Raw genomic sequence first — 121896 nt, 5'->3', positions numbered from 1 at the left:
AATTTTTCTTCTTTCTCTTGCTGTATTTATTTGAATGTAAGCTTAGGAGCCGGCCCATTTTTGGTTCTGCAGCTGGGTAGCGCTTGCTGGTTGGTGGCTACATTTAGATACTAATTAGAATGTGCTACCCAGTGCTGAACCAAAACCGGGGCTGGCTCCTAAGCTTACATTCTTGTTTTTTCAAATAAAGATATCAAGAGAACAAAGAACATTTGATAATAGGAGTAAATTAGAAAGTTGCTTAAAATTGCATGCTCTATCTAAATCACGAAAGTTTCATTTTGACTTGTCTTCTATTCCTTTAAGGGGTTAAACACCAACTATCATATATCCAACAAATAGGTATACAGGTACCTTGGAGTCCATTTCTCAGCAAATTACTTCCAGTGCTTCAACTCGTAAAGAGCATGTGTGTCACATTCAAGTCTAAGAAAACAAACAAAACATAGGAGGCACCTCATAGTGTAGTATGTTTGAAAAATAGATAAAGACAAACAGGAATAAAACAGGCTCACTCACACGTGTAGGATGCGTTAAACATAAGTGCAATGCCAGGCGTGCCGAGTCCTCAGATCTGCCGGGAAGCTCCCCTCAGGCTATAGGACTCTCTCCTCGCTATGGCGTCCAGCTCCCAGATAGGGCACATAGTAGAACAACTGGATTCCACCTTAGCATCTTTGGAGGAGCTAAAACAATGTCTATTAGCACATCAGCATATAGCACAGGAGGGTGAATGGAAAAGTATTTTATTTAAATAGCAACACCTTTCTCAGCTTGTACATTCATTTTTTTCATTAGACTAGGGCCTAGATTTAGAGTTCGGCGGTAAAAGGGCTGTTAACGCTCCGCGGGTTTTTTTCTGGCCGCACCATAAATTTAACTCTGGTATCGAGAGTTCAAACAAATGCTGCGTTAGGCTCCAAAAAAGGAGCGTAGAGCATTTTTACCGCAAATGCAACTCTCGATACCAGAGTTGCTTACGGACGCGGCCGGCATCAAAAACGTGCTCGTGCACGATTCTCCCATAGGAAACAATGGGGCTGTTTGAGCTGAAAAAAAACCTAACACCTGCAAAAAAGCAGCGTTCAGCTCCTAACGCAGCCCCATTGTTTCCTATGGGGAAACACTTCCTACGTCTGCACCTAACACCCTAACATGTACCCCGAGTCTAAACACCCCTAACCTTACACTTATTAACCCCTAATCTGCCGCCCCCGCTATCGCTGACCCCTGCATTACACTTTTAACCCCTAATCTGCCGCTCCGTAAACCGCCGCCACCTACGTTATCCCTATGTACCCCTAATCTGCTGCCCTAACATCGCCGACCCCTATGTTATATTTATTAACCCCTAATCTGCCCCCCACAACGTCGCCGACACCTACCTACACTTATTAACCCCTAATCTGCCGAGCGGACCTGAGCGCTACTATAATAAAGTTATTAACCCCTAATCCGCCTCACTAACCCTATCATAAATAGTATTAACCCCTAATCTGCCCTCCCTAACATCGCCGACACCTACCTTCAATTATTAACCCCTAATCTGCCGACCGGAGCTCACCGCTATTCTAATAAATGTATTAACCCCTAAAGCTAAGTCTAACCCTAACACTAACACCCCCCTAAGTTAAATATAATTTTTATCTAACGAAATAAATTAACTCTTATTAAATAAATAATTCCTATTTAAAGCTAAATACTTACCTGTAAAATACATCCTAATATAGCTACAATATAAATTATAATTATATTATAGCTATTTTAGGATTAATATTTATTTTACAGGCAACTTTGTAATTATTTTAACCAGGTACAATAGCTATTAAATAGTTAAGAACTATTTAATAGTTACCTAGTTAAAATAATTACAAATTTACCTGTAAAATAAATCCTAACCTAAGATATAATTAAACCTAACACTACACTATCAATAAATTAATTAAATAAACTACCTACAATTACCTACAATTAACCTAACACTACACTATCAATAAATTAATTAAACACAATTGCTACAAATAAATAAAATTAAATAAACTATCTAAAGTACAAAAAATAAAAAAGAACTAAGTTACAGAAAATAATAAAATATTTACAAACATAAGAAAAATATTACAACAATTTTAAACTAATTACACCTACTCTAAGCCCCCTAATAAAATAACAAAGCCCCCCAAAATAAAAAATTCACTACCCTATTCTAAAATACAAATATTACAAGCTCTTTTACCTTACCAGCCCTGAACAGGGCCCTTTGCGGGGCATGCCCCAAGAATTTCAGCTCTTTTGCCTGTAAAAAAAAACATACAATACCCCCCCCCCCAACATTACAACCCACCACCCACATACCCCTAATCTAACCCAAACCCCCCTTAAATAAACCTAACACTACCCCCCTGATGATCTTCCTACCTTGTCTTCACCATGCCAGGTTCACCGATCCGTCCTGGCTCCAAGATCTTCATCCACCCCAAGCGGGGGCTAGACATCCACTGAAGAAGTCCAGAAGAGGGTCCAAAGTCTTCCTCCTATCCGGCAAGAAGAGGACATCCGGACCGGCAAACATCTTCTCCAAGCGGCATCTTCTATCTTCTTCCATCCGATGACGACCGGCTCCATCTTGAAGACCTCCAGCGCGGATCCATCCTCTTCTTCCGACGACTAGACGACGAATGACGGTTCCTTTAAGGGACGTCATCCAAGATGGCGTCCCTCGAATTCCGATTGGCTGATAGGATTCTATCAGCCAATCGGAATTAAGGTAGGAATTTTCTGATTGGCTGATGGAATCAGCCAATCAGAATCAAGTTCAATCCGATTGGCTGATCCAATCAGCCAATCAGATTGAGCTCGCATTCTATTGGCTGTTCCGATCAGCCAATAGAATGCGAGCTCAATCTGATTGGCTGATTGGATCAGCCAATCGGATTGAACTATATTCTGATTGGCTGATTCCATCAGCCAATCAGAAAATTCCTACCTTAATTCCGATTGGCTGATAGAATCCTATCAGCCAATCGGAATTCGAGGGACGCCATCTTGGATGACGTCCCTTAAAGGAACCGTCATTCGTCGTCTAGTCGTCGGAAGAAGAGGATGGATCCGCGCTGGAGGTCTTCAAGATGGAGCCGGTCGTCATCGGATGGAAGAAGATAGAAGATGCCGCTTGGAGAAGATGTTTGCCGGTCCGGATGTCCTCTTCTTGCCGGATAGGAGGAAGACTTTGGACCCTCTTCTGGACTTCTTCAGTGGATGTCTAGCCCCCGCTTGGGGTGGATGAAGATCTTGGAGCCAGGACGGATCGGTGAACCTGGCATGGTGAAGACAAGGTAGGAAGATCATCAGGGGGGTAGTGTTAGGTTTATTTAAGGGGGGTTTGGGTTAGATTAGGGGTATGTGGGTGGTGGGTTGTAATGTTGGGGGGGGGGTATTGTATGTTTTTTTTTACAGGCAAAAGAGCTGAAATTCTTGGGGCATGCCCCGCAAAGGGCCCTGTTCAGGGCTGGTAAGGTAAAAGAGCTTGTAATATTTGTATTTTAGAATAGGGTAGGGAATTTTTTATTTTGGGGGGCTTTGTTATTTTATTAGGGGGCTTAGAGTAGGTGTAATTAGTTTAAAATTGTTGTAATATTTTTCTTATGTTTGTAAATATTTTATTATTTTCTGTAACTTAGTTCTTTTTTATTTTTTGTACTTTAGATAGTTTATTTAATTTTATTTATTTGTAGCAATTGTGTTTAATTAATTTATTGATAGTGTAGTGTTAGGTTAATTGTAGGTAATTGTAGGTAGTTTATTTAATTATTTTATTGATAGGGTAGTGTTAGGTTTAATTATATCTTAGGTTAGGATTTATTTTACAGGTAAATTTGTAATTATTTTAACTAGGTAACTATTAAATAGTTCTTAACTATTTAATAGCTATTGTACCTGGTTAAAATAATTACAAAGTTGCCTGTAAAATAAATATTAATCCTAAAATAGCTATAATATAATTATAATTTATATTGTAGCTATATTAGGATGTATTTTACAGGTAAGTATTTAGCTTTAAATAGGAATTATTTATTTAATAAGAGTTAATTTATTTCGTTAGATAAAAATTATATTTAACTTAGGGGGGTGTTAGTGTTAGGGTTAGACTTAGCTTTAGGGGTTAATACATTTATTAGAATAGCGGTGAGCTCCGGTCGGCAGATTAGGGGTTAATAATTGAAGGTAGGTGTCGGCGATGTTAGGGAGGGCAGATTAGGGGTTAATACTATTTATGATAGGGTTAGTGAGGCGGATTAGGGGTTAATAACTTTATTATAGTAGCGCTCAGGTCCGCTCGGCAGATTAGGGGTTAATAAGTGTAGGTAGGTGTCGGCGACGTTGTGGGGGGCAGATTAGGGGTTAATAAATATAACATAGGGGTCGGCGATGTTAGGGGTAGCAGATTAGGGGTACATAGGGATAACGTAGGTGGCGGCGATTTGCGGTCGGAAGATTAGGGGTTAATTATTTTAAGTAGCTTGCGGCGACGTTGTGGGGGGCAAGTTAGGGGTTAATAGATATAATACAGGGGTCGGCGGTGTTAGGGGCAGCAGATTAGGGGTACATAAGTATAACGTAGGTGGCGGTCGGCAGATTAGGGGTTAAAAATTTTAATCGAGTGGCGGCGATGTGGGGGGACCTCGGTTTAGGGGTACATAGGTAGTTTATGGGTGTTAGTGTACTTTAGGGTACAGTAGTTAAGAGCTTTAGAAACCGGCGTTAGCCAGAAAGCTCTTAACTCCTGCTATTTTCAGGCGGCTGGAATCTTGTCGTTAGAGCTCTAACGCTCACTGCAGAAACGACTCTAAATACCAGCGTTAGAAAGATCCCATTGAAAAGATAGGCTACGCAAATGGCGTAGGGGGATCTGCGGTATGGAAAAGTCGCGGCTGAAAAGTGAGCGTTAGACCCTTTCCTGACTGACTCCAAATACCAGCGGGCGCCCAAAACCAGCGTTAGGAGCCTCTAACGCTGGTTTTGACGGCTACCGCCGAACTCTAAATCTAGGCCTTAGTGTGTTGTACTTTCACAAGAAAGGATTGCTAGGATTGACTTTCACTTTAAACATCTATCAATTATGAAAATACTTGACTATTAAGATGTTACTTTTTCTAAAATTTGTTATTCATTTTTTAATACTGCTGCCATTTTGTCACTGGTTTTGGGTGTTTTCAAAATTATTGTCACTGATTTGATTCACTATGTTTTAGAAAATTTTATAATATTATGATACCAATTCAATTCCTAGATCAGTGCACAAAAAAAAAGAATTCTATATGTACAAGCATAAAATTAAAATAATAATACATTGTGAATATTCAGAAACTGCATGGCAGCTACTAACATGCCTACTTAAATAAAAATGTATATTCTTTGATTGTACAAGAATGCACTAAGAAGATGATATTCTTTGACTGTACAAGAATGTACTCAAAACTTTATTTTTATTTACAATATTGTAAAAACACATAATGCTGTTACAAAACAGTAACTGGATAGTATAAAACATGTAATACAAAAAGTCAATCTTGAAGGCACATTCAATTTGCAAAACAGTTTTTAGATAATCAAAGTATTATAGATATCAAACTTCTTCCCAGAAAAATTTAATATTCAGATCTTTCATCTTTTCTTGATAAACTTTATCAAAATACTCATTCTGAGCCACAGTTAAATGATTCTTCCAATCCCCAACGATTCCTGCAAAATAAAATAATACAAAATTGTAGCAATTATCCAAAATTATAAGGTTTTCCAGCAAATGGCGATTCAAATTAAGGTTATCACCTTCATAAAGCATTGCTTGATCTATGTAACTATTGATTAGCTAGTTTACAAATCAAACAAGGAACAAAATTAAACGTTTATGATTCAGATAGGGCATGTAATTTTAAACAACTTTCCAATTTACTTTTATCATCAAATTTGTTTGTTCTCTTGGTATTCTTTGTTGAAAGCTAAACCTAGGTAGGCTTACAGTATATGCTAATTTCTAAGCCCTTGAAGCCGCCTCTTATCTCAGTGCATTTTGACTGTTATTCACAGTTAGACACTGCTAGTTCATATGTGCCATATAGATAGCATTGTGTTCACTCCCATTGAGTTATTTATGAGTCAGCACTGATTTGCTAAAATCGAAGTAATCTGTCAAAAAAAATGAGATAATGGGGCAGTCTGCAGAGGCTTAGATACAAGGTAAGATAATCACAGAGGTAAAAAGTGCATTAATATAAATGTGTTGGTTATGCAAAACTGGGGAATGGGTAATAAAGGGATTATTTATCTTTTAAAATATTAACAATTCTGGAGTAGACTAACCCTTTAATCACAGCTTAACATCTTTAAAATATAATATGGAACAAATCAAGTATATAAATGTATTGTGTAGCTATACAAAAACTGCCATAATTGATAACATAGCATTAAATATAAGCATGTGATGAAAAAAAAATGTTTAAAATAATCAGGTATCCCTTCATATAGGACATCACTAGCAAATATTTGTTATATAATTATTATTCTAAAATGGTGTCAAGTTAGGTAGGTATTAAATATTTTTATTCTGACCAATTATAACGTTGCAAACAATCAACCAACACAATTTGGGGAGTTACATATATTCTGTAAGTGTAAGAGTAGCTGTTTATTAGCCGCATTCAGCACTAGAGATATGTACAAGCCAGGCAGGTCATCTCTCCATCTCTTCTTGCTCATTGTAGACACACACACACATCACTGTATAACATTGCCAGTCAAGTATTTTCACTTATACAAACAAAATTAATGTAGATGGATTGTTAAAGGGACATGAAACACAATTTTTTTTCTTTCATGGTTTAGAAAGAGCATGCAATATTAAACAACTTTCTAATTTACTTCTATTATCTAATTTTCTACATTCTCTTGGTATCCTTAGTTGAAAATCCTATCTACATAGGCTCAGTAGCTGCTGATTGGTGGCTACACATAGATAACTTGTGTGATTGGCTCGCCCATGTGCATTGCTTTTATTTAGCAAAGGATATCTGATGAATGAAGCAAATTAAATAATAGAAGTAAATTGGAAAGTTGTATTCTCTACCTGAATCATGAAATATTTTTGGGGGGTTTAGTGTCCCTTTAAAGCCAAAATTAAACTTAACTAAATTGGATACATTATGGACAGTTTAACAACTTTCCAATTAACTTTAATATTTTACTTTATTTTTTGTGATATACTTTGTTTTTAGAGTAAACCTAAGTGAGTTCAGGATTGTGAATGTGTCATGAAAGTGACATAAAATCCATTTTTTTCTTTCATGATTCAGGTAGAGCAAGCAATTTTTAATTGTTTTATTTATAATCCAAGTCACTGTCCAAAAACAATATCAACCATTTTGAAAACATGGCATAATCAAAAGATACAAACCCCCCCCCCCCTTGTTCCCCCCCCCATGCGAAGAGAAAACATAACAAAAAAAAAAAAAAAAAAAAACAAACAAACAAAAAAAAAAATTACCATCACTTTCTTCCTCCTGAAGCTTTACCAGTTCCCTAATAGAACAATTTCTGTATTTCTAAAGGGGAAGATTATATAATCTATTTCTGCAGCCGGAAAGAATTTTAAGAAGGCAGCCCATTTATCAAAGAACCTTTTAATGTCTTGTTCATTATTTATATCCACGTTTCTCTGGTCTAAAATGCATTGTTTTTTCATGCAGTTTTTAATTTCAGTAATGCTTGGCATTGCATGACTTTTCCACTTCTTACAGATTAAATACCTGGTAGCAAGAATAGCGGAGATTATTATTTTTTCATCAGTTTGCTTACCAGGCTCTTCCTTAAGGCAGAGTATTATCTGATATATTGTCAAAGAGACATAGCCTATCTTAAGCACCTTTTTTAGCCAGTATTCGAGCCTAGCCCAGAGATTTTTAATCTTTGGACAATACCAAAACATATGTATTAAATCAGCTGCCTGATACGAACATTTAGGACATTTATTAAACCCTACATTCACACATTTGAAACCTCTCTCGGGGGTAAAATATGCCCCATGAAGGAGCTTAACATGTGCCTCCCTCCAAGTTGCAGAGAGCGTTACTTGTGCAATTTTTTTAATTGACAATTGAATAGTTTTAGACTCAATATTACTCTGAGGGATTGCTGTATTCCAGTAGAGGGCAATCTTTGCCAGTACCGGTTCTCCTTTATTTGTACCCAGAAGGTGATAACATGGTGCAATTGACATATGACCATTTCTTGTTAGAGCAAGCCAATCATCGAGTTTACCTAGTCCCCATTCCCAACCAGCTTTCTTAACTAGGTCCTGTGCAAAATGCCTTAATTGCAAATACGCAAAGAAGTCTTTATTGGGCAAATCAAAATCTCTTTTTAATTCCTGGAATGTTTTGATATATTTTCTTTCTTTATCAATTATTTGGTATACCTTGGTTAACCCCCGATTATGCCATTTCCTAAAGACTTCGGAATGCAATCCTGATTGAAAAATAGGGTTACCTATTATAGGCAAAAGACAGGTAGCACTATTATTAATTGAAAGAAAGGTTACTATCTTGTGCCAAGCTTTAAGTGGGTTAAGAATTGTTTTAAATCGTTTAATTTCTGAGGGGATTTCTTTAGGTACTAAGTGTATTAATGCAGATAGAGAATATGGGTAGCAGACACTGGTCTCGAGATAATTATTCAAGACATAGTTATTAGATGAGATCCAGTCTGTTACGACACGAGCCAGAAAGGAGAGGTTATATAGCCTTATGTCTGGTAAGGCAAGACCACCATCCTTTCTTGGTATTGAAAGTTTCATAAGAGATATCTTTGACCTCTTATTCTGCCATAAGAACTGTATAAGTGAAGTATTGATTGAACGTATATCCTTACCTAATAGAATTATTGGTGTATTTTGAAGTATATATAAAAGTTTTGGAAGAAGAGCCATTTTAAAAAGGGCAATCCTTCCAGAAAGTGATATTGGGAGATTTTGCCATAACAAAAGCTTTTCTTTGATCATTTTTACTACTGGGGGTATATTCAATGTATAGAGATCTACGGACCTTGTCGGAATATGAATCCCTAGATATTTAAAAGAATCTTTTACTTGGCGAAAAGGAGTTTCTAATATTGAAGTTTTATTTTTCCTGAGCCACACTATCTCTGATTTTGTCATATTTACTTTGTATCCAGAGAATGTACCAAATTGTTCCAAGATCTGAAAAAGTTTTGGTAAGTTCAGTTTGGTGTTAGCCAAATAAAGCAGCAGATCATCAGCATACAGACCGATTTTTATTTCGCAGTTACGAATTTTTATACCATCCAAATGATGGCGTATTTTAATTGCTAGAGGTTCAATGGAAATATTAAATAAGAGCGGGGAAAGAGGACAGCCCTGCCTTGTTCCTCTACCTAACAAGATAGAGGGGGAAATGTTGTTATTCACTATCAATCTTGTAGATGGGTGTTTATATAGATTTTCGATAAATTCAAGAAAATTACCTCTGATGCCAAATTGTCTTAACGATGTTTTGATATGTTCGTAAAATATTGAATCAAAGGCTTTTTCAGCATCTAAGGAAATAATAGCAAGGTCAGGTATGTCCTCCCCCCCGCTAGTTAAATTAGATAGTACCTCAAAATATTCTGTCAACAATAGGGCTTCCCTAATTTTTGAGGCTGAGTTGCGGTTATTTAGAAAACCTGCTTGATCAGTATGTATAATTTCTGAGAGGGGTCTTTGAAGTCTAGATGCTAGAATTGCAGTAAGAATTTTGTAATCTGAATTTAACAGTGCAATTGGTCTGTAGGATTCCTTGTATTCAGGGTTTTTTCCGCCTTTTAATATCAAAGTTGTGTAAGAATTGGTAAATGAAGAGGGGATCATTTTACCACTAATAAAGAAGCTGTTAAAGAGCGTGCAAAGATGTGGGGTGGCTTCACCAATCAGGATCTTATAGAATTCACTAGGCAAGCCATCTGGACCTGCTGCTTTATTTGAGGCAAGCTTGGATATTACTTTCTCTATTTCTTCTATGGAAATAGGGACATTGAGGCTATCAGCCATTTCTGATGTGACAGTAGGATACGTGATATCTCTCCAAAAGTCATCAGATGTATGCGTATCACTTGTTTTAAATGAATATAATTCCTGGTAATATTCATTAAATGCAGCTAGTATGTCTTCGGCTTTAGAAAGCTGAAGACCTTTATTATACAATTTGTCTATGATTGGTTGTTTTTTCTCATTTTTTATTAATTTGGCCAGCATCTTACCTGATTTATTACCATATTTATATAGCTTAGCCTGCATTTTTAATTCCTTTTGAGTTTCTTGCAGTAAAACAAAAGTATCCCTTTCATTTTTTGCTTTAACGTATTTTGCCCAATTTAAGGGGGTTTTGTCAAGCAGATAATGATTATAAGTGTTAGTTAAACATTGGCATGATTCTCTTTCTCTAGATCGAATTTTCTTATGCAGGGCTGAGCTATATGAAATTATTTCGCCTCTCATTACTGCTTTTGCAGTGTCCCAAAATACTTCAGGGCGGTTTAAATAGTCTTTATTAAAATGTACAAATTCCTTATATCTATTTATAAGCCAGTTCTTGAATTTTACCTCAGTCGTCAGATAGTAGGGAAAAAAGAAACGTGTTGCAGCAGAATACAAATGTGAAAGCTGAAACTCAAGTACAATCGGTGCATGATCTGAAAGAAATATTGGTCCTATATCTGTTTTTACCCCTCTCATCACCATACGTTCATCAATTAGAAAAATGTCGATTCTGGAGAGCGTCTTATGCGCCTTGGAAAGACAGGTAAAATTTTGAGTAGAAGGATTTTGCTGTCTCCAGATATCCCGCAGTGCTAAGTTCTGCATTATTTTTTTAAACATCTTACCCTCTAGATTATCTTTTTTTTGTTTTAACTGTTTGACATTATGTCTTAGCCTATCGATCGGGCATTGTGGTGCCATATTGTAATCTCCTCCCATAATTAAAGAGCCTTCCGTGAAGGATAATAATTTGGTCTGCAAAGTGTTCCAAAATTTTGGATCAAATACATTAGGGCCGTATGTATTACATAATGTATACATCTTCTGGGCAATCTTTATTTTCAGTAGTACATATCTCCCCCCGATGTCAGCCTCAAAATGTGTGACTTCGGTATCAATTTTCTTTCCTATTAGAATTGCTACCCCCCTTTTCCTCTTAACACTAGGTGCAAAATAGATTTCTTTTACCCATGTTGATTTAAGTTTTAAAGATTCTTCAGCTGATAAATGGGTTTCTTGAATAAAACCTATGTCAGTCTGGATCTTTCGCAGGTGATTAAGGATTGCTTTTCTCTTTATAGGGGTAGATATACCACCTACATTCCAAGATACTATTTTACAATTTTTATTCAGCATATTCATTTATACATTAAGAAGGGAGAAAGAGAAGAGAGAAAGAGAAAAAATAAATAAATAAATAAATAAATAAAATAAATAAATAAAAAAATAAAAAAAAATAAAAAAAATAATAATAATAATAATAAAATAAAATAATAATAATAATTTAAAATTAGACACCTAAATTTTCTCCGCACAGGTGGGGGTTGGGTCCTAGGACTCACGTCTAGAAGAGACACGGTCTTTCCCATAAGCAAAAACCTATAGCTTACACTCAGTCTAATAATCAGATATTCAATATTGCTGTTATTAAGCTTAGGAACCCAGTGTGTTATAGAAGCTCTCAGCCAGTTGAGCTTCTTCAAAGAAGTGTGTGACTTCCCCAACTTTAACCTTTAATTTGTAGGGGTACATTATGGTTGCCTGGTACCCTTTTTGTATCAATTTGGAACAAATAGGAGCAAGCTCCCTTCTCCTTGCTGCAGTGTCAGCGGAGAAATCTTGAAACATAAGGATTGTAGCGTCTCCAGCCTTAACAGGCTGTTGTTTGCGATAATGCTGGAATAAGGTAAGTTTGTCTTGAAAATTTAATATTCTAGCGATAACAGGCCTAGGCCTAGTTCTATCTTTATTGCCTGAGCGAGGTAGACCAAGTCTGTGCGCTCTCTCCACTGGGATGGGATATAGGGTAGATGGCATCTTTAAAATTGTAGGCAAGGTTTCTGATATAAAATTAACAAGATTGTCATATTGTTGTTCTTCCGGAAGGCCTATAATTCTTATATTATTTCTTCTAGAACGATTTTCTAGATCTTCTAATCTGTTTTGAATTTTCTGTACGTTATTATTTATACCTTCTAGATTAGAACTATGCGTTATTGTTAGATCTTCCAGGTCCGAAACTCTTTGTTCGGCTTCCTGCAGCCTATTGGAGAATTGACGAACCTCTTGTGTCAGAGAAAGAAAATCTTGTTTGATTTCAGCTCTAAGAGCCTCAAATTTAGGAGAGAGCGCATCAGATATACTAGCGACTAAGCTGTGAATATTGGTTACTTCTTGTACAACTGGTACATTTAACATAGTTGGTTGCGCTTCTGTGGGAGGCTCCTGATTACCCTTCAATTTTCTGTCTCTCTGTCTTGCTGCCATGGCTGGAGAAATATTCCGGGGTGAGGTGTGAAGGAATTTATCCATGTGCCAGAAAAGAAAAGAGAATTAAAAAAAATTGAAGTGAGGCAATTTATCTAAGTGAAGATCAATACAGGGAGTGAACTTAATTTTAGAGTTAAGTTTGAGAAGGTGAAGCGTTCTCAAATAGACAAGTGAGGATAGGGATGTGCACTATTGTGACCAAGTGAGGGAAAAGAAAAGGGGAGAGAGAAAAAAAAAAAGGAAAGAAAGGAAAAATAATAAACTGTGAATTAAATCGTGTTATTTAGATCCAGCCAGGGATGCAGAGATCAGGGACGTTATTAATGTTAGGCAATTTTATGCCAATTTGTTAATTGTCTTACTGTTGCTAATCTTCAAAAGACACAATAAAGGAAATGGTATCTCTGAAAGCAGCAACAGCAATTTCTTAATTAGATTTATATCCAAGAAAATATTATTCCAGCAATTATATACAGTATATTTTATAGGTAAGCAAACATATTCACAGTGACCTAGTTATATCCTGGTTCAGTCAGTTTCATTTGTATTTTATTTTCAGAGAAGTTAAAATATCTCTTCTTTAAAGAAAATTTATAAGGTAGTTTTAACTAATGATCTTTATATTTCTATATAAACTTTCTCCCTGTCCAATAGTAAGGGATAGTATTTTATTTTCAGGGAACGTAGGAGATTTATTCTTAGGAAAGAGTTATTAGATAATATAACTGAGGATCTTTTATCTCTATATAGCCCTTCCCTCCAAGCAGTAATAATGGGTAATATATCCTGAAAAAGGTTATAGTAAATTTCTCTGGTATTGAATTATTAATTCCTTATTCACACTCAATAACCTTTGATTTTTTTTTTTCCTCCCCTTCTCCTCTCCCTTCTCTCTCCCCTGAGAATGTTTCACTTTTTAGAGGAGAAAGTACAATGTCTTTTTACATACTATGCACATTTTACACATTCTTAAGCATTAACATTTTTGCCTAGATTTGCTCAATACATTGATATGACAAAAATTGTAGCGACAAGTAATATAGTTAAATAAAATTAAATGTGCCAAACAAATCATATGCAGAAAAAAGAATCATATAAGGAGCCAATGAAAAAAAAAAAAAAAAAAAGTTCCTTTATATAGTTAATAAAGTTCAGCCAGTTCTTGTATGTATGCAGCTTGTCACCTTACCTGGGTCATTCTATGCATCAGCGTTCAACTAATAGCCAGGTAGGTGGGCAGAAAGAGCCTTCAATATGAGAAAATGCCAAAATTGCTGATACCTATTAGAGGGGTTAATTATACAGCCATCTTCCATAGCATTTTTACCAGGATCCATACAGTGTTCCCCAGGACATGCAGCTCTGGTTGGTATCCCCAAAAAAAAGGTGAAGAGAGAAAAACATGCTCCCAGATTGAGCACCTCCTAATTTAGCGCTTACCCACAGCGTCTCGAGGAACCAGAGCAGAGATATGCAGAGGCGCTGCACAGGGAGATCTCAGCGGCAACTGCCAGGCTAGCTACACACAGCCCCGACCTCCCACGCAGCACCGGTGGGGGAGGGGGGATTCTCCAGCAAGCTTTCAGTCCGGCACCGAGCAGAGCCGCTTCGAGTACTTATCGCTCCCTGCTTGAAGATGCGGCTCCGCCACCACACTTCAGCTCAGTCTCACGGATGATTTCTGTCTCCCTCGCAACTTCGGTGGGGGAGAGGAAGGTATGTGGGGGGTCCGCCGCGCTGCTGTGGGTACTCAGGGCAGGAGTCAGGAAAAAAACATCAGGTCCTTTGTTAGTGCAGCAGTGTTGATATATGTAAATAGCCTTATCCTCCCACGCAGCACCGGTGGGGGAGGAAAGGGTATGGAGAGAATCTGCTGTTATCCTGCAGGTAATTAGGGCCAGGTTCAAGGCAGTTTATCAGTATAGCAGAGAGAGTGTATAAAGATAGCCTCAACCTCCCACGCAGCACCGGTGGGGGAGGGAGGCACTCTGTTCCTCTTTGAAGTTATATCACAAGTTCTAATATATATAAAAAGAGGAAGCCCAAGGTATAGGCTTTTTGCAAGCTGACTAATAATGTCAGCACAGTGGGATGTCTGTCCACTGTCTGGTTCCAGGAGCGTTGATACAGGCTATCCAAGAAGCTACCCAGGTCCCTGGGTTTGGCACGAGAAACTCCACCAGCAGCTGCAGGACTGGAAGGTAATCACACACAGGTGTGTGCAGTTAGCTCCTCCTCCGGAAACCAGAGCAAGCAATTTTAAACAACTTTTTAATTTACTTCAATTATCAAATGTTCTCGTGGTATCTTTTGTTGAAAAATAGGGTTGTAAGCTCAGGAGCTTGTATGTGACTGAAACACTATTATATGGCAGCAGTTTTGTAAGAGTCTGCAATACAAGAAAAATTGGTGCTAGGTATTTATCTCCGCTAATATAGCTTGCGGATCCCAAAAAACCTTTTTCCCCATCTTAATACTTAAATGACACAAAATTTATAGGTATAATACAAACAGAATAGTTCAGCACTAAGGGTACTATGCAAGCCACAAAGGGTTACCAGCAGAACCAACAAATAAGCAAAAAATCCAAGCGAGTGGCAGCATGCAGTGATATTTATTTATGTGGAATAGATGAAGATACCCGTTACGGCTGTAAGAGACTAATTTGCAAAGCCGCTCGTAAGAGTGGGCGGGGTACGATCGCAAGAGCTTTTGTCCTATAGCCTGTCAGATGTGTGGCCGTGTTGTAGCACAACCAATAGGCGTTATTGTTTACATGGTCATGTTTAATATACGCTGAAAGACGCTGCGGATGGGAAATTTACAGCACTTAGATTTTGCTGGTTATTGGTATCAGAGAGTCTGAATGAGAACATATTGGTTTAGATGATCACAGTAATAGACAGTATGCTACATGATGAGCTTGCGCTCTCACTTAGACATTGTACACGTAATTCAGTTTATAAAGGCAGTTTGCACACTGCTCTATTTTCACTTTGCCCACGGTTTATTTTGATTGGTTGCCTGTAGAGGAAGGGGAGTACAGGCCTATAAATGTTTGTTTTCTTCACTTGTTGATTGACAGAAGAAGGGACGTTTGCAGTCCAGAAACGTCACAGTAATAAATAAGGATTAACACGGTTGACCAAAGTCCAGTGAGTGCTTTATTTCTGAACTTTTATATATATATATATATATATATCTTGCCATCTTTTATAAATTTATAGTTAGTCCAATAAAAAGTATCATTGCTCAATGCAGTACTCTTGTTATTTTATATATATATCTGATTATATATCTGATGCTTGGTTTGAATTTCCTAAAGAAACTTTTGTTCTTGACACCCTGGCACATTATATATTTGGTGAGAGTGCAAATCCCCTATGAATAAAATTCATAGGGGATTTGCACTCTCACCAAATATATAATGTGCCAGGGTGTCAAGAACAAAAGTATCAATTTCCAAGTTAGAGAACCGCACTCACTGGACTTTCAACAAACAATGATTTATTATTTAAAGTGACATTTCGAGGAGTCAACTGTCCTCTTCCTCAGACCATATATATATATACACACACTCACCGGCCACTTTATTAGGTACATCTGTTCAATTGCTTTGTCACACAAATTGCTAATCGGCCAATCACATGGAAGCAACTCAATGCATTTAGGCATCTAAATGGGGTAAAGACGACTTGAGGAAATTCAAACCAAGCATCAGAATGGGGAAGAAAGGGGATTTAAGCTACTTGAAAGTTGCATGATTGTTGGTGCCAGGCGGGCTGGTCTGAATATTTAAAAAACTGCTGATCTACTGGGATTTTCACGCACAACCATCTCTAGGGTTTACAGAGAATGGTCCGGAAAATATCCAGTGAGTGGCAGTTGTGTGGACGACAATGCCTTGCTGATGTCAGAGGTAAGAGGAGAATGGGCAGACTGGTTTGAGATGATAGAAAGGCAACAGTAACTCAAATAACCACTCGTTACAACCAAGGTATGCAGAATACCATCTCTGAATGCACAACACGTCGAACCTTGAAGCAGATGGGCTACAGCAGCAGAAGACCACACTGGGTGCCACTCCTGTCAGCTAAGAACAGGAAACTGAAGCTACAATTCGCACAGGCTCACCAAAATTGGACAATAGAAGATCGGAAAAACATTGCATGGTCCAATGAGTCTCTATTTCAGCTGCGACATTCAGATGGTAGTGTCAGAATTTGGCGTAAACAACAAGAAAGCATTGATCCATCCTGCCTTGTATCAATGGTTCAGGCTGGTGGTGGTGGTGTAATGGTGTGGGGGATATTTTCTTGGCACATTTTGGGCCCCTTAGTACCAACTGAGCATCGTTTGAATGCCACAGCCTAACTTAGTATTGTTGATGACTATGTCCATCTCTTTATGACTACAGTGTACCCATCTTCTGATGGCTACTTCCAGCAGGATAATGCAACATGTCCCAAAGCTCAAATCATCTCAAACTGGTTTCTTGAACATGACAATGAGTTCACTGTACTGCAATGGCCTCCACAGTCACCAGATCTCAATCCAATAGAGCACCTTTGGAATGTGGTGGAATGGGAGATTCGCATCATGGATGTGCAGCCGACAAATCTGGAGCAACTGCGTGATGCAAAATCTCTGAGGAATGTTTCAAACACCTTGTTAAATCTATGACACAAATAATTAAGGCAGTTCTGAAGGCAAAGGGGGTCCAACCCGGTACTAGCAAGGTGTACCAAATAAAGTGGCCGGTGAGTGTATGTATATGTATGTGTGTATATATATATATATATATATATATATATCAGCAGCAAAATCAGAAGCAGACCAGGATTTCTTCAAACCAAATAGTGAAATTTACATACCGGAACTGCGTTATAATGACGTCACTTCCGTTACAATTGTAAACAATACAAAACGTGTATTTATGCATATAAACTCGTAACCAGTGATGCCTATACCTAAATGATGTAGTTGAGTATCAAATCAACAATTAAGTATGTGGAAAATATCACGTGATAAACAATATATATACAATTTCAAAACAAACAAAATGTTAACAAATAAATTCATATTAAAACTGAGAGGATTAACAACATTTTCAGGTGTCTTCGCCCATGTGTTTTGTATAGATCTACAGATCATATATGAGGGTTCCTTTACATATATAGACATATCTCCTAGAACTATAACAGTATTGGTCAATTCACCACATTTCAAAAGCATCATATTCATCAAACATGGCATCTTATTTTGTTAATACAATAAGGGACACTATATTGCCATTTAGGTGCAATATGAGTGTGTGTCACATAGGGGGAGAAAGCCCTTAATAATGGTCTAGGGGGTATTACAGTGAATACACAAATTACAAGTAATCTGTATATTCACTATATAATACCATCGGCAATGGATAAGGATATATTTCCTGTCAAAAGACAGAAGACAACCCATGTCCAGTCCCCATCCACAACCATATAACTCCAATACCTATGAGAAACTAACTTTTGATCCAACAGATAAATGTAATAGACAGTTGGAGGTTCTTGTTGGTTTTGGAGTCTCACAGGGATACCTAACAGAATCTCTTGGTAAACAAATGATTACAAATTACCCCAGGTCCCTATCTTATATTCCATACCAAAGATACACAAAACACTGGAGAAGCCCCCTGGTCGCCCAATTGTTTCCTCAAAAGACTCACTACTTCAACCGATAGCCCAATATGTGGACTTCTTGCTACAACCGGTAGTACAAGATAATAGAGCCTTTCTATTAGATTCTAGTGAACTATTGAGACTTCTTGAAGGAAATGAAGATAGAAGCTAATGATCTTCTGGTAGTACAAGATTTAAATAGTCTTTACACCATAATTCCCCACCGGGTAGGCTTAGACACAATGAAAGAATTATTCGTAGCTTCTGATAAATATGTGGGTCCACCCATAGAGTTTGTAATACAACTGGATGAGTTTTGTCTAACTAAAAACTATTTTAAATTTGAAAAATATGTTTTTCTTCAAATAGCGGGCATGGCGAAGGGGTCGAATATGGCCCCTTCGTATGCCAATCTATTTATGGGGGTTTTGAAATTCAATTTCTATGGTCAAAAGATGTACCTCAGGTAATTTTCCACAAGAGGTACATCGATTACATTTTGCTAATCTGAAGGGGGAGTGATTATAGTCTACAATTGTGGTTTCAGTAATTTAATAACATCTTAAACCTAACAACAGTTAGGTTTAAGATGTCTTACAGTCAAAATCAAATTTAATTTTTAGACCTACTAATTATTAAAGGACAAACGGGACTAGAAACAACTCTGTACTCCAAGCCCACAGATCGTAATTTCCTACTGATGTCAGTTGTCATACCCCATCACTCGTTAGAGGAATAATTAAATATCAATTCATTAGAGTAATTAGGAACAATTCTAGCAGAGAGAATGGGGATTCACAAGTACATGAGATGCAAAATAGATTTTTGAATAGGGGATACTCACCGACTATCCTTGAAGTAGTGAAAGATCAGATAAAAGAGGTCATGCAGGACACACTGTTACAGAAGGAACCACAACAGCAAAATATTGAGAAGAATATTATCTTCACCCCCACCTTTGCCCCCAACACCTCCAAGGTCTGACAATTCATTTGGGAATTTTGGCACATTTTACTCTCGGATCCCAAATTGAAGATTGCCAAGGATACTAGTCCCATGGTAGGATGCAGATGTAACACAAATCTCAGAGATCTTCTGGTCATTTCAGATACCATCAAGTGCTATTCAGATGAGGACCTGAGGGTAACACGTAAGGGCTGCTTTCGATGCCCAAATTGCACCACTTGTAATGGACTGATAGCCACCAAAAAGTTTAACCATCCACACGGCAATCAGAAATACACCATAAATCATCCAAATACATGTACATGTTGATCTGCCCATTTGGCCTACACTATATTAGGAAGACCCAGGGGACCATCCGAGAATGAATGGCCAATCACTGAATGGCACTGAATGGCTATAAGACAGGTCATAAAGAAAGGAGAATTGGAACAAACAGTGGCTCGCCAAGCATCCTGTATCTTCGTTTAGAATGATCCTAATTGACCACATTCCCAGATCACCACGAGGTGGTGATAGAAACAAACTGCTTTTAAAAAGGGAAGCAGAGTGGATGTTTAGGCTGGACACTATACACCCTAAGGGACTGAATTATTTGCCTGATTTTGGTGTATTAACATAATGAGTAATTGTAATGTGTCACAATTGTGGTGTGGAGTTATATGGTTATGGATGGGAACTGGACATGGGTTGTTTTCTGTCTTTTGACAGGAAATATATCCTTATCCATTGTCGATGGTATTAGATAGTGAATATACAGATTACTTGTAGTTTGCGTGTTCACTGTAATACACCCTAGACCATTATTAAGGGCTTTCTCCCCCTATGTGACACACACTCGTATTGCAAATGGCAATATAGTGTCCTTTATTGTATTAACAAAATTAGATGCCATGTTTGACGAATATGTTGCTTTTGAAATGTAGTGAATTGACCAATACTGATATAGTTCTAGGAGATATGTCTATATATGTAAAGGAACCCTCATATATGATCTGTAGATCTATACAAAATACATGGGCGAAGACACCTGAAAATGTTGTTAATCCTCTCAGTTTTAAACATTTTGTTTGTTTTGAAATTGTATATATATTGTTTATCACGTGATATTTTCCACATACTTACTTGTTGATTTGATACTCAACTACATCGTTTAGGTATAGGCATCACTAGTTACGAGGTTATATGCATAAATACACGTTTTGTATTGTTTACATTGGGACAATGTATTTTCTAATAAAAATACAGAGGATAAATGGATAATATTTAAAAATTTGTTAAATAAATATACATATCAACACATACCATATGGTTATAAAAATAAAAATAAAAAAAACAAAACCGTTATGGCTAAATAAAAATGTGTTAAGAGAAATTAGGAAAAAATGTAGGGCATTTAAATTATTAAAAGAAAATAGTACAGACTCAACATACAATATTTATAAGGAATGTAAAAAAGCATGCAAAAAAGCAATCAAATTAGCCAAAATTGAAAATGAAAAATTAATTGCCAAGGATTCTAAGTCTAACCCTAAAAGGTTCTTTAAGTACATAAATATCAAAAAATCTAAGAAGGATAATATAGGTACATTAAAATGCGTGGAGGGAAGCATGATAAATAATGACAGGGAGAAGGCTGAGGTACTAAACCAGTTTTTTTCTTCAGTATACACAAGAAAGGAACCATTCAATGATACTTTGGAACAGAATAGAACATGCCAGTCCATACCACTAACTGGGTTTTGTTTAGAGGATATCAGGAAAAAACTGGAAAATATTAAGGTAAATAAAACTCCAGGCCCAGATGGAATACACCCAAGGGTGTTAAGGGAACTTAGCACTGTTATAGACAAACCTTTACTCTTAATTTTTCAAGACTCATTATCCTCAGGCATGGTACCCCAGGATTGGCGTAAAGCTGATGTGGTGCCACTCTTCAAAAAGGGAAGCAGGGATGATCCAGGAAGCTATAGACCAGTTAGTCTGACATCAATAGTGGGGAAGATATTTGAAGGCATTATAAGGGATTATATTGATGAGCATATTCGTGTAAACAAGATTATGAGTTCTAATCAGCATGGCTTTAGGAGAAATAGATCATGTCAAACTAATCTAATTAGATTCTACGAGGAAGCAAGTAAAAATATAGATAAAGGGGAATCAATTGATGTGATATACTTAGATTTTGCAAAGGCATTTGATACAGTGCCACATGAGAGATTAATGCACAAAATTAAGGGACTGGGAATAGCTGAAAATGTTAGTTAATGGATAAATAGCTGGATAAAAGATAGGGAGCAACGAGTAGTAGTAAATGGATCATACTCAGATTGGACAAAGGTAATCAGTGGCGTCCCCCAGGGATCAGTACTGGGCCCTGTTCTTTTTAATATTTTTATAAATGACTTGGAGCAAGGATTAAATAGCGACATCTCTATTTTTGCAGATGATACTAAGTTAAGTAAGGTCATTAGGTCAGAGCAGGATGAACTCTCTTTACAAAGGGATTTGCTAAAATTAGAACTATGGGCAAGTGAATGGAAAATGAGATTTAATACGGAAAAATGCAAGGTTCTACATTTTGGAAGTAAAAATAAGCAGGCTACGTATTTTTTAAATGGGACAAGACTTAGCCAAACACTGGAGGAAAGGGATTTGGGAGTAGTAATAGATAACAAGCTAAAGATGGGTGCACAATGCAGGGCAGCGGCTTCAAAGGCTAATAAGATACTAGCATGTATTAAAAGAGGCATTGATTCAAGGGAGGAAAGCATAATTCTGTCATTATATAAAGCCCTGGTAAGACCTCACCTTGAGTTTGGAGTGCAGTTCTGGGGACCGATTGCTAAAAAAAGATATTGCAGAACTAGAAAAAGTTCAGAGAAGAGCCACAAAGCTAATAAGGGGATTGGAGAAATTAACCTATGAGGAGAGACTAGCCAAACTGGGTCTGTTTTCTTTAGAAAAAAGGCGCTTGAGAGGTGACATGATTACTTTATATAAATATATTCAAGGCCCATATACAGAGATGGCAGAAGCTCTGTTTATTCCAAGAAAATTGTTTCTGACAAGAGGTCATAATTTAAGGTTTGCAACGGAAACGTTTTTTCACTGTAAGAGCAATAAAATTGTGGAACTCATTACCAAAGGAGGTAGTGAATGCCAATACCATAGATACATTTAAAAATAGTCTGGATAAATTTCTGTATATAAACAAAAATCATGGATACGATTGCTAGTATTAAATGGGTCACATTTTAATGGGGTTATTTAAGCTTAACTGGAGCTTTTTGTAAGTATTTTAGATTTGTATAGGTTGAACTCGATGGACTTCAGTCTTTTTTCAACCTTATCTACTATGTTACTATGTTACTATGTTATAACGCAGTTCCGGTATGTCCGGAACCAGAAGTGACGTAACTTCCGGTAATGATGTGCGGACACGGATAATAACAAACCGCACACGGAATTGGTAATGTGTGAAACAAGAGTTATATGGAATGACATTTTGATGATAAAATGTAATAATGTAAAATATATTGGTGAGTTGTTTGACACGTGGGTTTACCGGATGATGAGTTGGGAAGCTCCCGAATTAGATTTGACATGTGATGAGGTTGCACAATATACCCGGAAGTGAATGTTGTAAACTTCCAGGGTTATACTGACCTATACCGGAAATGATGTAGATTTGGTGCTTTTTCTGACAGGAAGAAGGAGGTACCTGTATGTTTTTTCACTGTATTTAAACACGGTTTGTGTGTATGTTTTGTGTTCTGAAGAAGGGGAGCTTTATTCCCTGAAACGTCAATAAATTTGACTATTTGGTTTGAAGAAATCCTGGTTTGCTTCTAATTTTGCTGCTGATATTGTATTTACACAGAGGAACCGGGTGGTTGACCCCAGGAGGGTGGATTCACATTGGGATTGTTTTGTTTTATATATATATATATATATATATATATATATATATATATATATATATATATATATATATATATATATATATGGGTAAAGTTTGCGGATTTTGAGAATTTGGGCAGTCCTGCTATACCAAATGAGAGTTACCCCATTTGAACTGCATGCATTGCTGCAGATAAAGATCTTAAAATTATCAAACCTAATAAAAATATATACATGCTTGCCCTTAGCTGACTCAAAAGATGCCGATGAACAAATTTTGAGATTTTTTTTCTAAAGTTAAAAAGCTACAGGTTTTTGTGGGATGTGATAATTAATCTTTTTATCTATTTTTTGTAACTTTTTTTTTGTCATTTTAAAATAATTTCTTCATTCTATAAATAAATAACTAGTTGATTCTGTCATCCCCTGAAAGGTACTTTTATTCCACCTCTAGCTTTATTTGGAGGAGCCAACCCAGACTTGTTACAGGACTAGACAAGGCTTGACACAGTAATTTTGTTAGCAATATTGCCATTGTTTTGAAGTTTTTTTTTCTTATTGTCTTTCATAAAGTTAGGAACAGATACAGTATGTGTCAAGGTTTGGCTTGTAAAACCTACAGTGTACAATTCCAATTCTCAGAGCTAAAAAAAAAACACAATCTTCATACTTAAATTACAAGAAAAAGAGGGACAAAAAAATTAAATTTTGCAAACATTTCTTTTTACTATACAGGTAGCCCTCAGTTTACGCCGGGGTTAGGTTCCAGGAGGAATGGTTGTAAATCAAAACTGTTGTAAATTGAAACCCAGTTTATAATGTAAGTCAATTGGAAGTGAGGGGGTTAGGTTCCAGGCCCCTCTCAAAATTGTCATAAGTAACACCTAATACATTATTTTTAAAGCTTTGAAATGAAGACTTTAAATGTTAAGCAGCATTATAAACCTAATAATATAGATTGTATCATCATCAAACTAAGTTTAATGAACAAAAACATTTGCTAAACATCACCTAATAAAATAATCACACAACAGACTGCATCATCATCAAACTAAGTTTAATTAACAAAAACGTTTTTTTACTTGCATTTTTCTGCAATCAGTTCCCTGCATTGTTAGCATGTTAGATAATATTGGTTCTGCACCTATTATATGCATTTCAATCTGGACTAATTAATAGGCAGTTAGGCACCCTCACCTGAAGCTGCTGGACAGGAAGATAATAAGGAAGTGGCTGCTAAATCTTGCTCGATAGCTAATGTCTGCTATGTGTACACAGGTCAATTTCAGGCTGTTAAGTAGCATAACTTTGCTGCAAAACAAGCGGACAGCTCCACCTACTGGCTATTTTAATTAGTGCACTTTGCTTTCCAAAGCTTTTCAATAGCAGTCACATGGCTGGAAAAAAAGGTTGTTATTCTGAAACAGCGCAAATTGAACCGGAGTAAACCGAGGGCCACCTGTACATTGATACATTCTATATTGCAAAATGTTTACTTTCCTTTATTATCCTAAAATATAACATTTCACTTTGAAAGTAAGTTTTCTAAAGCAAATCCATAATGTACGAGTTTATAAAGTTGATAGTTTACCTTTTCGCATAAAGGAACCTTTTCTATGATCCAAGTATTCCAGTGGGGTAAGGCTGTAGTTGGACATTTTATTTTCTTTCATGACTTTGAAAGAGGAATTTTCTACAACTGAGTCAATAGCTGCATCATTAAGTTCCTTTCCTATAAACTTGCAGATTCTCAACACACTGCCCCGCAGGTCCTGAAAAATATATAAAACAAAATAGTAATACAGGTACAAATCCCTGAATCCGGAATTCCAAAATCCCAACATTCTAAAATGCAAATTTTTTAATTAATATTTTTTTTTTAAATCACACATTACTATTTTTCCATGCCTGTAAGTCACAAACCTCTTCTCTGCCTGTGTCTTTGGCTTGGTTTTTGTGTTCTAAAATGCAAATAATAAAATTATAAAATCCAAACAGTAGTCTATATTTATTTAAAACAACAAATATTACCTTTCTGGTTACAGTACAGTACTATTTATACAAATGTATTATACATGTTATGAAAACATAATTTATGTAAGAACTTACCTGATAAATTAATTTCTTTCATATTGGCAAGAGTCCATGAGCTAGTGACGTATGGGATATACAATCCTACCAGGAGGGGCAAAGTTTCCCAAACCTCAAAATGCCTATAAATACACCCCTCACCACACCCACAATTTAGTTTAACGAATAGCCAAGCAGTGGGGTGATAAAGAAAGGAGTAGAAAGCATCAACAAAGGAAATTTGGAAATAATTGTGCTTTATACAAAAAATCATAACCACCATAAAAAGGGTGGACCTCATGGACTCTTGCCAATATGAAAGAAATGAATTTATCAGGTAAGTTCTTACATAAATTATGTTTTCTTTCATGTAATTGGCAAGAGTCCATGAGCTAGTGACGTATGGGATAGCAATACCCAAGATGTGGATCTCCACTCAAGAGTCCCTAGAGAGGGAGGGAATAAAATAAAAACAGCCATTTTCCGCTGAAAAAATTAATCCACAACCCAAAAAATAAGTTTATTTTCATAATTGAAAGAAAAAAACTTAAATCAAAAGCAGAAGAATCAAACTGAAACAGCTGCCTGAAGAAAGAAGCAAATACATCAAAACGGTAGAATTTAGTAAATGTATGCAAAGAGGACCAAGTTGCCGCTTTGCAAATCTGAACAACTGAAGCTTCATTCTTAAAAGCCCACGAAGTGGAGACTGATCTAGTAGAATGAGCTGTAATTCTCTGAGGCGGGGCCTGACCCGACTCCAAATAAGCTTGATGAATCAAAAGTTTCAACCAAGAAGCCAAGGAAATAGCAGAAGCCTTCTGACCTTTCCTAGGAACAGAAAATAAAACAAATAGACTGGAAGTCTTCCTGAAATCTTTAGTAGCTTCCACATAATATTTCAAAGCTCTTAACACATCCAAAGAATGTAAGGATCTTTCCAAAGAATTCTTAGGATTAGGACACAAGGAAGGGACAACAATTTCTCTACTAATGATGTTAGAATTCACAACCTTAGGTAAAAATTGAAAAGAAGTCCGCAAAACTGCCTTATCCTGATAAAAAAATCAGAAAAGGAGACTCACAAGTAAGAGCAGATAGCTCAGAAACTCTTCTAGCAGAAGAGATGGCCAAAAGGAACAACACTTTCCAAGAAAGTAGTTTAATGACCAAAGAATGCATAGGTTCAAATGGAGAAGCCTGTAAAGCTTTCAGAACCAAATTAAGACTCCAAGGAGGAGAAATTGATTTAATAACAGGCTTAATACGAACTAAAGCCTGTACAAAACAGTGTATATCAGGAAGTATAGCAATCTTTCTGTGAAATAAAACAGAAAGATCAGAGATTTGTCCTTTCAAGGAACTTGCAGACAAACCCTTATCCAAACCATCATGAAGAAACTGTAAAATTCTAGGAATTCTAAAAGAATGCCAGGAGAATTTATGAGAAGAACACCATGAAATGTAAGTCTTCCAAACTCTATAATAAATCTTTCTAGAGACAGATTTACAAGCTTGTAACATAGTATTAATCACTGAGTCAGAGAATCCTCTATGACTTAGAACTAAGTGTTCAATTTCCATACCTTCAAATTTAATGATTTGAGATCCTGATGGAAAAACGGACCTTGAAATAGTAGGTCTGGCCGTAACGGAAGTGGCCAAGGCGGGCAACTGGACATCCGAACCAGATCCACATACCAAAATCTGTGTGGCCATGCTGGAGCCAGCAGCAGCACAAATGATTGTTCCATGATGATTTTGGAGATCACTCTTGGAAGGAGAACTAGAGGCGGGAAAATGTAAGCAGGATGATAACACCAAGGAAGTGTCAGCGCATCCACTGCTTCCGTCTGTACATCCCTGGACCTGGACAGGTATCTGAGAAGTTTCTTGTTTAGATGAGAGGCCATGAGATCTATCTCTGGAAGACCCCACATCTGGACAATCTGAGAAAATACATCTGGATGGAGAGACCACTCCCCTGGATGTAAAGTCTGGCGGCTGAGATAATCCGCCTCCCAATTGTCTACACCTGGGATATGTACCGCAGAGATTAGACAGGAGCTGGATTCCGCCCAAGCAAGTATCCGAGATACTTCTTTCATAGCTTGGGGACTGTGAGTCCCACCCTGATGATTGACATATGCCACTGTTGTGATATTGTCTGTCTGAAAACAAATGAACGGTTCTCTCTTTAACAGAGGCCAAAACTGAAGAGCTCTGAGAATTGCACGGAGTTCTAAAATATTTATTGGTAATCTCGCCTCTTGAGATTTCCAAACCCCTTGTGCTGTAAGAGATCCCCAAACAGCTCCCCAACCTGAAAGAGTTGCATCTGTTGTGATCACAGTCCAGGTTGGCCGAACAAAAGAAGACCCTTGAACTAAACGATGGTGATCTATCCACCATGTCAGAGAGTGTCGTAGATTGGGATTTAAGGATATTAATTGTGATATATTTGTATAATCCCTGCACCATTGGTTCAGCATACAAAGCTGTAGAGGTCTCATGTGAAAATGAGCAAAGGGGATCGCGTCCAATGCTGCAGTCATGAGACCTAAAACTTCCATGCACATAGCCACTGAAGGGAATGACTGAGACTGAAGGTGCCGGCAGGCTGCAACCAATTTTAAACGTCTCTTGTCTGTTAGAGACAGTCATGGACACTGAATCTATCTGGAAGCCTAAAAAGGTGACCCTTGTCTGAGGAATCAAGAAACTTTTTGGTAAATTGATCCTCCAACCATGTTTCCGAAGAAACAACACTAGTTGATTCATGTGAGATTCTGCAGTACGTAAAGACTGAGCTAGTATTAAGATATCATCCAAATAAGGAAACACCGCAATACCCTGTTCTCTGATTACAGAGAGTAGGGCACCCAGAACCTTTGAGAAGATTATTGGAGCTGTTGCTAGGCCAAATGGAAGAGCAACAAATTGGTAATGCTTGTCTAGAAAAGAGAATCTCAGAAACTGATAATGTTCTGGATGAATCTGAATATGAAGGTATGCATCCTGCATGTCTATTGTGGACATATAATGTCCTTGCTGAACAAAAGGCAAAATAGTCCTTATAGTCACCATCTTGAAAGTTGGTACTCTTACATAACGATTCAAAATTTTCAGATCCAGAACTGGTCTGAATAAATTTTCCTTTTTTGGGACAATGTATAGATTTGAATAAAACCCCAAACCTTGTTCCTGAAGAGGAACTGGCATGATTACCCCTGAAGACTCCAGGTCTGAAACACACTTCAGGAAAACCTGAGCTTTTACTGGATTTGCTGGGATACATGAGAGAAAAAATCTTCTCACAGGAGGTCTTACTCTGAATCCTATTCAATACCCTTGAGAGACAATGCTCTGAATCCATTGATTTTGGACAGATTTTATCCAAATATCCTTGAAAAACCTTAATCTTCCCCCTACCAGCTGAGCTGGAATGAGGGCCGCACCTTCATGCGGACTTAGGGGCTGACTTTGGTTTCCAAAATGGCTTGGATTTATTCCAATTTGAGGAAGGCTTCCAATTGGAAGCAGATTCCTTGGGGAGAGGATTGAGTTTTTGTTCCTTTTTCTGACGAAAGGAACGAAAATGGTTAGAAGCCTTAGATTTACCCTTAGGTTTTTTATCCTGAGGCAGAAAAACTCCCTTTCCCCCAGTGACAGTTGAAATAATAGAATCCAACTGAGAACCAAATAAATTATTACCTTGGAAAGAAAGAGATAGTAATCTAGATTTAGATGTCATATCAGCATTCCAAGATTTAAGCCACAAAGCTCTTCTAGCTAATATAGCTAAAGACATGGATCTAACATCAATTTTGATAATATCAAAAATGGCATCACAAATAAAATGATTAGCATATTGCAGAAAGTGAATGATGCTAGATAAGTCAGAATCTAATTCCTGTTGCGCTAAATTCTCCAACCAGAAAGTTGATGCACCTGCAACATCAGCCAAAGAAATTGCAGGTCTAAGAAGATGACCTGAATATAAATAGGCCTTCCTTAGATAAGATTCAAGCTTCCTATCTAAAGGATCCTTAAAGGAAGTACTATCTTCTATAGGAATAGTGGTAGGTTTAGCAAGAGTAGAAATAGCCCCATCAACTTTGGGGATTTTTTCCCAAAACTCTATAGATTTTGCTGGTAAAGGATACAATTTTTTTAACCTTGAAGAAGGAATAAAAGAACTACCTGACTTATTCCATTCCTTAGAAATCATATCATAAATAGCCTCAGGAATAGGAAAAACCCCTGGAGAAACCACAGGAGGTTTAAAAACAGCATTTAAACGTTTATTAGACTGAACGTCAAGAGGACTGGTTACCTCAATATCCAAAGTAATTAACATTTCTTTTAATAAAGAACGCATATACTCTATTTTAAATAAATAAGTAGATTTGTCAGTGTCAATGTCTGAGGAAGGATCTTGTGTATCAGATAGATCCTCATCAGAAGAGGATAAATTATTATGTTGTTGGTCAATTGAAATTTCATCAACTAACTCAGAAGCTTTAAAAGACCTTTTACGTTTATTAGAAGGTGGAAATGCAGACAAAGCCTTCAAGATAGAATCAGAAACAAATTCTTTAAAATTTACAGGTATATCATGCACATTAGAAGTTGAAGGAACTGCAACTGGATACACTATCTGCATGTAAAAGTTTTTCATGACAACTATTACAAATGACATTCAGCGAAATAATTTCAACAATTTTACAACAAATGCACTTAGCTTTGGTAGAACCGATGTCAGGCAGCAATGTTCCAGCAGAAACTTCTGAGGCAGGATCAGATTGAGACAACTTGCAAAATGTAAGAGAAAAGACAACATATAAAGCAAAATTAGGCCTCTGATAGAGAAAAAAGCAAGAGACAAACATCAATGGGGTATTGAAATAATGAAAAAGTTTGGCGCCAAGTATGACGCACAAACATAACCTAAACTTTTTTGGCACCAAAAATAACCGGAAATGACACACTTGCGTCACTAATGATGCAACCGTGTGAAAGGTCTCGGCGCCAAGTATGACGCCGGAAATGACGAAGTTGCGCCATAGACGTATTTTTCTGCACCAAAAATATTTTCGCGCCAAGAATGACGCAATAAAGTTTACCATTTGACGCACCCGCGGGCCTAATGCCGCCCGCAATTTGCAAGAAGTAGTCAATTGAAAAAAGCCTAAACCCCAGGTAAGAAAAAAATTTCTTTAAAAGATGTTTATATTTCCCAAACATGAAACTGACAGTCTGAAGAAGGAAATACATGAACCTGACTCATGGCAAATATAAGTACAATACATATATTTAGAACTTTATATAAATGCATAAAGTGCCAAACCATAGCTGAGGTGTCTTAAGAAATAAAAACATACTTACCCAAAGACACCCATCCACATATAGCAGATAGCCAAACCAGTACTGAAACAGTTATCAGTAGAGGTAATGGTAAATTGAGAGTATATCGTCGATCTGAAAAGGGAGGTAGGAGATGAATCTCTACGACCGATAACAGAGAACATATGAAATAGACCCCACGTTAGGGAAATCATCGTATTCAATAAGTGATACTCCCTTCACGTCCCTCTGACATTCGCTGTACTCTGAGAGGAATCGGGCTTCAACAATGCTGAGAAGCGCATATCAACGTAGAAATCTTAGCACAAACTTACTTCACCACCTCCATAGGAGGCAAAGTTTGTAAAACTGAATTGTGGGTGTGGTGAGGGGTGTATTTATGAGGTTTGGGAAACTTTGCCCCTCCTGGTAGGAATGTATATCCCATACGTCACTAGCTCATGGACTCTTGCCAATTACATGAAAGAATCTACCTTTAGGTTACATGTATAAGCTGTATGTGCATAGTGCCTAAAGGACATACGATATTGCTGTTTACACTTTGTTCCATCCCCTCTCCAAACTGTCCCATTTTACAGATGCAAATATTCCAAAATGCAAAATATGCCGAAATCCAGACCTTTCCTGGTTCCAAGCAGTTTGTGTTAAGGCTTTTATTCTTGTATATTATTAATGTATGTGTGTGACGACCAAGGTTAACCAACCCTGCGCCAGTCACTTGTTTGGCACAGAAAGGGTTATCAGACCCCTTTCTACTGTCACTAATGTGTCACCGACTAGCCACTCCAGGCAAGCATGTGACTTATTTCAGTGGGTGCAAGGGTTAACAACAGTCTGCGCTAGACTTAGAAAAAATGCCCAAAACTCCCCTTTTATGCCACCCACAATAAAATAAAACTATATCTAGCTGCCACCACTTAAGATTATATGATATGGAAAATCTTAAGGAAAACCCAGAAAATTACAAATGAAATCCCAGATTACAATTTAGCAAAAAATAACCTAAAATCACAGTACTAATACTACCAGTCTTAATACTACCAGTCTCTTTCAGTACCATGGTTCAAATATTAGACAAAGGCCAAAGCTTAATAAATGAAGGTTTATTATGCGAAAAATTAGCAAAATGCATTAATAATAAAAAGATATTAACAAATAGAATTACACAAGCAAACAGCAGAACCTTTATACTTCACTAGTGTTGGTATTTGTGCCAGGTAGATTGGCAGGAAAAGATGGTCTCTCACTCTGTTGGTATACAGCCTCCCATGTAAGAAGAACAACTTTACATGTTAAAACACAAAACTTTATGTAATGTTTAGGAGATCAGGTTGCTTGCCCCTGCCTCTTTGCAGGGGCTAGGAAGCCCCCTATCTTTTACGACAGGCAATAAACTCTAAGTCTTTGCCTGAAATGATAGAACACATTATAATTTCTGCTAGGTAAATCTAGTGCATGTATACAGAGAGGCAATACCTTAGGGATATGGTGAGGAGTATTTTGATCCCATACCCCATATATATTGCATTTTTTATGTTCCTGAAACATTATTTCTGATAAAAGCACTTATTTACAGAGCGGGCTGTCCTATCACTGACTCCAGTGTAGTCCCTGGATTGAGGCTCTGTGTTCTATCATGCCCTCTGCTGAAAGTTTGGGCCATAAAGGTCTCTTCTGTGTATATTACCAAGTATTTATGAGGGGTCTGGCATATCAAAGAAATCGTATGCACACAAACACAGCAACACAGTTCTTCTTAAAAAACAAACAACTGCTGTTAACACAAAACTACAGAAAATGAACCCCTTAGGATCTCAATCATGAGGTATTTGTGACAACGTGTCATTACAAATAAGGACCAACAGTACTAAATGTACATCATTTTATGTAATTGGCATTGACATCTTAATGCCTCTAGGCATGAGTTAATTTGTTACTCCCTGGCATTTTTTACCCAGTACTGCTTAATGTCTAGCCTGCCCTTCCCGTATTTCTTTTTACTCTCAGAAATAAATACTACATTTATATACATGATACTAGATAATCATATTTGCAATTTGTGTGCTACCATAAGCCAAAATCTTTGTAATTTTTGGAAATAAAACAGATATCAAGCGGGGGCGGAGCCTGGCCACGCAGGGACATGGCTGCTTAATTTCTGGCTCCTAAGCCCTGTGCCTGATTTCAACTGTATAACATGAAGGGATCCCTCTAAAACTTTATACCAACTGGAGTACAGGAGCGACAGTAATCCCTGCACGAGATTCCCGCAGCATAAGGAGCATTAAGCAGAGGTTTTCTACCACGGAGATTGCGGCCTGTCTGAACTGGGCAGCGTGCGGACAATACTACTCCCTATATCGACCTGTCACACGCCTCTACAGACGCAGTGGTGCCCGCTTCCTCGCACCTGACCACCAGGATAACACCTTCCCGACACGTACCGCTAGTCAAGGAGACACCAGGCATCCTCCCGACGGCCATCACTCACAGCGGTTACGCAGGCGAGCCGTAGCGGTCCTTCGTCCACGCAGTGCCTTAACACATGAGACGGCGGCCTGTGCACTGAGGTGATAAGTGGCGGACCCGAGCTGCAGAGATCCGGTAAAAAGGGAGGCCCGCTCGGGTGGTTGTAGGCGCACACATTCTGGATAAGGGCCTCACACACGTGGCGACCTAGCCACCCTCTGTATCACCGGGGCCTGTAGATGATCCCTATACACAAAGGGGATCGCTATATAGTTGTGCAGCAAACCCAGCACATTACGTTACTATAGTTTTTAAGACTGCAGAACTACTGTACATGGGCTGCACAGGCAGGTTTAAATAGAAGCTTGTGAATATAAAAAGGTGCGGTGTGGGACACATCTATTACTACACAAAGTGCAGCACGTAGCTCATAAGAAGATATTGACACACCTTGCACCCAACTTCAGAGTGTTCTCCCTGTACATTTTGTCTCTGCTTAAGCACGTTTACTTACAATGTCCAACAGAAAACATAACAAAAGTGAAAAAGGCCCTAAAAGCGCCAGCTTGACCAGTTTCCTAAAAATGTCCAACACCTGCTCTGACCAAACACTTGCTGAAACCACACCGCAGGCCCCTTCACCATTAACTACATCAAGTTTAATATCTGACGTGCAACCCCAAGAACCTCTAACTAGGGGTGACTTAAATGTAATTTCTTCAAAAGCTGACATTAACATCGTTCTAACAGAGATGAGGTCTTTGTTTGGTGATTTAAAGAAAGACTTCCAACAAATCAGCCAGCAGGTCAACACCTTGGAAAACAAACAGAACACTCTGCAAGCCCAAGCTAACTCTAACACACAAAGAGCCTTTGAGCAAGAGGGAGACATTCAATTTCTAATGTCCAGAGTTGAAGATCTTGATAATAGGGGGAGAAGGAACAATTTGCGTATCAGGGGGGTACCGGAGTCAGTGAATAATATAGCTATAGAGGGCTATTTACAAGACTTATTCCGCACCATCAAAGGAACGCCAAGCTCCCCTGATATCCCTCTAGAAAGAGCACACCGGGCCCTTCGCCCATAACCCTCCCCCAAAGCTCCCCCGAGGGACATTATCATCAAGTTTTTAAGCTATAAAGATAAGGACACCATTGCTCAAAAAGCTCGCACCATCAAGGATCTTACACATGCTCGCATACCTATTCAGGTCTTCTTGGACTTGAGCCACATCACCCTGCAAAAAAGAAGGGACCTCAGGTTCATTACCAGTGTCCTACAGCGCCACAAAATTCAATATAAATGGGGATTTCCTGTGTGCCTCATAGCCACACGCAATGGGAAGCAGGCCATGTACAGGACCCAAGCGGATCTTCCAGATTATTGCAAAATACTGGACGTGGACATTCCCACGCCTGATGAAGAAGAACCTCATTAGAGTGCTTGCAAATCACCAGACGCTAGTAGGGACAAATAACACAAGCTGTATAGGACAGTCCCTTGATACCAGTCGCACATTCCCAATATGGTTTATATAGAATTCAGATAAGTATTGCTCTTGTTATGTTGCACTATTTCTCTAGCTGGTCCTTTTGTTTATTCCCTCTCATGTTATACTGTTCCTATGGACCAACTCATTAGAGCCATAAGCAACTACTCCTTTGTTTAACAGTAGTTTCATTTAAATATAATATTTCTAATTACACCATGGTAGCCTACGGCTGTAGTTTGAGGCCCTTTGGCCCTAGACTCAGGAATCTCTACTTCAGTATGGGAGGTGTTGCTTACTAACCTAAAACCTCCTCGTTAGAGGCTCCTCCTGGACTAGCATCAAATAGACATTGAGATGGGAGACCAGCTAAGATACCTGGGTACCATACTATAACGGGTCTTCAGGCCCTCTGGTTTTTATTTCTGTTCTTTCTCTCTTTATTTCAATGTCTACTGTACTGTATCATTATGGAATGTATTTACGCTAACCGTTTATTGTTTTAAAGGGGGAGCGGGTGGTGTCCTCAGTCTTCTCTGTTTTCATATGTTGTTAGGATATTGCAATATGACTCACCCCTCCTGCCTGGCCCCCTAAACTACTTAGGCACCAATCTTTTCATCCCCAGCAGAGTGCTAGTAACATATTAGATGCCAAAACAGATAAGAAATGCTAGCTCTGTGGTTAGCCCCTTGCTACCTGTTGACTATGCCTAATGAGATCTATATAATGCCCAGTTGGGTCTCATCCTGGGTGAGCTGCATTATTTTTCTAACCTGTTCACTTGTTTACCCACCTCTAGGTTTTTCTAAACTTGCGGCCCAACTTATTGAAGCTGTTAGCTATCACCTCTCTACTTCACCGTACTCCCATATGGAACTAGAGCTCTCATGTAACACCTAGGTGTTCAACAGCTGAATTAGGAGACCTCCTGATCCCAAGCCCTGGTACCTTTATTAAACATAGATGTTGTAGCGTATTATCTTCAGCTTCCTCCATAAAGACCCCTTCGGGACTAGTTACATATAGTTACCAAAACGGGAGGATAACCAGATTACCCAGGATCCACCCTATACTGGGCCCCTGAACTTTGCTGTTTTCATTTATTTTTTCTCCCTTCATCTCAATGTCATTTGTCTTATGCTGTAATAGAATGTATCAATGCTGAATGTATATATGTTTTAAGTTGGGAACAGGGGGGGGTTATCAGTTTTGCCTGTTGTAATATTTTGATGGGACACTATAACATGTATTGTCCTCCTAGTTTAACCTCCTGTACTATCCAGGCACTATTCTTTTTTCTACTGGATACGCTATATCCCTTCTCATTACCTCCTATTTTCTTACTCTAACTCTATCAGGCACAGGGATACTCATCCCATTTTCTCTGATACTCTTTCATTTTCTTTCCCACTCCCTTTGTAAGGAGAACCAAGGTTGTCAGCACTCTAAAGTGCACATCTTATATCTTGGCTTTTCCAGACACTCCCTTTCGTTAGGGCCCTGTGTATAACCCACTCTCAATCTCCTTGATCCCTTCCTTGTTACTTTTACTCTCTACCTCCCCTATTTCCCGTCACCCCAAGCCCTTACACTACTCCTCTCCTCTCAACACATCTACCCCCTCTTCTCCCCCCCCCCTTTTTTTTTTCTCCCCTCCCATCATGCAGCCGCACGGGGCACACACCCTCTCATTTCTGACCATAAACACTAAAGGACTGAACATACCTGAAAAACGATCACATCTGATCAGAGACACTATTAGAACACATTGTGACGTCATTTTCATGCAGGAGAAACACTTCTGTAAGGGTAGAGAACCGACTTGGACAAATCCAAAATTCCCAAACTCATACTTCGCCTTGGGTCCGACAAAAAGAAACGGGGTAGGAATTATGATTAAACACTATGCCCCTTTCTCACTCATTCACATAGAACGAGACCCAGATGGACGGTTCTTGATTATTGTTGGCCTGTTATTTAACAGATTGGTCACCTTAGTGAACGCTTACTTTCCTAACCACGGACAAAACAAATTCATGTCTAGGCTTACTAACAAAATTTTAGACTTACGTAAAGGGGCATTGATACTTGGAGGTGATTTCAATCTTCCTCTACACCCAGTTTTAGACACGTCCAGAATGACAGCCTCTATTTCCAAAAAAGTTATTAGGCAGTGCAACTCCAGACTGGAAGAACTCGCGGTTCATGATACGTGGCGCACTCTATATCCTACCAGACGTGACTTCACCTTTTACTCCCACCCACACAACGTGTATACAAGACTTGACTATTTCTTCACGGACCAATCTACACTTGCGGGGGTCACAAGCTCCCAAATCCTCCCCATGACGTGGTCTGACCACTCGCCTGTTCTATGCAAATTAAACTGGCCTTCTATACCAGACAGACCATACATATGGAGATTTGATGACTTTCTACTGAACAATGCACCGATTAAATTGCAGATAGAGACAAGGCTATTAGAATACTTTCAACTTAATAACACGGGGGAGGTGCCAGGCCCAACAGTGTGGGAAGCACATAAAAGTGTACTGAGGGGTGAGCTGATTAAGCAAAAAGCTCTACACTCCAAACAGCTTAAAATCAGTTACACCACCCTTCTCATGAAAATCAGAGATTTAGAGATTAAACATAAAAAGATGCCCACAGATAGAGCAACTAATAATGCCCTCCAACAAGCTAGAAAGGAGATTCAAGACATCCATTCCATTGACCACCAAAAAAAAAGCACTACAACTGCAACAAACATACTTTGAATTTGGTGACAAACCCAGTAGGCTCTTGGCGCGTGCACTAAAAAGAAGACAATCTGGGGCGGAGTTAACCGCCAAAGCAACAGGACGCATTGCTCAGGAGCTCCTGACTTCAACCTCATAAAATGTGATTTATCCCTGATAAAACTATTCTATTCAGCTTGTATCTAAAGGGTAGTGATACAGAGAGAAGCCGGAGATGTGTGGATAAAGAATCGGTGGTTGTGTGCCTCATGCTGAGCTGAAAACTTGTAGCGGGGCTCCCTATCACATGCTGAAGCGCCATTTTGGAAGTGGATGTACTGCTGCCCGTAATGGAGACCCAAGTGCTGTATACTGGCATCAGAGATTTGTTGGAGGAGTATGGGAGGAGGATGTGTGAGAGACTGGATGCCCTTACTGTTAAAATCCAAGCAGCGCGAACACGCAGCGATACCGCTGCTGAGGAACAAAGAGCAGCACCGGAGTCACAGTGTGACGCAGCACCTATGGATCCCCAGCCGTGCTCCCCATCATTGGTGTTTGAGAGTGCGGGCCCCAAGCTGGAGCTCCAATTTCCCCCTGTCACCGCAAATTGATCGCGCATATGGGGTGACACACAGTATGGCCACTTGTACATGGGGGTAGGCTCTGTGGTGCACTGCAGTGTCCACACATTGTCACGAACGTTTCTCTCTGGCATCAGCTCGGCGGACTTTCCACATCAAGTCTGCTGGGAACACTACCAAAGTTTCCAGATGCACCGGATGGGCATTGGGTAAAGTGACCGCATGAACTGAGGTGATTTTGGAGGTACAATACCCACCATGACTGCCACGCATCCTGAGGACTCCCTCTGTTACATCCCTCACAGCACACAAATCCAATGAAGTACCCTTCCCTTGCTCCTGTATACATATACATAAATGACAATAATGTGTATGGTGATGTAATGGTATATGGTTTTAGGATGATTGTCTCAGTTTATGCTTCTTTACAATGTGTCCCTGGGTTTTGTCAGTACTCTCCCAGCAGTACAAGTCTTTAAGTATTCATATTAAATGTGTGTGCCCCTTGGGAGGGATGGGTATGACCATGTATTTAGTATCTTTAACATGATGTATGGTTTTTTTATTCTCTATCGTGTTTTCACTAAAATTTTGGAATACAGGATGAAGCACACATATGAGGAGCAGTGTAAATGCATCTCTCTGGCTAAAGTGTGGATCAGCGCTGTGTAGCACTAGTTGAGAGTATGCTCTTTTCCATGCTTGACTTTGGCAATTTCTAAGTGTATGGTGACCCATTCATATCCTGCTGTGAGTTCATTTAGCCAATCAGATTGTATTGATAGATATTATTAAATAATGGGCCCAGATAGGAATTGCTATGGTTTACCTGGATCCATATAGTATAACATCTCCTCGGATTGTTAAAGTACACCTGCCCTGCACTGCTACTGTTTTAGCTTTATCTCCCTATTGGTCATTGCCCTCACTAGAATACCCTATATTAGTTATTTAGTTAACATTGTCACTTACTTTAGAATTCTGATGGCCCCCTTTTGCCCACATAGGTTGTGTTGAGGAGTGCTCTTTTATCAAATATACTTTGGATTGCATGGCCTATCTGGGGAAGGGGACTCTATCGCCAGCCCTGGATCCGACCCCCCCCCCCCCCTTACTGTGTGGTTAGGGATAAACAGCTTATCCTCCACACTTCCTATTTGACAGAGTTAAGGAGTCTCTGTCCTGTCCGTGGGCCTTTACTTTAGATTGTACCTACATATATGTATGAATGGCTCTTCAGGATCTTATTATTCCTAGTTCTATTATGACTATTGTTTTATGTTCTAAAACCTCCAAACTGTTCATTCTTGTAACTTTTGTATACATATCAGTTCTTGTACCCATTTAATGTGTGTGATTGATCCCTTGTCAATATATATAGAAGCTAGAGGATCTAATGTTACTAACATAAGTGTTTCCTGAGTTCGTCATAGAACGAGATTTTGTTGGGGCGATTGCTGCTCAACAAAGAAAGAATAATGCTGCTACGTTTGCATGTTTATTCTCTCACAAATACAGTTTGTTAATTGTCTAGACTGAAACTGATGTTATCCATGCCCATTTTGGACTAACTTGTAATTTTTGTTGCTTTTCTTTCACTCATATCACTATGGTATATTATGTGTTGTCTAATATCTCTTGAAGATGCTTTTAGCCTGAATATGCAGTTCTCTTACCTCACCAACTGATATCACTGTGAGCAATTTTGATTCTAAGAATTCTGGTCTTCTACTGAGTACCAGTTACCAGATCCCATAAGTGGATCTACTTTACATTGTTGACGTTTGAATGTACTGTTATTTAACAAAACAAATGAGGCATCACTAAGGTCAATACCTTGTTCCCATTACTGTTCAGTGTTTAAATGTTTGTACTAAGGAATTAATGCCATGTACTACTGCCTGAGATATTGTCCTTCTTATTGTGATTGTAACGCTTATTTCTCCTATTGCCTCAATAAAAAATAAAATAAAAAAAAAAAAAACAATCTAAATCCCATATACACTCAATTTTCAACCAACATAACCAAACCTGCACAGATAGGCCATCAATCGCTGCAGCACTTAGATCCTATTATCAAAAGTTATATAATTTAAAAAACGAGGGGACGCCAACTCAGGCGACAGAGAGACCCCCCTCAACCTCATATCGAGGAATATTTAAATTCTCTCACACTTCCGACACTATAAGACAAAGATAGAGAAGCATTAGATACTCCCATCACGGTGCAAGAGGTATCCAAAACTATTGAAGACTTAAGCACTGGTAAAAGTCCTGGTCCTGACGGCTTTAGTGCCAAGTACTACAAACTTTTCAAAGACATTCTATCACCACACCTAGCAACCTTATTCAATGGCATTGGACACACTCAAAACTTCCCCCCAACCATGTTACTAGCTCATGTTACCACTATCCCGAAACCTGGGAAGCCACCTAACCGCCCAGAAAACTTCAGGCCAATATTCCTACTCAATGTGGATCTAAAGATCTACGCAAAGATTCTCGCAACAAGATTAAATGCCTATTTACCCCATTTGGTCTCCCCTGATCAAGCCAACCTCCTAGTAAATTACGCTCGCCACAACACTATTCCCTCTATACTCATTTCGACCGACGCTGAGAAAGCGTTTGACAGGGTCAGTTGGGATTTTCTCAGAGCTGTCCTGTCAAAAATGAATTTTAGCCACTCCTTTATACAAAAAGTTTTTGCCCTCTATTCAAAACCCACCGCCCAAGTAAAAATTAATAATATACTATCTGACCCTTTTGATATCTCAAATGGAACAAGACAGGGTTGCCCACTATCACCCCTATTATTTGCCCTCTCGATCGAAATCCTGGCGCAAAAAATACGTACTAACCAGAACATTTCCGGGATACAAATAGGTGACCAGGACCATAAAGTCTCGCTATACGTGGATGATGTCCTGCTATCCGTTACTAACCCCTTATCCTCCCTCCCGGAAATCTTAAAGGAGTTCGATGATTATGGCAAAGTATCTAGCTTCCATCTGAATCATACGAAATCCGAAACCCTAAATATAAACTTATCCCAAGCAGAGTTGTGCCAAATCCCGAACATATGTAAGTTTAAGATTAAAACCCAAACGCTTAAATACCTGGGGATTAATCTGACCCCGGAGCCATGCAGCCTCTTTGGAGCTAACTACCCCCAATTATTAAAGTCAATTATGGACGACTTATCAGCATGGAAAAATAAGAGGATCTCATGGCTAGGTAGGATAGGTGTTGTCAAAATGAATATCCTTCCCCGAATTTTATACCACTTACAGACTATACCGACCCCATTCCCATCCCATTTCATACGAAAACTACAGGGACAACTAGAAGAATATATCTGGGGAGGCAGGGGACCCCGCATTTCTAGACACACCCTATACTTAGCTAAGGAAAATGGAGGCCTGGGTATCCCAAACCTCCTCTTATATAAAAAGGCGATAAATCTTCAAACACAAGTGGAATGGTACACTAATTCGAAAGAAAAGACATGGGTCCAAATAGGACGCACGATCTTGGGAGTACGAAATGCGGGAACATTAGGCTGGATCTCTAGCAAAAACAGGCCGGGCATAGTCACCCACTACCCATTCTTTGGGGAATTTTTCTTACAATGGGACAAAACACTCATCGAACACCCGTACATCTCTACTACTCCATCGCCACTAACCCCATTCATACACAACCCTGATATTACATTTTCAAACACGCATTACACAAACATAAATAGGGCACAACTTGGACCAAACCATGTTCCATAGACTACTCTTAAATGGGAAGCTGAAGACCTTGGAGGAGTTACAACAATCAGGTCTACATATCCCATGGTACTTCCATAGACAAATCCAACACTACCTAAGCACCCATAAAAGCACAGACAATATATCGAGACAACTTACACGGCTGAAGACGCTTTGCTTACTACCATCTTCTCCAAGGCATTTAATCTCATCTATGTACACCCTGTTATCCTCTCGCAGAGAAAACGGTATGCCTTCGTTTGTTAGAAAGTGGAACGACGAGATGGGCGGGGAGCTGACGGAGACAGATTGGGAAAAAATATTTTATAACCATAATAAAGCATCTGTCTCCGCCGGCATCCTCAAATCCAACTATAAATACCTGTCCCGTTGGTACCTCACGCCCGATAGAATTAGAAAATTCTATAGGAAATCAGATGGCAAGTGCTGGAGAGGGTGTGACAAGCCTAGCACGCTACTCCACATCTGGTGGACATGTGATCTAATCCAACCCTTTTGGAGATCAGTACTAGATATGATAGATTCCAAGCTAAATGTCACAATAAATAGAAATCTGAACTTTTTGCTATTTCATGGTCTGCCCAAACTAATAGAAAAACCTAAAAAGCACCTCTTGTATATTATGCTCAATAGTGCTAAAGCTCTCATCCCCAAGTACTGGAAGTCGGCCCAGACCCCCCAGTACTTAGACTGGGAAAACCGAGTTGACAGATATCTGACCCTGGAGAGATACCGATACATGAGGGATGAGAAAATTGAAATACATGAATACATGAAGGAACTCTGGAAACCCCTGATCAGATAAAACTATATTTTTAAGGGTGTGAACTCCCGAATGCGGTTAGTACCCCCCCTTCCCCCTCTTTTTTTTTTTTTCTCTTCCTCCCCCCCTCCTTCTCTTTTGCTTACCTACTTTTCTATTCTAAATCTAGCTGACATGCACTGAAAGCCTTGGTGCATGTCAGAATTAAGCTTTACAGGTGCACACAAAAGCACCTGAGCTGAGTTGATTAGTATTACTATGGTTTTGAAATGTACATTGGTGCTTCTGGAATGTATTATATTCTTGCCTTTTTATGTCACAGATGATAGGATTCAGCAGAGTTTCAAACTATTCTAATCTGTGAATATTGTTATTTCCTACAGAAAAAAAATAAATACTGCTTTAGCATAAAACATATATCCGAAAATCCTCTTTAAAGAGACAGGACATTCAAAATAAAGCTTTCATGATTCAAATAGTTTGATTATTCAAATAGCGCATTTAATTCCAGTTAACCTCTTTTTTCAAATGTGCTTTGTTCTCTATAGGGATCCTTAGTTAAAGGGATAGAAAGGTCAAAACTAAAATGTGCATGAGTTTATTCCAAAGTATAATGGAAGCATTTTTACAATATTCCTGTACTTCCATTGGCAAAAATGCTTCTAATAAAAGTTAATACTGTTTTTCTGTGGCTCATGCACATATCCTGTGAGGGCAGTGCACCAGTATTCAAGTTCGGAGAGCTGAAGATGGTGTTTATTGCTTCTTTGAAGATATATTTTTTGTGTTATACAAGCCACCACTGACTCTCTGAGAAGGTGCACAGCCCCCACAGCATATTTATGTATGCCACAGAAAAACAGTAATAGCTTTTATTAGGAAGCATTTTTTCCAATGGAACAATTATTCTATTTGACATTGAAATGCACCCATGCACATTTCAGTTTTGACCTTCCTATCCCTTTAAATAACATACCTAGATAGGCTCAGAAGCATGCAGGTGTCTTTAGCACTATATGGGAGCAGTGTTTGCAACTAATAGCACTAAAAAACTGCTTGCATATAGCACAAAAAACCTGTGCACCAGGGGCAAGTTTACATATGTAGAAAAAACTGGACCTTGGACAGAATAAGTGAAAAATTCTTCTACAATTTATTTTCAAAATAAAAACAGAAGTACTTAAGTGCAGCAGATTGAGGAACTACAAACACAAAAGCTAACTTGCGCAAGTTACAGAAACAATAGGATTGTCTACAGTTTGGTGCTGTAATCAGAGCACTTCTACAAAGACCAGTGACAAGGTAACACAAAGAAAATTACCTACCGGAACCCCTTGTCTGAGAGTCAAACTGAGGACACATAGGAACCGCTGGGAAGCCGTGAGTAGTAACAGCTCACAAGAGAGGGTAAGAAAATCACCCCTAAACACTGTTTGGAACATTCCTTTTCTACAAATTAAGCTCACTGAGGATACAAAGAGGTAACTGTGAAACCATAATATATCACAACATAAACATAAGGATAAAGAACACAGCCCTCAGTAATTTATCTCCAATTACTTACAAATGCTTTGATGAACTTTTTAAATACAAAAAATTATAACCAATATAAGTAAACAGCCATTGTGGGGACACCATTTATAATCAGTTTTGCATTTAAATTGTTTTAACTAATTGTTAGTTTTTGCTAAATATTTGTAATTTTAAAGTTGATGAAATATAGATATAAAATATCGAAAAGAGACAAATATTATTAATTGTGTTGAAATAAAAGAATATATTCTATCTAAAATCTTTGAACAAAGGATACAAAAGAGCAGATAAATCCTTTTATTTGTGTATAAAACAAATGTATATCTGAATTTTAGAAATTTTATGAATTGATCGATATAGTGTTGCAACACTTAGGGATTGTGATTTATTTTATCTTGGTATTATCATGTTTTTATTTTGAAAATAAATTGTAGAAGAATTTTTCACTTATTCTGTCCAAGGTCCAGTTTTTTCTACATATTTAGCTAACGACTTCCATACACACCTTTATCCCTTTTGCAGATTAAGCGCCTAATCTCCATAACTTTTTCACTTTATACACCTTTCTATCTGGGAAGTAGATAGTAGGAGAATAGGGCAAGGGATATTAACTCTTAAGCGCTAGTTTATTTAACCCCCTTTATTTGCAAGTTTACATATGCAGCGTCGCCCGCAAAAGCCGGCGAAGCCGGTTTTTACGCAGTTTTGGTATCACATATACAGCACTGCAAATAAATGCGATGCATATATTTCACCAGTCGCCCGCAATTTTTACTCCCATAAGCTAACATAGAACTGCGTCGCAAATCGGTATCACATATTCAGCGCAAGGACTTACGTGGCAAAAATTGAGAAATGTTACTCCATTTTCACCTCGCCACACATAGGCAGGTGCAGCAAGCCTTGCACTGAAAATGTGAGCACCATAACTCCCTGAAAATAATAACTAACACCTAACGCATGCGCAATATCTATCTACCTGTAAACCCCCACCGCAATAACTAATAAAATATATTAACCCCTAATCCGCCATTAACCCACATCGCAATATGCCTAATAAATGTATTAACCCCTTATCCACCATTCATCCACATTGCGATCTACCAAATAAAACTATTTATTCCCTAATCCGCATTTAACCCACAACACAATAAACCTAATAAATATATTAACCCCTAATCCACCAAAACCCCACAATGCAAATAACTAATTAAATTACTAAGCCCCCTAACCTGACACCCCCTAACCTAACACCCCCTAAATTAACCCCAATTACCTAAATTAAAAATTACAAAGCTACAAACAATTAAAATAAAAAAGTCTAACATTACATAAAATAATAAACCAAATTATCAAAAATAAAAAATGAAACCTAATCCCTATGAAAATAAAAAAGCCCCCCTAAAATAAAAACACCCCCTAATCTAATACTAAACTACCAATAGACCTTAAAAGGGCCTTTTGTAGGGAATTGCCCTAAGTTAAACAGCTCTCTTCCGTAAAAAATACTCAATCACCCCTCTAACAGTAAAACCCCCCACCCAGCAAACCCCCAAAATATAAAAAAACTAACACTAAAAAATCCTAAACTACCCATTGCTCCTAAAGGGGCATTTGTATGGGCATTGCCCTTAAAAGGGCATTGCCCTTAAAAGGGCATTCAACTATTTTAAGAGTGTCCAATAAAAAAAAAAAAGGCCTAAGTCTAACCCCCAAATAGGTACTCACCATTCCTAAAGTCCGGCGGAGAAGGTCCTGTTCCAGGTGGTGAAGTCTTCTTCCAAGCGGCCAACATCTCCTTCCAAGCGGGACCTCTTCCTTCTTCATCCAGGACCAAGCCGGCGCGGAGCGGAGATGAGCACGGAGCAGGACCGGTGACCGTGGAGCCATGGAGCATGGAGGATCCTCTTCGTACGATCGCCGCCGTACACTGAATAGTGAATTCAAGGTACACGTTTAAATATGGCGTCCCTTGCATTCCTATTGGCTCATTTGATACTTCAAAATCAAATCAACCAATAGGATGAGAGCTACTAAAATCCTATTGGCTGTTCAAATCAGCCAATAGGATTTCAGTAGCTCTCATCCTATTGGCTGATTTGAATTTAAAGAATCATATCAGCCAATAGATATTGCAAGGGACGCCATATTTAAACGTGTACCTTGAATAATTCACTATTCAGTGTACGGGGCAATCGTACGAAGAGGATCCTCCACGTTCCATGGCTCCACGCTCGCCAGTCTTGCCCCACGCTCATCTCTGCTCCACTCCAGCTTGGTCTTGGATGAAGAAGGAAGAGGTCCCACTTGGAAGAAGATGTCAGCCGCTTGGAAAAAGACTTCACCGCCTGGAACAGGACCTTCTCCACCAGTCTTCAGGAACGGTGAGTACCTATTTGGGGGGTTCGATTTAGGCTTTTTTTTATTTTGGGGGTTTTTGGGGTTTTTTTTAGATTAGGGATTTATTGGGGACTCTTAAAGGGCAATGCCAATACAAATGCCCCTTTAGGGGCAATGGGTAGTTTAGGATTTTTTAGTGTTAGTTTTTTTTATTTTGTAGGATTTGGTTGGTGGGGGTTTTTACTGTTAGAGGGGGGACTTAGTTTAATTTAGGGCAATGCCCTATAAAAGGCCCTTTTAAGGGCTATTGGTAATTTAGTATTAGATTAGGGGGGGGTTTATTTTGGGGGACCTTTTTTTTTAGGGATTAGGTTTAATTTTTTTTATTTTTGATAATTTGGTTTATTATTTTATGTAATATTAGACTTTTTTTATTTTTTTGTAATCTTAGATTAATTTAATTTTAGTTTTTTTTTTTTTTAAGTAATGTTATCTTTTTTATTTTAATTGTTTGTAATTTAGTAATTTTTAATTTAGGTAATTTGGGTTAATTTAGGGGGTGTTAGGTTAGGGGGCTTAGTTATTAGCTATTTGCATTGTGGGGGTTTGGTGGATTAGGGGTTAATAGTTTTATTAGGATTATTGCGTTGTGTGGGTTTGGTGGATTAGGGGTTAATAGATTTATTAGGTTTGTTGCAATGTGGGTTAATGGCGGATTAGGGGTTAATAGTTTTAATAGGTACTTTGCGATGTGGGTTAATGGCAGATTAGGGGTAAATAGTTTTAATAGGGACTTTGCGATGTAGGTGAATGGCGTATTAGGGGTTAATACATTTATTAGGTAGTTTGTGATGTTGGGGTTGGCGGATTTAGGGGTTAATACTTTTATTAGGTAGTTTGTGATGTTTGGGTTGGCGGATTTAGGGGTTAATACTTTTTTAGGTAAATCACGATGTGTGTGAATAGCGGATTAGGGGTTAATAGTATAATTAGGCATATTGCGTTGCTGGGGGTTGTCGGTTTAGGGGTTAATACTTTTATTATTAGTTCCGATGAGGGTTTGATGGCGGATATAGGGGTTTTACGTGTCGGGTTTATTTTTGGGAGGCGGGTTAGACTTTTACGGGAGATTTGACATTTTTTTTTATTTTCTTAGGCACCGGCAGTTTCTAAAGTGCTGTAAGTCACTGGCGACTCCAGAAATTTGTATTTACGCACATTTCTGGACATCGCTAGTTTATCCGACTTACGGCATTTTTATACCCCGATGTTTGAGGAGAAATTACGGGTGGCGCGGGTTTCAGCAGTTGCGCTGAAGCTTGCGCCGCTTATGTAATCTCGCCCCAGATCGGAATCACAAATGTTTATCTTTGACTTTAATATCCAGTTAAGTATCTCTCTCTTTACCTGCTGGAGCTCTTCATATGTGATAAAGAAAAATCTGCTGTCATCCTTCAATTGCATCCATCCTTTCACATGATCAAACCAAGAGCTGTAGAGAACTAATAAAAAATAGAAGTTTTTTTAACTTCATTCTTTGTGAAGAGATTTATCAAAAAATAAAATGCAATGCGTTTAGGCTATTTGTAACAGCACTTTGTAATAAGCTTTACCAGAAGCATAACTGGAACACAACTTAAATGATCATTAAATACAATAGAACTGCATAATCAATAATTCCATAATGACAATACAATGCAATAACACTTAGGGGTCAATTTATGAAGCAGTGGATGCTGCTTCTGACCCACTCCTCTTCAGAAGTTAAGCAGAAGTTGAGCAGAAGTTAAGAAGCAGCGGTCGTAAGACCGCTGCTCCTTAACTCGTCCGCCACTTCTGAGGCAGCGGACAGCAATCAGCCCGATCGGATATGATCGGGTTGATTCACACCCCCTGCTAGGGGCCTATTGGCCACAAATGTGCAGGGGGTGGCATTGCACAAGCGGCGGACATTAGTAAATCGGCCCCTTACTCTGAACTTCAAACGAGTAGTAGATTTTTTCTCTGACAAATTTCAAAGTGTAAATGAATTAAACTAGAGGGAAACCACTGCTTGTATAAATTAAGACTCTTTGTAACTCCTGTACAATTAAACTCTTATATGTAGTTGTATTAGTTTATTCAGAGTGAGGGTGCTGTGTATTTAAACTCAATTTACAAACTTCAAGGGAAACAGACCCTCTTATTAGAATACACATCTAGCACTCCAGCGTCTACTGAAATAAAAAATATCTTATATGTTTTATATGTGTATATATCCTACAATGGGAGAAGTGGGTACCAAATTTATTTAAAAATAACTTTTATTAATGGGTATATAGGAATAAAAATGGGAAATAATTAAAACCACTCACTATGATATTATCAGTATGAGGTTTTATTGCTGCTGACAGTATACACTGAGATAGATGACTTGACAATATCGTTAGCTTATTAGGGGACATCAAATATTGGACATATAAGTTGTGAAAATAATTATAATTATTTATTGTAACATATAGTTTCAGTTAAAAAGAAAACAGCAGTGACTAATGTTCTTGAGTTCCTGTCATATAGTGGAACTTATTGTGTGTATTGCACTCTGACTAAACCAACTGGTAGTTCCTTATATAAGGATAACAGTGTAAATTATATGTGATTTGATCTTCTTTTAACCATGTTACTCCAACGTAACACCTAGTGAACCGATCACTCTCTGGGGCCTATCTATAAAGCTGTCAACCGCAAATACGCCGGAATTCCACATCGTAATTGTTGCGAGATTGATCCGACCTAGTTATCAAAGCCTTAAGACCAGCAAAAGTTGAAATTTGTGACGTAACATTCGATCCCGTGATCTCAATCCGAAGCAGATCGATACTTACGTCATTACAGATGTTCCGAATACATATTCGACTCTATCTGTCACTTTTTCACAGTTATCAAACTTTTAACAGGTACGTGAGTCTTTTCCGACCCAGCGTACCTGGATTTCAATCCGCCACCCTGGAGGCCGCGGATGACATAGAAATCAATGGGAGTCTAAAAGCAGCGAAAGCTTATGTTCGATGCTGCAAAACAAAGAAATATAACCCATTGATTTCTATGGTAGAAAACAAGTAACGTTTACACCTAACACCCTAACATAAACCCCAAGTCTAAACACCCCTAATCTGCCGCCCCGACATCGCCGCAATCTTAATAAAGTTATTAACCCCTATACCGCCACTCCCCGACATCGCCGCCACTAAATAAACGTAATAACCCCTAAACTGTCAGCCCTCCACATCACCAAAAACTAAATTAAGCTATTAACCCCTAAACCTAACAACCCCCTAACTTTAAATTAAAATTACAACATCCCTATCTTCATATAAATTAAAACTTACCTGTAGAATTAAAATAAACTATTTTAAACTATTAATTAACCTACCTTAACTATTATACTACAATTAAATTAAAATACCAATTAAATAAACTAAAATACATATTAAAGAAACCTAACCCTACTCAAATTATTTAAATATACTATTAAACCTTATTAAAAGTACTAAATTAAATTAAAAAACAAACACTAAGTTACAAAAAAAAACAACACTAAATTATGGGAAAAAAACAACCAAATTATCAAAACTAAAATAGAATTACACCTAATCTAATAGCCCTATCAAAATAAAAAGCCCCCCAAAATAAAAAAAAAAACCTAGCCTACAATAAACTACCAATGGCCCTTAAAAGTGCCTTTTGTGGGACATTGCCCCAAAGATATCAGCTCTGTTACATTGCAAAAAAATACAAACACCCCCCCAACAGTTAAACCCACCACCCAACCAACCAACCCCCCCAAATAAAAAAACCTATCTAGAATAACCTAAGCTCCCCATTTCCCTGAAAAGGGCATTTGTATGGGCATTGCCCTTAAAAGGACATTTAGCTATTTTACATGCCCAGAACCTAATCTAAAAATAAAACCCACCCAAAAAAACCTTAAAAAAGCCTAACACTAACCCCCAATGATCCACTTACAGTTCTTGAAGTCCCGCTTGAAGGATCCATCCAGCCGGAGATGTCATCATCCAGGCCGCAAGAAGTCTTCATCCAGACGGCATCTTCTATCTTCATCCATCCGGCGTGGAGCGGGTCCATCCTGAAGACATACGGCTTGGAGCATCCTCTTCATACTGTTGCCGCCGTAAACTGGAACTTCAATGCAAGATTTCAATCAGCCAATAGGATTAGAGCTGCTAAATTCCTATTGGCTGTTCCAATCAGCCAATAGGTTTAGAGCTCAATCCTATTGGCTGATTGGAACAGCCAATAGTATTTTAGCAGCTCTAATCCTATTGGCTGATTGAAATCTTTCAACCAATAGGAATGCAAAGGACGCCCTCTTGGATGGCGTCACTTGCATTGAAGTTCCAGTTTACGGCGGCGACCATATGAAGAGGATGCTCCGTGCCAGATGTCTTCAGGATGGACCCGCTCCGCACCGGATGGATGAAGATAGAAGATGCCGTCTGGATGAAGGCTTCTTGCCCCCTGGATAATAACTTCTCCGGCTGGATGGATCCTTCAAGCGGGACTTCAAGAACTGTAAGTGGATTGTCGGGGATTAGTGTTATGTTTTTAGAAGGTTTTTTGGGTGGGTTTTATTTTTAGATTAGGGTCTGGGCATGTAAAAGAGCTAAATGCCCTTTTAAGGGCAATGCCCATACAAATGCCCTTTTCAGAGCAATGGGGAGCTTAGGTTATTTTAGGTTGGTCGGTTGGGTGGTGGGTTTAACTGTTGGGGGGGTGTTTGTATTTTTTTGCAATGTAAAAGAGCTGATATCTTTGGGGCAATGCCCCACAAAAGGCCCTTTTAAGGGCCATTGGTAGTTTATTGTAGGCTAGGTTTTTTTTATTTTGATAGGGCTATTAGATTAGGTGTAATTCTTTTTTATTTTTGATAATTTGGGGGGGTTTTACTCGTAATTTAGTGTATGTTTTTGTAACTTAGTGTTTGTTTTTTTTCTGTAATTTAGTACTTTTAATAAGGTTTAATAGTATATTTAAATAATTACTCAAGGGTTAGGTTTCTTTCATATGACATTTAGTTTATTTCATTGGTATTTTAATTTAATTGTAGTATAATAGTTAGGGTAGGTTAATTAATAGTTTAAAATAGTATATTTTAATTCTACAGGTAAGTTTTAATTTATATGAAGATAGGGATGTAATTTTAATTTAAAGTTAGGGGGTTGTTAGGTTTAGGGGTTAATAGCTTAATTTAGTTTTTGGCGATGTGGGGGGCTGACGGTTTAGGGGTTAATAGGTTTAGTTAATGTTAGTGATGTGGAAGGCCAGAGGTTTAGGGGTAAATACGTTTATTTATTTTTGTCGGTGTCGGGGACTGGAGGGATAGGGGTTAATAACTATATTTAGGTTGCGGCAATGTCGAGGAGCGGCAGGATAGGGGTTAATAACTTTATTTAGGTTGCGGCGATGTCGGGAAGCGGCGGGATAGGGGTTAATAACTTTATTTAGATTGCGGCGATGTCGGGGAGCGGCTGGATAGGGGTTAAACATTTTAGTATAGTGGCGTCGTTTAGTGACAGGGTATAAATAAAGTTGGGAAAAACACGAATAGCAGCATCATCGATGTCTGTTAGTTAACAACAGTCCGATGCTCATCGCCATCGACTTGGTGCACGTGTTTTTGACAGCTTTGTTTATAAATATGGAGATCGTATTCAGATCCGCGGCCGAGATGTTTGGCAATGTTAGGTGAGCGTATTGATGCCGGCGAATGCTTTATAGTTGACGCTTTAATACATATCCCCCTCTGTCTCTGTCATATGACTGAATGTTGCTGATCGTCTGGAAATTGAGGATATACTTGTGGCTATTGTGTCAAAGAATAGTTAAATAACTAGTTAATATCTTGTAACAATTATTGCTATTGTATATGCACATTGGTTATATATTGATATCACTAGCATGAAAATTTTGATAAATCAATTTGCCACGTTTAAATAATCTACCCAATCATTAGAGTAAACATTTCATATGGTAATTTCAAAGTATGTTGTATTGACCAATATTGTCACAATACTAGCTAGATTTTCGCTTGGTATAAACCAGCACTATTCAGACATTTTTTGTGTAGCACACAGTGATTAAATCACACTTTGGGGCCGATTTATTATGCCCTGAATGCTGCTATATGCAGCTGTTTCCGTGCAAGCCTTCAGGCTCGCAGAAAACATACGTTAAGAAGCAGCGGTCTTAAGACCGCTGCTCCTTAACTCATCCGCCACCTCTGAGGCGGCGGATAGCAATCTTAAGACCGCTGCTCCTTAACTCATCCGCCACCTCTGAGGCGGCAGATAGCAATCCGCCTGATCGGATACGATCGGGTAGATTGGCACACCCTGCTAGTGGCCGCGAATCTGCAGGGTGCGGCATTGCACAAGCATTTCACAAGGAATGCTTGTGCAATGATAAATGTCAACAGCGTATCCTGTCGGCATTTATTGATGTCTGGCGGACATGATCGCTTCAGCGGAACATGTCCGCCAGACACATGATAAGTAAATCGGACCCATTGTCTACAGTGGGTATTGGAAGGAATCACCCCCTTGAAAATAATCACATTTTGTTGCTTTGCAGCTTGAAATAAAGACAGACAATTTTTTTTGTTCAGCTTCAGCGGATCATGTCCGCCAGACACATGATAAATCGGACCCATTGTCTACAATGGGTATTGGAAAGAATCACCCCCTTGAAAATAATCACATTTTTTTGCTTTGCAGCTTGAAATAAAGACAGACAATTTTTTTTGTTTATCCAGTTGAAAGATATAACACTAACATGTCAGGCAAAAATAAAGACAATTCAAAAACAGAATCACTGAGTTGCAAAAAGGATCACCCCTTCCTAAAATGACTTGGTTGGAAATTGATTAGCTCAGCAGGAAAGGTGCTTTCCTGGAACATCTCAGTCCCTGGTAGTGCAACTGAAGCAAACAATCAACTATGGGTGGCAAGGCACTGTCAAAAGATCTCTGGGATAATGTTGTGGACAGGTACAAGTCAGGAGATGGATACAAGAAAATATCAATGGCACACGATCGGGTTGATTGACACCCCCTGCTAGTGGCAGATTGGCCGCGAATGTGCAGGGGCGGCATTGCACAAGCATTTCACAAGAAATGCTTGTGCAATGATAAATGCAGACAGCATATGCTGTCGGCATTTATCAATGTGCGGCGGACATTGTTAAATCGGCCCCATAGGGTTAGATTAAAAGTAGAGTGCTAATTTATTGTGCACCCGTAAACGGGCAAATTCACCAGTTTGTGGGCGCCCGATAAATAACCAGCCATTACAAGTGGCTGTTTAATGCTACTGCAAGCTTGCGGTAGCAATTAGCACTCCGAAAATTAACCAGAGATCAGATCTCTAATTTTAAAAATGTTCACCAAATCCCCCCAAAATAAAATGTAGAGTTGTTTTTTAAAATAGAAAAAATGCAGCATTTTTATTTTTTTCAAATAATAACGGCACAAAGCAGTTTTAATGGCTTAAAGTGAAAGTGTGTAGGGGGTTAGAAAAAAAAACTAAAAAGTGCCTTTACATTGCGGTCTATGGGGACTGTGCTTATATACATATATATTTATGTGTTAATATGTGTAGATACACATATAAACACATAAATATATATGTATATATTCATATATATTTAAAATTTGCTGCCCATTGCTGCGCGACTTACACCTTCGCTGCGCTCGGTTCTCTGCCGTGTCTCATTGGAGCCTATAAACAACTTTGTAGAGAACAAAATATTATATTTATGAAATTGTTTTAGAGTTCATCTTGGATTTCCATGACACATGTGATGATGTTACTTCTACTATTAGTCTTTGTCTGCACCTCTTGGGTGGGAGTAATGAGAGGGGATATAATAAAAAAGTAAAGATGACTCCCACGCATTCTCCACAACCAAAATCCTAATGACATCATAAAATGATTGTCTTATCTGGATTGGCTAAGACATTTGCACACAAAAGAAGTTTCCTACTAAAAATGGGAAATGAGGAAGTAATTAAATGCTAATCTGTGAAATAAAGATCTCCTGGAATCAATGAAAAAAATCTGAAAGTGATTATATGTGCACTAATCTCATATGACATATGACAACAGATATTAGATTTAATTTAATTTATTCTAGTTACTAGCGTGCACATTTCACTTTAGTGGGTTATTGACAAATCATTAATTTATACTTACACAAACCTTAGCAATGCTTCAGGTCTGATCTTCTCCTTTCATCAAGCTAAGAACATCTGATGTTTATTTCCTTTAAAGTGATGGTAAAGTTTCCAATTCATATAATCAGATCCAGAATGTAAACAATATTTTAGATAGACTTTAATTCATCCATTTTAATGAAGATACGATATAGCTTACTTTATAATATAGAGATGAAATTCTAACACAATATCATTTGTATGCCGACGACACCCAAATCTACTTCTCTGCACCAGACCTATCTCCTTCCTTGCTAACCCATGTCACTAACTGTCACATCTCTTCCTGGATGTCCTCTCACTACCTCAAGCTAAATCTCTCCAAAACTGAGCTCCTCATTTTCCCCCTTCTTCAAAAATCTCCACCCCCAATCTCTCTATAACTGTTGACAACTCCATCATTACCCCTACCCCGCATGCCCGATGTCTCGGGGTCACATTTGACTCAGATCTTTCTTTCACTCCTCACATTCAGTCCTTGGCTAAAGCCTGCCGCTTCCACCTTAAAAATATCTCTAAAATTAGACACTTCCTTACACAAGACACAACTAAGATTTTAATCCACTGTCTCATTCTTTCCCGCCTCGAGTACTGCAACTCTGTCCTCTCTGGTCTCCCCACCTGCCGCCTAGCTCCTTTACAATCCATAATGAATGCCTCTGCCAGACTCATCTTCCTTACACGTCGCTCTTCCTCTGCTGCTCCTCTCTGCCAATCCCTTCACTGGCTTCCTCTTGCCTCTAGGATCAAACACAAAATTCTCACTCTGACATACAAAGCCCTCAACTGCACTGCTCCCCCATATATCTCAGACCTTGTCTCCAGATACTCTCCCTCCCGTCCCCTTCGCTCTGCTCATGGCCTCCTACTCTGCTCCTCTCTGGGTACCTCATCGCACTAATGTTTACAGGACTTCTCCAGACTGGCTCTAATCTTGTGGAAATCTCTGCCTCGCCCCACAAAACTCTGCCCTAGTTTTGAAAGCTTCAAGCGCTCCCTAAAGACTCTACTGTAAAGGGATGCATACAACCTATGCTAACCTTACTTTATACCAGTTCCACTCCTCCATTGCTATCCCCTGAACCCCCTTAGCATGTAAGCCTAAGAGCCCAGCTGTTTGTAGATCACCTTCTTAAGAGTGGATTACAACAGTGCAACTCTTGGCAGGGCCCTCTACCCACTTTATCCCTATAATTGTTTTGTTGCACTCCCCCCTTTGTTTATAGAGCTGCGGAATTTACAAATAACCGATAATAATAATAATAACACCCATGCTCCGGCTATCCACTTCAAAAGTATTGTTTTTTATTATTCAGCTAACAGTTTAAACTATTCTCCAATTGGCGCTTTAGCCATATGGCACTTACACAATTGTTTTTGTGGCTAGAGCACCAACTATAGAACAGTTCAGTGTCAGCTCACAATTTTTTTTTACTTTTGACATGGGCCAAAACAATTTCTCAGATTTAAAGGGATACTAAACCCAATTTTTTTTTTCTTTCATGATTCTGATAGAGAGTGCAATTTTACACAACTTTCTAATTTACTCCTATTTTCAATTGTTCTTTATTCTCTTGGTATCTTTATTTGAAAAATCCGGAATGAAAGCTTAGGAGCCAACCCATTTTTGGTTCAGAACCCTGGATAGTGCTTGCTGATTGATGACTACATTTAGCCACCAATCAGCAATCGGTACCCAGGTGCTGAACCTAAAATGGGACGGCTTCTAAGTTTTCATTCCTGCTTTTCAAATAAAGATACCAAGAAAATGAAGAAAATTGATTATAGGAGTAAATTAGAAATGTTCTTAAAATTGCATGTTCTATCCGAATCATGAAAGAAAAACATTCGGTTTAGTATCCCTTTAATTCTCTTTAAGTAAAAGTAAGTTTAAGATTATTATTAGTTTTGATTTTATGTTTCTTTTAACTCACCATTTCCTTCCAGAAAGTCTTCTAAGTATTTCTGAAAGCTTTCAGGGTCCTTGTAGAGACAAAGCATCTTAGCAAAATAGAACAGAGATACAAAGATGTCCTTAGGATTCCTCATAATGTAAATTATCTGAAAGTATATAACAAGGTATGTTCATTGATTAAAAGTGCAAAAGTAATTAATTTGTAACTGTTGGAGTAAACAATAGAAAAACGTAATGTAAAAAATACTTCACACTCATTTTCATTTATTGCTCCATGTAAAAGCAAATGTTTTAAATAAATTACACCTTATTTTTTTTCTTTAATAAATAGTGGTTATTGTCTTGAAAAAAATCTTTTTGTTATCCAGCTTGTTTAGATGTTCCCCAGTAACGCAAAAGTCATTGGAGTTGGACCTATTTGTAGTGCTGACTTAGGGCCTACAACAATTTTAGGAGCCCACAAAAATGTGATTTCTTCAGAAGCAAAACAAGAATGTTTGGGTTGAAGGAAATGTTTAAAAAAATTTTTTTAAAATACAATTTAAATCTAAATACATGACAACTGAATAAACTACAGGTGGCCCTTGGTTTACGCCGGTTCAATTTGTGCCGTTTCATAATACCAACCTTTTTTTTTTTAAAGTCATGTGACTGCTATTGAAATACATTGCACTAATTAAAATAGCCAGTAGGTGGAGCTGTCAGCTTGTGTTTCAGCAAAGTTAAGCAAGCTTTACAGCCTGAAATTGATCTATGTACACAGATCAGACCAGACTTATTGAGTAAAGAGTTCTAGCAGGCACTTCCCTATTATCTTCCCGTCCTGCAGCTTGAGGTGAGGGTGCCTAACTGCCTATTAATCACTGCAGATTGAAATGCATAGAATAGGTGCAGAACCAATATTATCTAACATGCTAACAATGTAGAGAACTGTTTGCAGAAAAATGCAAGTAAAAAACGTTTTTGTTCATTAAACTTAGTTTGATGATGATGCAGTCTGTTGTGTAATTATTTTATTAGGTGCTGTTAGCAAATGTTTTTGTTCATTAAATTTAGTTTAATTATATTTTCTGTGTTGTGTGATTATTTTATTAGGTTATAATACTGTTTTAGCAAATGTTTTTGTTCATTTAACTTAATTTAATTATATATTCTGTGTTGTGTGATTATTTGATACTGTTTATAATGCTGTTTAGCATTTAAAGTCTTCATTTCAAAGCTTTAAAAATAATGTATTAGGTGTTATGTCAATTTTGAGAGGGGCCTGGAATCTAACTCCCTCACTTCCCATTGACTTACATTATAAACTGGGTTTCAATTTACAAAGATTTGGATTTACAACCATTCCTTCTGGAACCTAACCCCAGTGTAATCTGAGGGCTACCTGTACTTATAATACTCCTCCCAAAGTTCTGAAGCTCCTGGGTGGGGGTCCGTTCTTTTACATTCTATTTCAGTCTTTTTCCATGCATGCATCTGTCAGTGACACTGCCTGACATTTTATGACAGTGGTGTCAGAGTACACAGCACCACAGACTCAGCCTCAGTCATGGCTAGGGGAACACAAGAAGGAACAAGACATTATACAGGTAGGGCAATGTCCCCCCTTTAGTGATGTCAGTAATCAGCCATAGGTGCCAACTAAATGATGATGGCCCTTAGCCTCAGCACAGTTTACTTCTTGCAATAAGCAAGTTACATACTTTGAGAGTGTTGGTATAAATATTATCCTGACTGTTTTTTTAGTTGTCTTTATAACAATGCAATCATAAAATATAAGTTTTAATATTTTGTTTTGAAGAAGGATGGCGTGAAGGAAAATGTGCCTAGGGCCTACAAAAGTCATAATACTGTCCTGCTTACCAGACAGTAGACAATTAATCTAGTGCCTTACAGGGCCAAATGTGGATACCTGACCCTCACACCGATAAGCTTGTTGGACATTCTATTTCCAAATTAACAAAAGCAACTAAAAGATAGTTGCAAAAAAAGAATACACTTGCAGTACTCAAATTCCCCACGAGATGTATAATTATTATAGGGTGGTGTACGTCAACAAAAGTAATAAAAAATTAAACTTTATTTAATATAATTAAAAATGGGTGCATTATAAATAACTAGAGAAATATGGGCTGAGTCATAAGGTACTATCTTTGATACTATCACACCAGGAAACAAGTAAAGTGCAATTACTTAGGTCAGCATAAAATTGGGGTGATCAAAAATGACCTGGAGTATATAATGCCCCCACTAGACTAATATATCCGGCTTAGAGGTGAGAAAGATGCCAAGAGGTAGAAATTCCCAAGATGTATTGGTGCTTGGTGCAAACAGTAATTATTATGATAATATAACGCTCAGATATTCCACCTTTCAATATATAGCAAAGGTTGCTAAGTCACTTATATAGTTACAGAGGTTTATAGATTTAAATATAATTGTGCTCCCACAGTGATATAATAGCTCACAGGGTTGTATCTGGTGGAGAAGTATTTGTTATATTGGAAATGTGGTATGAAATATTATACCTCCATATTGGTTCAGTATAGTGATATCACTTCCACTATAATAAACTGAGTAACAGCCCTATTTTATATATATATATATATATATATATATATATATATATATATATATATATATATGTTCAGTGAGCTCATAGATATACTGTGTTAAATAGTCCTATGGTGGTTAACTAGGTATAGGTTGCTTTAAGTATTGTATTCATTATCACAAAGCAATCTTAATATATAGTTTCCAAAGTCATAATATGCTGCGGTTATTGTATTTGTGTTATGAACCCTCTGTATTGAATACTATATTCAGTGGAATTAGATCTATGATAAAATCATGTTATTTGCATATATATTCAAGGAACTGATAAATATACTATGCTGGGAGGTTCTCAGCTAGATCAGCGGTCGCCAACCAGTGGTCCGTGGACCACTAGTGGTCCACAAGAAGATGTTGGTGGTCCTTGACACCATCAAGCAGGAATTAATCTCCTCTAATGGTGTCACCCCGTCACGCAGCAACTCCCTACAGTGCGCCTGGCTGGACAGCTGTGAAAACAGAAGAGATAAATTACAATCTCCCTACGCACGGTGCGTAGTACTTTGCAACTTGCATAGCTAGATTGTATTTTTAACTCCTCCCGTCCGGCATGTTGTTTAGAGGAAGATGGTTCCATTCTAAAGCCAGCAGAGGTTGGTATAGTCTTGGCTTGAAATAGTGGAATTAAAATATAGAAAAAAAAAGAAAAGCTTAAAAAAATTTTCACTAAGCACTGTACATTCCAGTAGGTAGCATTCTCTTGGAATCAGACAAGCCCAGATTCTTCCATTAGACTGACAGAAAGTGAACTGTGATTCATCACTGCAGAGAACATGTTTCAATGCTCGAGAGTACAGTGGTTGTGAGCTTTACACCACTCCATCCAACGCTTGGCATATTGATGTGAGGCTTGTGTATAGCTTCTCAGCTATGGAAACCCATTTCATGAAGCTCTGACACACAGTTCTTGTGCTGATGTTGTTCCCATTGGTAGTTTGGAAATCTGTAGTGAGTGATACAACGGATAATAGGTGTTTTTTATGAGCTAGATACTTCAGCATTTAGAACTAAGTTTGCATGGTCTACCACTTCATGGCTTGACTGTTCTTGCTCCAAGACACTTCTACTTCAGAATAATAGTACTTACAAACTGATTTGTTGCAACGGTCGCATCCTATTACAATTTGATGTTTAAAGTCACTGAGCTCTTTAGTACAACCCATTGTATGTGCTGGAATTGATGCACCCCTTAACAATGAGTGTGGCTGAAACACATTAACTCAATAATTAGTAGGGGTGTCCATATACTTTTGGACATACAGTGTGTATAACATGTAGTTCATATTAGTTTTAATATCAATACAAGCAATCCCTTTATAGCATGTAGCAGGATGAGACAAGCATAGGTATATCTCATACTACATTTATTTCAGTGGAAAATTACAGGAAAGGCAGACAAAAACATTCGGCTAGATTATGAGTTGTGCATTAGGGTAAAAAAGCAGCATTAAGAGGTCCTAACGCTGCTTTTTTATGCCCGCTGGTATTACGAGTCTTGCAGGTTTAGGGGCATTGCACACTTCTTTGGCCTTACCGCAAAACGATTTACGTAAACTTTGTAAAGTCTTTTTTCTATGGGACTTCCATAGCGCTGATATTACGAGTCTGTCCTGGGAGGCCAAAAAGTGAGCCGTACACCCTACTCTGTCAAGATCCCTAACGCATTTAAAAGTCAGTAGTTATGAGTTTTATGGTACAACACCGTAGTATAAAACTCATAACTAAAGTGCTAAAAAGTACACTAACACCCATAAACTACCTATTAACCCCTAAACCAAGGCCCTCCCGCATCGCAAATACTATAATAAAATTATTAACCCCTAATCTGCCGCTCCGGACACTGCCGCCACCTACATTATATTTCTACATTATATTTATTAACCCTTAATCTGTCGCCCCAATGTCGCCGCAACCTAACTACATTTATGAACCCCTAATCTGCCGCCCCCAACGTCGCCGCCACTATATTAAAGTTATTAACCCCTAAATCTAAGTCTAACCCTAAACCTAACACCCACTAACTTAAATATAATTTAAATAAATCTAAATAAATATTCCTATCATTAACTAAATTATTCCTATTTAAAACTAAATACTTACCTATAAAATAAACCCTAAGCTAGCTACAATATACCTAACTATATTATTATTATGTTATTTATTTCATATTTAATCTGTCTCTCTCTCTATCTCTCTCTCTCTCTCGGTCGGGTGGGTGCGCGTGCGATCAGCTGTGCGCTTTCTAAGGCCAAGTGTTTGTCTGTACTGCGCATGACGGCTTCAGACAAACACTTGCCTTTTATAATATAGGACTAGTGTTAAAGCCCATGTACACGGGCCAAATTTTTTTTTTTTTTTTTTTTTTTGTTATTCAAAAAAATAACATAAGATATAAACATTAAAGTAGACATAAAGTCATATTTTTATTTTTAGTAAATTAAATTAAAATAAAGTTTAATTTGTACATGAATAATATTGTTGCTCTAAATAATACAAAATTACTTCTAACTAATTAAAAATACACAACTTATTTGTTTATTTAAAGTATATTTCTTTATAAACAATGTTTTTTGTATAAATTTTATCACTGTTTGGTAATATCTTTCCATGCTTTGAACTTTGAAGTATCTTAATTTTGACATCAGATGATGTACGAACTCGAGACATTGCAACATAAAGTTGTCCATGACTGAATACTGGTTCTGGAAGAAATATTCCTACTTTGTCTAACGTTTGACCTTGTGATTTGTTGATGGTCATTGCAAATGCAAGTTTGATTGGAAACTGTCTCCTTCGTAAAATGAATGGTAGTTCAGTGTTGGCAGGGGCTAAATCTATTCTCGGAATAAACACCATTTGGTTTTTTGCTGTTCCTGTGAGTACTTCTGCAATTAATAGATTTGGCTTAAGATCTTTAACTATCAATCTTGTTCCATTGCACAGACCTTTTTTTGTGTTCAGATTTCTGAGCAACATAATAATACTTCCCAATTTTATTTTTAACTTATGAAGAGGCATTCCTGATGGAGCTAATTCGTTTAGAAACTCTATGGGATAGTTTTGTGCATCTTCATCTGTCTGATCATCAATTGAATCTGAACTCAGATATATTTTTTCATCACCATCGAGTATATTTAATACATGCTCATTGATTTGATCAACATGACAATTTTTCGTACACAAAATGGCCTTTTTTGAAAAACTGTGAAGATCAGATGGAAGAATTTTTTTTCCAAAAATTTCAGATATGATACAATCATTGCATATTAATTTGGAAGGGATCTCAACTAAATCCTCAGGAAGGCCCTCTGAATTATTTAATGAACCCTGTCCTAATTTTAGTAGCCAATTGCTAAATTCTGGATCCACTGAACGCACATTATTCTTCAATTTTAAAATTTTAAATTTATCCCAGTGATCATAGAACTTTATAGTAGCTTCCACAATAGCAGTTCTATTGCAATGAGGAAGAACTGGGAGTGTTTGTCTGAAGTCTCCACCAAGGAGTATAACTTTTCCACCAAATGGCTTATTGTTCTGCATAATTTCCTGAAGAAGGTTATTTACACATTTTAGAGCTATACCGGGTGTCATTGAGGCCTCATCCCAAATAATCAATTTAGCATTACGTATGAACTCTGCATCTTTTGAAGTCATTCTCATATTTGATGTTGATGTTTCCAGTAATGGAATTGGAAGTTTAAACTGTGAATGGTAAGTTCTGCCACCATCAAGGAGATTAGCTGCTATTCCTGTAGAGGCAACAGGAAGAACTCCATCTGTGCGTCCACGTAAAGTACTCAATAATGTTTTATATAAATAAGTCTTGCCACTTCCACCAGGTCCATCAATAAAAAAACATCTGTGTGGTAAATTTTCATTATCAATTGCAGACATTACATTGTCAAATGCAGCTTTTTGCTCGATGTTTAATGCTTCTTGAAGTTGTGCTCCAACTTGGGCTTCCAAGTGTGTAACATAGTTGAATTGCATTTCTGGAATGAAGTTTGATGGATTGGGTAGTCCAAAATCTTCACAACGTTTACTATGCAATATGAGAACATTTTGAATATCTGTTAATGCCAAATTTTTGCAACTTTTGCAATCATCAATGTGGTCTTCATGACGTGAATAATCTTCATAAAGATCATGTTTGTATTTTTCAAAGAGTTGTGGGACATTAGGTGGGACAACAAATATACACAAATAAGCAAACAGTTCCCTCATTTGTTTAGGCATCTGTTGAGATGCTGATTCGTTAAGTGTAAGATCCCATGTAGCGTCGTCATCTAAAAGTGAAAGCTTTTGGGCAGCTTCTTTGAATGTGTGACAAACTTGTCCATTAACAGTTCGTAAGTCCTTAAAGGATATTGCTCCTTTTAAGTGCAAGAGCAATAACCTCAAACAAAATCTCTCCAAATCTGATGAAATATTTACATTATACAATCTGCCAATTGTTGTATCTGCTCCTCTTTGTCTTGGATTCCACTTACGGTTTTTTACATCAAATACAAAATGTTGAGGAATGTCAGAGTAAAAAAGTTCACATGCCGCATTATTATCCACATTCAACTTAAAGTATGCTGTCAAAGTGGTATCCCTGTCTTGTGCCTTTTCTGCAGCTAATTGTACGTTTTCATTATGGAAATATACATCTTGTTCGCCTGGAAGATGAACTTGAAGTCTTATTATTGTATGTGTTTGATGGTGCATCAAAAAACCATACAACCTCCAAACAGCTTCAGGAGCACTGACATATCTTGTGTCCAAAAAATTTTGAATTTCATCATGCTGTAGTGTATTATGTTCCTTAATGGAAATATTTGCACAATCGTAACCTTTATATACATATTTGAAGAGATATTTAACACTTTTAACAGAAACACAACTCTCTACATTTATATGGCAGTTGTATTTCAAGCAGAAGTATGGGCTATATGGAACTACCCATGAGTTGTCAATTTTTTTCCCTTTGACAATTACAGTGGTGTCATTTTTTTGTCTACGATATCGCGGATATCCATCAACATTAATTAAAGTTTCTTTTTGAAAATTTTTTGGAAAATTCTTGCTGCAATTACCATCAACCATGCATGGAGAATTTAAATTATGTTCTCCACATGGACCGTGTATCATATGCTTTATTACAATAGCATGTAGTCTTGGATAAATCTGTTCATCAGGAATTTCAGCTGATATAAAAGTGTCAATGGTTTCAGCATCATTTGGCTTGTCTTCGGCTTTCAATATTAAAAGGATATGAGCATGTGGTAATCCTCTTTTTTGAAACTCTATTACATGCACTTTTGCGCAAGGACTTCCAAGAACATGTTTGTTCAAGATATCATTCAAAAGAGAATTTAATTTGAGATTGAAAACTCTTGCTACCAAATCTGGTCTGAACTCCACTGCTTGACCTTCTAATAGGTTATCAAGTATCTCAGGCCATTTAGGGTTGCAGGTCATGGTGATGAAGTAATCCGGTTTTCCATATTTTCTAACAATGGCCATAGCATCATGGTAGTTTTGGGCCATATTTCGTGGACTTCCCTGAAAAGATGATGGCAAAATAACTGCTTTTCCAGGCATCAGGCCCTGTGCAGCAGCCTCACTTTGAATGTAATCCATTAATCCTGTATATTTTTCAATGCGAAGATTAGATTGACTTTGACGGATATAGTTGAGTCTGTTGGCCTCAGTCTTGACATAAGCATCAACAAAGTACTGCTGCGTCAACTTGCCAGCACTAAGGAAAGGATTGAATTGATCCCTAATTGAAATTCTGTAAGAGTAGTATTTCATTTGGCTAACTCTTATCCTTGGATTGGTGGTTACTCTTCTTTGTACATCACTAATTGATGTTGGCCTGTAGTTAAGAGCAATATTGGAACCCCAACTTTGGTCCCCATATGGAAACAACAAAGGATACAGCAATGGTTCAAGATTAGGATCTAAAACACTTATTCTTTCAGTTTTTTTTGTTTGATCTGTAGATCGGCAATGAATAAGAAGGTCACGTTCAAGAGGAGGTTCACCATCAGAATTTTGGAAAATAACAGCAACCTCATTAACTCTTTGTACGTTATATCTTCGGTAATCTGATGTTCTGTCCTGCAGAATTACCATTGAAACTTTAGAATTTTGAACTCCATTTAAAGATGCTTCATGGATGCATTCTTGCTCTACCTCATAGAGCATTTTACATGCTTTTGCAAAAGGGTTATACTGAGACATATATGAACTTAACTCCCTCAAAAGTTCAATGTGACATCCTGAATTTTCTTTTAGTGCTGCTCGTTGGTCCGCAGCTTCCTCAGGACTCAAAATGTAGAGTTGTGCAAATTTGCGTTGATCATCATTTTCTGGATGCAAAGCACCAGATCGGTGATAAATTTGGCCATTTATTCTAAAACAGTATGGGCCATATCCTGGAGGTGGTGCAATGTTTGCTCCCATTGATGCAAACGCCAATGCACTATTTATAGAACGGATATTTTGCATAAAATTCTTTGAATGTGTGTGTTGTCCAGTCATTAGTTGTTGGATCAGTGGTGAAATTTGTATATGAGGTAATGTTATTTTTCCTTTATTGCAGCATTTATTAAAAAGCTTATCGCTTGGTTGTTCCTCTGGAAAATGCTTTGCCATGCAAAATTTGCAATAAACATTAAGTTGACCACATGTGTGCATCGGGACATTGTCTTCATTAAATAATGAATGGTTGATGTTAGTACTATTTTTTTTTTTTTTTTTCTACGTGCAGCAGAACGTGATCTTTGCATGTCCAGTTGGAGACATTTTTCCTGAGCAGTCATATTGGCCCTACAAATCCGTTTTTTTGAAGAATCCTTTTTGCGTAGAGTTACCCTTTGTTGTTCAGTCATATGTGTCCGTCGTATACGTTGAGTTTCTTTTCTTCTGCGTTTAACGTTTTCTGCATCTTCCTGTGTTAAAATTCTTTTAGGAGGCATTCTTCTATTTTTATTTTTATGCAGCACTCTTTAGTTTGTTTTAAAGACTCTTTTTTTTTTTTTATGCACTTCTTTGTAGTCACTTTTTTTTATGCAGTATATATGTTTTTTAAGGTTTATTCTTATTAGGCACTCTTTATTGCCTTTTTTATGCTGTATATATGTTTTTTTAAATCGGTTTGTTATAATGCTGCTTATGTAGTATTAGGCACTCTTTATTGCCTTTTTTATGCTGTTTATGCAGTGTCTTTATTTGTTTTAGGCAGTCTTTTAGGCACTCTCTTTGTTATATCGGCAGTGTTTATTTTGTATTAGGCAATGTTAGGCAAATTTTTTTTTTTTAGACAATCTTTATTTTGTTTAACAAAGTCTTAGGCACTCTTTACTTTGTTTTATACACTTTTTATTTTGTTTTTGGCAGTGTTATTTTTTTTTAATGCAGTCTTAGGCACTCTTTATTTTGTTGTAGACATTAGGCGTGTTTATGCTGCTTATGTAGTATTAGGCACTCTTTATTGCCTTTTTTATGCTGTTTATTGCTGTCTCTTTATTTGTTTTAGGCAGTCTCTTTATTTCCCTTTTTTTTTAGGCACTCTCTTTTTTTAATATCGACAGTCTTTATTTTTTTAGATAGTCTTTTTTAGACAATACACTTTTTCTTTTGTTTTTGGCAGTTTTATTTTGTTTTCATGCAGTCTTAGTCACTCTTTATTAGGCGTGTTTGTCACTCTTTACTTTGTTTTAAACACTCTAGGACTATGCACTTTTTTTATACACTTTTTTTTTATGCAGTATATATGTTTTTTTATGGTTTATAGTATTAGGCACTCTTTATGGGGTTTTTTATACAGTATATATATAATGCTGCTTATGAGTAACTTTGTTTTTTGCAGTCTTAATTTTTGTTCATGCAGTCTTAGGCACTCTTTATTTTGTTGTAGACATTAGGCGTGTTTGTCACTCTTTACTTTGTTTTAAACACTCTTTTTTTTGTATTATGTCCTTTTTTTAAGACACTTTTTTTATGCAGTATATATGTTTTTATATCTTTTGTTAAAAAGGTTGATTAAAATTCAGCTTATGTAGTATTAGGCACTCTTTATTGCCTTTTTTATGCAGTATATATGTGTTTTTTTCAAAGATTTTATTATAATGCTGCTTATGTAGTATTAGGCTCTTTTTTTGCCTTTTTTTTATTCTGTATATATGTTTTTTTAAAAATGTTTCTTATAATGCTGCTTATGTAGTATTAAGCACTCTTTTTTTCCTTTTTTATGCAGTATATATGTTTTTTTTTTTTTAAAAGGGTTTATTATAATGCTGCTTATGTAGTATTAGGCGCTCTTTATTTCCTTTTTTTTTTTATTTGTATAGAGACTTTTTATATGTGCAGTGCAGCACTATTTTTTCTTTTAAAGTAATATAGTTATGTTATATGTGCTGTGCAGCACAGTATTGAGCTCTTTTATGAGCTTATGACTAAAATATTTATTTTTATTTTATTTGTATAGAGACTTTTTATATGTGCAGTGCAGCACTATTTTTTCTTTTAAAGTAATATAGTTATGTTATATGTGCTGTGCAGCACAATGTTGTGCTCTTTTATGAGCCTATTAATCCTTTTTTATTTTTAAAACCTAAAATTTATTTTTTGATCCTATTAAGGTTTTTTTTTTTTTTTTTTTTTAAACTACTATGTGCTGTTAGCACAGTGTTGGTCTCTTTATGAGGCTATTTTTCTTTTTTTTTTGTATGTTCTGTTAGCACAGTGTTGTGCTCTTGTAAGAGGCTATTATTCCTTTTTTTTGTATGTTCTGTGTATATTTTTTTTTTTTTTTTAAATAAGCATATATTTTTTTTGTATGTGGTTTTTTTTTTTTTTTTAGTATGTTTAGCACATACCTAAGTCCTGAGTGCTCGGTTTTTTTTTTTAGTATGTGCTATTTTGCACATAAGCAAATGTGAGGTATTTTTTTTTAGTATGTACAAATTTTTAAACTAAAGAGCAAATGTTTTCCTGAGGGACTATTTTTTTGAACATTTTTTTTTTAAACTAAAATTTTTAAACTAAAGAGCAAATTTTTTCCTGAGGGACTTTTTTTTTCAAAATTTTTTTTTTTAAACTAAAATTTTTAAACTAAAGAGCAAATGTTTTTAGTATGTACAAATTTTTAAACTAAAGAGCAAATGTTTGCTTTCAAATAAATGCGCAGCATAAGTCCTGAGGTAATTTTTTTCCTGAGGGCATAAAATTTCAAGACCCAATTATTTTAAACTAAAGTAAAGAGTTTCAAGACCCAATTCTTTTAAATTAAAGTAAAGAGGTTTTTGTTTTTTGCTTAATTTTTTTTTTTTTTTTGCGGAGCTTTGAAATGAAGACCTTTCTCAGTGCCAGTGCAATAGAAATGCGCAATGTATTATGGCTCGCGACGCTTTTAACGGCTAGTTGCGTGCGCGTGGGTTCGCGTGCGCGTGCACATGCGCAAGTGGGTTGTCAATGGCTAGGGCGTGCGCATGCGCAAGTGGGTTGTCAATGGCTAGGGCTTCGCGTGCGCGTGGGTTGTCAATGGCTATGGCTTCACGGGTTCGCGTGCGCGTGCGGGGGGCTCAAAGTGTGCGTGCGCAGCAAGGGGGGTCAATGGGCTCAAATCAGTTTGTGTCAGTTTGTGAGTGTGGGCTCAAATCAGTTTGTGAGTGTGCGGTAAGGTTCACAAACAATAGGGCTCAAATCTGGGGCTCAAATCAGTTTTGAGAGTGTGCGGTAAGGCGCGTGCGCGTGCGGGGTGCTAACAAACAATGCTAAGTGGGTTGCGCGTGCGAACAGCTGGCCAAGGGTGCGCGTGCAGCGGCAAGAGTTTGTCTGAACTGCGCATGACGGCTTCAGAAAAACTCTTGTCTTTTATAATATAGGATAGTTACATTGTAGCTATTTTAGGGTTTATTTTTATTTTACAGGCAAGTTTGTATTTATTTTAACTAGGTAAAATACTTATTAAATAGTTATTAGCTATTTCATAACTATCTAGCTAAAATAAATACAAAAGTACCTGTAAAATAAAACCAAACCTAAGTTACACTAACACCTAATACTACACTATAATTAAATAAATTAACTAAATTAAATACAATTACCTAAAATAAATTAGCTAAAGTACAAAAAAAACACTAAATTACAGAAAATAACAAATTACAGATATTTAAACTAATTACACCTAATCTAATAGCCCTATTAAAATAAAAAAGCCCCCCCAAAATAAAAAAAACCCTAGCCTAAACTAAACTACCAACAGCCCTTAAAAGGGCCTTTTGCAGGGCATTGCCCCAAAGTAATTAGCTCTTTTACCTGTAGAAAAAAATACAAACAACCCCCCCAACAGTAAAACCCACCACCCTCACAACCAACCCCCCAAATAAAATACTATCTAAAAAAAAACCTAAGCTCCCCATTGCCCTGAAAAGGGCATTTGGATGGGCATTGCCCTTAAAAGGGCAGGTAGCTCTTTTGCAGGCCCAAAGTCCCTAACCTAAAAATAAAACCCACCCAATACACCCTTAAAAAACCTAACACTAACCCCCTGAAGATCGACTTACCGGGAGAAGTCTTCATCCAAGCCGGGCCGAAGTCCTCAACGAAGCCGGGAGAAGTCTTCATCCAAGCCGGGCGAAGTGGTCCTCCAGATGGGCAGAAGTTTTCATCCAGATGGCATCTTCTATCTTCATACATCCAGCGCGGAGCGGGTCCATCTTCAAGAGATCCGACGCAGAGCATCCTCCTCATCCGATGACTAAAGCTGAATCGAGGTACCTTTAAGTGACGTCATCCAAGATGGCATCCCTTAGATTCCGATTGGCTGATAGAATTCTATCAGCCAAACGGAATTAAGGTAGAAAAAATCCTATTGGCTGATGCAATCAGCCAATAGGATTGAAGTTCAATCCTATTGGCTGATCCAATTAGCCAATAGGATTGAGCTTGCATTCTATTGGCTGTTCCAATCACCAATAGAATGCAATAGAGCTAAAGGGCATTTAGCTCTTTTTTTTATTTTGGGGGGGCTTTTTTATTTTGATAGGGCTATTAGATTAGGTGTAATTAGTTTAAATATCTGATCATTTCTTTTTTTATTTTGTGTAATTTAGTGTTTGTTTTTGTAATTTAGGTAATTGTATTTAATTTAGGTAATTTATTTAATTGTAGTGTAAGGTTAGTTGTTAGTGTAACTCAAGTTAGGTTTTTTTTTACAGGTAAATTTGTATTTATTTTAGCTAGGTAGTTATTAAATAGTTAATAACTATTTAATAACTATTCTACCTAGTTAAAATAAATACAAGCTTGCCTGTAAAATAAAAATAAACCCTAAGATAGCTACAATGTAACTATTAGTTATATTGTAGCTAGCTTAGGGTTTATTTTATAGGTAAGTATTTAGTTTCAAATAGGAATTATTTAGTTATTAATAGTAGGTTTTATTTAGATTTATTTTAATTATATTAAAGTTAGGGGGTGTTAGGGTTAGACTTTAGGGTTAGGTTTAGGGGTTAATAAATTTAGTATAGCGGCGGCGATGTTGGTTGCGGCAGATTAGGGGTTAATAAATGTAGGTAGGTGGCGGCGATGTTAGGGGCAGCAGATTAGGGGTTAATAATATTTAACTAGTGTTTGCAATGTGGGAGTGTGGCGGTTAAGGGGTTAATATGTTTATTATAGTGGCGGCGATGTCTGGAGCTGCAGATTAGGGGTTAATAAGTACAATGTAGGTGTTGGCGATGTCGGGGGCGGCAGATTAGGGGTTAATAAGTGTAAGATTAGGGGTGTTTAGACTCCGGGTTCATATTAGGGTGTTAGGTGCAAACATAAATTTTGTTTCCCCATAGGAATCAATGGGGCTACGTTATGGAGCTTTACGCTGCTTTTTTGCAGGTATTAGGCTTTTTTTCAGCCGGCTCTCCCCATTGATGTCTATGGGGAAATCGTGCACGAGCACGTAAAAACAGCTCACCGCTGACTTAAGCAGCGCTGGTATTGGAGTGCAGTATGGAGCACAATTTTGCTCTACGCTCACTTCTTGCCTGTTAACGCTGGGTTTATGAAAACTTGTAATACCAGTGCTGTAGGAAAGTGAGCGGTGACAATAACGTGCAAGTGAGTACCGCACCCCTCATAACGCAAAACTCGTAATCTAGCCGTCAGTTATATAACATGAAAATGGATCAAAATAAAGAGTTGATCACAATCTTGCTCTTGTTTTTGGCAAATAATGATTCCTGAACTTTGGTCAATATTGTGTTTTTTTCAGTGATCAAAATCCCAAAATGCTTCTGCTGATAATACCTATGAGCACAAAACTGTTACCTCCCCAAAACAACACAAAATCGTCATTTGCCTCAGTAATCTCACAATCAATATCTTAATTTAAACAATTGGGCATGATTAAAGGGATATGAAACCCAAAAATGATCTTTTGTGATTCAGGCATAGCATAACATTTTAAAAATATTTCCAGTTTACTTCTATTATCAAATTTGCATTGTTCCCATAATATTCTGTGTTGAAGAGATACCTAGGTAGGCATCTGGTGCACTACATGACAGGAAATAGTGCTGCCATCTAGTGTTTTGGCAAATAAATAACATTCTTGCAAAACTGCTGCCATCTAAACTGCTGCCATCTAGTTCTTCAGAAATGGGCCAGCTCCTACGCATAAATGCCTGCTTTTCAACAAAAGATACAAAGAAAATGAAGAAAATTGATATTAAAAGTAAATTTGAAAGTTGTTTAAAGGGCCAGTAAAGTTAAAATTAAACTTTCATGATTCGGATAGAGCATCCAATTTTAAACAATGTATTTTTGTTATCAAATTTGCTTTGTTCAATTGTTATCTTTTATTGAAGAATAAAACTAGGTCCGCTCATAAGAGCTCAGGAGTGTGCATGTGTCTTTAGTGCTCTATGGCAGCAGTGTTTTGCAACAATTGTATAACAAAGCTACAAATAATGTTGTAAAACGCTGCTGTGGATACTGTGGATGCAGTTTCGTTATACTCATGTATCCCCCACAACAAGGGTCTTGAGGCCATTTGCTTTTTTCTAGAATACTTCACAGATTACACAGAAGAATTTCAAGTATATCTTGTCAAGGTTGTTGGTTTTCTCTTAACACACAATTTTTTTCTATTTGAGGGGGTTTACTATCTCCAGAGATGTGGAACAGCTATAGGGGCGAAGTTCGCCCCCTCATATGCGAATTTATTTCTTGGATATTGGGAGTTCTTCCACATCTTTGGGGATAGTAACCCCTTCCGCAGTCATATATATTTGTATAAAAGATATATAGACGACCTGCTGTTTATTTGGACTAGACCTGATACTCAGGTTGCTGAATTCTGTCATTACCTTAATATGAATGATATGGGCCTTCAGTTTACATATGAACTTGGTACGAAATCTATTAACTACTTGGATTTGACCTTAGAGGGCCAAACAGATGGTAATATCAAAACAAGGGCATATAGGAAACCAATTTCTGGAAATTCTGTGTTGTATGGCACTAGCTGCCACCCCAGACATGTCCCTCAGGCGATAGTGAAGGGAGAGTTTATCAGATTAAAACGAAATTGTTCAGACTCTAATAATTTCAATAGACTTGCCATTGATCTGGAGAAAAGACTGAAACAAAGAAAATACCCTTATCAAGCTGTATTAAAGGCTAAAAAATCAGTGTCTGCCAGATCGAGGGAGAGTCTCTTGGAATCTAATCCCCCGCAAACTAATGAAAGGAATCAATTTGAAGGGGTAACCTTTGTAACTAGTCATAGTAACCAATTCCCTCAAATATGCTCTATAATTTGTAAACATTTCCAGATTTTGAAAGCAGATGACAAATTGGTAGAGACTGTCAATAAGGGCCTGAGATGTTCCTATAAAAAGGGTCCCACTTTAGGTTCCATTCTATCTCCCACTCTGCTACCCACTAAAGTAACAAATACAAGTTTGTGGCTAAGGCATCTGGGTATGTACAGATGTGGTCACTCTAAATGCAAACCATGTGACTATGTTAAAATCATGGCAACGTTCTCGAGTTATGTGACAGGAAAGGAATATAATATAAAATCATGTCTCAATTGTACAGCCAAATATGGGGTTTACCTCATAGAATGTGTCCAGTGCAAAGTCCAATACATTTCTATTCCTTCACAACTACTAGGTCATCTACCGCCATTGTACAACACTTTGGGGTGTTTCATGGTGGCAATCTTGCCACCTTTTTCTGGTGTGCTATTGAGAAGATTGCCAAGCCAAAGAGGGGTGGCAATATTGATCATATTATGGAGAGGAGAGAGGCATATTGGATTTTCACATTGGGAACTAGGATTCCTAAAGGCCTCAACTCCAAATATGATATCATGAACATATGGGAATAATACATATACATGTACATTTATCTATATATTTTAGGATTTGGGCATTCATAATTGGTTGATTTCACTTCCACACACTGTGGGTCCTTTCCTAAAATCTTATGGTGTTCTCAAACTAATCATTACATCTGTCTATGTTATCACACTATGGCCTAGATTTGGAGTTCGGCGGTAGCCGTCAAAACCAGCGTTAGAGGCTCCTAACGCTGGTTTTGGCCGCCCGCTGGTATTTGGAGTCAGTGATTAAAGGGTCCAACGCTCACTTTTCAGCCGCGACTTTTCCATACCGCAGATCCCCTTACGTCAATTGCGTATCCTATCTTTTCAATGGGATCTTTCTAACGCCGGTATTTAGAGTCGTTTCTGAAGTGAGCGTTAGAGCTCTAACGACAAAACTCCAGCCGCCTGAAAATAGCAGGAGTTAAGAGCTTTCTGGCTAACGCCGGTTCATAAAGCTCTTAACTACTGTACCCTAAAGTACACTAACACCCATAAACTACCTATGTACCCCTAAACCGAGCTCCCCCCACATCGCCGCCACTCGATTAAAATTTTTAACCCCTAATCTGCCGACCGCCACCTACGTTATACTTATGTACCCCTAATCTGCTGCCCCTAACCCCGCCGACCCCTGTATTACATTTATTAACCCCTAACCTGCCCCCCACAACGTCGCTGCCCGCTACTTAAAATAATTAACCCCTGATCTTCCGACCGCAAAGCGCCGCCACCTACGTTATCCCTATGTACCCCTAATCTGCTACCCCAAACACCGCCGACCCCTATATTATATTTATTAACCCCTAATCTGCCCCCCTCAACGTCGCCGACACCTGCCTACACTTATTAACCCCTAATCTGCCGAGCGGACCTGAGCGCTACTATAATAAAGTTATTAACCCCTAATCCGCCTCACTAACCCTATCATAAATAGTATTAACCCCTAATCTGCCCTCCCTAACATCGCCGACACCTACCTTCAATTATTAACCCCTAATCTGCCGAGCGGAGCTCACCGCTATTCTAATAAATGTATTAACCCCTAAAGCTAAGTCTAACCCTAACACTAACACCCCCCTAACTTAAATATAATTTACATCTAACGAAATAAATTAACTCTTATTAAATAAATGATTCCTATTTAAAGCTAAATACTTACCTGTAAAATAAATCCTAATATAGCTACAATATAAATTATAATTACATTGTAGCTATTTTAGGATTAATATTTATTTTACAGGCAACTTTGTAATTATTTTAACCAGGTACAATAGCTATTAAATAGTTAAGAACTATTTAATAGTTACCTAGTTAAAATAATAACAAATTTACCTGTAAAATAAATCCTAACCTAAGATATAATTAAACCTAACACTACCCTATCAATAAATTAATTAAATAAACTACCTACAATTACCTACAATTAACCTAACACTACACTATCAATAAATTAATTAAACACAATTCCTACAAATAAATACAATTAAATAAACTAGCTAAAGTACAAAAAATAAAAAAGAACTAAGTTACAAAAAATAAAAAAATATTTACAAACATAAGAAAAATATTACAATTTTAAACTAATTACACCTACTCTAAGCCCCCTAATAAAATAACAAAGACCCCCAAAATAAAAAAATCCCTACCCTATTCTAAATTAAAAAAGTTACAAGCTCTTTTACCTTACCAGCCCTGAACAGGGCCCTTTGCGGGGCATGCCCCAAGAATTTCAGCTCTTTTGCCTGTAAAAGAATAAATACAATACCCCCCCCCAACATTACAACCCACCACCCACATACCCCTAATCTAACCCAAACCCCCCTTAAATAAACCTAACACTAAGCCCCTGAAGATCTTCCTACCTTGTCTTCACCATCCAGGTATCACCGATCCGTCCTGGCTCCAACATCTTCATCCAACCCAAGCGGGGGTTGGCGATCCATCATCCGGTGCTGAAGAGGTCCAGAAGAGGCTCCAAAGTCTTCCTCCTATCCGGCAAGAAGAGGACATCCGGACCGGCAAACATCTTCTCCAAGCGGCATCTTCGATCTTCTTCCATCCGGTGCGGAGCGGGTCCATCTTGAAGCAGGCGACGCGGATCCATCCTCTTCTTCAGTTGTCTCCCGACTAATGACGGTTCCTTTAAGGGACGTCATCCAAGATGGCGTCCCTCGAATTCCGATTGGCTGATAGGATTCTATCAGCCAATCGGAATTAAGGTAGGAATTTTCTGATTGGCTGATGGAATCAGCCAATCAGAATCAAGTTCAATCCGATTGGCTGATCCAATCAGCCAATCAGATTGAGCTCGCATTCTATTGGCTGTTCCGATCAGCCAATAGAATGCGAGCTCAATCTGATTGGCTGATTGGATCAGCCAATCGGATTGAACTTGATTCTGATTGGCTGATTCCATCAGCCAATCAGAAAATTCCTACCTTAATTCCGATTGGCTGATAGAATCCTATCAGCCAATCGGAATTCGAGGGACGCCATCTTGGATGACGTCCCTTAAAGGAACCGTCATTAGTTGGGAGACAACTGAAGAAGAGGATGGATCCGTGTCGCCTGCTTCAAGATGGACCCGCTCCGCACCGGATGGAAGAAGATCGAAGATGCCGCTTGGAGAAGATGTTTGCCGGTCCGGATGTCCTCTTCTTGCCGGATAGGAGGAAGACTTTGGAGCCTCTTCTGGACCTCTTCAGCACCGGATGATGGATCGCCAACCCCCGCTTGGGTTGGATGAAGGTGTTGGAGCCAGGACGGATCGGTGATACCTGGATGGTGAAGACAAGGTAGGAAGATCTTCAGGGGCTTAGTGTTAGGTTTATTTAAGGAGGGTTTGGGTTAGATTAGGGGTATGTGGGTGGTGGGTTGTAATGTTGGGGGGGGGGGGTATTGTATTTATTCTTTTACAGGCAAAAGAGCTGAAATTCTTGGGGCATGCCCCGCAAAGGGCCCTGTTCAGGGCTGGTAAGGTAAAAGAGCTTGTAACTTTTTTAATTTAGAATAGGGTAGGGAATTTTTTATTTTGGGGGTCTTTGTTATTTTATTAGGGGGCTTAGAGTAGGTGTAATTAGTTTAAAATTGTTGTAATATTTTTCTTATGTTTGTAAATATTTTTTTATTTTTTGTAACTTAGTTCTTTTTTATTTTTTGTACTTTAGCTAGTTTATTTAATTGTATTTATTTGTAGGAATTGTGTTTAATTAATTTATTGATAGTGTAGTGTTAGGTTAATTGTAGGTAATTGTAGGTAGTTTATTTAATTAATTTATTGATAGGGTAGTGTTAGGTTTAATTATATCGTAGGTTAGGATTTATTTTACAGGTAAATTTGTTATTATTTTAACTAGGTAACTATTAAATAGTTCTTAACTATTTAATAGCTATTGTACCTGGTTAAAATAATTACAAAGTTGCCTGTAAAATAAATATTAATCCTAAAATAGCTACAATGTAATTATAATTTATATTGTAGCTATATTAGGATTTATTTTACAGGTAAGTATTTAGCTTTAAATAGGAATCATTTATTTAATAAGAGTTAATTTATTTCGTTAGATGTAAATTATATTTAAGTTAGGGGGGTGTTAGTGTTAGGGTTAGACTTAGCTTTAGGGGTTAATACATTTATTAGAATATCGGTGAGCTCCGCTCGGCAGATTAGGGGTTAATAATTGAAGGTAGGTGTCGGCGATGTTAGGGAGGGCAGATTAGGGGTTAATACTATTTATGATAGGGTTAGTGAGGCGGATTAGGGGTTAATAACTTTATTATAGTAGCGCTCAGGTCCGCTCGGCAGATTAGGGGTTAATAAGTGTAGGCAGGTTTCGGCGACGTTGAGGGGGGCAGATTAGGGGTTAATAAATATAATATAGGGGTCGGCGATGTTAGGGCAGCAGATTAGGGGTACATAGGGATAACGTAGGTTGCGGCGGTTTACGGAGCGGCAGATTAGGGGTTAAAAAAAATATGCAGGGGTCAGCGATAGCGGGGGCGGCAGATTAGGGGTTAATAAGTGTAAGGTTAGGGGTGTTTAGACTCGGGGTTCATGTTAGAGTGTTAGGTGCAGACGTAGGAAGTGTTTCCCCATAGGAAACAATGGGGCTGCGTAAGGAGCTGAACGCTGCTTTTTTGCAGGTGTTAGGTTTTTTTTCAGCTCAAACAGCCCCATTGTTTCCTATGGGGGAATCGTGCACGAGCACGTTTTTGAGGCTGGCCGCGTCCGTAAGCAACTCTGGTATCGGGAGTTGCATTTGCGGTAAAAATGCTCTACGCTCCTTTTTTGGAGCCTAACGCAGCATTTGTTTGAACTCTCGATACCAGAGTTAAATTTATGGTGCGGCCAGAAAAAAGCCCGCGGAGCGTTAACAGCCCTTTTACCGCCAAACTCCAAATCTAGGCCTATGTTATTTATTTTATTAGCTCATTTTTTAGTACAGTTTCAATATTACTCCTCAGGCTCCCCATAGAAGCATTTAATTAGGGAAGGTCCCTTTACAATTCTATAACTCTTTTCATAATGTTTCTTCACATTGTTTAATCTTATTAGTGTTAATACTACAGCGGTTTATGTTATGTAGATATTCCATGTTCTCACATTGTCTCCAATATTTGATCTCAGATTAGGAATGATTAATGATTAATCTTGTATGTGATAGGGCTTAAGGAACATGAAGTGTTAAATTGCGGCACAGGAAATTGGTGTTGTTTTTGTTTTTTTTACTATTTACGTTTTATCCAATAGGAAATGTATTGTAATTATTTAATCTGGTGTGACACTAGACACTGCAGGCTATGATTACGGCTCACAGCCGAAACGCGTAAGCCAACAGTGCCACACCGCTTTTCATTGTGTGCATGTTGCTGCCAAGCTTCCATGGTTAACGTGTTTTAACCTTTGTACAATAAAGTAACGTTTTTAATTATATCGCAGCGGACGCTCTTCTCTTTTTTCTTCATATTGTAAAATGCTGCTGCCATAGAGTACTAAAGACACGTGCACACTCCTGAGCTCTTAAGAGCCTACCAAGCTTTACTCTTCAATAAAAGATGCCAAGGGAATTAAGCAAATTTGATAACAGAAGTACATTGAAAGTTGTTTAAAATTGTATGCTCTATCCGAATCATAAAAGTTTAATTTTGACTTTACTGACCCTTTAAAATCACATGCTCTATCTGAATTCTGAAAGAAGAATGTGGGGTTTCATATCCCTTTAAAGACAAACAAAATGGCGATATAGGGAATTTATTGATCATATCAACATTTGAGTTGCCTGTTTTTTAAATGATCCCTTTTAATAGTGCGTAGTGAAGCTAACATGTGACATGTAACCAATTAACCTGTTGTGCGCCAAAACCGTACAGATATGTGTGTGTGTGTTTCTCTAAGGGATTTAAATTCAACAGTAATATTGTCTGTAAAGTGTATATGTGCTTGTTTTCTTATTGGTTTGGTTCATTTTTATTAATATAAAAAGTGTTTTTTTTTACTTTTCTTACTTGAATTACTTGATTGAACAAGTAGCATTTGTATCTGGTGACATTACTTCCTATTGTCATCCAATATGGAGCTAGAGTGGAGTTATCGCTTCCGATCGTGAGTTATCTTCCCTACAGTGGCTTTTTGCACGTGTCGAGTTGTGCTTGTATTACATGTTGAAAGTAAGAAATTGCGCACGACTGCTAACCTGATGTGCGCAAAAAGTTGAACTTCAACTTGTGTGAGATATATATATATATATATATATATATATATATATATATATATATAAAGCAAACAGAAGAGGGAAGGGCGCACAGACAACCGGGTCCTATCTGGTATAGTATGTGAAGTTCCACAGTAAAAGCACAATATAAGACAAGCCAAATGGTCACTCACTTGTATAAACCTCAATGAAAATGAGGTATGTTGACTGCAAGGAGGCTATACTCAGTCCAATGATCCTCTATGCATACGTCCCTGTGATACTCCAACATAAGGTAAACCGTTAGGAGAAAAGGAGTCCACAATTCCTAAATATCCTTTGTTTGGGTGTAGAAAGGGTAGACTTAAATGGGATCAAACGGACCAGAAAATGTACAAATGTGGAATTTATTTGGGCTAAAACATATATAAGACACAATATCACTTGAGCTAAAACATTAAAAATATAAAAAAATCTCACACCGCAGACCACCGTAGCAGTGCAGACAAACTGAACTCGAGTGAGGGGGCATCCCCTCACTTGAGTACAGTTTGTCTGCAATGCTATGGCACACTGTTACTTATACACACTGCGGTGTGAGACTTTTTAATCTTTTTAATGTTTTACCTCAATGTTTTACCAGTTGCCATCCTCCTTCTTTAAATAATGCGTTACCAATCTCGCAATTTAACAGAGTAGTACGAAACAATAGTGAGATGACTCAAGCACAAGTTTAACTGGTGCAGGTGAAAGACAGATTCCTACAACAGGGCTACAAGGAAACGCATATTTTGAAACATTTTAACACCTTTAAAGATATGGATCAAGACACGGCTCTTACTACCTTTAAACAACAGAAATTGGAGGATAAAATGATTCTCACAACAACATACACTGCTGACAAAAGAGAATTGCAGAATGTAGTGAAACAAGAATGGCATATTGTGGAGTCCGATGGGAACGTGCCTTTAAAGAAGATGCAACATTCAAAAATTGGCTTTCGAAGGTCGAGATCTATCAGGGATATTCTTGTTAAAGTGCATCCAGCACAGAGCTACAGGACTACAACGAGAGTCCAACAGGTTAAACCTGGCTGTTACAAATGTGCTGGATGCACTACCTGCAATGGTCTCCAGAATACCAGATACTTTACTCATCCGGGTACTAACAAAAGGTTTGGGATCCAACATAGAGTAACCTGCACAATGCACAATTGCATTGTCCATGTGGGTAATTCTATGTCGGAAAAACTAATGATGACTTCTGGACTCGTATGGCCAATCATCGTACTTCAATCCGTAGGGCTATAAAAAATGGTGGGTCGGAGCAGCCCGTTGCTCGAGAATTTGCAATGCTTGGTCATACGGTCTCAGATTTGAGGTATGTGATCATCGCTCACATTCCCCCTCTGACTAGAGGGGGGGATAGAGGAAATTTGCTGCTGCAGTGTGAATCCAGGTGGATATTCAACCTGGGTACTAGCCTAGGGGGTTGAATACGCACCTGGATTGGCACTGTTTTCTATGATCCAATTTGTATATAGAATTTTTACTACTGTGTGCCCTAGTTTTTGTATTGAGTCTAATGCTTGTTATTGAGTCTACTGCCAGCTTGCCCTCAATATGTTCTAGGTCCTTATATGTTCAGAGATTTGATTCTATTTTCAGAGATTTTAATATGCATCATGGTTATTGCCTTGCTAGGCAGCATTTTGTAATATAGCAATAATTATATTTAGCTTGTTTTCTGTGTGTTATGATGTATAGAATCATGAGAATAATGTTGTACCATGATTAGATTAAGGTTGTGGCTCCGGTAACTTAATGAATTTGTTTTTGCTAGGAAAGTATCATGCTACTGCTACTTCTACTGGTGCTGTCTATTTTCGATTTAAATCCCTGGCCAGCTGTTACTAAAAAGTGAGTGCGGAACCCTACGTGGGATTATTTTATATACTGTATATATATATATATATATATATATATATATATACACACATAGTTAGACATGTGTTTGCATGTATCTCTAAGTTAAAGCCCTTTGCAGCCTTTTTTATACCTTTTAACACCTGAAACCCCATATCTTTGAGGACTTATACTAATGTATACAGGAAAAGCATAAGAAAAAATCCTAAATTACATTCTTTAGTGAATTTCTAATTTATTAACACCTACATATCTTTCACTCTGTATCATGGTCCTTAACCTCAAAGTTCACAATACAGTAGTGAAAAAGCCGGCAATGTCACTAATCTGTGAATGTACAACACTTCTACCACACAGTGCAAAGATGTCAAAGTTCCAAGATGGCGATGCCCAGTATGAAGATGTGGTACTTGACACCAAAGGAACAACAATAGCGTAGTGAGTAACTGTGCTATTGTCGTTCTGCCTAGTAGTTTAATTCCCTTTAATAAATATTTGCAAGCTTGTTTACAACTTACCTTAGCTTTAGAAGAGAAGAAGGACTTGGTAAAAATATGACATGGAAGATGAGAGGTAAGTACCCTTGGACGGAGGACATCTTTAATTTGTGACTGACCCTCTTTAGTTTCAATCCATGGTGACCTCAGCCATATGATTACACTATTGCACCAACTGGGGTCTCCCTGTTTCTTAATGAGGCTCAAAATCTCTATCATCCAATTAGTGCCTGCAAGAGAAATGAGTAAAATAAATATTAGAAAACTCAACAAAATTATGTTATTCGTATGAATAAGCAGTATTTAAAAATACTAAAATATTTTTTGCATTTAACGGATGTTAAAAATAATCAATTTTTGAGAATCTAGTTTTCTTATGCACTTAAACGCAAAAACTCTACTTAAGATCTATCTCATTACCCTCTGGCAAAGGAAACCCGGTATTTGCAGAGAGACACTGATTCGGTTGCAAATTGACTCAGGGGACTGATAAAACGCCAAAAGAATAAAAATGACTTTGTTTTTCCCTGCTCACTGGAGCTACTGTTACAGTTCCAGAGTTGTTCTTTATTGTCTTGAAATGTTAGGTTATTTCCCTATATGTATACACTATGCTTTCTAATATGTTTACCTAACACTTAAGGGCTCAGTTGAAATGTTGTTGCTAATATTTTATTTTTAGACCAGTGCTGGTTTATCTTTATAATATGCCCTACAAATAGATGTCTACCTTATAGTAAATGCACATCTTGTAAACACCAACATAACAGAAGGTAGCACACATCTGATAATGATGTATTTGAAATGTTAGGTTATGTTCCTATATGTATGTGTTATGTTTTCTAAGATGTTACATGATGCTTAAAGGCTTAGTTGGAATGTGGTTACTAATATTTTGTTCTAGGACCGGGGCTGGTCTATCTCTATAATATGCCCTACAAATAGATGTCTACCTTATAGTAAATGCCCCTATTGTAAACACCAACATAACAGATGGGTGCGCACATCTGATAATGTTGTATTTGACTGTGATGTAGCCATTGATACTTTACGGTTGCAGGGTGTAGGGGAATCTCTATAATATATGATACAAACGGGTATCTGCTACTCAGCATTTGCCTACATCATGGTTGCCAACACATTATACATGTCAGCCCTGTCTCACATTAGTCTATATTTTTTATTTGCATTACCGGACAATTTTGGGTCTGTATATAATAACCTGTAATGTAGATAATGACAAATTAACATGGTAGGATCTATACCTCTTGAGCTATTTAAGATAGCAAGTCTGATAAAGGTGCATCTGCCCACTACACTTTTATATGTAGCCGAGCCTATAATTTCTATCTCACACAGCACATAATTCCTAGGAGAGATGTACTGATACCAATTTATCATTAGAATAAGAGGAGGAAGAAAAGGGGCTAATAGCACTCAACCCTACCTATGAATATTAATAATAATAACGGCAGAAACGCGTTTGTTATTCACTAAACCTGTTGTATATACCGTGGTTATCACTCCTGGCACCTGAAGTCAACGCTTCCTGTTATCGGACAGGAAACAGGGGAGTGATACACTGACTTTTATGGGGGGAAGGGTGTTAAGTGTGGTTTACAGAAGTTTCTCTGATTTTTACTTTAAAATATACTTAATAAATGTAGATTTATTAGTAATATTCATAGGTAGGGTTGAGTGCTATTAGCCCCCTTTTCTTCCTCCTCTTATTCTACTGTATATATTTGAGGGGTAGCACCGGTACCATTAGGTTCCTATTCCTACCTTCTATTGTACATCTAGTAGTGCCAGTAACTTATATATTGATCTCTAAACCAATTTATCATTGCCAACCCTTCTGGGTGTCTAAAGCCTCCACCCTGTGGCTTGCAGCCAGAGTCCTAAGAGGAGGCAAAAGTGATAACTTTTGAGACCATTCGTCGCTAAAGTGTGGAAACTACTGTCATATTTATTCTCTCATGGGCGGTATATCAAATAATCGTGCCCTACCAACACATAGCTTCCTTGTTTGGGCTATGAGAATCCTAAATTACACACAGTACTCTATAGAAAAGAACTCCCAAAGTCCAGTAGTCTACAAATGTTTATTATGTAGTTCTTGGTATAGTTTATTTTTAATGTTTGGCTAGATGCACATTGCATCTTTACCTACTAGCTAGCTCCCTAGCCATGCTCTAACGCCACTTGCGCGGGAGATCTTTTATTTTCATTTTTGTGACGGCTCTTGGTGGCTCAGAATTGATCTAATCTTGTTCTTGTTTATACTACAATATTTAGCTTACATAATTATATCTAACAGTAAAAAATCACACTTTCTTTAGGACACATATTAATCAAAGATACAAGCGTGGTCTTGAATCTTGTTATATGGGATAGAAACGATGATTGTTTTCAGAAGAGTAATGTACTTATGCTTGTATCAACATCTGTGTTTTTACTATTTGCATTTTTATCTATGTATGCATAATTCCTCAATAAAAAAAAGATCAATTTTAGTTGTTTGAAACTAACAGTAAGTGCATGTTTGTGCTCTGTTGGTCAGCAGAATAGAAGCTCATTGGCTGATACGGAAGATTCCTACAGCTCTATGGGTGGTCAGCTACACAAAAATAAATTATTTAATTTGCAGCACAGGGAAATCAGTTAAAAAAATAATAGATCATCTAATGTCGTCTTTTAGATGCAACAAAGATATAGGGTTTGCATAGGATATAATCACTCACAGTGATATCTTACTAATACATGTGCATTATATTCCTGTGTTCTACAAATAGTATCTAAACTGCTACAAAATCATGGCTGAGATAAGTCCTGTAGCCACATTAGACATTAAACAGATATGAAACCCAAACACTTACTTTTGTGATTCAGGCAGAGCATATGATTTAAAAAGCATTTCTAATTTACTTCTATTATCAAATCTGCTTAGTTCCCATGATTTTCTTTGTTAAAGAGAATCTGGAGCAATGTATAACATTCTTGCAAAACTGCTGCCATATAATGCTTCAGACATGGACAGGCTCCTGATCTTACATCCCTGCTTTTCAACAAAAGATACCAACAAAATTGTAATTTTGTTAGCAACGCCTGTATTGTTTTGTTGCCAACATATTACTGTGTAGCATGTCACAGGATCAATGTTCTAAAGACTGTAGAATACACGTCAGGCAATGGAAACTATTTAAAAGGGACAGTTTACTTTTTTATTGTTTAAAAAGATAGATAACACCTTTACTACCCATTTCCCAGCTTTGCATAACCAACATTATAACCTCTATGATTGCCTGTTTTTAAATCACTGCAGGCCTCTCCTAATCTCAGTGCTTTTCTTTTTAAATCTTGCACTACAGCCAGACAGTATTAGTTCTTGTGTGCCATATAGAAAACATTGTGCTCACTCCTGTAGAGTATGATAATGGTTATACAGGAACCAGCAATAATTGGCTAAAATGCAAGATTGTAAAAAGTTAAAAAAACAAAGCACTGAGATAAAGGGAAGTCTGCAGAGGCTTAGATACAAGGTAATCACAGAGGTAAAAGTGTATTAATATAACTGTGTTGGTTATGAAAAACTGGGGAATGGGTAATAAAGGGATTATCTATCTTTTTAAACAATAACAATTTTCTAGTAGAATGTCCCTTTAAAGTAAAATTAAAGGAAATAGGAAAAATAGTACAAAATAAATAATGTTCAGTATATACAATCCTAAGCTTTTTACTACACATACTTAAACAATGAATACGAAAATGTTTAGGGGACAATTTATTAAGCAGCATATGCTGCTTATTACACGCAAGCCTTCAGGCTCGTCGGAAACAGAAGTTAAGAAGCAGCGGTCTTAAGACCGTTGCTCCTTAACCTGTCCACCACATCTGAGGTGGTGGACTGCAATCATCCCGATCAGATACAATCGGGATGATTAAAACCTAATGCTAGCGGCCGCCGCAAATGTGCAGGGGGCGGCATTGCACAAGCAATTCATAAGAAATGATTGTGCAATGATAAATGCTGACATTGTATACTGTCGGCATTTAGCGATGTCGGGCGGAGATGATTCGCTACAGCTATTCATGTCAACCAGCTATTTGTTAAATCTACCCCTTAGGGTCTACTTAAAAGGTCAATGATTGTAAAATGTGTTTCCCCTTAAAGTTTTTCCAATGGCTTGTTATAAATTGCTCCTTTATGTTTATTTTTTGTATTTGAAATAGCTGGCTTTGCTTACTGAATCAACAACCCATTGTCCTCAAGAACATGCCCATTCAAATGTGCGCAACCTGCAGCAGGAAGCAGACCTGCTTATCTCTATCTCTCTATACACAAAATCATTGAAATTGTTCATTATGAGGATGGTTGGAAATGAGAAAAACAGCTATTAAAGAATAACCCTAAAGGGGCATTTTCCAATATATTTAATACTATAAAGTTGGTATAAAAGACATTGGAAAACATGAAGTGTACCTTTAAGCAGCTATATATAAAAAGATTTCGGATGAGAGACTATCCTAAAAAATTACTAGAATCTCAGAGCTCCAAACTCCCCGAGGTCTTCGGTGGAGCAGCAAAAAGTATGGATCAACGCATGACATTCATCACTACCTACACTGGAGAAAAAAACTCCTTTCCGGAGGTGGTTAAAAAACATTGGGACATCGTTACCACTGATAAGTCCCTTCCACTCACCCAGATGATAGCTCCACGGATCGGTTACCGCCGATCAAGATCTTTGAGAAATTTTCTAGTCAAAACGGACCCCATTGAATGTTACAAACAAACCACCTGGTTGGATATTAAAACGCCAGGTGTGTTTCGATGTCTTGGCTGTGTCACCTGCAGTGGACTCATTACGGGTCCATCCTTCACTCACCCCCATAGAAGTCAGGAATATAAACACAAATATCGTCTTACATATACTACGACCTACATTGTGTATTTATTACACTGCATTTGTGGTCTGTACTATGTGGGCAAGACTTCTGACGACCTCCGGACCAGAATGGCGAATCATCGCTCGCCATCCGGACAGCTTTAAAACAAGGGTGCTCTGAACAACCTGTGGCTCAGCATTTTTTGGAATGCCAACACAAAATTACAGACTTGAAATACACCATTATTGACCACGTCCCCCCTATGGTCAGGGGGGGTGATTGGAATAAACTTTTGCTACAGAGAGAGGCCAGATAGACTTTCAGATTGGAAACCATTACACCTAAGGGACTCAATGTACACCTAGACTGGCAGACTTTTCTCTAATGATGCAATTATATGAACTTCCTGTCCAAATGTTTTACAACAAGAGTCATTATCCATTCGGCTGATTACTTTATGCATTCACTGATGATGTGATTCTGGTTCACTCCAATCTGCACACATCAAAATCTTTAATATCCTTTGTAATGTTTAAATTTGCTTCATATTTGCTGTATGGTGACACAGTTTTTATATATGTAGCTATTTTGCATTTCTTTATGTCTAACTACTAATATATATATATATATATATATATATATATATATATATATATGATAGATGGTCTTATCTAGTAAAACATAAATGTGAAACTGGGGTTATGATACTATCTTGATGGTACTTAGACTCATTTGAAATGCATTACTTACTCTATCCCCTTTTTCTTACTTGTGTGCTAGACTGTGACATTTTCGTTTCTGCAATACTCTGTCGGCTTAGTTTGTTGACAGTTTCCTTGGCAACAATGTAGCTGCCGGATATGTATAAATTGCTCACACGCATTCTGACAAGACTACACATTTGTTCCCAGTTCTGAAACATTCCTATGCTGCCGTCTTTACCGCATTGTTTTTAATGTAATATTCTATTATTAGTCTGACTATCTTATGTTTATTTTTTAGGACTTACGTTGACACGGATGAACACTCCCATTTGGGGGAGTGCTTACTGTGTAGAGCGTAACGTTCCTGTTTGCTATGCTTAAATTTCCGGTGGTGGTAAGAGCAATTGTAAATTTTCTGCCTGTATGAGGACAAGCTTTTATATACATATGTGGGATGGCTGATAACACCCATGCTAGTAAGGATTTTGCAAATGCTGATGGGTGATAAAGATGTTAATCTGACATTGGGAATTACCTGATTTAGGGTATGTTACTATGTAAACATCATCATCCAGCACTTGGAATTCATTTTCTGCGAAATTGAGAACCTCTTCTGAGTAGGAGATTGGCGAAAAATTGACACCTTTATATGTGAAGTACTCAGCTGTCATTTTATCTATAAGGAAATAAATATAACATTCTTATTATACAGAATTCAGGAAATTTTTATTGACTGCAAGCTAAAACAGAAATTTCTTTTGAGATAATCTGCTGCTGACTTCACCTAATCAGCATGCAATAATGACCTTTTACCTTCACATTTGCTTAGTCATGTTTATGGTCAATGCATAAAATCCCAACAGAATAAACAAAACTCTCTTACTCCATAAACTTATATTTTATTGACAGGGAAAAAAAAGTATTCCTAGAAATAAGCCACACCTTACACACCATAATTATCTCATTTTTCAAGGAAAAACTTTATGACCTTAAACACTTGTGTTGAAATTGTACTTGTCCCACGTTCCATTGAAAGGTCAAAAAGCAAATTCTGTAACCTAGGTTTTCTTCAAAATGCTACAGATTTCCTAAACCAGCTACAAACTATACAGTGATTGCACAGAGCAGTGAACAAACTCATGAGGGTTAAAACCTCCCATTGTGCAGTCACAGCAAACTACTAAAATGAAGAAAAACAATTAACCAATTATATAAAGGTGGAGGTGACTGGGTACAATACACCAAATCATAGAAGACCATAGGCTTGATTTAGGGTAGTTCTGTGGCAAGTCTTCCGCAGGGAGGAACTTCCCTAGGCCAAAACCGAAGGTCATTGCTTAGGCCTTACTCTCGCCTCCTCATCGCTCTGGCTTGGGGATTTAAAAGTTACTTTAACCTCTAACAGCGCCTTAAGAAACCATACAGCAACCAGCCACAGTGAGAGACCAAAACTAAAGGAATATAAAAGGACAAAAAGTAAATGCTCTAATATGTAATATCGTTTTATTGTTGCACTTTTATTTGTATATAACAGTGAGTTTAACCCCTGCAAAGGGATTGAACACATAGCTAAAGTCGGCTCCAGAGCAGCAATATACTACTGGGGGCTAGCTAAACTCATCTAGTGCACTATAAGGGCCCTTTAAACACTAAGGGCCAGATTAAGGGCCCTTTAAACACTAAGGGCCAGATTACGAGTGTAGCGCTAACAGTTATGCACAAGCGATAAGGGGTTTATCGTGGGTGTTTGAACTAGTTGGATTTACTGCTGGTATTACAAGTTGAAAGTAAACGCGATCGATTGAGCGCAATCGCGATTTACACTAGAATGATTACAGCGTCCTCAGAGCTCTGGTTAACTGTTTCACAAAACAAAAAAGTTGCACAAAACACATAAAAAAATACTTTACTAAGTACACTTAAATTTATAATAACACCATCTATTAACAAATATTTTTAAAAAATATTGCTCAAAAAAGTTATAAGGGCTCAAAGATATGAGGTCCCAGGTGTTTGGAAAAAAAAGACAGGCAAAGGGCTTTAACCTAGACATACTTACATATATATCTTTAGAGCACTCCACTTAATCTGGCCATAAATGAATTATAAATATAATAATGTTTTCAAGCTGAAAAAAAACCTAACATCTGCAAAAAAGCCGCGTTCAGCTCCTAACGCAGCCCCATTGTTTCCTATGGGGAAACACTTCCTACGTCTGCACCTAACACTCTAACATGTACCCCGAGTCTAAACACCCCTAACCTTACACTTATTAACCCCTATTCTGCCGCCCCCGCTATCGCTGACCCCTGTATATTATTTTTAACCCCTAATCTGCCGTTCCGTAAACCGCCGCTACTTACATTATCCCTATGTACCCCTAATCTGCTGCCCCTAACACCGCCGACCCCTATATTATATTTATTAACCCCTAATCTGCACCCCACAACGTCGCCTCCACCTGCCTACACTTATTAACCCCTAATCTGCCGAGCGGACCGCACCGCTATTATTATAAAGTTATTAACCCCTAATCCGCCTCACTAACCCTATAATAAATAGTATTAACCCCTAATCTGCCCTCCCTAACATCGCCGACACCTAACTTCAATTATTAACCCCTAATCTGCCGATTGGAGCTCACCGCTATTCTAATAAATGTATTAACCCCTAAAGCTAAGTCTAACCCTAACACTAACACCCCCCTAAGTTAAATATAATTTTAATCTAACGAAATTAATTAACTCTTATTAAATAAATTATTCCTAATTAAAGCTAAATACTTACCTGTAAAATAAATCCTAATATAGCTACAATATAAATTATAATTATATTATAGTTATTTTAGGATTAATATTTATTTTACAGGTAACTTTGTATTTATTTTAACCAGGTACAATAGCTATTAAATAGTTAAGAACTATTTACTAGCTAAAATAGTTAAAATAATTACAAATTTTCCTGTAAAATAAATCCTAACCTAAGTTACAATTAAACCTAACACTACACTATCAATAAATAAATTAAATTAAATACCTATAATTATCTACAATTAAACCTAACACTACACTATCAATAAATAAATTAATTACAATTCCTACAAATAAATACAATGAAATAAACTAACTAAAGTACAAAAAATAAAAAAGAACTAAGTTACAAAAAATAAAAAAATATTTACAAACATTAGAAAAATATTACAACAATTTTAAACGAATTACACCTACTCTAAGCCCCCTAATAAAATAACAAAGCCCCCCAAAATAAAAAAAAGCCCTACCCTATTCTAAATTACTAAAGTTCAAAGCTCTTTTACCTTACCAGCCCTGAACAGGGCCCTTTGCGGGGCATGCCCCAAGAAGTTCAGCTCTTTTGCCTGTAAAAAAAAACATACAATACCCCCCCAACATTACAACCCACCACCCACATACCCCTAATCTAACCCAAACCCCCCTTAAATAAACCTAACACTAAGCCCCTGAAGATCTTCCTACCTTATCTTCACCATACCAGGTTCACCGATCGATCCAGAAGAGCTCCTCCGATGTCCTGATCCAAGCCCAAGAGGGGGGCTGAAGAGGTCCATGATCCGGCTGAAGTCATCATCCAAGCGGGAGCTGAAGAGGTCCATGATCCGGCTGAAGTCTTCATCCAAGCGGGAGCTGAAGAGGTCCATGATCCGGATGAAGTCTTCTATCAACGGCATCTTCAATCTTCTTTCTTCGGGAGCCATCATCTTCCATCCGACGCGGAACATCCTCTTCTCCCGACGCCTACTAGCCGAATGACGGTTCCTTTAAATGACGTCATCCAAGATGGCGTCCCTCGAATTCCGATTGGCTGATAGGATTCTATCAGCCAATCGGAATTAAGGTAGGAATATTCTGATTGGCTGATGGAATCAGCCAATTAGAATCAAGTTCAATCCGATTGGCTGATTCAATCAGCCAATCAGATTGAGCTTGCATTCTATTGGCTGTTCCGATCAGCCAATAGAATGCGAGCTCAATCTGATTGGCTGATCGGATCAGCCAATCGGATTGAACTTGATTCTGATTGGCTGATTCCATCAGCCAATCAGAATTTTCCTACATTAATTCCGATTGGCTGATAGAATCCTATCAGCCAATCGGAATTCGAGGGACGCCATCTTGGATGACGTCATTTAAAGGAACCGTCATTCGGCTAGTAGGCGTCGGGAGAAGAGGATGTTCCGTTGGGGATCTGCGGTATGGAAAAGTCGCGGCTGAAAAGTGAGCGTTAGACCCTTTTTTGACTGACTCCAAATACCGGCGGTAGTCTAAAACCAGCGTTAGGAGCCTCTAGGCCTTAGTTTTTACAACATAATGAATGCTGCCATGTTGTAATCCAGGTTTTCATAAATTTAAAAGCCTGTAATGTGATTACCTGCAGTGATCTTATCTTATCTGCTAAAGCCAATTACAGAGTGATATATTATTTCCTAGAGTAACATTCTCACATTGATAAATTAATACACATAGCTGGGGGGGGGGGGGAGAAAGGTGATATAACAGAAAGATTAAAGTATATGAAAGGATTTAATCAAACTATGACTTAACCATTTTTTTAGAAAAGAAGCAACAGACTCAGAAGTCATTTGGGAAAACCCTTCTGCACTAACAGAGTGGCTGATTCATAAAATGTGTATCCAATAGATGTGGTAAGGACAAATACTGAAAGGGAATTTGCTGGGGCTATCCAAAATATTAAAGGGACATTAAACCCAAAATTTTTCTTTCATGATTCAAATAGAGAATACAATTTTAAACAACATTCCAATTTACTCCTATTATTTAATTTGCTTCATTCTTTAGATATACTGTTTTGAAGAAATAGCAATGCACATGGGTGAGCCAATCACGCGAGACATCTATGTGCAACCACCAATAAGCAGCTACTGAGGCTATCTAGATATGCTTTTCAGCAAAGGATACCAAGAGAATGAAGCAGATTAGATAATAGAAATAAATTCATTAAATTGCATGATCTTTCTAAATCATTAAATAAAACTGTTGGGTTTCATGTTCCTTTATTTAAGACTTGAGAAAGAAATAAGGCATTATTCAAACCCTCTAGTTCGGCCATTAAAAGCTGTTTCTATGTAGGTAGATATGGGATATGAAAGTCAAAATTAAAATGATGTGGTTCAGACAGAAGATGTAATTTTAAAAGAATTTTCATTTTAGTTATCAAATTAGTTTGTTCTCTTGGTGACCTTTGTTGAAAAGCATACCTAGATAGATTCATGGGGCCTCAATGCACTACTGAGAGCCAGCTGGTGATTGGTGACTACACACATATGCCTCTTGTAATTAGCACGGGAACTGACTTTTACTATATAGTTAACCCTTTGCAGGGATTAAACCTAAAACCTTATATACAAGCAATAGTCCAGTAACATGCTCTAACACATTATAACATTTTATTTTTGCACTTCACACTTTTTTGTCCCTTTAATGCTATTATATAACAGTTATAATATATAACTATGTTTATATACAAAAAATAGAAGAAAATTAGCAAGTTCAAGAAGTGTTCCAACTCTCACTAGCAAGCATTAACAATCATAGGCTAAATGTACTAAATATAACAGTTATACAGCATATCCAAATGTTATACGTGTCTAGGAAATTGGCAAACAGTACAAGGAGGAACATAGAGAAGAGAAATGTGAGAAAATAGAGGGAGATGATTGAGAGACAGATGCTTAATAAACAATTTGTATTTGGATCTACCCTTGAATTTGTTTCCAATGGACAAAAAAAAAAAAAAATACACAAAGAATATTTTTTAAACAACTTTACAATGTCTATTTTCTAATTTGCTTTGTTCTATTGCCATCCTTTGTAGAAAAGCATACATAGGTAACCTCAGCAGCAGCAAACCTGTGAGCTAGCTGCTGATTGGTGTCTATATATATATATATATATATATATATATATATATATATACCTCTTGTCATTGTTTAAATGTATATGCTCTATCTGAACCATGAAAGAAAATAAATTGGGTTTTATGTCCCTTTAAGAGCTATTTTAAAGAATGGCTACATTGCCCTATAATAGATTTTCCAAGTATGTTTTGTTTTTTGTTTGTGTCAGTTGTTGTTTTTTTGTTTTGTTTTTTAAACAGAGCTGCTTTTTTCTTTTTTTGAACATCAAGCTTAGCACCATGCACACCTGCCAACCTCAGAGTTTACTGGGAAACTGATTGGTAGGTATGTTCCATGCACAGTGTACAATGAAGGCACTAGCAAGAACATGAACCCACATCTGATTGGTTGTCACGGGGCATTAGCCCCTATCTCCTATGTATGATCTGATCGGTCCGTTCCATCTTTATTATATTTTTTACTCCGCCTGGGGGTTTAAAGGGGCGCAAAGACCCCCTTGTATACCTCATTCCCAAGGTTCACTTGGGGTGGATGCCAGAGGATCTGCGGGGCGTCCCTTAACCTCCCAGGCAGAGGCAAAAACAAATAGTGAATATGGGTCAAATATAGGGTGACCATATTGCCGCTTTAAAAAGGGACACATATGAAAAATACATATGTCAGGGTTCTTATACAAACCATTTCTTTAAACAGCCCTGAAAAAAGCCCTGACATATGTATGGCAATATGGTCACCCTAGTCAAATACAATGCCCATCTGATTGGCCCATGTCTCTGTGAGGGCACAGGATGCACTACCAATCAGATGAATGGTTCAGGTTCTCCCTAGCGCCTTGTGTGTACAAAGTATAACTACCAATAAGAACTTAGGTAAACTATGAGCTCTGCATATGGATTTTTTCCCCAACACTTTAGCAGCAGCAGCAGCAGCAGCAGCAGCACAGTGCATAGTACTTTAACAGTTTGTCCCTTTAAAGGGATATTCCAGCCAAAAATTTAAACCACATGGGTGCATTTCGGTATTGAACAGAAACAATTTTGTAATATACATGTATTAGCAAAAATGCTTTTAATAAAAGCTACAGCTATTTCAAAAGTGTATTTAAGTATACACCGTGCACCAGCATTGTAAACACAGCACTTGCTCAGAGAGACTAAGGTGCTTGTACCATCTGGTAATGACTCTTTTGTTAATTGCTGACATGATACAAGCCCCAGTGATGACCTGAGCAGCTGCATTATTTAAAATGTGGGTGCAGTGACAATATCTAGCTATGCTTCACATGCACATGCAGTGAAAAATGTTAACACTAAAACAGTGATAACTCTTAATAGAAGCATTTTTGCTAATACATGTATATTGCAAATATGTTTCTATTCAAAGATGTAATTAATCTATGTGCATTTACATTTTGACTGGAATGTCCCTTTAAATATGTTCTTCATTCTTTCCTCTTAAGGCTTTGTTAGTTAGAATATCTGTACTATTGCTGCTTATAACAGGATGTAGATTCCTACACAATGAAACATCCTCTAATAAACTTAAAATGACTTATTTTAAATATCTACTGTGTGGTAAAAAAATAGTACCTTGTTGTGAAGCTTCTTTTGCAATGAATTGCAGTTGCTGAAAAGTGAGCCGGTTCTCCAGCTGCCAAAGCTGCTGAGTTCTAGTGTAATGTGGGCGGAGCCAGCATACTTTCCTTTTACTGTGAGCCCAGGCCTTCTACGTAAACGTCACATGTGATCCTCCCATTCAAGCAATTAATACACTCAGTCTAAAAGGGCAGAGTACAACTTGACAGGATTCTGAAATAATGCATAGGAAGTAAAAAGTAATTTAAAAGTGATACAAATCTTTTTTTTTTTTATTTCACATGATGACAAAAAGAATAAATGAAAGAAGGACATTTAATTAAAAAAAAAAAAGTATAATGCCCTGGAAATTGTATTTTTTAATTAAAGTGTTAACGGGTTATGAATTAATTTCTGGCATTAAATGGCTGTCCATAGTTTTGGTGAAAAGCATCACTTAACCCCTTAATGACCGGACCATTTTTCAATTTTCTTACCCTTAATGACAATGGCTATTTTTACATTTCTGCTGTGTTTGTATTTAGCTGTAATTTTCCTCTTACTCGTTTACTGTACCCACACATATTATATACTGTTTTTCTCGTCATTAAATGGACTTTCTAAAGATACCATTATTTTCATCATATCTTATAATTTACTAAAAAAAAAAATTATAAAATATGAGGAAAAAAATGGAAAAAAACACACTTTTTCTAACTTTGACCCCCAAAATCTGTTACACATCTACAATCACCAAAAAACACCCATGCTAAATAGCTTATAAATTTTGTTCTGAGTTTAGAAATACCCAATGTTTACATGTTCTTTGCTTTTTTTGCAAAATTAACGCTAGTTACTTTGGAACCCTGATATCTGTCAGGAATACCTGAATATCCCTTGACATGTATATATTTTGTTTTAGAAGACATCCCAAAGTATTGATCTAGGCCCATTTTGGTATATTTCATGCCACCATTTCACCGCCAAATGCGATAAAAAAAAAAAAAGTTCACTTTTTCACAAATTTTGTCACAAACTTTAGGTTTCCCACTGAAATTATTTACAAACAGCTTCTGCAATTATGGCACAAATGGTTGTAAATGCTTCTCTGGGATCCCCTTTTTCAGAAATAACAGACTTATATGGCTTTGTGGTTGCTTTTTGGTAATTAGAAGGCCGCTAAATGCCGCTGCGCACCACACGTGTATTATGTCCAGGAGTGAAGGGGTTAATTAGGGAGCTTGTAGGGAGCTTGTAGGGTTAATTTTAGCTTTAGTGTAGTGTAGTAGACAACCCCAAGTATTGATCTAGGCCCATTTTGGTATATTTCATGCCACCATTTCACCGCCAAATGCGATAAAAAAAAAAAAAGTTCACTTTTTCACAAATTTTGTCACAAACTTTAGGTTTCCCACTGAAATTATTTACAAACAGCTTCTGCAATTATGGCACAAATGGTTGTAAATGCTTCTCTGGGATCCCCTTTTTCAGAAATAACAGACTTATATGGCTTTGTGGTTGCTTTTTGGTAATTAGAAGGCCGCTAAATGCCGCTGCGCACCACATGTGTATTATGTCCAGGAGTGAAGGGGTTAATTATGGAGCTTGTAGGGAGCTTATAAGGTTAATTTTAGCTTTAGTGTAGTGTAGTAGACAACCCCAAGTATTGATCTAGGCCCATTTTGGTATATTTTATGCCACAATTTCACCGCCAAATGCGAGCAAATAAAAAAAAAAAACTTTACATTTTTCACAATTTTAGGTTTCTCACTGAAATTATTTACAAACAGCTTGTGCTATTATGGCAGAAATTGTTGTAAAAGCTTCTCTGGGATCCCCTTTGTTCAGAAATAGCAGATTTATATGGCTTTGGCGTTGCTTTTTGGTAATTAGAAGGCCGCTAAATGCTGCTGCGCACCACACGTGAATTATGCCCAGCAGTGAAGGGGTTAAATTAGGTAGCTTGTAGGGAGCTTGCAGGGTTAATTTTAGAGATCAGCCTCCCACCTGACACATCCCACCCCCTGATCCCTCCCAAACAGCTCTCTTCCCTCCCCTACCCCACAATTGTTACCGCCATCTTAAGTACTGGCAGAAAGTCTGCCAGTACTAAATAAAAGAGTTTTTTTTTTTTTTTTTAAATAAAAATTATAAAATATTTTAGTTGTGATGGACCCCTGCCTTAGCACCAACCTCCCTGATCCCGCCCCTCCAGCTCTCTAACCCTCTCCCCTACCTAATTACCGCCATCTTGGGTACTGGCAGCTGTCTGCCAGTACCCAGTTTGGCCCCACAAACCAAACTATTTTAATGTTATTTATAACTTTTATTTGTATGCTTAATTATTTCTGTAGTGAAGCAGCCCCCCCCACAATACCCCCACCCCCTCCCCCTCCCAGATCCTTTTAAATGTAAAAAAAAAACAAAAACTTTTTTTTCCCCTTCCTTTTTCATTGGTGTCAGTGCGGCTAATGTGCGCACGTGCACGCGCGCGCCCACGTGCACACCCGCGCACGTGCACGCGCGCATCGTGCACGCTCGCACACACGCTCCCTCCTCCCACCAGACAAAGGCACCATCGGCACCATCACTACCGGTGCAGAGAGGGCCACAGAGTGGCTCTCTCTGCATCGGAGTCTTGTAAAGGGGTATTGCAGGATGCCTCCATATCGAGGCATCACTGCAATACCCTCAGAGCTGCTGGAAGTGATTGTGATCACTTCCAGCACTCTGTTAGACAACTGACGTACCAGGTACGTCTATTGTCATTAACTGATTGTTAATGCATGACGTACCTGGTACGTCAGTTGTCATTAAGGGGTTAATGTCAAATATTAATGTAAGATATTAGAATTTAAAGCTCTGGATGTGACCTATGAAGGCTTAGACCTTTTGTAGAAATTTTGTCAATATTGTACTTATTATTTAATTTATTTTTTTAGGTTTACCCCTCTCAGAACAGGAAATCTAAGATAATTCGTTTCAGGTTGCAATATGGATTTATCATTATCCTTACAACTGTAATAGACAAAACACAGAAGTATATTTAGTTTAGAAAGTCACATTGGATTTAATCTAATATAAGTGGAAGATTCAGCTACATATCATGAAGCAACATAAAAATATATAAAATTTATGAATTTGTAATAAAACACCTACGAATATTGTACATATATAAACTTAGATAATTGAGCCGGATGTCACATAATACATTACCTTCTAAGGTTATATTAAAGGGACAGTAAACCTACAAAATAATGTTAAATAATTATGCACATAGTGCAGAATTATATAACATTTGCTTAGCGCCAAATTTATTAATCGAAGGATTGCAGAGATATTTTATTCCAAAATTCAATTTTCCTGAACTCCGCTCCTGGCTCTACTGAGCGGGTCTCTTTTTCATAAGCGCTTCGCAGGCACGCTGTCTAGTCACAGCGTGCCTGATTGCATCATTAAACTGAATGTAGCTCGCTCTCGCTACCAGAGTGGTGGGGCGCTTATGAAAAAAAGGCCCGCTCAGTAGAGCCAGGAGCGGAGTTCAAGACTATTGAATATTGGAATAAAATATCTCTGCAATCCTTTGATTTATAAAGTTGGCGCTAAGCTAATGTTCTGGACTATGTGCAGAATTATATAACATTATATTGTAGGTTTACTGTCCCTTTAAGGTTAACCAATATTAATATGTCAAGACTGTATATATTTTGCCTCAAATAAGCATAGAAGTTGAACTTTACATTGTACATATGTTAGTATGAAGGTATAGAGTCATGTAGGTGGGTACTAATTAGAGGTGGCACACATATTTTTAGACACGATTGGAGCGATCACATATGTTGTGTAATTTTCAGCGCAACTGCTGAAACCCATGTCGCCTGTAAGTTCACCTTGCACATCGAGTGAATCACATAATACACGCCGCCATATGATATAGGTAAGTAGGCCAAATTGTCGAGGTTCAGAAATATGTGCAACTACACATTTCTGCAGTCACCACTAATTTACGTCAGTATATTGCACGCATAAGTTAAAAATAAAGAGCAGGGTTTTTTTACGTTGAACTCACACATATGAGTCAAAAACCGAAAGAAATTAATAAACCGACACGTCAAGCAGTGCATGCACTGCCTTTGTTATACAGACTTTTGTGATTGTGCAATTTGAGAAAAAAATGCTGCCATTGGTTTTTGCGCACGTCGCCAAATATGTTATCGAGGTCCTGATGATTGTTTAGATATAATTTGTGGTTGTAATAGCGGCACAACAGAGGTCTATGTACGGCTTGTTAGAGCTGAAACGCGTTAGACGTAGTCTGTCGCCACATACAACTTATTGCTCTTAACTACTATGCTGTTTTTAAGAATCCCAAAAAAAGGTTTTTGTTTTTAATGGATCCCTGGCTGGAGTTTACTTCTAACTTCAAGGTTAATTTAAAAGTGATACAAATCCTATTTTTTTTATTTCACGTGATGATGAAAAGAATAAAAGGAGGCCATTTAAAAAAAAAAGTATAATGACCTGGAAATTTTATTTTGTAATTAAAGTGTTAAAGGGATCATGTGAAACTCAATATTTTCTTTTGTGATTCAGACAAAACATACAATTTAATTTTTTCCAATTTACTATTATTAAATTTGCTTTATTCTCATGGTTGTTATTTGTTGAAGAGATACCTATGTAGGTGTCTGAAACACTGCATGACAAAAACTAGTGCTGCAATCTAGTGCTCTTGCAAATCGATAATATTCTTGTCAAACAGCTGCCATATAATGCTCCAGAAGTCAAAAGAGGGTAATTCTCCCAGAGTGACTGCCACACTCAGCAACACATATCCAATGAAACAATGGGAAAAGACTCCTCTGCAGTAAAAAAATCCAAACGTTATTGTGATACAAGATCAGACATAAAAAACAACAACGTTTCGGTGTTAGTACCCCTTAGTCATGTGATAAAATTCACTCATAACACACCTGTTTAAATTGGCTAACTAGGTAATTAACACCTTGTATATTCATTTGGTGAGATTAGTCACTACAATATATCTACTGCCCTCTTCTGGACAAGGGTGAAATGACTATATTCTAAAAACAGATATTCAAGCCCCAAGGATAAATATATTACATAGTATCAAACAATATAATATGTTATGCATAGAAACACCCTTTGTATTGAAAAATTGTATACTTGAGATAAAATTTATATGTTCATTTGAGAAAAATTGCTTGGTCAATACCTTTACTCAAAAAAATCAAAAGAATCTTTTACTCAAAAAAAAATGTTTTACTCAAAATTATTCAGACAACTGTTCAGTAAATTTATTTTACCACTTCTTTTACAGATCTAATTATTTTTGAATAGAGAAATCAACTGGTCTGTTTTTTTATTGATGTAGTGTTCCCCCTGGTTGATAATCATGCTTTCTTACCTCATTGGAGTATGGTGTTTAGATAATGAGTTATCACTCTATGTCTAATAGTGCCTTTGAGTTATATTCTGACAATGAGGGCAAGACCATTAGATTTCCTACAACCCACTTTAAACATCTTGGGTATGTTGTGACAATACTCTCAATTATTTGGATAATTTATATCAAATAAATGTCTACAAATAGAACCATCTAATTAGATATGTAAAGGAAGTGGTAAAATAAATTTACTGAATAGAATAATTTTATGAGGACAATTTTTTTGAGTAAAAGATTCTTTTGATTTTTTTGAGTAAAGGTATTGACCAAGCAATTTTTCTCAAATGAACATATACATTTTATCTCAAGTATACCATTTTTCAATACAAACAGTTTTTGAAACAATAATTTTCTTTAATAACTTTTTTTCAAAGGGTGTTTCTATGCATAAAATATTATATTGTTTGATACTATGTAATGTATTTATCCTTGAGGCTTGAATATGTGTTTTTAGAATATAGTCATTTCACCCTTGTCCAGAAGAGGGCAGTAGATATATTGTAGTGACTAATCTCACCAAATGAATATACAAGGTGTTAATTACCTAGTTAGCCTATTTAAACAGGTGTGTTATGAGTGAATTTTATCACATGACATGACTAAGGGGTACTAACCCCGAAAAGTTGTGTTTTTTTATGTCTGATCCTGTATCACAATAAAGTTTGGATTTTTTTTACTGCAGAGGAGTCTTTTCCCATTGTTTCATTGGATATAATGCTCCAGACACATGAACGCCCCTGAGCTTACTTCCCTGGTTTTCAATAAAAGATGGCAAGAGAACGAAGACAATGTTATGATGGAAGGAAATTAGAAAGATATTTAAAATTGCATATCTGAATCATGATAAAAAAAGTGTGGATTTTAATGTTCCTTTAAGTAAATACTGCTTAAGTGTGTATTGAAACTAGCAAGAAATGAATGTGTACAGATTGTGCTACTGAAAACTCTATATAGGGGAACAGGGACAATGTTTCAAAAGCCAGTGATTAAAAAACACTTTTTTTTCAGTACATACAACCTTAATAAAAATGTGATATACTGAAATGTCCATTTTAGATGGAGCAAATAAAAATGTTTTCTGTACCCCCATACAAAATGGATGAATGATTTAAGTTGCCTTCTTTTCCACATGATCAAAGAAGTTGACATTGTGCCGTTTTGGGGTCTTTTCTATCGGCAATCTAATTTTAGTGCTGTTTTTGGCTGTAGAAAGTTGTTTAAAATTGTATGTTCTATCCAAATAATGAAAGAAAATGTTGGGGTTTCCTGTCCTTTTTAAATCAGATATCTTTTAGATCAGATCAGATCAGTAACTAATTGCTATCACTTTCATTCTCTATCTTTAGTGTTATTGTCAATTTGTAAATATTACTCTGCAATCATTTATCTAGTTGCAAAGTGCTGGAAAATATGCTGGTGCACTGTAAATTAATTATTACTATTATTATTATCAATTTGGCAAATTATTTTTAAACTTTCTACAATCCACAAAAGTATTACCATATTTCATAAATAAAAAGTTGATATAGCTACAGATTTTTCTATCACACACTCTAAGCTGTGCATGTTAAATCATGATGTCAGCATGATGTGCTCTACCGTAACCAGGAACACTATTCCCCAGCCTGCAGAATGTACTTTGTACCTAAAATCTATATCAATGAAAAACACAGTGGAGGGGGCAGTGCTTGTAATGCGATATTTAGTAGCACATTTGTTTTACTATAGAATTGATTGACATGGTCTACTCCTCATCCCTTCTTGTCTAACACACACGAGTCAGCTATCATTTCCCTAATCAGCAGCACTAGAGCGTGACTGTTGTCCTGCAATACTGTCGCCTCTCTCTTGTTATTTTCTATCTGTCTGATGCATGTCTGTTTTACTTTCTCATTCCTTTATCACTGGCCATCAACCAACATTTTCTAAAAAGATAAAATGCCCCAAGGAAAACACAAGTAGGCTGGGTGGCTCATTGACATAAAAACAGTGACTAAAGTATTTAGATATAAGGAACAATTTTCCTGGTGTTTCACCCCCACAAGAAGCCTGGCACTCCCTCTGGATGACCCTCCCTTTATCTGTTAGTTTTCAAGCCTGCTTCTCCCTCACTTGGTTTTCTCAATGTCTCTCTTCTCTCTCTCCTTCCTTCTTTCCATCTCTGCAATCTTTCTCCTATTCCCCCACTACTGTATTTGTTCAATCATTTTATGTCTTCTTATTCTTCCTTTCAAAATGTCTTACTTCCTCACTCCATCTATTATGTTGCTATTTCTCACCATGTTTCTTTTTCTCTTATATATTCAGCTTCCTGTGTGACTCTATGGGGTCAATTTATTAAAGTCTGGCGGAAATGATACGCTGTAGTGTATCATGTCCGCCAGACATTGCTGAATGCGGACAGCATACGCTGTCTGTATTCAACATTACACAAGCAGTTTTAGTGAACTGCTTGTGCAATACCGCCCCCTGCAGATTCGCGGCCAATCGGCTACTAGCAGGGGGTGTTAATCAGCCACATCGTACAGGATCGGGCGGATTGCTATATGCCGCCTCAGAGGTGAGTTAAGGAGCAGCGACCTATAGTTAGACCGCTGCTTCTTAACTCCTGTTTCCGGCGAGCCTAAAGGCTCGCACGGAAACAGGGTGAATTGGCCCAATTACGTATATCCTGTAAATCTTGCACATCCTCAGTAGCAGCTGGTGTTTCAGAATGTGTGCATATAAAAAGATTTCGCACATTGAGATAATGGAAGTGAATTGGAAAGTTGTTTAAAATTGTGTGCTCCGTCTGAAAGTTTAATATTGACTTGGCTGTTCCTTTAATTTGTGGAATTTACAACTGATCCAGAATACACACAAGAGCTTATTCTGCTCTACCAAAAAGTGGTTTACTCATGTTCCAATTTGTGTTACTCCATGTGTTAAACCCAAGTCAAAACAACAAATGTTACACACCTACATCCCATTCTTTCCCTTATTCCACCACAACATAGCAAGTGTCGGCTCTTAAAAAAGGTTCTATGTTTTGTCAAAGTTACCTGCTGCTTGTGGTTTCTATAGGATGGTGCATAGGGTCACTGCTCCCGCACCTCCCCTTGTATGCTCTAAAGAAATACATTAAAATAAAAAATAAAAACTCCCACTGAAAAACAGTAAAATAGTCCACTCTAACATACACACAAAGAAAAATAAATACAAGAGAACCTTTTCAGCTTTGAAAAAGTGAGATTTGACTGTAAGATGTAATACTTCCCAACAGCAACAACGTCTTTATGAATTCCACATGCTTTAATAAGGTAAGAGGAAACCCTAAAAACAAGCAGAAAGACAGAAGTGTGTACTGATCTAAGCATAGTTTTAATGACAAGAAGAAATGTGCATATCTAAAATGATACTCACTCAACAGAAATGAAAGAAGGCATGTTAAAAACATAGGTCCACTCAGTGGTCCTTCGTTTTGGGCTGAACAGGTTTCATGGATCTTGTCCAGTTATCCCCAGCTTATAAGCCATGCAGCAATACCAAACTACAGAGTGTGGATCCTCCAAGTTCTCGTTGCACCTTACAGTTAATGGTGAGGGACTGAATTCCTCAACGCGCTTTGTCTGATCACAGCCACACTTTGTCCAGTGAAAACCCTGACAAACCTGTAGAATGCCCGAAACACCCATGTCCAGACTCTTATTTGCCTGTGAGAGGTTTCTGAGATACCTTTTTTCCTAACCGCTAAACCCACATTGTCCTAATAAAACAGACATGCGAATATTTTACAATTATAACATAGAAATGAAGGTATGGAGAGCGATATAGTAAATACGATAATAGTATAGATAAATAAAATGTGACAAACTGGATAATTATCACCAGTGTCTTAAAAGAAATTGAGTGATATTTAAAAAGATTAATATTTAAAATGAATTATAAAAGATATTTATTAAAGCCCAAGAATTAGTGCTAAAATAAAATAAGTTAGAACAAATGCTAAAATTGTGTTAGAAGGTGGGCCAACCGTTATAGTATTGAATCTAAATGTTACAAATTAAACACACAGTTGCATTTAGTTAATAGACAATATGGCAAACAAAAGATAACAAAGTAGAACATCTGTTGAGAAATCAGTTTGGAATTAGGGAGACTACTTCAGAGTACTCGCTTATATGAAGTCATCTGTAAATGAGTTGTCCACTCCTGTATGTAAGTGATAAGAGAAGATGATATTAATCCAAAGGGGTATATTTATCAAGCACCGTACGGAGCTTGAAGCCTCGTGTTTCTGGTGAGCCTTCAGGCTCGCCAGAAACACAAGTTAGGAAGCAGCGGTCTAAAGACCGCTGCTCCATGACCTGTCCGCCTGCTCTGAGGCGGCGAATAGACATCGCCGAAAATCATTGACACCCCCTGCTAGCGGCCGATTGGTCGCAAATCTGCAGGGGGCGGCATTGCACCAGCAGTTCACAAGATCTACTGGTGCAATAATTCCTTCACTACCCATTCCTCAGTTCTGCATAACCAACACTTCATTAAATATAAGTATTTGTACTTTATAATTATTCACCAACCATTGGAGGAATTTGATTCACACACTTGTATTTATGTATACAGTGGCTGAAAGAGAGGCCCCTGAATAAGGGAAAATTAGAGAGACAGAGAAGACAGATTTTTATTTTCTTTCTTCTTCAACCAATGCCTATTCATTTAAAAAATAAAGCCATGTACCTGCATCATTTGTTTGATTTTAAAAAAAAGTAATGCTTGATCATGGCATTTTTTTTAATCTTTTGTAACTTCATTACTTTTTAATGCAATGTCACAATCTCCCTTACTTAAAACAAAATATCCCATGTGCCTGCATTGGTTTTCTAGTCATCTTAAAATCATTTGGATGGCCCTTACAGCCAATATATTGGTATTATGAATTGATATTCCTAATGATTATAGCACACACAAATATACAGCCGCACAGCCACCAGTCCGTGGTTAAGCCATTTATTAAGGAGCAAAAAGAACAGACAACAACATTTTGGGCTTGCCTGTCCTTCGTCATGTTGTGATGCACAGAAATAACACCTTTTAAATATGCAAGTCCAGGTGTAGTAAATAGGGTTGTCCCCTTCACAATCTCTAATTGTTTTAATCAAAATTAGAACACAAGTGATACATAGAGGCCTATTTATCAAGCCGTCAACCGCAAATACGCTGGAATTCCGTAGCATAATTGTGGAGAGCCTGATTCCCCTTATTTATCAAAGCCTACAGACCGGCAAAAGTTGAAAGCTGTGACGCAGCATACGATCCGCCGGTCTCAGTCCGACACAGATCAATGCTTACGTCATTACAGATGTTCCGAATGCAAATTCGGCACTATCTGACTACTTTTGCTAGTTAGCAAATAACTACCAGGTATGCTCGCCACTATTTCAGCCCAGCATACCTGGTTTTCAATCCGCCGCCCTGGAGGCGGCGGATGCCATAGGAATCAATGGGAGTCTGAAAGCAGCGAAAGCTTATGTTCGATGCTGCCATATATCCCATTGATTTCTCTGGTAGAATAAAAGTTACGTTTACACCTAACACCCTAACATAAGCCCCGAGTCTAAACACCCCTAATTTGCCGCCCCGATACTGCCGACACCTACATTATACTTATTAACCCCTAATCTGCCGCCCCACCACCGCCGCCACCTACATAAAAGTATTAACCCCTATCCCGCCGCTCCCGGACCCCGCCGCCACCTAAATAAAGTATTAACCCCTATCTCACCGCTCCTGGAGCCCACCGCAACTAAATAAAGTTATTAACCCTTAAACCCCTGGCCTCCCACATCACTACCACTTACTAAACCTATTAACCCCTAAACCGCCAGCTCCCCACATCGCCATAAACTAAATTAACCCCTAAACCTAACAACCCGCTAACTTTATATTAAATATTAACTCATTCCTATCTTATAATAAATTTAAACTTACCTTTAGATTTAAATTAAACTATATTAAACTATTAATTAATCTACCCTAACTGTTATACTAAAATTACAATAAACTATATTAAACTATTTATTAACCTACCCTAAGTATTATACTAAAATTACATTAAACTATATTAAACTAATAATTAATCTACCCTAACTATTATACTAAAATTACATTAAACTATATTAAACTAATAATTAATCTACCCTAACTATTATACTGAAATTACATTAAACTATATTAAACTAATAATTAATCTACCCTAACTGTTATACTAAAATTACATTAAACTACAAATTAAATTAAATATATTATATAGTTAAAAACCTAACCCTACTCAAATAATTTAAATCTACTATTAAAAATTACAAAGTTACAAAAAACTAACAACTAAGTTACACAAAATAAAAAATAAATCATATCAAATATTTAAACTAATTACACCTAATCTAAGAGCCCTTAAAAGGTCCTTTTGCGGGGCATTTCCCCAAAGAAATCAGCTCTTTTACCTGTAAAAAAAAATACAAACAACCCCCCAACAGTTAAACCCACCACCCACACAACCAACCCCCCAAATAAAAACCTAATTTAAAAACCTAAGCTCCCCATTGCCCTGAAAAGGACATTTGTATGGGCATTGCCCTTAAAAGGGCATTTAGCTCTTTTTCCTTGCCCAAACCCTAATCTAAAATTAAAACCCACCCAATAAACCTTTAAAAAAACCTAACACTAACCCCCGAAGATCCTCAACGAAGAGGCAGAAGTCTTCATCCAACCGGGCAGAAGTCTTCATCCAACCGGGCATTTTCTATCTTCATTCATCCGGCGCGGAGCGGCTCCATCTTCAAGACATCCGGCGCGGAGCATCCTCTTCTTTCGAAAGTCTTCTTCAACAATGAATGTTCCTTTAAATGATGTCATCCAAGATGGCGTCCCTTAGATTCCGATTGGCTGATAGAATTCTATCAGCCAATTGGAATTAAGGTTGAAAAAATCCTATTGGCTGTTGCAATCAGCCAATAAGATTGAGCTTTCATCCTATTGGCTGATCCAATCAGCCAATAGGATTGAGCTCGCATTCTATTGGCTGATTGGATCAGCCAATAGGATTTTTTCAACCTTAATTCCGATTGGCAATAAAAGAGAAAAAAATCTAAGTACTTCTGCGCAGCTACAAACAGTTATTAACGTATTAAGTCCAATATAATAAAGGAATTGGTTACAGTCTGTGGCAATGAGTCTTTATGAACAATAGATATATATGAATGGTATATATTCTAAATTCATATGCGGTATATCCAAGGCAAAAAAGAGTATAGTTGTCTTCTTACCGGAAAGTACCTCAATCATATGAGGTAATGTGTAGTCATGTGGTATAGATGTAGGTCTGTGGTCCGCTGCTGTGTGTATTTGTTCTTTCCGTGCAGCCTTGTGTATGGTAGTCCTGGGTTAGGAACTTCCTGAATCTTGTGCTTGAACAGATCTTGGCAATATGGTAGTTGTTTCGTCCCGGGGTCTTTCCCAGATGTCTCAAAGGCAGAGGTGGAGAAAAGAAAACAAAGCAGACATAGCGTAATCCAGTAAAACAAGAGAATTTATTTACAATAAAATCATAGGAATTGCACTCACATGGAATAACCTCAATCGTGTATGAGGTAAGTATAGGCACATATACTGTAAAGGGAGTACATAGGTAGGTGATGCTTTCGCTAAGTAGATTTGGAAGTAATGCCTCTACTATGACTTGGAAAACAAACTTCAAATCCTTTTCTACCCCTGTATTTACATAAAGATAGTAAATAAGGGGGAGTGTGTCCTGAAAGGTGGTCTTACTGGCTCCTTATCATGAATGGAGTGCCCAGTATATAGCTGGACAATAAAGTCCGCTGCCCTGTTGTGGCTAAAAAATATACACCTGAAAAAACTCTCGACCGTCTGCAGCAGGTCAGAGTGAAGTTCCAGCGGGGAAAGTTCTGCCGGGTAATAGCAGATAGAGTTCCAATCAAGGTAGTCTGTCCTGAGGTCAGGAGCTGTGAGAGACGCCGGTATACACTATAGATACAAGTGGGAAAACAGTACTGCCACACCTGGAGAGCCTTACACGTTTCGAAGTGTCAGGTACTTCTTCGGCAGAGGCAATGTGGAGTACTGTGTAGCCGGCTTGTCTTTAAGTGCGGTCCAGGTGGGCGTGTATCCCCACGTGTATGTGTGACGTAATACGCTGTGCGTCTACGCTGGCCAATGGCGAGAGGTGTATCTTCGTTGTTAGGGGCAACTGGTAAGCTTAAGCGTGACTTGTCAACACTCATCACTTGAGAACATAGTTAATATTGTGCCGGGAACAGCTGGGGAGAGCGGTCCTAGTTACAGTATAAATGCAGTAAACATTCAAATTAGTGTACAAAATCAGCTTCGGATTTATCATTAGGTAGACGGGAGATAATCAATATATGTAAACTGCACATACTATATAGGAGTGGAATGTGAGAAAGATATATTAAAGGTCTGAATGATATGTTATCGTCATGGGTGAATAAAAGAAATAAAAACTAATGACAAATTATTTTGCCTGAAGGCTCCACTAATAAATTAACCGGATAGAATAACCTGACCGAACAATGGGAAAAACAAACTAAAAGGTGCTAGAGAAAAATTCTAGAAAATACAGGGTGCCGGCTCGGCAAATGTAGTGTTGATGTGTGGAAGCCGTGGATGGGGCAAATGGACTATTAAACTGAAAGGGGCAAACAACATATTATTTAGAACCTGTAGGTTTTTGGAAAGGAAATAGTCAACTACTATAATGAACTATAATTAACCGGGATTCTTGCTTATGGTTCCTACTGTGACGTGGAAGGGAAATGTACATAGGTTAACTGCTAACATAAAAAGTTAAAAAAAAATGTTAACATAAGATGTTAACATGTAATGACCCCAGGATAGAACAATATTAATTAGGGGCCAAAATGTATTTATGTATAGCAGTTATATTTATATTTGAAGAAGAGCCCCTGGTTCAAATATATAAAGGATTAGTAAGGGGTGGAAGTGACACAAAAGGGAACTGTCTTAAGTGTCGTGTAGGTACTGTCTGAAAGGATAATTCCAGATGTCTGTACAGTAAGTATCTATCTGTCCTGTGTTATACTACAATTCATAATTTTCTGAATTTATCTAAAAGGTGTCTAGCAAGGAAATATGTTGGTCATTTTTATGTCATGGTGTTATAATGAGGATGGTGAGCAAAATGTGAGAGAAAAACACCATTATCATAAAAAGGCTACTAAATCAATTTCTTCGTTGAGACCCATAGGTGCCATTGTTCCCATGTAGTGGATCCAGTATGACTCACGCTGTCTGAGTCTCTGAAACCTATCCCCTCCTCTTGGTGGGATCACTACATGTTCCAGAATTGTGCCTTTTAAAAGACTGGGATCCTGATGATGGGCCCATTTGAAGTGTCTAGAGAGACTGTGGTCTTTGTAGCCATTCTCTATGTTATTTAAATGTTCAAGCAGTCTGGTTTATACGCCCTCTTAGTGTGCCCTATATATTGCAAACCACAGGGGCATTCCAAAAGATATACAACATAAGTGGTTTTACAGTTAGTTAGTTTGTTCACAGTGCAATTTTTGTCAGAAAAGGTTTTGGATTGTATTGTTTTTGTTGGTTTTTTGGGATCATATGCATGCTCACAGGCTTTACAGTTGAGCCTGTTACATTTAAAAAAAAACTTACTTTTATCCGTTAACCAATTTTCTCTTGTGTTGTTTTTAATTTGACTTGGGGCTAATAGTTGCTTGAAATTTGGATTTTTTCTAAAGATGATTTTAGGGGTCACCCCTATTGAGTTTTTTAATAAGGAGTCCTGTTGGAGGATAGGCCAATATTTCTTGAGAATTTTTTTGATCTCAGGTGCTGCCTCATTATAGGTGGTAATCATTGCAGTATTAGAAGTGTTCTGTGTGGTTTTTTCTTTTTCTTTTCCCTTGAGGAGTGTATTTCTATCTATGTCTTTGACCTTCTTCTGTGAGTTCTCCACTAAATGTCTTGGATATTTTTTCTGTAGAAATTTTTGTTTTAAAATATCTGCTTCTTTGTTATAATCGCTGATTTTGGTGCAGTTTCTCCTGACCCGTTGGAACTGCCCATAGGGTATATTATTGATCCATGGTTTATAATGGGTCCATTGGTGTTGGGCAACCCATAACAGTGTCCCTTCTAGAGCTCTGGTGATTTTTCTTGTTTTACCTTAATTCGATTGGCTGATAGAATTCTATCAGCCAATCGGAATCTAAGGGACGCCATCTTGGATGACGTCATTTAAAGGAACATTCATTGTTGAAGAAGACGTTGAAAGAAGAGGATGCTCCACGCAGATTAGATTAGGATGTGGGCAAGGAAAAAGAGCTAAATGCCCTTTTAAGGGCAATGCCCATACAAATGCCCTTTTCAGGGCAATGGGGAGCTTAAGTTTTTTAGATTAGGTTTTTATTTGGGGGGTTGGTTGTGTGGGTGGTGGGTTTTACTGTTGGGGGGTATTTGTATTTTTATTTACAGGTAAAAGAGCTGATTTCTTTGGGGCAATGCCCCGCAAAAGGCCTTTTTAAGGGCCATTGGTAGTTTATTGTAGGCTAGGGTTTTTTATTTTATTTTGGGGAGCTTTTTTATTTTCATAGGGCTCTTAGATTAGGTGTAATTAGTTTAAATATTTGATAATTTATTTTTTATTTTGTGTAACTTAGTGTTTATTTTCTTTGTAACTTAGTGTTTGTTATTTTGTATAACTTAGTTGTTAGTTTTTTGTAACTTTATAATTTTTTATTGTAGATTTAAATTATTTGACTTGGGTTAGGTTTTTAACTATATAATATAATATAATATAATATAATATATTTAATTTAATTTGTAGTTTAATGTAATTTTAGTATAACAGTTAGGGTAGATTAATTATTAGTTTAATATAGTTTAATGTAATTTTAGTATAACAGTTAGGGTAGTTTAATTAATAGTTTAATATAGTTAAATGTAATTTTAGTATAATAGTTAGGGTAGATTAATTAATAGTTTAATATAGTTTAATTTTAATATAAAGGTAAGTTTAAATTTATTATAAGATAGGGATGAGTTAATATTTAATATAAAGTTAGCGGGTTGTTAGGTTTAGAGGTTAATAGGTTAATTTAGTTTATGGCGATGTGGGGGGCTGGCGGTTTAGGGGTTAATAGGTTTAGTAAGTGGTAGTGATGTGGGAGGCCAGGGGTTTAGGGGTTAATAACTTTAATTAGTTGCGGTGGGCTCCGGGAGCAGAGGGATAGGGGTTAATACATTTAGTTAGTTGCGGCGGTGTCGGGGAGCGGCGGAATAGGGGTTAATAAGTTTATTAGAGTTGTGGTGGGGTCCGGGAGCAGCGGGATGGGGGTTAATAACTTTATTTAGTTGCAGCGGGGTCGGGGAGCGGCGGGATAGGGGTTTAACATTTTGGTATAGTGGCGGTGTTTAGTTACAGGGTATAAATAAATGCGGGAAAAAGTCGAATAGCAGCAAGATCGTTGACTGTTAGTTAACAACAGTCCGCTGCTCATCGCCCCGTACTTGGTGCGCTGCTTTTTGACAGCTTTTTATATAAATATGGAGAGCGTATTCAGGTCCGCGGCCGCGATGTTAGGTGATGTCAGGCGAGCGTATTGGTTGCGTTGAATGCAAGTAAGTTGATGGCTTGATAAGTAGGCCTCATAGTCATGATAGTAAACGACTTTAAACACACAAAAAAAGTTTTGTCAGGATTATTGAAACTGTTAAATTAAGAATGGTGCAATTCACAATTTGTATATCACCAGATTTTAAATTTACAATATTGATTTTTAACACAAAGGCATCCACTCTTTTCTCTCCTTACCTGCTTTTTGTAGTGTCATTCACAATAATCCACTCCCTCTCCATATTTGCTCCAGCGCTACCTCCCTGTAGCAGACACAGCTGAAAGAGGCCTAGCACTCCTCTCTCAGAAAGGTATACTCCCCTTCTGCTAGTCGCCATGGAGATTGCTCCATTTAGAGCAGTTTATCCCAATTATTCCCCCCCCCCCCCCCCCCAGTCCCTGACTTCTGTGTCTCCTTTCACTACTTAATGGCAGCCCTGGTCATAAACCTGTTTTCAGAATCTTTTCAGTTGAAATCTCCTTCACAGCTAGGGTTTTTTTTCAGCAAAATCCTTTTGGGATTGTGATCACTTGAAAATTTCAGCTGAAATTGGAAAGTTGTTATCAGGAGCCGATATTGGAAACATTTTGATGAACCCCTAAATGCTGCTTAGACCAAGAGGTAATAACAGAGGAAAAAGGACAAAAAAAGGAGGCACAGAGGCGGCTCTTGAGATAATGAGGCCTTAGGCAGGGCTCAGTTGAAATCTCCTTCACAGCTAGGTTTTTTTATCAGCCAAATCCTTTTGGGATTGTGATCACTTGAAAATTTCAGCTGAAATTGGAAACTGGTTATCAGGAGCCGATATTGGAAACATTTTGATGAACACCTAAATGCTGCTTAGACCAAGAGGTAATAACAGAGGGGAAAGGACAACAACAAAAAAGGAGGCACAGAGGCGGCTCTTGAGATAATGAGGCCTTAGGCAAGGCTGAAAAATAAGGCCCCTCATCTCAAAACAAAATGCAAAAAGGAACCAAATAAATCTAAATATGAATTGCTCTGAATTTCCCTGAACTCTGTCCCTATGTATATTAAAGTTCACCCAAACCCTTCCTATGGGGTTTGGCAAACATTCAACCTGAATTAATTCCCAAATTAGTACATTAAATTACAAGTCTCTTGTATCTCCATTACACCATAACATTTGGATGTGCAACAATTTGACTATAATCCTGAATATAAAAGTTGCAGGGGGTATAAGTAGAGGACCTCATCTTCTACTACCTATTCCTTTTTTAATCCTCCTGTACCCCTAACTGGTGCTTTGTTCTACATTGATGATATTACAATAACTTGGAATGAGTTAGTCTACTAGTGATATCATTTTTTTTACCATAGAAAATGTTTACATTTATTAAAAATTAACAAGCACTCCCACTCGCGCGTGTTAACTTTGTTAGACGGAGGAATTGAAAGTAAAAAGTAAGAGTGTGAGCAAAAACCTGATGTACGCAAAAAGCCAAAGTTTTAATATGATGAACACATTAACGTATTTTCCTATAGACTTCAATGGAACGTGAAAACTGCAAAAAAAATACACCCATACTCTCGCGCTAACCCGACCCCGTTTATTCAAGTGAGCTAAACCCGGCATGTATTATATTTCATATTCCAATGTTCTTTACATAGAACACACAGTTCCCATAGACTGCAATGTAAAGGTAATTTTTAGTGCCGTTTTTTTTTTCTAACACCCCACTCCCACCAACTTAAAAGCCCCAAAACTGCCTAGTGCCCTCTATTTTGAGGGCATTTGGTGCACTTTTAGAAAATTAACCTGAGATCTAATCTCTGGTTAATTTTCGGAGCACTAATTGATACCGCAAGTTTGCGGTAACAATAACCAGCCACTTATAATGACTAGTTAATTATTGCGCGCCCGCAAATGGTGCAATAATTTAGCGCTCCACTTGCAATCTAGTCCTTAATCAGTAGCTATATCACACTGTAAAGGGACTTTTAGCATCCAATTAGGATGCTTGTCCCTTTCCAGGGCATTTGGGGCACTTTTAGAAAATTAACCCGAGATCTAGGCCTCTAGTTATCAAGCTCCGTACGTACCTGCCTTCGCCGGCCCCAATACGCTCGCCTAAGCTCGCCTCACATCGCCGCCGCGGACCTGAATACGCTCGCCAAAGTTATCAAAAAAGCTGTCAAAAAGCCGCGCACCAAGTATGGGGCGATGAGCAGCGGACTGTGATAGTTATCACTCATCCGATCTCGCTGCTCTTCGGCTTTTCTACAGCTTTATTGATAAGCTGTCACTAAGCACTCACACTATACTATACTGTTCTACCCCCTATACCGGCGCCCCCAGAGCCCCCCACAACTAAATAAAGTTATTACCCCCTAAACCGCCGCTCCCGGACCCCGCCGCAACTATATTAAACATGTCAACCCCTAAACCGCCGCTCCCAGAGCCCACCGCCACTCTAATAAACTTATTAACCCTTAAACCACCGCTCCCGGACCCCGCCGCAACTATAATAAATATGTTAACCCATAAACCGCCACTCCCGGACCCTGCCGCCACCTACATAATACCTATTAACCCCTATCCTGCCCCCCCTATACCGCCGCCACCTATAATAAATTTATTAACCCCTATCCTGCGGATCCCGTACCCCGCCGCAACTAAATAAATTGTTTAACCCCTAAACCGCCGCTCCTGGACCCCGCCGCCACCTATATTAAACTTATTAACCCCTAATCTGCCCCCCCTACACCGTCGCCACCTATAATAAATTTATTAACCCATATCTTGCCCCCCCTATACCGCCGCCATCTATATTAAACTAATTAACCCCTAAACCTATGTCTAACACTAACCGTAACACCCCCCTAACAAATATTATTTTAATAAATCTAAATAAAAATTACTCTTATTAACTAAATTATTCCTATTTAAAACTAAATACTTACCTATAAAATAAACCCTAAGATAGCTACAATATAACTAATAATTATATTGTAGCTATTTTAGGATTTATTTTTATTTTACAGGCAAATTGAAATTTATTTTAACTAGGTATAATAGCTATTAAATAGTTAATAACTATTTAATAGCTACCTAGATAAAATAAAGACAAATTTACCCTATACTTATAGGTAAGTATTTAGTTTTAAATAGGATTAATTTAGTTAATAAGAGTAATTTTTATTTAGATTTATTAAAATAATATTTAAGTTAGGGGGGTGTTAGGGTTAGTGTTAGACTTAGGTTTAGGGGTTAATTAGTTTAATATAGATGGCGGCGGTATAGGGGAGGCTGGATAGGGGTTAATAAATTTATTATAGGTGGCGACGGTGTAGGGGGGCAGATTAGGGGTTAGTAAGTTTAATATAGGTGGCGGCGGGGTCCGGGAGCGGCGGTTTAGGGGTTAAACAATTTATTTAGTTGTGGCGGGGGACGGGATCCGCAGGATAGGGGGTTAATAAATTTATTATAGGTGGCGGCGGTATAGGGGGGCAGGATAGTGGTTAATAGGTATTATGTAGGTGGCGGCGGGGTCCGGGAGCGGCGGTTTAGGGGTTAACATATTTATTATAGTTGCGGCGGGGTCCGGGAGCGGCAGTTTAGGGGTTAATAAGTTTATTAGAGTGGCGGTGGGCTCCAGGAGCGGCGGTTTAGGGGTTAACATGTTTAATATAGGTGGCGGCGGTGTAGTGGGGCAGATTAGGGGTGTTTAGACTTGGGGTACATGTTAGGGTGTTAGGTGTAGACATTTCCCATAGGAATCAATGGGATGTTGGGCAGCAGCGAACATGAACCGAGCGTACCTGGTAGTCATTTGATAACTTCCAAAAGTAGTCAGATTGTGCCGAACTTGCGTTCGGAACATCTGGAGTGACGTAAGAATCGATCTGTGTCGGACTGAGTCCGGCGGATCGAAGCTTACGTCACTATATTCTACTTTTGCTGGTGTGTAGGGCTTTATAACTTAGGCGAATCAGCCTCGCCACAAATACGCTGCGGAATTCCAGCGTATTTGAGGTTGACGGCTTGATAACTAGAGGCCCTTATCTCTGGTTAATTTTTGGTGCACTAATTGCTACCGCAAGTTTGCGGTAGCAATAACCAGCCACTTGTAATGGCTAGTGAATTATCGCGCGCCCGGCAAATGGTGCGATAGATCCCACTTCTGGGAAGACCGCTCCAGACTTCCGCTCTGCGCCACCTTTGCTGTTGCTGTTGCTAAAGATGATGGACCCGCTTGGAAGAAGACCTTCTTTCCTGCCTGACTTCTGAAACCGGGAATACCTATTTGGGGCTTTAGTGTTAGGTTTTTTAAAAAAATTTGGGAGGGGTTTTGTTAGGGGTAATATGAACCTGATGGCAGCCATCTTGTTCCTCGCAGCCATTTTGTAATGAATAGACTTTATTATACTGGGGTATTATGCAGTGAGAATTATATGCATGTTATGAGTTTCTTTAGCTATTCGGCCTTGCCAATGTACCCTGGCCTAATGCCTAGAAGTAAGATAGAATAAGATAATGTAAACAAGAGGCTTTAGACACTCGGTTGTCTCTGCAGATGGTAGTTTGTTATGACTCGGTAAATATTGTTATGAGAAACTCATGTTCCAGTTTTTCCTTGTAAATTGCTCTGTATAACTGTGTAAGATGACGCGGTCCTAACGTGTCATCCCCTTAACCCTGTATGTCACTATAAGAAAGGCTTGCACTGTGCAATAAACAGAATTGGCTTTCGATCATAATGCTGCGTGGTCTGAGTCATTCTAAGGGGCCCTTATCAGGTAATCTACATATGCCTCAGGTGGTACACTAGGCCCCAGGCTTTGGCCTGCACTGACACTTACCCCCTGAAGGGGACACCTAACAGTTTTGGCGTCAGGACAGTGGGATTCGCAGTGAGTAACTATGAGTGCTTTTACCATGCTTTCTTTCTGTGAATTTGAACCTAAATTTAGTCTGGTAATAGGTGTTGATAATATATGATATAAGGTTAAAGGGGGTTCCTGTGGTTGAAGCACAGGTTTGCGGAGGTTAAAGTCCTGCCGGCAGTTGTGATACCCCTCCAGACAGGTAATCAGTCCTGTGCTGGGACACGACAGGTATTGTGAGTCCTGTCGGTGATAAGCGCGCAAGAAATATATGAATGCCAGTTGACGGGAGGATTTTTTAAGATAAACTCCCCCGGGCGAACGTGGCAGTGAAGTGAGTAAGTCTCACGTGTGTTGAAGTTTCCCATATTCATTCCCATAATAGAGTTTTGCTACCCACCTGAAGCTCATGTTGATATCTGATGCTTGCTTTTGCTGCTATATAAAATTATGCTGTGCGTAGAAAATATTAAGTGGCTGTGCATGTTAATTGTGGCTATTATTGTATTGAGAAAGGGGAACTGCTCATAGATAAGAATGCACAGAGAAAATTACATGTATAAGGTAAAAGAAAAAATGCATTGTGGAAATGGTGAAAAGTTAATCTAGTGTTTTTTATATATATATATGTATGTCGTACGCTAGAAAATAGATGCTTTTCTGAGAAAGGAAAAAAGGGAGTGAATCTCTGGTATGCGAGATGGAATGAACTTCTGTATCGTAATAATGTTTCCTTCTGTTTCTCTGCTGGGAAATCAGACGTTTTTAGAAGATATTTGGTAATGTTATTTTATATAACTGTATTTCAAAGTCACCAGCATGTTTTTTCAGATGCCTAAAATGTTTTATTTTTCTATGTGGTTCTTAACACTATATTTGTATTTGCAGGATGAGAGTATGCTGTCTTCAGAGATTGAAACACACTAACTGAATTATTTTTGAGTTTCCATATTTAGGTAAAATCTGTACAGGCAAAATTCCATAAGTGCACTCTTCAAAAGATTAAAGATTGAAAGCAAGTAAACCTTTAAAGAAAGAAAAGATAAAGATGAAAGACCTTTTGTCAAGCTTGTTTTAACCATCATACTGCAGTAAAAAAAGTTACTGAACTATCTTTGGATCCATTCTTTGCTTTGCATGCTGGTACCAGCCCCAGAACTGGACTCTGGGTAATCCATGACTGTTTTCTCTGATGTGTGTCTTCAGGACATAAAGACTATCCTTCTCTGGACTGTGCCTTACCGCTCGATATGGAAGTCCTGTTATGCTGTTACAGGATCAACCAATTAAATTAGGGGAGTATTGTTTTAACCCTATTCCTTATATTGCTTGTTTTGTATTCTCTTGTATTTGTTTTATTTTTATTGATCATATTTGGTCTAAGAAATCATATGCTTCATTGGTATTAGTGCACATTGTAGTTTATGTGCTTAACATAGTAACTCTTTAGATAAGTGTAACTGTGAACTTCGCAGTATTGTACTCTATTGAATGGCCCACTGAGTATAGAAAATAGGTTTAAGGAAAATGCTGCAACATAGCATAATATTTTAGACCCTTCACCCTTTAGAACATAAGGAGGACACGTCTAAGCTAGGAGTTTATAGTAAATATACAGAGAAATGTTTGTTCAGGGAATAGCATAATTATAGTTTATGAAAGCAAATGTATTTTTCCCTTTTATTAATTAGTATGGTATCTGCAAAGTGAATTTGGTCATTCCTGATGTTTGTCAAAGAGAGTAATTCTTACCATAAAGATGTGTTTACCTTTAAAAGAGCTTGTAGTTTTAAATGATGTTCTGTTTGCATGCTTTCCTCATATAGGAGTGTGAGAGAATTTAGGTTGGAGAATTATAAGCATTATAGATAGCAGCCATCCAGAATAAAGCAACACAAGGTTCTTTTATTTTTTAGAAGTTCAAAGTGATATTGTAAAGAAATTCATTTATTTTCATTGACTGTTTTCTTTTTTCCATTCTTACAACAGGGCAGGCCTTAGCATAAGTTTTAGCATAAACATTCAGGCCCTTGAGGAAGTCTGACAGGTTTTCACTTGCGTAGTATTCATGAAGTATCATTTAAAAGTGTATAGAGAAGTTGTAAATTATTCTCTGAGAAATGTCAATGTATTTAGTTTGTATTATATATCAACAATGTTTTGTTTGATTTTAAATGACATAGGATGAAAGTGACGTTTTATTTGGACATAATTGTGATTGTATTGCGGTGTGTACTCATCCTGTACTGTTTCTGTTTGCTTCCTAGACTCCCTGTGACTCGAGTGTCTGCTTGCCATGGGTATCCACTGGTTGCCTTGTCTACCCCATGAACAAACCATCAGATTTCCAGTATCTCCCTGCGGAAGAACCGTGGATAAGCACCCCTACTGCAAATGAACTGTTGGAGAACTGTATTATAGCAAAGTGTCAAGGTGCAGCGCTCTCAAATGGACAAAGACTGTTCTTAAAGTATTCAGAGGCCACCTAGAGACAGTTGTGCTGTTGCTATGTCATGCTTTACTGTGGAAAAGGAACTGTTGGACATATTGGGGGGTGCTAGCAATGCAGGTGGAGAGATAGAAGATGCAGCGTTGTTTGGGGGTAGATGGGGGGCTGGTTGGGTTTCTGTACTGGTAGACCGGTAGTTTTGGGAAGGCTGGAGGATAGATGGAAGGTATTGGAGGGACTGTACCTATATGCAGTGACAATTAGCCTATAAAAGTATATCACGACATGCAAATATTTTTCTCTTTAGTATTCTTATAGAGTTCTGTTACCATAATATAAGGCTTTACTAATTTTCTATGCCTGTCTATTTTTATGTTATTCTGTTAGAATAAAAGGATGGTATGTTAGGGGTAATATGAACCTGATGGCAGCCATCTTGTTCCTCGCAGCCATTTTGTAATGAATAGACTTTATTATACTGGGGTATTATGCAGTGAGAATTATATGCATGTTATGAGTTTCTTTAGCTATTCGGCCTTGCCAATGTACCCTGGCCTAATGCCTAGAAGTAAGATAGAATAAGATAATGTAAACAAGAGGCTTTAGACACTCGGTTGTCTCTGCAGATGGTAGTTTGTTATGACTCGGTAAATATTGTTATGAGAAACTCATGTTCCAGTTTTTCCTTGTAAATTGCTCTGTATAACTGTGTAAGATGACGCGGTCCTAACGTGTCATCCCCTTAACCCTGTATGTCACTATAAGAAAGGCTTGCACTGTGCAATAAACAGAATTGGCTTTCGATCATAATGCTGCGTGGTCTGAGTCATTCTAAGGGGCCCTTATCAGGTAATCTACATATGCCTCAGGTGGTACACTAGGCCCCAGGCTTTGGCCTGCACTGACACTTACCCCCTGAAGGGGACACCTAACAGGTTTAGAAAATTAACCAGAGATCTAATCTCTGGTAATTTTTGGAGCACTAATTGCTACTGCAAGTTTGTGGTAGCAATAACCAACCACTTGTAATGGCTAGTTAATTATCGCGGGCCCGGGAAATGGTGCGATAATTTAGCGCTCCACTTGTAATCTAGCCCTTAATCAGTAGCTATATTACACTGTAAAGGGACTTTTAGCATCCAATCAGGATGCTTGTCCCAGTGCTTGCAAAGAAGTATATATCTGGCATGTCTGTACATAGTCACTTTATTTCCTTCAGTTTAAAGAAGTTTACTATGAAATTTTGCAAGATTATTTTGAAATCTAAGGAAATCACAATGAAGCAAAGTGTAAACTTAGCCCTGATGATGCTGAATGGCTCTTTTTTACATATAAAATATAAAAAAATATTAAAAATAATATATATGTTAATATTTATTACAGATGTTATTAAAAATTATTAAAAGTCATTTGAATATATGTATATTTCACAGTAACTAAAATGATTAATAATTTGTATTAGTTTCTTTAATATTTTATATATACACTTACGGGCCACTTTATTAGGTACACCTTGCTAGTACCGAGTTGGACCCCCTTTTGCCTTCAGAACTGCCTTAACTCTTTGAGGCATAGATTCAACAAGGTGTTGGAAACATTCCTCAGACATTTTGGTCCATATTGACATGATAGCATCACGCAGTTGCTGTAGATTTGTCGGCTGCATATCCATGATGCAAATCTCGTGTTCCACCACATCCCAAAGGTGCTCTATTGAAATGAGATCTGGTGACTGTGGAGACCATTGGAGTACAGTGGACTCATTGTCATGTTCAAGAAACCAGTTTAAGATGATTTGAGCTTTGTGACATGGTGCATTATCTTGCTGGAAGTAGCCATCAGAAGATGGGTACACTGTAATCATAAAGGGATGTACATGGTCAGCAACAACACTCAGGTAGGCCGTGGCATTTAAACAATGCTCAATTGGTACTAAAGGGCCCAAAGTGTGCCAAGAAAACATCATCTACATCATTGCATCAGCACCACCAGCCTGAACCGTTGATACAAGGCAGGATGGATCCATGCTTTCATGTTGTTTACTCCAAATTCTGACCCTACCATCTGAATGTCGCAGCTGCTATCGAGACTCATCAGACCAGGCAAAGTTTTACCAATCTTCTATTGTCCAATTTTGGTGAGCCTGTGCAAATTGTAGCCTCAGTTTCCTGTTCTTAGCTGACAGGAGTGGTACCCGTTGTGAACTTCTGCTGCTGTAGCTCATCTGCTTCAATGTTCAATGTGTTGTGTTTTCAGAGATGGTATTCTGCATACCTTGGTTGTAACGAGTGGTTAATTAAATTACTGTTGCCTTTCTATCATCTCGAACCAGTCTGCCTATTCTCCTCTGACCTCAACAAGGCATTTTCGTCCACAGAACTGCCGCTCACTAGATATTTTCTCTTTTGCGGACCATTTTCTGTAAATCCTAGGGATGGTTGTGCGTGAAAAACCTAGTAGATCAACAGTTTTTTAAATACTCATACCAGCCCGTCTGGCACCAACAACCATGCCACATTCAAAGTCACTTAAATCCTCTTTCTTCCCCATTCTGATGCTCGGTTTGAACTTCAGCAAGTCGTCTTCACCACGTCTAGATGCCTAAATGCATTGAGGAGCTGCCATGTGATTAGCTGATTAGCAATTTGTGTTACCAAGCAATTGAACAGGTGTACCTAATAAAGTGGCCGGTAAGAGTATATATGTGTGTGTATATGTTTAAATATACATATATAAATATATATATATATATATATACATATATATATATATATATATATATATATATATATATATATATATATATATATACATACACACACACACATACCAATT

The 121896-nt window shown here is 37.7% G+C and overlaps 1 protein-coding gene across 1 annotated transcript; it reads right to left on the bottom strand.

Moving 5' to 3' along the window:
* Positions 1 to 5445: 5445 nt before the first annotated feature.
* On the bottom strand, positions 5446 to 94836 carry LOC128638599 (sulfotransferase 2B1). Its single transcript, XM_053690653.1, has 7 exons — positions 94638 to 94836; positions 87670 to 87810; positions 81562 to 81770; positions 56446 to 56572; positions 47650 to 47744; positions 24698 to 24878; positions 5446 to 5739 (listed from the first exon to the last, which is right to left on the bottom strand). The coding sequence occupies exons 2-7, from the start codon at positions 87803 to 87805 to the stop codon at positions 5624 to 5626; spliced, it is 864 nt and encodes a 287-aa protein (XP_053546628.1). The 5' UTR covers positions 87806 to 87810; positions 94638 to 94836; the 3' UTR covers positions 5446 to 5623.
* Positions 94837 to 121896: the final 27060 nt, after the last annotated feature.

The sequence above is a fragment of the Bombina bombina genome, chromosome 8 (genome assembly GCF_027579735.1).
Source record: "Bombina bombina isolate aBomBom1 chromosome 8, aBomBom1.pri, whole genome shotgun sequence".
NCBI classification, from domain to species: Eukaryota; Metazoa; Chordata; class Amphibia; order Anura; family Bombinatoridae; genus Bombina; species Bombina bombina.
This window is presented reverse-complemented; position numbering and strand designations above follow the sequence as displayed.

What these genes read in the sequence shown, in the direction of transcription:
- LOC128638599 (XM_053690653.1), bottom strand. Translation starts at nt 87,805, where the DNA reads ATGACAGCTGAGTACTTCACATATAAAGGTGTCAATTTTTCGCCAATC. An exon ending in TCTTCTCTTCTAAAGCTAAG is followed by an intron (nt 56,573 to 81,561) that starts GTAAGTTGTAAA and finishes ATATACTTTCAG; the next exon opens with ATAATTTACATTATGAGGAA. An exon ending in CATATGAAGAGCTCCAGCAG is followed by an intron (nt 24,879 to 47,649) that starts GTAAAGAGAGAG and finishes TATATTTTTCAG; the next exon opens with GACCTGCGGGGCAGTGTGTT.